Below are 144,179 nucleotides of genomic sequence, written 5' to 3'. Positions count from 1 at the left end.
TATAGTTTTTAGGGTATAGATCCTTTACCTCTTTGGTTAGGTTTATCTTATATTTTTGGGTGCAATTTTTTTAATTTATTTTTTATTGGTGTTCAATTTACTAACATACAGAATAACCCCCAGTGCCCGTCACCCATTCACTCCCACCCCCCGCCCTCCTCCCCTTCTACCACCCCTAGTTCGTTTCCCAGACTTAGCAGTCTTTACGTTCTGTCTCCCTTTCTGATATTGCCCACACATTTCTTCTCCCTTCCCTTATATTCCCTTTCACTATTATTTATATTCCCCAAAAGAATGAGAACATATAATGTTTGTCCTTCTCCGACTGACTTACTTCACTCAGCATAATACCCTCCAGTTCCATCCACGTTGAAGCAAATGGTGGGTATTTGTCATTTCTAATAGCTGTTTAGGTGCAATTGTAAATGGGATTGACTCCTGAATTTCTCTTTCTTCAGTCTCATTGTTAGTGTGTAGAAATGCCATTGATTTCTGGGCATTGATTTTGTATCCTGCCACGCTACCAAATTGCTGTATGAGTTCTAGCAATATTGGGGTGGAGTCTTTTGGGTTTTCTATGTACAGTATCATGTCATCGGCGAAGAGGGAGAGTTTGACTTCTTCTTTGCCAATTTGAATGCCTTTAATGTCTTTTTGTTGTCTGATTGCTGAGGCTAGGACTTCCAGTACTATGTTGAATAGCAGTGGTGAGTGGACATCCCTGTCTTGTTGCTGATCTTAGGGGAAAGGCTCCCAGTGTTTCCCCACTGAGAATGATATTTGCTGTGGGCTTTTCGTAGATGGCTTTTAAGATGTTGAGGAAATTTCCCTCTATCCCTACACTCTGAAGAGTTTTGATCAGGAATGGATGCTGTATTTCGTCAAATGCTTTCTCTGCATCTAATGAGAGGATCATATGGTTCTTGGTTTTTCTCTTGCTGATATGATGAATCACATTGATTGTTTTACGAGTGTTGAACCAGCCTGTGTCCCGGGGATAAATCCTACTTGGTCATGGTGAATAATTTTCTTAATGTGTTGTTGGATTCTATTGGCTAGTATCCTGTTGAGAATTTCTGCATCCATGTTCATCAGGAATATTGGTCTGTAATTCTCCTTTTTGGTGGAGTCTTTGGTTTTGGAATTAAGGTGATGCTGGCCTCATAGAATGAGTTTGGAAGTATTCCATCTCTTTCTATCTTTCCGAACAGCTTTAGTAGAATACGTATGGTTTCTTCTTTAAATGTTTGATAGAATTCCCCTGGGAAGCCATCTGGCCCTGGACTTTTGTGTCTTGGGAGGTTTTTGATGACTGCTTCAATTTCCTCCCTGGTTATTGGCCTGTTCAGGTTTTCTATTTCTTCCTGCTCCAGTTTTGGTAGTTTGTGGCTTTCCAGAAATGCATCCATTTCTTCTAGATTGCCTAATTTATTGGCGTATAGCTGCTCATAATATGTTTTTAAAATCGTTTGTATTTCCTTGGTGTTGGTAGTGATCTCTCCTTTCTCATTCATGATTTTTTTAGTTTGAGTCTTCTCTCTCTTCTTTTTAATAGGGCTGGCTAATGGTTTATCTATCTTATTAATTCTTTCAAAGAACCAACTCCTGGTTTTGTTGATCTGTTCCACAGTTCTTCTGTTCTCGATTTCGTTGAGTTCTGCTTGAATCTTTATTAACTCCCTTCTTCTCTTGGGTGTAGGATCTATTTGCTGTTTTTTCTCCAGCTCCTTTATGTGTAAGTTTAGCTTTTGTATTTGAGTTCTTTCCAGTTTTTGAATGGATGCTTGTATTGTGATGTATTTCCCCCTCAGGACTGCTTTTGCTGCATCCCAAAGATTTTGAACAGTTGTATCTTCATTCTCATTAGTTTCCATGAATCTTTTTAATTCTTCCTTAATTTCCTGGTTGACCCTTTCATCTTTTAGCAGGATGGTTCTTAACTTCCACGTGTTTGAGGTCCTTCCAAACTTCTTGTTGTGATTTAGTTCTAATTTCAAGGCATTATGGTCTGAGAATATGCAGGGGATGATCCCAACATTTTGGTATCGGTTCAGACCCGATTTGTGACCCAGTATGTGCTCTATTCTGGAGAAAGTTCCATGTGCACTTGAGAAGAATGTGTATTCAGTTGAGTTTGGATGTAAAGTTCTGTAGATATCTGTGAAATCCATCTGGTCCAGTGTATCATTTAAAGCTCTCGTTTCTTTGGAGATGTTGTGCTTAGAAGACCTATCGAGGGTAGAAAGAGCTAGATTGAAGTCACCAAGTATAAGTGTATTATTATCTAAGTATTTCTTCACTTTGGTTATTAATTGATTGATATATTTGGCAGCTCCCACATTCGGGGTATATATATTGAGGATTGTTAAGTCCTCTTGTTGGATAGATCCTTTAAGTATGATATAGTGTCCCTCTTCATCTCTCACTACAGTCTTCGGGATAAATTTTAGTTTATCTGATATAAGGATGGCTACCCCTGCTTTCTTTTGAGGACCATTCGAATGGTAAATGGTTCTCCAACCTTTTATTTTCAGGCTGTAGGTGTCCTTCTGTCTAAAATGAGTCTCTTGTAGACAGCAAATAGATGGGTCCTGCTTTTTTATCCAGTCTGAAACCCTGCACCTTTTGATAGGGTCATTAAGCCCGTTCACGTTCAGAGTTACTATTGAAAGGTATGAGTTTAGTGTCACCATGATATCTATTCAGTCCTTGTTTTTGTGGATTGTTCCACTCAACTTCTTCTTAAAGGGGAATTTTAAGAGTCCCCTTAATATTTCTTGCAGAGCTGGTTTGGAGGTCACATATTCTTTCAGTTCCTGCCTGTCTTGGAAGCTCTTTATCTCTCCTTCCATTTTGAATGAGAGCCTTGCTGGATAAAGGATTCTTGGTTGCATGTTCTTCTCATTTAGGACCCTGAATATATCCTGCCAGCCCTTTCTGGACTGCCAGGTCTCTGTGGAGAGGTCTGCTGTTACCCTAATACTCCTCCCCATAAATGTCAAGGATTTCTTGTCTCTTGCTGCTATTAAGGATCTTCTCTTTATCTTTGGAATTTGCAAGCTTCACTATTAAATGTAGAGGTGTTGAACGGTTTTTATTGATTTTAGGGGGGGATCTCTCTATTTCCTGGATCTGAATGCCTGTTTCCCTTCCCAGATTAGGAAAGTTTTCAACTATGATTTGCTCAAATACATATTCTGGCCCTCTGTCCCTTTCGGCGCCCTCGGGAACACCAATTAAACATAGGTTTTTCTTCCTCAGGCTGTCGTTTATTTCCCTTAATCTATCTTCCTGGTCTTTTAATCGTTTGTCTCTTTTTTCCTCAGTTTCCCTCTTTGCCATCAACTTGTCTTCTATGTCTCTCACTTGTTCTTCCACCTCGTTAACCCTCGTCGTTAGGACTTCTAGTTTGCATTGCATCTCATTCAATTGACTTTTAATTTCTGCCTGATTGGATCTAAATTCTGCAGTCATGAAGTCTCTTGAGTCCTTTATGCTTTTTTCTAGAGCCACCAGTAGCTGTATAACAGTGCTTCTGAATTGGCTTTCTGACATTGAATTGTAATCCAGATTTTGTAACTCTGTGGGAGAGAGGACTGTTTCTGATTCTTTCTTTTGAGGTGAGGTTTTCCTTCTAGTCATTTTGCTCAGTGCAGAGTGGCCAAAAACAAGTTGTGTTGGGAAAAGGAGAAAAAGAGAGGAGAGAAAGAAGGAAAGAAAAGAGAAAAAGAAAAAATTAAAAAGGAAGGGAAAAAAGAGAAGGAAAAGAAAAAAAACGAAAGAAAGGAAAAAAAAGGGGGGGTGGGGGAAGCAATCAGAAATCAAAAAGAAAAAAAAAAACACACGGGGGAGTATCTTCTGATTCTGTGTACTTTAAGTCCCTTGACTTCCCCTGGAACTTGTCCGTCTAGCTGGTCTTCTGGGGAGGGGCCTGTTGTGCTGATTTTCAGGTGTTAGCACTTGGGGGAGCTGCTGTGCCCCCTGCCTGGTGCAGGGCTCAGTGGGGGTTGTTTACCCCGTGAGGCCCCAGGAGGAACAACCGCAGTGGCGGGGCCAGCCCTGGAGCCCTGGAGTCAGCCCCTCGCAGTAGCTCCAGAGCTCTCCGTCTCCAGGGCCTGGAGGCTCTGGGGCGGGGCCGCTGATCTGCTCAGCTCAGGGCAGGAGCGTCCTCGCTGTCCTGGGCCCTCCCGGCCTCTGCCTGTCCCAGGGGGAGGCCAGATCCTGGGTTGTGTCCCCGGCGCCCTGTGCTCCGGCGCCTGCGCTGCTGGATTCGCGCTCCCGCCTGCAGCCCCCTCCGCGGAGCCACCGCCCGAGCCCCACCGAGCTGCTCCCGGAGCGGCGCAGCCCCCTCCGCATGGAGCCTCTTCCTCTGCCCGAGCCCCTCCGAGCTGCTCCGGGTCCAGCCGTGCACACTGCAGCCCTTCAGGGAGCTCGGCGCACTCTCCTGGGGCGCAGTTCCTCTGTTACTGTCCCGGGGAGCCTGAGGGCATCCCCGCCCTCCTGGGTCCTTCTCCAACTCCCTGCGAGGCCCTTTCCTGCCCGGGAAGGTCGGTGCAGCTCTTGCTTCTCCGGGACGGGGCTCTCCTGTCCTGGGGACACTCGCCCCGGCCTTAGCCCAGCTCCTTGCGGGGCCCCTCCCCCTTGGATGCCTTTTGTTTCTTTATTTCTTTTTTCCCCCGTCTTCCTACCTTGATAGAAGCGCGAACTCTTCTCACTGTAGCATTCCAGCTGTTCTCTCTTTAATCTCAGGCCGAATTCGTAGATTTTCAGGAAAATTTGAAGGTTATCTAGGTAATTTGGTGGGGACAGGGGACTTGGGGACCCTACTCTTCCGCCATCTTGTCCCTCCTCCTAAAGTTTCATTTAAATTCCAGTTAACACACAGTCTAATATCAGATTCAGGTGTATAATGTAATGATTCAACAATTCCATACAACACTCCATGCTCATTACAACAAGTGCCCTCTGTAACCCCCATCATTTATTTCACCCATCCCCAAACCCACCTACGCTCTGGTAATCATCAGTTTAGTCTCTATAGTTAAGAGTGTCTTGGTTTGCCTCTCTTTTTCTCTTTGCTCAATTGTTTTGTTTAAATTCTACGTAGGAGTGAAATCATATGGTATTTGTCTTTCTATGATTGACTTATTTCATTTAGCATAATACTCTCTAGCTCCATCTATGTACTTGCAAATGGTAAGATTTTGTTCTTTTTTATGGCAGAGCAATTCATATATATCTTCCTTTTTTTCCTAAACAAATCTTGGTGTATTACCAAAACTTAGCAGATTCTAACAATACCCATTTATTAGCTCACAGTTCTGTAGATGAGAAGTCCAAGTGAGCTCAATAGAACTCTGTTTAGTGCCTTACAAGGCTGCAGTCAGGATGTCAGCCTGAGTAGGCTTAGAGCTAGAGGATTAGAGAAGAATGTACTTCTAAGCTCATTCAGTATGTTGGCGGAATCCAGTTCCCTGTGGCCATAGGTCCTTTGCTGTTATGGGAGCATGCTCTGCTCATAGATACTATCAACATTCTTGCTGTCAGATGGGAGCATGCTTTGCTCATAGATACTATCAACATTCTTGCCACCCACATTCTTTCTACATGGCCCTTCCATCTTCAAAGCAGTGCACTGAGTCCTTGCAGTTTAAATCCTACTGACATCCGCCTTCTACTACCACCTGGAGAAACTCTGTTTTTAAAGGTCTCATGTGTTTGGATTAAGCCCAGCTGAAGTAATTTAACTTTTGCCACATTATCATATGAGTAACATCATACGATAAAAATCATCAGTGCCATCTTAAATTTATGTGTTCCATAAAGATGTACATGAACCATTAGATAAGAGCACATTTAAGAGAAATTTGTGATAGTTTAAACTATATCTGACTTTAAAAAGAGCTAAAATTATCACATATTTGCATATTTCTGAAGGCATGAAAGTCCCTTTGGCACGAAGAAATATTAGAAATATATATACATACAGACAATGTATACCACTCTTCCATATGCACTCAGCAGTTGATAGACACCAGACTGTTTCCATAATTTAGCTATTGTAGATAATGTTATCAATGGTAGCATACTTATGTGAAAATAACTTTTTTTGAAAATAATTTTTTATTTCTCTGAGATACATTTCCAAAAGTGCTACTGCTAAATTATGTGGTATTTGTATGCAAAATATTTTGTGAAGAAACTGCTAAACTCTTTTCCAGGAGTGATTGTAAGATTTTACATTACAACTGGATGTATACAAGTGGTAAATTTTCCGTATCTTTGCCAACACTTGGTGTTGTCACTTGTAAAATTGTGGCTATTCTGATGGGCGGGTAGTTGTAATAATAAGGCTGACTCTATTTTTTTTTCTTTTATGTTGGCTATCAGCTTTTAGGCTTTCCTCCTTATTCTTCCCCTTGTGCCTCAACTCTGGGCAAAGCGATAAGAAATCCAAAGTTCTCCCTGCTGTGGCACCATGCAACCAACCCCTTGCTGGCATGTATAAGCCATTCCCCCAGCCACACCTGTAACCATAACAATAATAAGAAAGAAATCTGGTCAGTTTCTTTTACATTTATTCATTCCCTAACCATTTTTGGATCATCTCTGGAGACTTATCCTGATCTCAGAGCCTCATTATGTAGGTAATAAGCCTCCTCTTACCTCTTGGTCTATTGGTGGCATCTCCAGTCTTACCTGTGATTTCAGGAAATACTCAAGTAGAGGGCTAAGGGAGTCCTGAGACACATAGGTAGGCAGCATAAGACACATGTCAGTCAGTGTCAGTGAGCTGAATATGGAGATTATGGTAGTTCCAAATTTTCCAGTTTTAGCAGATCACTGGGACCACTTGCTGGAGGTAAGAGATTTAGGATATGATGGAAGTAATCTATGACTTGGCTGTGGGTTTTGATATTTTGCATTTGACCATATATACCCTAATGTTTCTGAAATTAGTCAACATTAATAAAACCAATATATAACTAGTGTGAAATAGGTTTTATCTAGCAGAATCTGTGTGACATGTTTATATATGCCACAAAAATACAATCTGTAGGGCAGACCCGGTGGCGCAGCGGTTTAGCGCCACCTGCAGCCCAAGGTGTGATCCTGGAGACCTGGGATAGGGTCCCACATCAGGCTCCCTGCATGGAGCCTGCTTCTCCCTCTGCCTGTGTCTCTGCCTCTCTCTCTCTGAATGAATGAATGAATAAATAAATAAATAAATAAATAAATAAATAAATAAATCTTTAAAAAAATACAATCTGTAAAAATGAGCTATGTGATACAGTAAGCTTTTGGGAAGAATATCATTACACAGATACTACTGGAATTCAATGTGCATAGGAAGACAGGTATATTAAAAATACAGGGACTAATAATTTTTAAGTATATATATTTTATTGCAGCTCTATTTTAAAACATATATTATAACACCCAGTGCTCATCCAGTCAAGTGCACCCCTTAGTGTCCGTCACCCAGTCACCACATTCCCTTGCCCACCACTCCTTCCACTACTCCTTGTTCGTTTCCTAGAGTTAAGAGTCTTCTCATGTTTTTTCACCCTCTCTAATTTTTCCCACTCATTTCTCTCCTTTCCCCTATGATCTCTTTCACTATTCTTTATACTCCCTGTATGAGTGAAACCATATAACGATTGTCCTTCTCTGATTGACTTACTCCACTCAGCATAATACTCTCCAGTTCCATTCACGTCAAAGCAAATGGTGGGTATTTATCATTTCTAGGGGCTGAGTATTATTCCATTGTATATATAGACCACATCTTCTTTATCCATTCATCTTTTGATGGACACCGAGGCTCCTTCCACAGTTTAGCTATTGTGGACATAGCTGCTATAAATATTGGGGTGCAGGTGTCTTGAATTTTCAATGCATCTGTATCTTTGGGGTATATCCCCAGTAGTGCAAATGCTGGGTTGTATTGTAGCTCTATTTTTAACTCTTTGAGGAACCTCCACACAGTTTTCCAGAGTGGCTGCACCAGTTCACATTCCCACCAACAGTTCAAGAGCGTTCCCCTTTATCCACATCCTCTCCAACATTGGTTATTTCCTATCTTGTTAAATTTCCCCATTCTCACTGGTGTGAGGTGGTATCTCATTGTGGTTTAGATTTGTATTTCCCTGATGGCAAGTGATGCAGAGCATTTTCTCATCTGATTGTTGGCCATGTCTATGTCTTCCTCTGTGAGATTTCTCTTCATGTCTTTTGCCCATTTCATGATTGGATTGTTTGTTTCATTGCTGTTGAGTTTAATAAGTTCTTTATAGATCTTGGAAACTAGCCCTTTATCTGATAGGTCATTTGCAAATATCTTCTCCCATTTTGTAGGTTGTCTTTTAATTTTGTTGACTGTTTCTTTTGTTGTGCAGAAGCTTTTTATCTTAAGTCCCAATAGTTCATTTTTGCTTTTGTTTCCCTTGCCTTCATAGATATATCTTGCAAGAAGTTGCTGTGGCAAGTTCAAAAAGGGTGTTGCCTGTGTTCTCCTCTATGATTTTTATGGATTCCTGTCTCACATTTAGATCTTTCATCCGTTTTGAATTTGTCTTTGTGTATGGTGTAAGAGAACGATCCAGTTTCATTCTTCTGCATGTGGCTGTCCAATTTTCCCAGCACCATTTATTGAAGAGATTGTCCTTTTTCCACTGGATAGTCTTTCCTGCTTTGTCGAATATTAGTTGACCATACTGTTGAGGGCCCATTTCTGGGTTCTCTATTCTGTTCCACTGATCTATGAATCTGTTTTTTGAGCCAGTACCACACTGTCTTGATGATCACAGCTTTGTAGTACAACTTGAAATCTAGCATTGTGATGCCCCCGGCTCTGGTTTTTTTCAATATTCCCCTGGCTATTCAGGGTCTTTTCTGATTCCACACAAATCTTAAGATTATTTATTCCAATTCTCAGAAGATCATTCACCATGACCAAGGGGGATTTATCCCCAGGATGCAAGACTGGTTCAACACTCGTAAAGCAATCAATGTGATTCATCATATCAGCAAGAGAAAAAAAACAAGAACCATATGATCCTCTCAATAGATGCAGAGAAAGCATTTGACAAAATACAGCATCCATTCCTGATCAAAACTCTTCAGAGTGTAGGGATAGAGGGAACATTCCTCAACATCTTAAAAGCCATCTACGAAAAGCCCACAGCAAATATCATTCTCAGTGGGGAAACACTGGGAGCCTTTCCCCTAAGATCAGCAACAAGACAGGGATGTCTACTCTCACCACTGCTATTCAACATAGTACTAGAAGTCCTAGCCTCAACAATCAGGCAACAAAAAGAAATAAAAGGCATTCAAATTGGCAAAGAAGAAGTCAAACTCTCCCTCTTCGCCGATGACATGATACTGTACATAGAAAACCCAAAAGACTCCACCCCAAGATTGCTAGAACTCATACAGCAATTCAGCAGTGTGGCAGGATACAAAATCAATGCCCAGAAGTCAGTGGCATTTCTATACACTAACAATGAGACTGAAGAAAGAGAAATTCAGGAGTCAATCCCAATTACAATGGCACCCAAAAGCATAAGATGCCTAGGAATAAACCTAACCAAAGAGGTAAAAGGTCTATACCCTAAAAACTACAGAACACCTCTGAAAGAAATTGAGGAAGACACAAAGAGATGGAAAAATATTCCATGCTCACGGATTGGAAGAATTAATATTGTGAAAATGTCAATGCTACCCAGGGCAATTTACGCGTTCAATGCAATCCGTATCAAAATACCATGGAATTTCTTCAGAGAGCTGAAACAAATAATCTTAAGATTTGTGTGGAATCAGAAAAGACCCTGAATAGCCAGGGGAATATTGAAAAAGAAAATCAGAGCTGGGGCATCACAATGCCGGATTTCAAGGTGTACTACAAAGCTGTGGTCATCAAGACAGTGTGGTATTGGCACAAAAACAGGCACATAGATCAATGGAACAGAATAGAGAACCATGAAATGAGCAAAAGACATGAACAGAAATTTCATCAAAGAAGGTATACATATGGCCAACAAGCACATGAGAAAATGCTCCACATCACTGGCCATCAGGGAAATACAAATCAAAACCACAATGAGATATCAGAAAGGGAGACAGAACATGGAAGACTCCTAACTCTGGGAAACGAACTAGGGGTGGTGGAAGGGGAGGAGGGCAGGGGGTGGGGGTGACTGGGTGGCGGGCACTGAGGTGGGCACTTGACGGGATGAGCACTGGGTGTTATTCTGTATGTTGGCAAATTGAACACCAATAAAAAATAAATTTATTATTTAAAAAAAACCCACAATGAGAAATCACCAGTGAGAATGGTGAAAATTAACAAGACAGGAAACAACAAATGTTGGCGTGATGTGGAGAAAGGGAAACCCTCTTGCACTGTTGGTGGGAATGCAAGATGGTATAGCCACTCTGGAAAAGAGTGTGGAGGTTCCTCAAAGTTTTAAAAATAGAGGCCCAATGGAAAGGCCCTGTGCTCAACTCTCAAAAAGAAGTATTTCTTGAATGCAGCTTTCCACCAGCCCTTCACCTATGGAAGTTAGAAGCTAACTCCACTATACGTGAAGAGGTGCCATGGAAATGCTCTGTACTGAACTCTGAGATAGAAGCATTTCTGCCCTGCACCTTTCCAGGAGCCCCTCACCTAAGGGAGAGAGAAGCCATCTCCACAGGAGTGGAGAGGCCTTGGAAATGCTATGTAGTGAACTGTGAGCAACCTGCGTTCCTTGAGTGCAGCTTTCCACACCCCCCTCACCTATTAGTATTAGAACTTATATCAAGGGGGGAAGCGGCAAGATGGTGGAAGAGTAGGATCTCCAAGTCACCTGTCCCCACCAACTTACCTAGATGGCTTTCAAATCATCCTGAAAACCTACAAATTCAGCCTGAGATTTAAAGAGAGAACAGCTGGAATGCTACAGTGAGAAGAGTTCGCGCTTCTATCAAGGTAGGAAGACGGAAAAAAAATAAAGAAATAAAAAAGCAGGGGATCCCTGGGTGGCTCAGCAGTTTGGCACCTGCCTTCAGCCCCTGGCATGATCCTGGAGTCCCAGGATTGAGTCCCGCATCGGGCTCCTTGAGTGGAGCCTACTTCTGTCTCTGCCTCTCTCTCTCTCTCTCTCTCACTAATAAATAAATAAAAACTTTTAAAAAATTAAATAAATAAAAAAGCATCCAAGAGGGAGGGGCCCCTGCGAGGAGCCGGGCTAAGGCCAGGCAGCAAGTGCCTACAGGTCAGGAAAGCCCAGTCCGGGAGAAGCAGGAACTTTACCAATCTTCCTGGACAGAAAGGCACTCACAGGGAACTTGGGCAGGAGTTCCCAGGAGGGGCAGTGATGCCCCCAGGCTCCCAGGGTCACTAACGGAGGATGTGCACCCCAGGGGAGAGCGTGCCACACACCGTGGGCTGAGCTCCATAAAGGGTTGGAGCATAACACCCAGCGTTCATCCCTAGTGCCCCCCTCAGTGCCCATCACCCAGTCACCCCAATCCTCCGCCCACTTCCCCTTCCACTACCCCTTGTTCATTTCCCAGAGTTAGGTGTCTCTCATGTTTTGTCACCCTCTCTGATGTTTTCACTCATTTTCTCTCTTTCTCTTTATTCCTTTTCACTAATTTTTATATTCCCCAAATGAATGAAACCATATAATGTTTGTCCTTCTCAGATTTACTTACTTCACTCAGCATAATACCCTCTAGTTCCATCCACATCGAAGCAAATGGTGGGTATTTGTCATTTCTAATGGCTGAGTAATATTCCATTGTATACATAGACCACATCTTCTTTATCCATTCAACTTTCCATGGACACCGAGGCTCCTTCCATAGTTTGGCTGTTGTGGACATTGCTGCTAGAAACATCGGGGTGCAGGTGTCCCGGCATTTCACTGCATCTGAATCTCTGGGGTAAATCCCCAGCAGTGCAATTGCTGGGTCGCAGGGTAGCTCTATTTTTAACTCTTTGAGGAACCTCCACACAGTTTTCCAGAGTGGCTGCACCAGTTCACATTCCCACCAACAGTGCAAGACGGTTCCCCTTTCTCCACATCCTCTCCAACATTTGGAATGTTGTTTCCTGTCTTGTTAATTTTCCCCATTCTCACTGGTGTGAGGTGGTATCTCATTGTGGTTTTGATTTGTATTTCCCTGATGGCAAGTGATGCGGAGCATTTTCTCATGTGCGTGTTGGCCATGTCTATGTCTTCCTCTGTGAGATTTCTGTTCATGTCTTTTACCCATTTCATGATTGGATTGTTTGTTTCTTTGCTGTGGATTTTAATAAGTTCTTTATAGATCTTGGAAACTAGCCCTTTATCTGATACGTCATTTGCAAATATCTTCTCCCATTCTGTAGGTTGTCTTTTAGTTTTGTTGACTGTTTCTTTTGCTGTGCAGAAGCTTTTTATCTTGATGAAGTCCCAATAATTCATTTTTGCTTTTGTTTCTCTTGCCTTCTTGGATGTATCTTGCAAGAAGTTGCTGTGGCCAAGTTCAAAAAGGGTGTTGCCTGTGTTCTCCTCTAGGATTTTGATGGAATCTTGTCTCACATTCAGATCTTTCATCCATTTTATCTTTGTGTATGATGCAAGAGAGTGGTCTAGTTTCATTCTTCTGCATGTGGCTGTCCAATTTTCCCAGCACCATTTATTGAAGAGACTGTCTTTTTTCCAGTGGATAGTCTTTCCTGCTTTGTCAAATATTAGTTGACCATAGAGTTGAGGGTCCACTTCTGGATTCTCTATTCTGTTCCATTGATCTATGTGTCTGTCTTTGTGCCAGTACCACACTGTCTTGATGATCACAGCCTTGTAGTACAACCTGAAATCTGGCATTGTGATGCCCCCAGCTATGGTTTTCTTTTTTAATATTCCCCTGGCTATTCGGGGTCTTTTCTGATTCCACACAAATCTTAAGATTATTTGTTCCAACTTTCTGAAGAAAGTTCATGGCATTTTGATAGGGATTGCATTAAATGTGTAAATTGCCCTGGGTAACATTGACATTTTCACAATATTAATTCTTCCAATCCATGAGCATGAAATATTTTTCCATTTCTTTGTGTCTTCCTCAATTTCTTTCAGACGTGTTCTGTAGGTTTTAGGGTATAGACCCTTTACCTCTTTGGTTAGGTTCATTCCTAGGTATCTTATGCTTTTGGGTGCCATTGTAAATGGGATTGACTCCTGAATTTCTCTTTCTTCAGTCTCATTGTTAGTGTATAGAAATGCCACTGATTTCTGGGCATTGATTTTGTGTCCTGCCACATTGCTAAATTGCTTTATGAATTCTAGCAATCTTGGGGTGGAGTCTTTTGGGTTTTCTATGTACAGTATCATGTCATCGGCGAAGAGGGAGAGTTTGACTTCTTCTTTGCCAATTTGAATGCCTTTTATTTCTTTTAGAGGTTTTTCAGAAGCTGCCTGTAAGGAACACTTTTTTTCTCAGAGTTCAGTAGCCCACATTTCACTCGAGTCTCCACAGGTACTTTTGATAGAGCTTGTAATGCAGGTAGGTGAGAGGTGAGTGGAAAGCTGCTCTCCAGGAATGCTGGTTGTTCACACTTCACTACATACCATTTCCATGGCCCTTCCACTCCTGTGGAGATAGCTTTTACCTCCCATAGGTGAGAGGCTAGTGGAAAGCTGCAGGGCAGGAATGCTTGTACCTCATTGTTCAGTACAGTGCCTTTCTATGGCACCTCCTCACCTGAGTGGAGCTAGCTTCTAATTCCTATAGGTGAGAGGCTAGTTGAAAGCTGCGTTCAAGGATGCTTTTTTCTCAGAGTTGAGCACAGGACTTTTCCATTGGGCCTCCATACCTCCTGTGGACGTATCTTCTTACTCCCTTATGTTAGAGGCTTCTCAGAAGCTGCCTCCAAGGAACACTTTTTTTTTTTTTCTCAGAGTTCAGTAGCCCACAGGTTCACTCGAGCCTCCACAGGTGTTTTTGATATAGGTTCTAATGCCAGAGGGTGAGACGGAAGTGGAAAGCTGCACCAAGTAACGTTGGTTGCTCACAGTTCACTACATAAATGCTCATTACACAGCATTTCCATGGCCCCTCCACTCCTGTGGATATAGCTTTTACCTCCCTTAGGTGAGAGGCTAGTGGTAATGTGCATGGCATGAAAGCTTGTATCTCAGAGTTCAGTGCATTTTCATGGTACCTCCTCACCTACAGTGGTGTTAGTTTCTAACTCCCATAGGTGAGAGGCTAGCTGAAAGCTGTGTTCAATGAATGCTTCTTTCTGAGAGTTGAGCGCAGGACCTTTCCATTTGGTCTCCACACCTACTCTGGACATAGCTTACATTAGGAAGGCCTGAGCCTCAGAACTCAGGCCAACTCATTTCCAATGCGCCCCACAGCTGCTGGGGAGGCGGGGTCTCACAGGCCTTTGGGAGAGGGAGGCCTATGAGTGAGCTTAGTCAGGGGGAGCTCTGTCCTCAGAGGAAAGTAGCCTGCTTTCCCTTGTGCTCCCCCATCACTGCTGAGACACCTGTTCACACTCCCTAAGGTGAGAAGCTAGCCACCAGTGGGTACTACAGGAAGGCCTAGGTGCCCTAGAGGTGGACCGTGCCTTCCAGGGCCCCTCCAAAATTCCTGAGGAGCTGGCTTCTCAAGCTCTTCCTGGAGAGCCCTGGAAAGCTGCCCTCACAGGACGCTTGGGCCCAGGGTTTCACAACAGCGAGTTCCATTTGCTCTCCGGCCTAAGGTGGGGTCAGGGCCTACCTCCCAACTGGTAGGGGCTAGCTGAAAGTTCAGGAGGTTGCATGGTCTTTTCACCTCCACAGCAATTGTGGAGACAATGTGCTAACTCACCCCGGTGACAGACTTCTTGTAAACTGAAGGCCCAGAAAGCTACTTTCTGAGTGAAAAGTACCTGGACTCTCCACTCTCTCCAACACCATGCCTGGAGCTAGCTGCTAAACTCCCTCAGCTGTGAGGGCTCATTTAAAGGTTCCCTAAGGGAGGGCTTGGTTCTCAGACAGAAGCCCACAGCTTTGCCACTGCCCAGACTTGTCTGCCGGGCTGAGAGATTCAACTTTCCTCATGGAAGGCACCTGTGAAGAGCTACACTCAAACTGTAATGTCCCAGATGCCCTACAGCAGTTTTGGACCACCCCTCCAAACTTTCTGGGGAGACAGGCTTAAACTCCCTTCATTGAGTAGTTAGCCTTCTGAGAAGGCCTGAGCCTCAGAACTCAGGCCTCCTCATTTCCATTACGGCCCTACAGATGCTGGGTAGGCAGGGTCTCAAAGGTCTCTGAGAGAGGTACAGTGGTGAGCATACTAGTCAGGTAGAACTTTGTCTTCAGAGAAAAACAGCCTACTTTCCCTTGGTGTTGCCACCACTGCCTCGACCCGTGTTCCACCTCCCTGAGGTGCAATGCTAGTCACACAGTGCACTCCAGCAACACCTATGTCACCTAGAGGTGGATAGCACCTTCCAGGCCCCTCCAAACTTCCTGAGGAGCTGGCTCCTCAAGCCTTTTCTGAAGAATTGAGTGGAAAGTTGACCTCATGGGATCCTTGAGCCATTGGGTCTCCAGCCTAAGGTGGAGCCAGGGCATACCTCCCACCTGGGAGGGGCTAGCTAAAAGTTTCATTCAAAAAGCGCTATTTCCTCAGCATTTAGTCTGTCACATGGTCTCTTCACCTCCACACCAACTGTGGAGAGGGTGAGCTAAGTCACCCAATGACAGACTCATTGTAAGCTGAAGGCATGAAAGCTGCTTTCTCAGTGAAAAGTTCCTAGGCAGCCTCGGTGTCCTTCGAAAGATGAATGGATAAAGAAGATGTGGTCTATGTATACAATGGAATATTACTCAGCCATTAGAAACGACAAATACCCACCATTTGCTTCAACGTGGGTGGAACTGGAGGGTATTATGCTGAGTGAAGTAAGTCAATCGGAGAAGGACATTCTATGTTCTCATTCATTTGGGGAATATAAATAACAGTGAAAGGGAATAGAAGGGAAGGGAGAAGAAATGGGTAGGAAATATCAGAAAGGGAGACAGAACATAAAGACTCCTAACTCTGGGAAACGAACAAGGGGTGGTGGAAGGGGAGGAGGGTGGGGGGTGGGGGTGAATGGGTGACGGGCACTGAGGGGGGCACTTGACGGGATGAGCACTGGGTGTTATTCTGTATGTTGGCAAATTGAACACCAATAAAAAATAAATTTATTATTAAAGAAAAGTTCCTAGGCTCTCCACTTCCCCTCCACCACCAAGGTTGGAGGTACCTGCTAACCTCCGTCAGCTGTGAGGACGCCTTGGTTCTTTGAATGAAGCCCACAGCTTCATTCAAGAAGCTGCCCAGGCTTATCTGCTGAGTTTCTACTTTCCTCACGGAAGGGACCAGTGGAGAGCTGCACTCAAGGAACTATGGTGTTACAAAGGCCCTCCAGTGCTTTTGGACTGCCCCCCAAACCTTGTGGGGAGAGGGGATTAAAGTCCCTTCATTGAGAAGCTAGCCTTCTGGGAAATCCTGGGCCTCAGAACTTAGTCCAGCTCGTTTCCATTGTGTCTTCACAGCTACTGGGTAGGCAGGGTCTCACAGGCCTCTGAGAGAGGTCTAGTGGTGAGCTTAGTCAGGGAGAGCTTTATTCTCAGAGGGAAGTAGCCTGCTTTCCCTTGGTGCCTCCACCACTGCTGAGACCCATGTTCCAACTCTCTGAGGTGAGAACCTAAGTCACAACCTTAGGTTCCCCTACAGGTGCACAGTGCCTTCCAAGGCCCCTCCAAACTTCCCTAAGAGCTGGCTTCTCAAGGAAGGGCAGCCAGTGGAAGGCTGCCCTCATAGGACCCTTGGGCCCAGGGTTCAGGACAGAGTGCCATTGAGTCTCCAGCCTAAGGTGGAGCCAGGGCATACCTTCCACCTGGGAGGAGCTAGCTGAAAGTTTCATTCAAGGAATGCTATTTCCTCAGCATTTAGTATGTCAGATGGTCTTTCTACCTCCACACCATCTATGAAGAGGGTGTGCTAAGTCACCCTGGTGACAGACTCCTTGTAAGCTGAAGCCATGAAAGCTGCTTTCTCAGTGAAAAGTTCCTAGCCTCTCCACTTCCCCTCCACCACCAAGGCTGGAGGTACCTGCTAACCTCCGTCAGCTGTGAAAGCTCCTTGAAAGTTTCCCTCAGCAAGGCCTTGGTTCTCTGAATGAAGCCGCACAGCCTTTCCACTGCCCAGGCTTGTCTGCTGGGATGAGGGGTTTGACTTACCTCAAGGAAGGAGCCAATGGAGAACTGCACTCAAGGAAATGTGGTGTCCCAGAAGCCCTCCCAATGCTTTTGGACCACCCCACCAAACATTCAGGGGAGACAGGTTTGAACTCCCTTCTTTGAGAAGCCAGCCTTCTGGGAATGCTTGAGCCTCAGAACTCAGCCCAGCTCATTTCCATTGCACCCCCACAGCTGCGGGGTAGGCAGGGTCTCACAGGCCTCTGAGAGAGGCCTAGTGGTGAGTTTAGTTAGGGAGAGCTTTGCCCTCAGAGGAAAGTAGCCTGATTTCCCTTGGTGCCTCCACCACTGCTGAGACACATGTTCCAACTCCCTGAGGTGAGAAGCTAGTCACAAAGGGTACTCCAGGAAGCCTTAGGTCCCCAAGAGGTGGACCGGCCTTCCGAGGCCCCTCCAAACTTCCTGAGGAGCTGGTTTCTGAAGCCCTTCCTGAAGAAGTGAGTGGAAAGTTGCCCTCATGGGACCCTTGAGCCCAGGGTTCGGGACAGAGAGTGCCATTGGGTCTCCAGCCTAAGATGGAGCCAGGACATACCTCCCACTAGGGAGGGGCTACTGATAGTTTCAGTAGGTCGCATGGTCTTTTCACTTCCACAACTGTGGAGATGGTGTGCTAACTCACCTCAGTGATAGGCCCAGTGGTGAAGACCAGGAAAGCTGCTCTCTCAGTGAAAAGTACCAGACCTCTCTACTGCCCCTCCACCTCAAAGGGTGGAGCTGGTGTTAACCTCCCTCAGCTGTGCGGGCTCATTGAAAAGTTCCCTCAGGGAGGGCTTGGTGCTCGGACTGAAGCTGACAGTCCTTCCACTGCCCATGTCTATCTGCTGGGGTGATAAGTTCTACTTTCCTTAGAGAAAAGGCTAGTAGAAAGCTGCATTCAAGGAACTATGGTGTCCCAGAGGCCCTCCAGCACTTTTTCACTACCCCTCGACACCTTGTGGGGAGACAGGTTTGAACTCCCTTCATTGAGAAGCTAACCTTCACGGAAGGCCTGAGCCTTAGAACTAAGGCCAGCTCCTTTCCATTGTGCCCCCACAGCTGCTGGGGAAGCAGGGTCTTACAGGCCTCTGGGAGAGACCTACAGGTAAGCTTAGTCAGGGAAAGCTTTGTCCTTGGAGAAAGGTAGCCTGCTTTCCCTTTGCACCACCACCACTGCTGAGACAGATGCCCCAGCTCTCTGATGTGAGAAGCTAGTCAGAAGGTGCATTCCGTGAAGGCCTATATCCCCTAGAGGTGGACAGTGCCTTACGGGACCCCCCCAAACTTACTGAGGAGCTGGGTTCTAAAGCCCTTCATTTAGAGCCAGTGGAAAGAACCTTGTGCCCAGAGTTCAGGAGAGTGAATTCCATTGTGTTTACAGCCTAATGTTGAGCCAAGGCCCACCTCCTACATGGGAGAGGCTAGCTGAAAGTTTCATTCAAGGAACACTTGTTTCTCATTGTTCAGTATATCGCATTGTCATTTCACTTTCACAACAACTGGAGAGAGGTGCTAACTCTGTCCAATGATAGACCTGGTGTAAGGTGAAGGCCAGGAATGTTGCTTTCTCAATGAAAAGAACTGCCTCTCCAGTGCCCTTCCTCCACCAATGCTGGAGCTCACTGCTAACCTCCCTCAGTTGTGAGAGCTTGTTGAAAGGTGCTTTCATGAAAAGCTTGGTTCTCAGTGTGAACCAGACCACCTTTCCACTCCCCGTACAGATTCCTGTTGACATAGGGTCTACCTCCTTTATGGAAGAGGCTAGTGGAAAGTTGCATTCAAGAAACTGTTGTCAGGATGCCTGGGTGGCTCAGTGATTGAGTGTCTGCCTTGGCCAGGGGCATGACACCAGTTTGTGGATCCAGTGCCACATTGGGCTCCCTGTGGGGAGCCTTCTCTCTCTGCATATATCTCTGCCTCTCTCTGTGTCTCTCTTGAATAAATAAAATCTTTAAAAAAAAAAAAAAGCTGTTGTGGGGTAAGGGGCAAGATGATAGAAGAGTAGGGGTCCTCAACTCATCTGGTCCCACAAACTTACCTAATTTTCAAAACATCCTGAACACCTACGAATTTGACCTGAGATTTAAAGAGAGAACAGCTGGAATGCTACAGAGAGAAGTTTTCACTTCTAATGTAACCAAATTTCACCAAAGAAGACATACATGTGGCCAACAAGCTCATAAGAAAATGTTCTGTATCACTTGCCATCAGGGAAATACAAATCTAAATAAACCACAATGAGATACCACCTCACACCAGTGAGAATGGTGAACATTAACAAAACAGGAAACAACAAATGTTGGAGAGGATGTGGAGAAAGGGGAACCCTCTTGCACTGTTGGTAGGAATGCAAACTGGTGCAGCGACTCTGGAAACCCGTGTGGAGGTTCCTCAAAGAGTTAAAAATAGAGCTACCCTATGACTCAGCAATTGCACTACTGGGTATTTACCCCAAAGATATAGATGCAGTGAAACACCAGGACACCTGCACCCCAATGTTCATAGCAGCAGTGCCCACAATAGCCAAACTGTGGAAGGAGCTTCGATATCCATTAACAGATGAATGGATAAAGAAGATGTGTCTATATATACAATGGAATATTACTCAGCCATCAGAAAGGGTGAATACCCACCACTTGCTTTGATGTGGATGGAACTGGAGGGTATTATGCTGTGTGAAATCAGTCAATTGGAGAAGGACAATCATCATATGGTTTCACTCATACTTGGAATATAAGAAATAGTGAAGGGGATTATAAGGGAGAGGAAGGGAACTGTGTGGGAAAAATTAGAGAGAGAGACAAATCATGAGAGACTCCCAACTCTGGGAAACTAAGACTTGTGGAAGGGAAGGTGGGTGGGGGGATGGGATAACTGGGTGACAGGCACTGAGGGAATGACCACTGGGAGTTATACTATATGTTGGCAAATCGAACTTAAATAAAAGAAATGTAAAGAAAATAAAATAAATGTAACAAAAAAAACAAAGGACCATCTAATTCTATAAACTATTCTCCCTCAGTCCTGGAGCTTTCCAGTGCTGCTTGTTCAGTAAACTTGCTCTTCCCTTGTTCTTCCAGCTGGTCTTCTGGGGAGGGGGTCTTCTGTGCTGGTTCTCAGGTGTGTGTGCCTGGTTGGAGATGTTCCACCCCTTGCCAGGTGCAGAGCTCTGTGTGAGCTGTTTATCCTGTGAGACCTTTGTTCCCTAGAGGCCCCAACTCTCCCAGGTGCAAGGTGAAAAGAAGAGAAAAAAATGGTGGCAGCCAGGTTGCCAGGTCTGTAGTCAAGCTCCCCCCCGGGTGACTAACTGCAGTCTCCCAGTCCACACTGGCCTAGATGCTCCTTGGGGCAGATGCAGGTGCACTAATCTGCACAGCTTCAGGGGTGTCCAGCAGCAGGAGAGTTCTCGCTGTCCTGTGCCCTCCCCACTTCCCCCTGTCCCAGGGAGAATGGAGGGTAGCTGGCTTTGTCCCCTTCTGCACCCTCAGATCCAGGGCCCTGTGCCCCTGGACCCATGCTCCCAAGGGCCGCCTCGCCCAACAGACAGCTGCCTCTGTCTGTTGCCAACCTCTAGGGTAAAGGGCGCTCCAGAGCTGGCCCCCTGATTAACTGGCATCTCCCAGATGCCCTTGCGTCGCTCCAGCCCTTTACCAAGTTCAGTCCACGGTTTGCAGTATGCTTTCCCCGAGGCGCCCGTCCTCTTATAGTGACTCTGGGAATCTTGAGGCTTCACTGCCCTCCTGCGATTCTGCCTGATTTCCCTAAGCACTTTTGCATCAGGGCAAACTGAGGTGCGGATTTTTAAAGTTCCTTCTTGTCCGGGGCTGGGCTTTCCTGCCCCGGAGGTTTTCTCAGCTCTGCTTTAGCACTGCTAGTCATGGTTCCCCTCCCCGACTTGATTTATTTTTATTTTTTTGCCTTCCTACTTTATTGGGTGTGAAAACTTTTCTCTCTGTAGCATTGTAGCTGTTCTCTCTTTACATGTCAGGTCGAATTCGTAGGTGTTCAGGGTGTTTTGAAAGTTATCTAGGTAAGTTTGTGGGAGCAGATGAGTTGAGGGCCTCTACTCTTCCACCATCTCTCCAGTCTCCTAACTCCCTTATGTCAGAGGCTATTTGAATGCTGCAGTCAAGGAATGCTTGCCTCTCAGAGTTTAGTATATCACTTTACCATTGCACCTCCACACCAACTGTTGAGATAGGATCTAACTCCCATATGTTAGAGGCCAGTTTAAAGTTTCATTCAAGGAACACTTGCTTCTCAGAATTAAGTACAGCGCATTTCAATTGCACCTCCACATCTACTTTGAGAGAGGTTCTAACTCCATTCTGTAAGAGGCTAGTTTAAAGCTGCATTTAAGGAACTCTTGTTTCTGAGAGTTAAGTACAGCACATTTCCATTACGCCTCAACACCTTCTGTTAGAATGGGTTCTAACTCCCTTATGCTAGTTGAAAACCCCAATCAAGGAACTTTTGTTTCTCAGACTTAAGTACAGCACATTTAGGTTGCACTTCCACATCTACCATCAATATACATTCTAACTCCCTTGTGGTAGAGGCTAGTTGAAAGCTGCATTTAATGAAAGGTTGTTTCTCAAAGTTAAGTATGTCACATTTCCACTGCACCACCACACCTACTGTTGAGATAGGATCTAACTTCCAGGGACACCTGGGTGGCTCATCAGTTGAGCATCTGCCTTTGGCTCAGGGCATGATCCCGGGGTCTGGGATCAAGTCCCGCATCAGGTTCCTTGTGGGGAGCCTGCTTCTCCCTCTGCCTATGTCTCTGCCTCTGTCTCTCTGTATCTCTCATGAATAAATAAATAAAATCTTTAAAAAAAAATACCCACCCCCTTTAAAAAAAAAAAAAAAAGATCTAACTTCCATATGTTAAGGGCAGTTGAACGTTTCCTTCAAGGAAAGCTTGCTTCTCAGAATTAAGTACAGCACATTTCCATTGCACCTCCACAACTACTGTTGAGATAGCCTCTAACTCCTTTATGTGAGAGGCTGTTTGAAAGCTGCATGCAAGGTTATATATAATCACTTTAAAATGGACGGTGGAAGGATCCCTGGGTGGCGCAGCGGTTTGGCGCCTACCTTTGGCCCAGGGCGCGATCCTGGAGACCCGGGATCGAATCCCACGTTGGGCTCCCGATGCATGGAGCCTGCTTCTTCTCCCTCTGCCTGTGTCTCTGCCTCTCTCTCTCTGTATGACTATCATAAAAAAAAAAAAAAAAGATTTAAAATGGACGGTGGAGTTGGCATGTTACTCAAGCAGAAAGTGCTAATAGCAGAGACATTATATCTAGGAAAGTTGTTTTAAAATGTAAATTTCACAGCAAATCCAAACAACTGGAAAACTAAAAAAACTGGAAGTTTTTTCAATGTGTAATTGATGACCAATGTTAGGCTTTTCAATGCATAATTGATGGTGGATGTTGTGTAATATTTTCACAGTGATTTTCTTAGATACTGAGCCATGTGCTGAGGACACAGAGGTGAATTAGTCACATACCTGCCCTTAACACATTCACCATGGTGTAGGGAAAGGAGCAGGAGACCAAGGTACCACAGGTATCTCCCCAGGTAGGGCTGGGAGGAGCAGGTGGATTCAGGGGTTTAGCAGGTAGAGTGAGTAGAACCTGGTGGGCTAGGGGTGGCCTCTGACCATGGGACCAGAAATAGGCAGGGGGAGGATGGTCCAAGCAAGGCACATAGAGTTACATGGAAAGAGAAATTCCTCTTCTGGATAAAGGATGTACTGTACCCAGATTGTCAACACTCAGAGATTAAATTAAAGAAATAATTGTTGAACCTTAATTGTTGTGACTTCAAGACTTTGTTCATAAGCTCCATTTATGGAGTAGCCCTCTGAGGTGCACTGATGGTTTAAGATAAATGAGATGTTCTGACTTTGACCTGACAGCAGCTTTGACATTAATCATCCCAGAACGATAATTATAAGTATGGTAACAGTGAGGGTGGGCATCCATAAGTTACTATCTGGTGGTCTGCAAGTGATGCCCTGCACACAACAGGGGATCCATAAGTATTTTCTGCAGGAATGAATGAATACTGCTCCAAGATCACCAATTTGTACCTCAAAGAACAGAGTTGCCTTTTTATTGGATGGAGGGACATACAGGTTTGGGGAGGGGACAATCTGTTTGGACACTTTAGGTATGAGAGGTTTCTTAGACACTCAGGTGCAGATGACAGGACAGGAAATGTGAATTTGGCAGATGGCTCAGAAAGCTTTGAGACTGGGTGAAGTCACCAAGGGAGCAAATGCAGATTGAGAATGGGGGGGAAGGGCAGAGAAAGTTTAAGGACTGAGCCCTGGGCACTTAAATACTAAGTGCTATGGAAAATGGGAGGCAACCAGCAAAGGAGACCCAGAGGGGCATCCAGCAAGCTCAGAGGAAGGGAAGAGTGTGGTATTCTAGAAGCCAACTGTTGCAAGGAGGAGAGAATGACAAACGGGGGTCACATGGGATGGATGGGTCACATAAGCCAAGGACTAAACATCGACTGTTATTGAGTGAAAAGAGATGCCTTCTCTTTTGATGCACTTTAAACAGATCTTATATAATTAAATCAACACTCAAAACGTTTCCCAAAGAAGAGTCCTTCCATGTATAGAGATTGGGGATTGCAATATCACAATGATTATATAAGTTAGTAGTTAAGAGCAGAGGCCCTAAAGTAAGGAGACCTGGATTTGTATATCAGGCTTTGTGAATCTGGACAATTAATCCACAAGCCTCAGGATTCTCACTATAAAATAGGAATAGGGCAGCCTGGGTGGCTCAGCAGTTTAGCGCCGCCTTTGGCCCAGGGCATGATCCTGGAGACCCGGGCTCGAGTCCCACGTCCGGCTCCCTGCATGGAGCCTGCTTCTCCCTCTGCCTGTTTCTCTGCCTCTCTGTGTGTGTGTCTCTCATGAATAGATAAATAAAATATTTTAAAATAAATAAATAAAGGCAGCTGAAAGAACTAAAACCCCAACAGTCACTTCAGCAGTCCAGGATGGTGTAGCAACAGTTGACCTTGACCAGAAATTCTTTGTCTAGGCAGCTAGACAGGTGACAGTGTGTCTAAGATGTGTTTTGAAAAAAAGAAAAAATAAAATAAAATAGGAATAATGGTTGTCTCTACCACACAGGGCTCTTGTATAGGTAACATAAGGTGAGGGTGCCAGGCTCATCTTAGCATCCAACAAATTGTTGACATGTGGTAAGATGACTCAGGCAAGCATGTGACTGTCAGCTTCTGTTGCACAGATATTTTTAAAAAATTTTTGGAAAAGCCATCATTTTAGTTTAATATGTGCTTTAAATAGGGAAAAAGAAAAGACAACCACAATTAGAATTTTGTTGACAAAATATGTAGTAATTTTAGCATAAGTTGAATAGCATGTTTTGTTTTTTTTTTTAAATCTCTGAAATAATCAGCCCAACTGCAGAAAGGAACTGTGAGCTGGCTCACCAAGGGAGCGAACTTTTCTTTGCCTTTGAAAGTTCCCAGCTTGATTATATTACTGACCATCATGACAGATTGCAAACAACTGGATGAGGTTTTCCAGCTCCACTTTGGCTTTGTGTAGTGTGTTTTTAAAAGGTTTTGGTTCAGCCTTTGCTTTCTGTATTTAAGCAAATAAACACCCAACATTTTCCAAGAGCATTTTGACTCTGGATTGCACCCAAGAAAAGCAGGAAATAAGCTTGCACACAAATCCAGATGCAAACAAAGAGCCTGCACCCCTACCACACATCTAATGACCAAATGTGTTCACTAAATCTCAGCTGGGATGGAAGTTCCTCAAGAACAGGAAACATGTTTCAGACACCCTGTAGCCCTAGAACGAAGCCAGATATGGGCTGGATGCTTCACATATGGTAATTCATTGAAAGAAGGGAAAACTAAGCACTGCCCTGAGAACAATGACCCCACCTGATGTGGCACAATGTGGTTTTGGTGTTAAAAATCAGTCTTGGGTAGTATGGAACTCTCATTCCTTACCACTGGGAGTACAAATGGGCACCACCATTCTGGAAAGCAAGAGAGAGCCTTAAAGCTCTAAAAACAAAGATACTCACTGTCATCTTATTCATTATATTTTAAAATAAGAAATGAATTAAATGTCCATCAGTAGAGGACTAGGTAAGCCTAGTACAGTAGCTCTATTGAGAGGACTTTTTTTTTTTTTTAGATTTTATTTATTTATTCATAAGAGACACAGAGAGAGAGAGGCAGAGACGCAGGCAGAGGGAGAAGCAGGCTCCATGCAGGGAGCCCGACGTGGGACTCGATCCCGGGTCTCCAGGATCACGCCCTGGGCTGAAGGCGGCGCTAAACCACTGCGCCACCCGGGCTGCCCGAGAGGACGTTTTTAAAAAAAAAGTCTATTTATTTATTTATTGAGAGGACGTTTTTTAAAAAAAGTTTATTTATTTATTGAGAGGACTTTTTTTTTTAATTTTTATTTATTTATGATAGTCACACACACATTGAGAGAGAGAGAGAGAGAGGCAGAGACAGGCAGAGGGAGAAGCAGGCTCCATGCAGGGAGCCCGACGTGGGACTCGATCCCGGGACTCCAGGATCACGCCCTGGGCCAAAGGCAGGCGCTAAACCGCTGCGCCACCCAGGGATCCCCCGAGAGGACGTTTTTTAAAAAAAGTTTGTTTGTTTGTTTGTTTGTAGAGAGAGAGAGAGAGAGCGCGCGCAAGCAAACAGGAGCCGGGGTGGGAGGGACAAAGGGGTAGGGAGAGGCAGGCTCCCCACTGAGCAGGGAGCCCAATGCGGGGCTCGATCCCAGGACCCCAAGATCAGGACCTGAGCCGAAGGCAGACGCTTCATCAACTGAGCCACCCAGGGGCCCCTGGTGAGAATATTTTAATATGAAAAAAATTCACCTGCTTGAAAGAGAGGAGGCGGGACGTCAGGGTGTGACCGCCCCCCCCGCCCGCCCGCCCGCCCCCCGCCGGCAGGGGGCGCGCGGCCTCCGCTCAGGGGCCGTCCGCCGCGAGTTCCCAGAGGCCTCCGCGGGCTATGGGCTGCGGGAAGAGCAAGGTGAGGGCGGGCGCCCCGCCCCAGCCGGAAGCCAACGGCCGCCGGGGCCCGGGCAGCCAATCGTCAGGTACGAGCGTGGGCGGAGGTGCGGCCTCAGGGCGCGGCGCTTGTGGGGCCGGGGGGCGCCCTCCGAGCGGCCTCCCCAGGACCTGCCCCGAGACGGCTTCCCGCGAGCGAGGCCGGGGCGGTGTCGGGGTGCCCTGGGCTGCTCCCTTGTTCCAAGCACCGTGTTTCGAAGGGGAATTCCCCCTCACCTCTCAAGGAGTGGCGGGCGGGGGTACAGAACCAAAATCCAAGGAACTTAAGGGCCGTTTTAACCGGAGATCCTGAATTGGTGGCTCGTGGGGGGGGGGGGGGGCTCGTGCACCCCTTTGCCCACGCACACCCTCCGCCTTGGAGAATCTTTTGTTCTTTGTTGTTTAAAGATGTATATAGTCACGAGGGACACAGAGGCAGGGACCCGGGCAGAGGGAGCAGCAGGCGCCCTGCGGGGAGCCCGAGGCGGGGCTCGATGCCGATCCGGGACCCTGACCTGAGCCAAAGGCAGACGCTCAACAGCTGAGCCACCCGGGTGCCCTTCTCCTGCCCTCCCCGGCCTTCTCCACCCCTTGAGTCTTAGGCATGTTTCTGACCGCGATGGCCCACTCTCTCCAGGACTCCGGCAGGGGAAAGGCGCTGGGATTCCCTCCACTTTGTAGATGACGGTGACGGTGCCTAACAGGTACTAAGCACGGTTTCAAGCCCCCCACGTGGATGATCTTGTGTCACTTTACCAGCAGCACTAAAAGACAGCACAAAAGGATGATGAAACGTGCCCAAAGTTCCCCGGTAGTAAGCGGGAGCGCTGGGATAGGTGCAACGTTTGACTCCAGACTCCATCAAAATCTTCGTGCTGACCTCGGCAACTCCCAGATTTACAGGTGTTAAAAGCGAGACATAAAAGAGTCACTTGCCCAAAAGATGGAATTGTTAAATACCGCAGGACCTGTCTTCCTGTGGCTTATAATTTAGTGACAAGGCAGCATATGGCGAAGGGCTTAGAGGAATGGTAAAAAAACAGCCAAGTGGGGAAGGCGAATCTCTTGGAAGAATTAGGATTTGGCTCCGGTGTCTGAGTGGGAAGCGGCTGATAAAAACCATTGTGGAGACACTGAAGGTGCTTATCCTGCTGGAATTTAGGACTTGAGGTGGGAAAAGGGAGAATGGGAGAGAGGCAGCTCCTACTCAAGATCAAGCAGCTGATGTGTGGTAATCACTTGAGTTTCTTCACAATGGAATTTGAGTAGCTGTGTCCCAAATTAACCTTTCCTTTCCCAGTTTCAGGATTTTTCCAGTGTCCATGTGCTATCATTTATTATTTAACTACATCCCCTTAAAAAAATACTTTTGGATCGAAATATACTGTACATTACAGAAAAGAGCAGCTAGAACCCAGCTAAAGAAACATTTCCTGCCCCCCAGAAACCCACCTTGTGCCTCTTACTCTCATACCAAGGGCAACCACTATGATTCCTAATAGCATAGTAGTTTCAGCCGTTCTACATTTACTTTTTGAAATAAATTGTTTTAAGCACTAATCTGTGAAAGCACTGCTTTGTTTTAGATATTTTCTATACACGCCTACATATGCGTCCTATTGAAATTTAAAATGTTTTTCATATGTCACCTATAAACATTCTAGAAGCTATCTTCCTTGAGTGCCACTAATAATCTGCACACCAAATTTGTGACATGCCAGACCACATGTTACCCCCAAATGTGAAATTACATGGCTAGGTTTCAAGGAACTGACTTTCCTAAATGAGCAGCCAGAAATTAATGTGAAGTTTCTCACAATCTGGGGCAAGTTGTAATGATGAAGCGTGTGTTGATTAAATGACTCTTCTACTTAGCATTTATTATGTACCAGGCACTAACAACTCAGGAATGAACAAGGCATGACCTCAGCCCTGGAACTTGCAGTCCAGTGGAGAGCAAGGGTTTGGAAAATGCTGTATCATCATGTGTAATCATAAAGATAGATCGTTGAGATGCTGGGGAAGAATGGTAGAGGGAGTTAACTTCTGAGTGCTTAGAGTTTAATTTGGACTCCTGCCATGACACATATTCCATTCTATTTTAATTAACTGGTAAATGCTTATTTTTCCCCGCTGGATTTGTGAGGGTTAGGAATGTGTTTTGTTCATTATTTTGTCGGCCACAGTCCTTGACACGCTGCCTTACACATGGTTAGGACTCAGTAAATGTGTCCATATGCTCCATACGGCAAAGGACAACTTTTTGTGAGAAACTTTCCGAAAGCCGATGTTACTAACGTTGACCTGCGTCACGAGCATGCTCTCAAGGCGCACACGTGAGTTGTATCTTTCCATAATGTCAGCTTTGTTCGGTCATAAAGCAGGATTAATGTAATTATGAAGCAGGTTCAGGATTCCAAATTCAAAGACATGTCCCGATATCATTAACTTGGCTTCTTACATGGCACACAAAGCAGAACGTAAGTCACACGGTAAACAAGATAACAGTGGGTAGAAGTTAACAAACTAAACGTGAATTCAGCCTGTGAGCCCACGGTAGAGTCTGGTCCGGGTCAGCTCTCAGCACTTACTGCTTATGATGTTCGAGCAATGAAGGATCTCACCTCTGTTCAGAGATCAATCAGGAAGAGCCTTTGGTGGCAGCTGCCTTTTTAAAGAGGCCAGACATAAAGGGGTCATGTCTGAGGATAGTTTGCAGCAAAAATCCTCCCTTTTCAGAGAGATTTAATTAGTCTTGGGCCCTTGCAGACCTCCTCCACTTCGGCTTATTATCAGTTCTGGGTGTCAGCTGCTGCTGGTCTCAGCGATATCTTGTAGCTGCAGTATCTCAAGTACTTGCGTCATCACTTGACACAGGCCCCTGCTTTACATGAGTGACTCCATTTTGGTTTCTACAACCAGCTTCTCCAGTGAGGCAAGGACACAGTGTTTGCCAGTGTGTCTCCTCTCCTAAGACCACCTGCAAGAGAATTAATTACACAGAGGGTGGGTTATATGTAAGTTAAAAGTTTGTTTTCCTGGCTTCATCCTACTAAATCAAGTCTCATGGTATTGGGCCAGGAATTGCCATGTTTGGTGCTTCAGGTGATTCTGTTTGAACCAAGGTCTGAGAACACAGGAGGGAGGTGTTTGAGCCAGAGTGAACCCACCTTTTACTGGGGAGAGGCTCCTGTCCTTAGCAGTGGGGTTGAGGCTTGGGTGGAGGATGTAATAAGAAATTGAAAGCTGTGGTGTAGAAACTAAGATCATCCTGAGTGACGTGCTAGGAATCTGCAGTCAAAAGTGAATATTGCATAATTTGCTGGATAATTCAAGGGAAAACTTGCTCTTAGCCCACAATAGCCAGATAATTTAAATAAAAGTCTTTAGCCATTGTTTGAATCTTTACACTTGAATGTTCACCTCTTTGTATTAATGTTTTCCGAGTATTTAAAGCTTTTAAATGTGTCCTTTTTAAAAGTATATTTTGGATTTACAATTGGATTAAGCCCTTGAAAGGAGGGATTAATGTGTAACGTTGGTTCTTTTTTAACCTTCATACAACATCATTGAGCATTTCATGAATGTTCCTTATATCCTGTTCTTTAGCTCAGAGCTTTGCTAGTCTTACATGTGTACAGCTGTAAATCACTATTATGAATCCCTATTTGGTGTTGTAAAACAATTTATTACTTGTTGGTTTAAATGACAGTGCAAAGGTTTTCAGCTTTCAACCATTAGGTGTGTCAAGAATGCCTTAAAAATGTGCTACCAACTTTCGATCAATATTTTAATTATTTTTTTGCCATAATTGAATGTATGTGTGTATAGGATATGTATACACACACAGACACACACTCTTCAGATGTCAGTGTCTATTGAATGAAGAATTGAGCTAAGCAGATAGTGGGAGGTGGGACAGACTGAGAATCAGCTTGTTATGGGAAGAATGGACACAGTTGAGGGATTGAAAATTTGAATTAACTGCGAAGACAGGCAGGTAACAATAGACAACAGTGGAGACTGGGATGAACAAGGGACAACATGCGCTAAAAGGGGCTCGGCTCTTCTTTGTTGGGTGAGAAGATGACTCTAGTGTTGCTAGATACTTCTGATTTTCTTCAAAAGAAACTAGAAATCCACGTTTATTGGCTTGTGACTTCTTCCAGTTTGTAAATGTCAGTGATAATTCAGTTAAATAAAACAAAACACTGAGGGCCAAACAAGATACAATTGCAGGTAATTATGGCCTGTGAATATGTCGTGTCAAGCTGGCACACGTTAAGGAAAAAAAGATGGTGCCTTTTGAAGGTGTAGGAAAAGTAGACAAGGCAGAAAATCTACATTGTTTTCATAGATAGCAACGCAACACAGAGGAACAACTGAATGAACAATGTAGTGACTAAAGTATGATTTTCAAAAAGTTAAAAACATGATTCTTGTAAAAATAAGATGAACATGTATAAAAGTTTATTAAACTGAATGTATGAACTAATCAGTAGGTGGTAAAGCTGCTGTTTTGAGGGAGAATCCAAGGAATAGAGAATCAGTCAAAGTATTACTGAACTGAATTTTGCTAGTAGTTACAGAACTGGTTAATGTCCTACAGGGCAATAAAACTGTAACCTTTGGTATTACTGGATAGACGTGTATAAGTTAAAATAAAACTTCAGAGTCCCAGGGGTGCCTGGCTGGCTCAGTAGGTAGAGTGTGAGACTCTTGATCTTGGGGTCATGAGTTCAGGCCCACATTGGGTGTAGAGATTATTTAACAGCAACATCTTAAAACAATGACAAAACTTCAGTGTCTGGACACTAATGAACTAGTAAATAACAAAGTCAAGAACAAGCACATTCTCTTCAAGGATTGAATGATCCTTTATTGGGCTTGTTAAACAAACAATGCCCCAGTATGACATTGAAATGGCATCGTCATCCTCTTCCTTTATTTTCAAGTTTTGGATGCTTTTTTTTAAGATCATGGATATTATACCAGAGTTATGGTTACCATGGAGTAATTGCTCACTTACTTAGTGGCATTTGAAGCTGGTTATTCCTCCATCCCCAATGTGCTGCCCAAATTCAACTACTTTTTCAGGTATGTGCCACAGCCTACATAAGGTTTAAACCTCTGTGACCATATTAAAGACTTGCGCCCCTCTATATCCAGTTAATGATTGTTTCGTTGAATACTTTATAACAAAGATTTAATTGGAAGTGGATACAGTACAGTCATGTACTGTACTGTTTTAGGTTCATGGAAGTAATTGTACATATTTGAGCAACGGCTAGTTCTTTGGTTTTTTTTTTTTTTTTTTCTTTTATGTAGGCAGTGAGGTCAAAGAAGTGAGGGGGGTTGCTTGGTAAGCTGCTTTCCACCCCCATCAGGTTTTGTCAGAAATGTTAATACTGGGCTAAACAGTCTTTATGCTGGGAGAGCCAGGAGGCAAGGTTTCCTTGTACCTATTTGCAGTAGGATTCCATGGTATCTTTCTGGATGTGATTTGATTTGCTAGACTGGTAATATGATCCTCAGGATTTGGTGGGGCTGATCTGGCTGGGCAAGAGCGGGTGTCCAAACCAAAGTGAAATGAAAAGGAAGTTAAACTGGGATTGGGTCCTCAGTCAAGTGCAGGGAATAGCAGTAACAGCTCGTTGGTATTACAAAGAGGCAGCTGCGGGTAGAGATTGGCAAGGAGGGAGGAAAAAGCATGGGCCAGTGTGTGTTTGGCAACTGGTTTGGGAGCACAACAGCAGGAATGACTTGCTAAAGCATGTTAATTGTATTTATTAAAACAACCCAACAAAAAGCCAAGTCAATGTCTTTAGCTCTGGGTGTGGGCAGAGTAGTGTGAGAAGGGGAGGGGTAGATTTTTTTTTTTTAAGATTTATTTATTTTACTTAATTTTTTTAGAGAAAGTGCATGAGCAGTGGGAAGGGAAAGAAAGGAGGGAGAGAGAATCTTAAGCATCAAGTCTGATGCAGGGCTTGATCCCATAACCTATGAGATCATGACCTGAGCCAAAAGCAAGAGTCCAACACTTAACTAACTGGGCCACCCAGGCACCCCAGGAGGAGGTAGATTTTAAAGAGAATTGTGTGTTGGATCTTTTCTTTTTGCATAGGTACTGATTAGTAATCATTCTCACTACATTGGACCAATCCTGGAGCTCCTAGTGAAGTTTGTTTTAAGAACAAAGGACCTTTTGACAGGGTTAGGTCTCTTTCTAAGCCCTTCTCTTGCATTTGACACATTTTTTCTTCCTGTTCGCTGATCTTGCCAAGCTCCTTCATTCATCTGTTCTTGAACATTTGGTTGTCTGCCTAGAATATTCTCCTTCTTCTCTTTGCTGAGCAAGCTCTCCTTACCCATAAAGACCCATTCCAAGTGACAGTGTTGAGATTCCCCAAGTAGAGTTAGTGTTGTGCCTTGTGGAAAACTATGGCCTTTTCCATTTTCTGTTACAGGACATATAGTGCATTGTGTAGTGCGCTCTACTAGGCTGACTTCCCAGGGTAAGGATGTCTTGCTCAGAGTTGAATTTCCTTTTTGGGATGATGTATCATGACACATAGTAGATGCTCAAAAATAATTGTATCAAGTGAGTCAAGTTTTTTCCATCTCTCTGATTTTTCTTTTACTTTATTGTTTTTTGAGAGAGAGAGAGAGAGAGAATCCATGCACCCACACAAGCATAAGACGGGCAAAGGGAGAGGGAGACAGAGAGAATCTTAAGCAGGATCCAGGCTGAGCATGGAGCCTGAGACAGGGCATGTCTCACGACCCTGAAATCATAACCTGAACCAAAAACAAGAGTGGGACGCTTAACCAACTGAGCCACCCAGGCACCCCTCCTGTCTGATTTTTCTATCCTGGTGAAAGTCAATGGAGGACCATCTTTCTTTCCTTTTGGAAACCTCTTATCTACTTCTCTTTCCCCACCTCTTTGGAATCCTACAAATGGGACATCTCAGGCAGGTAAAATTGTCTTCGTCAATTTTCCAATATACCATATGGAATGTTGTAGTTTCCAGTAATAATTTTTTTTGAAAGGGAAGATAATTCTTGTAAATTAGGCTACATTTCCTCATTCAACACTTAAGCTAACCATCTTATAGACGTTAGGCATTGTAGGCAAATGAGGCGCAGAAGAGGAAAGGGCATGTAACTGGTAAGGCTCCAGTCCTTACTGGAGCCAGGATTCTCACCTAGGAACTAATGCTCTTAAGTACTGTGCCATACTCCTTCCCATAATAGACTGATTAGCCATTTCTAATCTAATGGCAATATGGATCCCCCCTTGAAAGTAAAGCGTTGTGTTATTATGAGAACCAGCCCTAGAATTAAAATAAAACTTTTTGGAGGATTGCCAGTACCTGGAAATAATGGGGAAAGGAGCATGTTTATGTAGTTTAACCTTATATTTAGGGACAAGTAGAATAAAAATCAGTCATAGAAATCCTGAATAGCCCTCAATACCCAGTTTAGGTGGTGAATGCTGAATGCAATGGGCTCACTGATCTGCCTACAAAGCAGAGTAGATCCCTTTATCACTTCATGTCCACAAGACCAATTGTGTCCCTGGAATATAACCTTGAACCAATAGGAAGAACTTGATATAAAACAACTTAGCAGAGTACCTGAGTGGCTCAGTGGTTGAGTGTCTACCTTCGGCTCAGGGTGTGATCCTGGGATCCTGGCATCGAATCCCACATCGGGCTTCCTGCATGGAGCCTGCTTCTCCCTCTGCCTGCGTCTCTGCCTCTCTCTGTGTGTCTCTCATGAATAAATAAATAAAATCTTAAAAAAAAAATAAATAAACAAACAAACTTAGCTTCCAAGTTAGGTCCCTGATATAGTCACTGTCATGACAGTGATGATGTAGCTGCTCATTTAGATTATGCTCCACAAGTCACTTGAGAGACAATGGAAAACAAACCTCTAATTCTTGTTGTACCAACAACTAGCTATATGATCTTAGACAATTTCCATAGCACTTTTGCGCCTTGGTTTCCTTGCAAAATAAGGTGAATGGATAAATGTTAAGTCCTTTCCAGCTCTTGGGACGCCAGGGTGGCTCAGCGGTTAAGCGCCTGCCTTTGGCCCAAGGCATGATCCTGGAGTCCCCAGATGGAGTCCCACTTTGGGGTCCCTGCAGGGAGCCTGCTTCTCCCTCTGCCTATGTCTCTGCCTCTCTCTCTCTCTGTGTCTCTCACTAATAAATAAAATCTTAAGACAAAAAGACCTTTCCAGCTCTAATATTCTGTAGATCTGTCTCCCAGAAAAGTTAATCAAGTCACCAGATGCATAGGAAATGTATTAATTCCAAATAAAAATAACTAGCATTTTATAGGATCCCACAATATACAAAGGAATTTTGCATGTATTATCTAAGACATATCCTTTTTCTCATCTTGGCTGCTGGAACGCATGCCTGAACAACTAGGATTTTAACTCATTTGCTTCATTTTATGTGGGTACGTCAGTAACTTCTGACATAGCAGGAAGGAGCTTGCTTTAAAGTAATAAATATGCTAAGATCCAAATAATATCTTAATTGCATTTTTTAAGATTTCAGTAGAGGAATATGCATAAATTCAAGTATATTTTTAGAACCCATTCTCTGAGGATAAAGAAGATGTGGTTTATGTATACAATGGAATATTACTCAGCCATTAGAAATGACACATACCCACCACTTGCTTCGACGTGGATGGAACTGGAAGGTATTATGCTGAGTGAAATAAGTCAATTGGAGAAGGACAAACAATATATGGTCTCATTCATTTGGGGAATATAAATAATAGTGAAAGGGAATAGAGGGGAAGGGAGAAGAAATGGGTAGGAAATATCAGAAAGGGAGACAGAACATAGAAGACTCCTAACTCTGGGAAACGAACTGGGGGGCGTGGAAGGGGAGGAGGGCGGGGGGTGGGGGTGAATGGGTGATGGGCACTGAGGGAGGCACTTGACGGGATGAGCACTGGGTGTTATTCTGTATGTTGGCAAATTGAACACCAATAAAAAATAAATTTATTATTACAAAAAAAAAAAGAACCCATTCTCTGAGAAGGCTGATCCTTAAATTCATGTCCCTCTTGTTCATATAAGATCTCTATTGCAGTCTTGTTTTTTCATTTTATAACAACTGCATAGGAAATGAGTGTATCTTTTGAGATACCTTGTTAAATTTTATTTTTTTAATTTTTATGATACAAGTAAAATTGATAGTTTTAACACATGTGTACATAATCAGCATATATTAACAGTTCCATAATCCTGAAAAAACTCTCTTATGCTGTCCTTTTCTGGACACAACCAACCCCCACTTCTAACTTCTGGGAACCACTATCTGTTCTCCGTATAGTTTTGCATTTTCAGGAATGTCATATAAATAGAATTACACAATATATAACTTTTTGAGATTTTTTTTTCCGCACAGTAAAATGCCTTAGAAATTTATCCAATTTGTTGTGTGTAACTATAGTTTATTCCATTTCATTGCATTTATTACATTGCATGAATATGCCATAATTTATTTACCTTTCATTCATTGAAGAATATTTGGAGGGATCCCTGGGTGGCGCAGCAGTTTAGCGCCTGCCTTTGGCCCAGGGCGCGATCCTGGAGACCCGGGATCGAATCCCACGTCGAGCTCCCGGTGCATGGAGCCTGCTTCTCCCTCTGCCTATGTCTCTGCCTCTCTCTCTCTCTCTCTCTCTCTCTCTCTGTGACTATCATAAATAAATAAAAATTAAAAAAAAGAATATTTGGATTATTTCCACTTTTTTGGATTATAAGTAGAGCTGCTATAAATATTTACATAAGGGTTTTTAAAAGTTGAGACATAACTAACGTACCATTAAAAAAAAAAATCACCATTTAAAAATGCATAGTTGGGCAGCCCTGGTGGCTCAGTGGTTTAGCGCTGCCTTCGGCCGAGGGTGTGATCCTGGAGACCCCAGGCTCAAGTCCCGTGGGCTCCCTGCATGGAGCCTGCTTCTCCCTCTGCCTGTGTCTCTGCCTCTCTCTGTCTCTCATGAATAAATTTAAAAAATAAATAAATAAAATAAAATGCATAGTTCAGGTACAACCATGTAATTTTCACTACCCCTAAAAGAAACATTGTATCCATAAATACTAGCCTCCACCCACCCACCCCCACCCCTGCCAGCCCTGTCAGCCACCAATCTACCTATCTCTATAGATTTGCCTATTCTAGACATTTCATAGAAATTGAATCATTGCAGTCTTGTTAAACTTTTTCCCAAGTATTTTATTCTTTTTGAGGTTATTGTAAACAGGGGGAAAATGCTTGCCTAATTTCATTTTCAGATTCATCTATAGGAATATAATCTCATATCTTACAACCTTGCTGAACTTGCTTATTCATTCTAACAGGTGTGTGTATGTGTGTTCTCCTGAGGATTTTCTACAGAGAAGATCGTGTTATCTGTGAATACAAGTAGTTTTATTCATACTTTTCAACTTGGATACCTTTTATTTCTTTGCCTAATTGCCCTGGCAATAACTGTCAATACAGTGTTGAATGGAAATGGTAAGACCAGACATCTTTATCTTGTCCCTGATCTTAGAGGAAAAGCATTCTTTCACCATTAAGCATGATGTTAGCCTTTGTTTTTTGCAGATGGCCTTTATCAAATTGAGAGTTTCCTTCTATTCCTGGTTTGTTGAGTATTTTTTTTATCATGAAAGGTGGTTATTAATTTTGTCAAATGTTTTTTCTGCATCTATTGAGATGATCATGTAGTTTTTGTTTTTTATTTTTTATTCTTTTTAAAAAATATTTTATTTATTCATGAGAAACACGGAGAGGCAGAGACACAGACAGAGGGAGAAGCAGGCTCCATGCAGGAAGCCCAATGTGGGACTCGATCCCAGGACTCTAGGATCATGCCCTGAACTAAAGGCAGATAGATGCTCAACCACTTAGCCGCCCAGGGGTCCCTTGTTTTTTATTCTGTTTAAAAATGATTACATCAATTAATTTTTTAAAAGATTTTATTTGTTTATTCATGAAAGACACAGAGAGAGAGGCAGAGACACAAGCAGAGGGAGAAGCAGACTCCCTATGGGGAGCCCGATGTGGGACCTGATCCTCGGACCCTGGGATCATGCCCTGAGCAGAAGGCAGATGCTCAACCACTGAGCCACCCAGGGGTTCCTCAATTGATTTTTTCATATGTTAAATCAACCTATGCAAAGTTAATCCTGGGATAAATTCCACTTGATGATTGATACATAATTATTTCGATTATGTTGCTAGATTTGGTTTGCTAATATTTTGTGGAGGATTTTTGTGTGTATAGGGAATATTGTTCTGTGTTTTTCTTTTCATGTAATGTTCTTGTCTAGTTTTCAAGGTAATAGTGGTAATCATAAAATGAGTTGAGAAATGTTCTTTCCTTTTCTGTTTTTTGGAATAGTTTGTGAAGAATTGGTGTTAATTCTGCTTTGGATGTTTGTTAGAGTTCACTAATGAAGACATCTGAGTCTGAGCTTTTCTTTGTGGGAAGTTTTCTTGGTGATTCAATTCTCCACTAGTTATAGGTCTGTTTAGATTTGCATTTCTTCTTGAGTCAGTTTGGGTAGTTACAGGGCATCTAGTACATTGGCATATAACTGATACGGGTTTTTCTTTTAGACCATTAATATGGTAGATTATATGTATATATTTTAAAGATTTTATTTATTTATTCATGATAGACATAAAGAGAGAGAGAGGCAGAGACACAGACAGAGGGAGAAGCAGGCTACATGCCAGGAGCCTGACGTGGGACTCGATCCCAGGACTACAGGATCACGCCCTGGGCCGAAGGCCGGTGCTAAACCGCTGAGCCACCCAGGGATCCCTATGGTGGATTATATTGATTGAGTTTGAATATTGAACCAGTCTTGTATCCCCAGGATAAACACCCTGGGATCACGACCTGAGCCGAAGGCAGATATTTAACCAACAAAGCCACACAAGCACCCCTCATTGGCTATTTTTTTTTTTTCTCATTGGCTATTCTTAACACTCATTAGGTCACATAAAGAATATGAAAAATGCAGAATATTTTCTGTATAAATGTTTGAAGCATGTTTATTGAAATTATGAGAATTAATGGTGTAGTATAGGTGAGATCTTTTTAGCTAGCTCTTAAGTGGTATGTAGTAGGAGTGTGTGTGTGTGTGTGTGTGTGTGTGTGCGCGCATACGTACGTATGTGAGGAATCAGTTGTGTCATTTTCCACAGATTCTTTTTGTAGTTTAATGACTATTATTCAGGTTTAATAGTAAGTATGTTATACAAAGTATGTTAATAGTAAGTATGTTATACATTTTCTGCCATGTATATGCTTTATGTTCACAAAGGGCACATTTGCAGAAATGTCTAGACCAACTCATATCACAGATGGAAAAATTGAAGTCCAGAAGGCATTATTAAGCCAGATCTATCTCTCAAGTCATTGAAAGTCATTTTTAAAGGACATACTAAGGAAAGCTTCTCAATTTTATTCTTTCATGGGAGACAGAACATGAGAGACTCCTAACTCTGGGAAACGAACAAGGGGTGGTAGAAAGGGAGGTGGGCGGGGGTGGGGGTGACTGGGTGATGGGCACTGAGGGGGGCACTTGACGGGATGAGCACTGAGTGTTATTCTATATGTTAGCAAATTGAACACCAATAGAAAATAAAAAGATTTTATTCTTTCATGTAATATCTTTTGTTTTCACACTTCCAATTTTAAAAAACTTCTATAGTATTTCCTTTAAAATGATGTTTTTATTAATAGCATCAATATAAAATTTAACAGCGAGGTGAAAAGAAGTTGGATTTTCTTCTTCTTCCATTTGATCATTCAGTAGTAGACCCTAACCCTGACCTGATAATCTTTGGGCTGAGTGATCCAGTAAATAAGAATAACCTTCTGCCCACCCCTGCCCACCCCCACAAGAAGAGTCAGTTTCTAGTGACAACTCATTTGAGCTTCTGGCATATTTTCTTCCATCATAGATCATTCCATAATCCAGTCCTTTGGGGAAGGGCTATTTCCTTTCAAATGTATCTTCTCAGTCTCATATAGCTATCTAATCCTGGACATGGCATATCATCATAATAGTATACAACTGTGGGGTGAGGCAAGTGGGAAATCCCTAAGAGGTAGCACCTTCAGCATAACCCAGGTTTAATTTTAACCCTCTAATGAGACTCCTCTGAGATAAAGAAGAGCTATAATCAGGACTTGTAGGCCTGTTTGTAGCAGCTCTTCTGAAACATACTAAGTACTTAACATGGCAAGTTCTTTGTAAGAATTAAAAATCCCTCTGAGGCTTAAAAAAACATCCTAGGTGTTTTGTTTTAATTTGGCAAATAAATAGTACTAAAGACTAAGATGCATTTATTCAGTGTTAGAGAAGTCATCATCATGTCACATTAAGGAGTCTTTAGTCTTCCTTCTTATGTTCTTATGTTTTATTTTTCTAACATGTCTCATACCCTGCAGCCTTTAAAAAGCGTGCATAATTATCTTGTCTTCTCACCATATAGATCATGTCATACTTCCCCATGATAGCTTCCCCACTCTTAGGATTTTTATGGAATATCTTGTTATTTCATGGAGTCTTATTAGACCCAAGTGTAATAATATTCCGGGTTGAAAAAAATACCATTACAAATGTTAATTTATTAAAAGAAATCTGAGAGCAGTGGCATGTTTGCAAAATCCTTGAGCCAAATAAAAAGTTTTAGAGCTATAGGATTTGCGGAAATCCTTGATTTCTTCTGATGTCTTATAGTCTAGGTGCTTTTCACCATAGGCAACAGAGTAAACACATGAATGTGACAAACCTATGAACCAGGAAGTGATGACAGCGGGCAGAGTGGAGTGCTATAAAATTTTTATCATCACATTTGAAGTGATCATGTGGCTTATTAATGGCAGAAATTCAAGTTCTAACAAGTGGCAGTTTTAGTTTGTATTTAACTCTGCATTTTGCTTCCTTTTGCTGGGCTCTGCTTTGCTTTCCCCCTTGACTCCCCTGCTCTGAAATTTACAAGCTACTCCTCTCATCTCTTGACAGCCTTGACCCCGTGCTCTCAGAAGTCTAAGCTGTCAACTCCAATAATCTGCTGCTGTTTTTTTTTTTGTCCTGGTGACTACAGCATAGACCTGCAGGCCTTGAGAGCCTCATGCAATGTGTAAGGATCAAGGAAGGAGGGGAACATTGAATCTGTTTGTTCTACAGTTGGTAAGGTCACTTTACCTCCTCCTTCCTCTTCTTCCTCTTGTTCTCCTCCTTTACTTTCCTCCCCTCCTCCTCCACCATCTCCTCCTCCATTTTGTTTTAAGTGGCATGGAGTTAGAACTAACAACAGTGACAAAAGCAATTTTTTTGTTTTTTAAGAGGAGCCTAGACTGAAGGACTGCCCTATTCTAATTAGTGTTGGGGACTCTGGGGAGAGAAGCCAAGTTGTGTTCGCTTTAAGAATTTTTTTTTTCATGGGATCCCTGGGTGGCTCAGCAGTTTAGCACCTGCTTTTGGCCCAGGACACGATCCTGGAGTCCCGGGATTGAGTCCCGTGTCGGGCTCCCGGCATGGAGCCTGCTTCTCCCTCTGCCTGTGTCTCTGCCTCTCACTCTCTATGTCTATCATAAATAAATAAATAAATAAATAAATAAATAAATAAATAAATAAATAAATAAATAAATAAATAAATAAATAAATCTATCTATCTATCTATCTATCTATCTTTAAAAAAAATTTTTTTTTCAGGCCTAGATAAAATTAGCTCCTATGGAATTTCTACCTTTCATGTTTTCTTTCTTTCAAATCTTTGAAAACATCAAGATTGGTCGTTGTCAAACTTTTGTCAAACTTTTGGTCTTAATACTCTTTTACTCTTCGACGTTATTAAGAATGCCAACAGTGAAAAAGGCAAATGCATCTTATTATTATGAAAACAGTTTTGACCTCAGGGATTCCAGAGGTATGCCTACCACATTTTGAGGGCCACTGCTCTAAGAGATGTTTATGTTGCCTAAACAAAGGAAATCAAGAAATAAGTCCCAGGGATTCCTTATTAGCTACAAGTTGATGTACCCAAAGTTGGCTGACTTACAACTTCCGGAGTTTTTCAAACTCAAACCAGCCATCTGCAGAGACATGACTGAAGGTAATGGAATGAAGACGAATGAGCCAGACTTTTCCCGCAACTCTGAACAGGAATACAGTATTATGGGCTTTGTAGAAAAGCTTTGAAGGCTATTATCCCAATAATTCTAGCAATTTCCCCAGTCAACAGAAAGGTTGAAAGACTAGTATAATGGATACCCAAATTCTCTTCTTAAGATTCACATTTTGCTACATTTGTTTTATTTTCCTTCCTTACATCCTCTTTTTTCTCCCAAACAATCCCCCTCTACTCTTTTATCTTGAACCATTTGAAATAAATTACAGACATCACAACTTTTAGCCTTAAGTATTTCAGCATGTGTCTCCTAAGAACAAATACTCTTCCATATAAAGTCAGTGGACTTAACACAATAATATCATCCTATGTAAGTTCATATTAAAATTTACTCAGTTGTGGGGCACCTGGCTGGCTCAGTCCATGGTGCATGCAATTCTTGATCTTGGGGTTGTGAGTTAGAGCTCTAATTAAGGATCATATATTGCAAATTGTGGCCAATTATTGTGTCTTGCAAAAAAAAAATCTTTTTTAAGTTTGAGAAATACAAAAAAGGAAAAGTCATGCATAATTCTATCTTGCCAATATAACTTCTATAACCATATTGCATATCCCTTTTTAGGATTCCTATATGCAAAGTTTCATGTAATTGTAAAACTATGGTATATAGGATTTGGTATTCTGTTTCTTTGCAATTAACAATACGTTAAGCCATTTCCATATTGTTTTGAATCTTGCATAAGTATAGAACCATTAAAATTATTGAAGAAAAAGAGAGGTACTATAATTTAGCCATTCTCCTAATGTTGGACATATGTTGTTTTCCAGTTTTTTTTTTTTACTATAACCAATGATGCTGTGTTGGTAACATATAGATAAAAAGAATGGATTGAGGATGGGAATAGAAAGGTGTGAAGGAGGCTGGAGAGGAGGAATAGAAGCTGTTTGCAATTTAGCCTTTGGAGAGAGAAAGGTGGCTGAAACAAGATATGATTTTGTCCCTGTCCTTAGAAAGGTGATACACATGTTCAGGAGGTAGGGAGTGGAAAATGTTGATAGGTCAGTGGTCTATTTTGCTCCCTTGGATTTCACAGGAAGTTAACATGATTATTCCTAAGGCTATAGAACTCATATTGAAAAGAGATTTGGAAATTTTCCCATTAACCAGATGATGCTAATTATATAAATAAAAATTACTAAAAACTTTTCCTATGAGAAGACTAGAAAGTGAGGGTCATTTTATGAATATAATGTTTTCATTAGTTTAATTTTTTTGTTGTTGTTCTTAAGATAAATTCCTATAAGAATCCTTGGTTGAAAAGGATGGCTGTTGGGTGACTGTGTGGATCAGTGGTTGAGCGTCTGCCTTCAGCTCAGGTCATGATCCTGGGGTCCTGGGATCGAGTCCCACATCAGACTCCCTGCATGGAGCCTGCTTCTCCTCCCTCTGGCTTGTGTCTCTGCCTCTCTCAGTGTGTCTCTCATGAATAAATAAATAAAATCTTAAAAAAAAAAAAAGGAAAAGGATGGCTATTTCAATGGTTTTTGATCCACACTATCAAATGGTTTTCCAAAAGAATAGTAACAGCTTATACTAGATACTCCCTTATGTTCATGGACTCCCATTAGTGTACATTTACCAACACTGGGAGTTTCCATTTTTAATACATAAAAAATGGGGACACCTGGGTGGCTCAATGGTTGAGCATCTGCCTTCAGCTCAGAGCGTGATCCCAGAGTCCTGGGATCGAGTCCCACATCAGGTTCCCCACAGGGGGCCTGCTTCGCCCTCTGCCTGTGTCTCTGCCTCTCTCTGTATCTCATGAATAAATCAATAAAATCTCTTACATATATATGTGTATATAAATATGAAACTATACTTCATTGCTTTAATCTTCAATTCTGATTTTGAAAGAAAAGTGAAATAGACATTTTATTCTAGGTTTGTTCTTTATTTTCTAATGAATTAGTTGTTCTTGTTCTTTATTCACTTTATCATTTGTGATCCTGCTGTTTATTCACCAATTTGCTTGAGTTCTTTTTGTTTGTTATATAGTAAGAGATAAGTGAAAAAACTTTTTTCCAAATTATGGAGCCATAATTACGATATTATTTTAATTTTTTAAAATTTTTAAACACTTTTTTAGAGAGGGAGGGGCGCTGGGGGAGAGGAAAAGAGAAAATCCCAAGTAGGCTTCACATCCAGTGCAAAGCTCAACATAGGGCTTGACCTCATGACCATGAGATCATGACCTGAGCCAAAATTAGTTAACAGACTGAGCCACCCAGGTGTACCGTCACCATACTATTTAAAAAAATTTTTTTTTCTCAGACAACAAAATGAAATGAAAAGCATCCAGATTGGCACAGAAGTCAAACTCTCACTCTTTGCAGATGACATAATACTGTATGTGAAAAACCCAAAATACTCCACCCCCAAAATTTCTAGAACTCATACAGGAATTCAGCAAAGTGGCAGGATACAAAATCAATGCACAGAAATCAGTGGCATTTCTATACACTAACAATGAAACAGAAGAAAGAAAAATAAAGGAGTTGATCCCATTTACAATTGCACCAAAACCTATAAGATATCTAGGAATAAACCTAACCAAAGAGGCAAAAGATCTGTATTCAGAAAATTATAGAATACTCATGAAAGAAATCAAGGAAGACACAAAGAAATGGAAAAACATTCTATGCTCATGGATTGGAAGAACAAATATTGTTAAAATGTCTATGTCACCTAGAGCAATCTATGCATTCAGTAAAATTCCTATCAAAATACCATCAACTTTTTTCACAGAGCCGGAACAAATAATCTTAAAATTTGTATAGAACCAGGAAGGACCCTAAATAGCCAAAGGAATGTTGAAAACCAAACTGATGGCATCACAATCCCAGACTTCAAGCTGTATTACAAAGCTGTGATCATCAAGACAGTATGATACTGTAGCACAAACAGACACAAATCATTGGAACAGAAGAGGGAACCCAGAAATGGACCCTCAACTCTATGGTCAACTAATCTTTGACAAAGCAGGAAAGTATATCCGATGGAAAAAAAGATAGTCTCTTCAACAAATTGTATTGGGAAAATTGGACGGTCAAGTACAGAAGAATGAAACTGGACCAATCCCTTATGCCATACACAAAAATAGACTTGAACTGGATGAAAGATCTAAATGTGAGACAGGAATCCATCAAAATCCTAGAGGAGAATGCAGATAGCAACCTCTATGATCTCAGACACAGCAACTTCTTGCTAGACACATCTCCAAAGGCACAAGGGAAAGAAAGGCAAAAAAGAACTATTGCCACATCAGCAAGATTAAAAGCTTTTGCACGGCAAAGGAAACAGTCAGTAAAACCAAAAGACAACTGATAGAATGGGAGAAGATATTTGTAAATGTCTTATCAGATAAAGGTCTAGCTAGTATCCAAAATCTATAAAGAACTAATCAAACTCAACACCCAAAGAACAAATAATCCTGTCAAGAAATGGGCAGAAGACATGAACAGACATTTCGCCAAAGAAGACATACATACATAGCGCCAAAGGCAGGCGCTAAACCACTGCGCCACCCAGGGATCCCTCATTGTGGTTTTGATTTGTATTTCCCTGATGGCAAGTGATGCGGAGCATTTTCTCATGTGCTTGTTGGCCATGTCTATGTCTTCCTCTGTGAGATTTCTGTTCATGTCTTTTGCCCATTTCATGATTGGATTGTTTCTTTGCTGTTGAGTTTATTTTTTTTAAGATTTTATTTATTTATTCATAGAGATGCAGAGAGAGAGAGAGAGGCAGAGACACAGGCAGATGGAGAAGCTGGCCCCATGCAGAGAGCCTGACATGGGACTCCATCCCGGGAGTCCAGGATCATGCCCTGGGCTGCAGGCGGCGCTAAACTGCTGCGCCACCGGGGCTGCCTGCTGTTGAGTTTAAGAAGTTCTTTATAGAAAAAAAATAAAAATAAAAAAAAAATAAAAAAAAGAAGTTCTTTATAGATCTTGGAAACTAGCCCTTTATCTGATACGTTATTTGCAAATATTTTCTCCCATTCTGTAGGTTGTCTTTTAGTTTTGTTGACTGTTTCTTTTGCTGTGCAAAGCTTCTTATCTCGATGAAGTCCCAATAGTTCATTTTTGCTTTTGTTTCTTTTGCCTTCGTGGATGTATCTTGCAAGAAGTTGTGGCAGAGTTCAAAAAGGGTGTTGCCTGTGTTCTCCTCTAGGATTTTGATGGAATCTTGTCTCACATTTAGATCTTTCATCCATTTTGAGTTTATCTTTGTGTATGGTGCAAGAGTGGTCTGGTTTCATTCTTCTGCATGTGGATGTCCAATGTTCCCAGCACCATTTATTGAAGAGACTGTCTTTCTTCCAGTGGATAGTCTTTCCTCCTTTATCGAATATTAGTTGACCATAAAGTTGAAGGTCCACTTCTGGATTCTCTATTCTGTTCCATTGATCTATGTGTCAGTTTTTGTGCCAGTACCACACGGTCTTGATGACCCCAGCTTTGTAGTACAACCTGAAATCTGGCATTGTGATGCCCCCAGATATGGTTTTCTTTTTTTAATATTCCCCTGGCTATTCGGGGTCTTTTCTGATTCCATACAAATCTTAAGATAATTTGTTCCAACTCTCTGAAGAAAGTCCATGGTATTTTGATAGGGATTGCATTGAATGTGTAAATTGCCCTGGGTAGCATTGACATTTTCACAATATTAATTCTTCCAATCTGTGAGCATGGAATATTTTTCCATCTCTTTGTGTCTTCCTCAATTTCTTTCAGAAGTGTTCTATAGTTTTTAGGGTATAGATCCTTTACCTCTTTGGTTAGGTTTATTCCTAGGTATCTTATGCTTTTGGGTGCCATTGTAATTGGGATTGACTCCTGAATTTCTCTTTCTTCAGTCTCATTGTTAGTGTATAGAAATGCCACTGACTTCTGGGCATTGATTTTGTATCCTGCCACACTGCTGAATTGCTGTATGAGTTCTAGCAATCTTGGGGTGGAGTCTTTTGGGTTTTCTATGTACAGTATCATGTCATCTGCGAAGAGGGAGAGTTTGACTTCTTCTTTGCCAATTTGAATGCCTTTTCTTTCTTTTTGTTGTCTGATTGCTGAGGCTAGGACTTCTAGTACTATGTTGAATAGCAGTGGTGAGTGGACATCCCTGTCTTGTTCCTGATCTTAGGGGAAAGGCTCCCAGTGTTTCCCCATTGAGAATGATATTTGCTGTGGGCTTTTCATAGATGGCTTTTAAGATGTTGAGGAATGTTCCCTCTATCCCTATACTCTGAAGAATTTTGTTCAGGAATGGATGCTGTATTTTGTCAAATGCTTTCTCTGCATCTATTGAGAGGATTATATGGTTCTTGTTTTTTCTCTTGCTGATATGATCAATCACATTAATTGCTTTATGAGTGTTAAACCAGCCTTGCATCCCGGGGATAAATCCCACTTGGTCATGGTGAATAATCTTCCTAATGTATTGTTGTATCCTATTGGCTAGTGTCTTGTTGAGAATTTTTGCATCCATGTTCATCAGGGATATTGGTCTAGAATTCTCCTTTTTGGTGGGGTCTTTGTCTGGTTTGGAATTAAGGTGATGCTGGCCTCATAGAACGAGTTTGGAAGTATTCCATCTCTTTCTATCTTTCCTAACAGCTTTAGTAGAATAGGTATGGTTTCTTCTTTAAGCGTTTGATAGAATTCCCCTGGGAAGCCATCTGGCCCTGGACTTTTGTGTCTTGGGAGGTTTTTGATGACTGCTTCAATTTCCTCCCTGGTTATTGTCCTGTTCAGGTTTTCTATTTCTTCCTGTTACAGTTTTGGTAGTTTGTGATTTTCCAGAAATGCTTCCATTTCTTCTAGATTGCCTGATTTATTGGCATATAGCTGCTCATAATATGTTTTTAAAATTTTTTGTATTTCCTTGGTGTTGGTGGTGATCTCTCCTTTCTCATTCATGATTTTATTGAGTCTTTTCTCTCTTCTTTTTAATAAGGCTGGCTGATGGTTTATCTATCTTATTAAATCTTTCAAAGAACCAACTCCTGGTTTTGTTGATCTGTTCCACAGTTCTTCTGGTCTCTATTTCATTGAGTTCTGCTCGAATCTTTATTAACTCTCTTCTTCTGCTGAGTGTAGGATCTATTTGCTGTTTTTTCTCCAGCTCCTTTAGGTGCAAGTTAGCTTTTGTATTTGAGTTCTTTCCGATTTTTGGATGGATGCTTGTATTGCGATGTATTTCCCCCTCAGGACTGCTTTTGCTGCATCCCAAAGATTTTGAATGGTTGTATCTTCATTCTCATTAGTGTCCATGAATCTTTTTAATTCTTCCTTAATTTCTTGGTTGACCCTTTCATCTTTTAGCAGGATGGTCCTTAACCTCCACATGTTTGAAATCCTTCCAAACTTCTTGTGATTTAGCTCTAATTTCAGGGCACTGTGGTCTGAGAATATGCAGGGAACAATCCCAATCTTTTGGTTTTGGTTAAGACCTGATTTGTGACCCAGTATGTGGTCTATTCTGGAGAAAGTTCCATGTGCACTTGAAAAGAATGTGTATTCAGTTGCGTTTGGATGTAAAGTTCTGTAGATATCTGTGAAATCCATCTGGTCCCGTGTATCATTTAAAGCTCTGTTTCTTTGGAGATGTTGTGCTTAGAAGACCTATCGAGTGTAGAAAGCGCTACATTGAAATCACCAAGTATAAGTGTATTATTATCTAAGTATGTCTTAACTCTGGTTATTAATTGGTTGATATATTTGGCAGCTCCCACATTCAGGGCATATATATTGAGGATTGTTAAGTCCTCTTGTTGGATAGATCCTTTAAGTATGATATAGTGTCCCTCTTCATCTCTCACTACAGTCCTCGGGATAAATTTTAGTTTATCTGATATAAGGATGGCTACCCCTGCTTTCTTTTGAGGATCATTTGTATGGTAAATGGTTCTCCAACCTTTTATTTTCAGGCTGTGGGTGTCCTTATGTCTAAAATGAGTCTCTTGTAGACAGCAAATAGATGGGTCCTGCTTTTTTATCCAGTCTGAAAACCTGCCCCTTTTGATGGGGTCGTTAAGCCCATTCACATTCAGAATTACTATTGAAAGATATGAGTTTAGTGTCATCATGTTACCTATTCAGTCCCTGTTTTTGTGGATTGTTCCACTGGACTTCTTCTTAAAGGGGAATTTTAAGAGTCCCCTTAATATTTCTTGCAGAGCTGGTTTGGTGGTCACATATTCTTTCAGTTTTGCCTATCTTGGAAGCTCTTTATCTCTCCTTCTAATCTGAATGAGAGCCTTGCTGGATAAAGTATTCTTGGCTGCATGTTTTTCTCATTTAGGACCCTGAGTATATCCTCCAGCCCTTTCTGGCCTGCCAGGTCTCTGTGGAGAGGTCTTCTGTTAATATTATATTTCTTCCCATATAAATTAGGGATTTCTTGTCTCTTGCTGCTTTAAGGATCTTCTCTTTATCTTTGGAATTTGCAAGCTTCACTATTAAATGTCGAGGTGTTGAACAGTTTTTATTGATTTTAGCGGGGGGGGGGATCTCTCTATTTCTTGGATCTGAATGCCTGTTTCCCTTCCCAGATTAGGAAAGTTTTCAGCTATGATTTGTTCAAATACATATTCTGGACCTCTGTCCCTTTCGGCGCCTTCAGGAACCCCAATTAAACATAGATTTTTCTTCCTCAGGCTGTCACTTATTTCCCTTAATCTATCCTCATGATCTTTTAATTGTTTGTCTCTTTTTTCCTCAGTTTCCCCCTTTGCCATCAACTTGTCTTCTATGTCACTCACTTGTTCTTCTACCTCTTTAAACCTCGTCGTTAGGACCTCTAGTTTGGATTGCATCTCATTTAATTGATTTTTAATATCAGCCTGATTAGATCTAATTCTGCAGTCATGAAGTCTCTTGAGTCCTTTATGCTTTTTTCTAGAGCCACCAGTAGTTTCTAGAGCCACCAGTAGTGCTTCAGCTAATTTGAATTTGGTTTCTGTCACTTGCAATGGGGTGAGCCCTGAATAATACAGTGGTATTATCTATTGGGTGAAGTCTGAGATATTCTGAATACAAAAATGTAGATGTGACAAGAATTTGACAGACATGTCAATTCTAGTTTTTCTTAATAAACTGAAAAAAAGTCTACAATTCATTGAATATGAAAAAAAAAAAAAAGCACGCATGCCTATGAGACACCTGGGTGACTCAGTGGTTGAGTGTCTGCCTTCAGCTCAAGTCGTGATCCCGGGGTCCTGTGATCGAGTCCCACATCAGGCTCCCCGCAGGGAGTCTGCTTCTCCCTCTGCCTGTGGTCTGCCTCTCTGTGTGTCTCTCAAAAATAAATAAATAGGGATCCCTGGGTGGTGGAGCGGTTTGGCGCCTGCCTTTGGCCCAGGGCCCGATCCAGGAGACCCTGGATCGATTCCCATGTCGGGCTCCTGGTGCATGGAGCCTGCTTCTCCCTCTGCCTGTGTCTCTGCCTCTCTCTCTCTCTCTCTCTCTCTGTGACTATCATAAATAAATAAAAAAAAATTAATAAAAAAAAATAAAAATAGATAAATAAATAAATAAATAAAATCTTAAAAAAAAAAGCACCCATGTCTCAGATTTAGAGATTTCTATATCCCTTTTTACTTTATTTCAGTTAGTAATATTTGAATGGCATATAAAAATACAGTCACTTAGTTTTTGACCCTGTCTTGACCACGTATAATAGGGGTGATTTTTTAAAAATTTAAAATTAACTAGCACTTAAAAAACTTTTTATAAAAATAATACTTATGGTTTAAAAACACATAATACAAAAGATTTTATGATGAAAAATGAAAGTCAAGCTTAGGGGGCAGCCCCTGTGGCTTAGTTGTTTAGCATCACCTTCAGTCCAGGGCGTGATCCCGGACAGGATCGAGTCCCACATCGGCTCCCTGGAGCCTGCTTCTCCCTCTGCCTGTCTCTCTTTCTCTCTCTCTCTCTCTCTCTCATAAATAAATAAAATCTAAAAAAAAAAAAGTCAAGCTTAGTAGAGATAACCATCGTTAACATTCTTGAGATTAGCAGATTTTGTTAATACTTTGTGCAAATATTGTTCTGAGTGCTGTGTCAGTATGGCACACTAGTTAAAGGCAAGGGTTCTACTCTTATATTCATGGTCAATTTATTTTTGACAGAGTTCCTAAGACATTTCAATGGGGAAAGAATAATGTTTTTAACAAATGGTGCTGGGACAACTGGATATCTACATGCAAAAGAACGAAGTTGGACCCCTTCCTTATACCCTACACAAAGATTAACTCAAAATGGATTATAGAACTAAACGTAAGAGATAAAACTATAAACTCCTAGAAGAAAATTATAGGAGTGAATCTTTGTGATTTTTGATTAGACAACAATTTCTTAGATACAGCATCAAAAGCACGAGAAAACAAAATAGATAAGTTAGATTTACTGAGTTAAAAATGTCCGGGCTTCACAGAACACCATCAATTAAAGGGGGAAAAAAAACCCTATAGAATAGGAGAAAAATTTCACAGGTCATATAGATAAGGGATTTATATCCAGACTATCTGAGGAACTCTTGTAACTTAGGGGTGTTTGGCTGCCTTAACAGTATAGCAGGTGACTCTTGATCTCAGGGTCATGAGTTCAAGCCCTACATTGGGTGTGGAGTCTACTTAAAAAAAAAAAAAAAAAACTTTTACGATTTAGCAATAAAAAGACAAATAGCCCAATTAGAAAGCAGGGAAAAGGATCTGAACAGACATTTCTCCAAAGAAGAAATATATCTATATCTTCTATAGATATAGATATATAATCAATAAGCACATGAAAAGTTGCTCAGCATTATTAGCCCTCAGAGAAATACACATGAAACTACAATGAGACACCACTCCACATCTACTAGGATGGCTCAAATCAAAAAGTAAATAGTAAGTATTAGCAAGGTTGTGGAGAAATTGGGGCCCTCATCTATCACTGATGGGAATGTAAAATGTTACTGCTTTGGAGAACAGTTTGATGGTTCCTCCTAAGATTCATACTCCTAGGCATTTACTCAAAAAACAAAAACAAAAACAAAAACTGAAGACAGGTATTCAAAACCTGTGCACAAATGGTCATAGCAGCTCTGTCCATAACAGCCAAAAAGTGGACACAACCTAAATGCCCATCAACTGATGAATAGATTAAAAAATGTATATTCCTACAATGGACTATTATTTAACAATAAAAAAGAAAGCACTGACACATGCTACAGCATAGATGAACCTTAAAAAATATAACAATAAATTACAAAAGACTACATATTATATAATTCCATAGAGTAGTTGTTGCCGAGGGGAATAAGGAGAAGGGCTGGGGGGGCGGCGGGGAATGGAGAGCAGCTTCTAATGGCTACAGGGCTTCTTTTTTGAGGTGATGAAAATGTTCTAGATTTGATTGTGATGATAGTTGCCCAACTTGAACTAAAAAAAAAAAAAAACATTTAATTATATACTTTCCATTGGTGAATTCTATGGTATATAAATTATATAGCAATAAAGCTGGGTTTTTTGAAGTATGGGTTCCAGAGAATTAAGATGTACTTTGAATCTCAGTTCTGTCACTTACTGTGGGGAAGTTGCTTAACCTCTCTGAATCTGTTTCCTTATTTGCATAAATAGGGATGATGGTATTTACATTATGATATCCTTGTAAAGATTAAATGAGATGATGCATGCAAATATCGGATACTCCCTGTCTAGTTCTGAGTAAACATTAATATCAACTATGAAGATGATGAGGAGGTTGAAGAAGAATGGGTAGTTAGACAAGCAAAAATGAGAGGAAATAACTTGTGGAGTAGGTAATAAGGGTAGGATCAAGCTTGCTTTGCTTGTGGCCCTGGAGAAGATAGCTAGTTTAAAATATTTACAAGCCAGAGGTAGCAATCTCTCCGTGGTTTTTGTCTGGCTATGATGCCTGAGATGATAGTGGTGTCATGTGGGGTAACATACCACTGAGTTGGGTCATGTGTACTAAGGTGCCAGTTTGGGCTGCCACAGAATCCTGGGGAGGAAAACAGAATCTGAAGTCATTTTTTTAAAATCTTGCTGTGCCTGTGGTCTGAAGATCCTGTTTCTGCTTGTCCAGAAGTTAGCTAGAGGGAAAGGAATGAGCCTTGATTTGAGTTGCCTGTTCCAGTGCTCCGAGCAGGGTTGTGTGAGAAGGGGATGTAGTCTCTGAACTTTGGCCCCTCTGCATTTATACCATGGGCAGGGTCGGGGTGAGGTCATATGTGGCCCTCAATGTCCAGACCTGTCACTTAGTTTCCTGCCTCAGGAAGTTTCAGTCTCTTCCCTTTTTTTATCAGCCCCCAACTAATCTCGAATGTAACAAAAACAAATTGGAAATATCCAGTGAGTTGCCAGGAGTCTCCGGTCAGATGACAGAATTTAATGTGTAATCCACCTTAGAGTCCTTCCTCAGACTCCTTATTTTGGTGGTTGGAGCTAAAATTGTGAGGCTTGTCGAGTAAACTAATTTTAGGAAATGCATCATCATGTTTTCCTTTCTGATAATTACCATCTTTGCTTCCATTTCTTCTAGCTAAGGACCATTTCCCTTGTCAGCCTTTGCCAGAAAACCCAGCCATTGGTGTGAGCAGACCCTCAGGGTCCACCAGCACAAGCCTCTTGGACCCCAGAGCCCGGCTCAGGGCCTATATAGATAGCCACCCTGTAGTCATTGTCAGCAAGTCCGCATGCAAGCGCTGTGCTGAGGTAAGCCTTCAGCCTCTAGGAGCTGCGATAAACTGTTGCCTTAGAGAAATTTGACAGACTTCTGAGCTCAGCTGTGAGTCATTGGATTTCACCTGAGGAAGGGGTTTGCGTGGTTGTAAGTTGCTTCAGAAACCTTGGAGGGTGATGCTTTGAGAACAAAAGGTTGCTTGAGTAATCTCCTGAGCTTTCCAAAATACTAGATACTTTCAGGTAATCAAGGGTCAGGCAAAGTCGGGGTGGGAACTCCCAAACCAGGTGATTGGCTGCTCTTTTAGGCACTTCTACAGAGAATATTTCCTAGGAGCTGTTACTTAAGATATTGCTAAATTTTGTTAAGTATCTCTTCATGCTCATCATGGGGAAAATGACTTCCCAAAGAATAAACTGTGCTTCCTACTTGGTTCTTAGAGAAAAGGTCAATGATCACAGCCATGGAGAGGGTTGGTTTAGTCCTCCCTGATTTAACCACAGAATGATGTCGAGAATTAATAGACAAATCTGATCAGGTGCTTTATGGGAAGGTTGAGGATGTTTAAATGTCACTGAAGCTTAGCTTTAGATTATACTCAGGGTAGCTCCAGGATTTGACACAGTGGATTCTTAAGTGAACATAGCTGACCTTCTGTCAGGGTTCACCTGTAATTTATTAAGTTCAGTTTTCTCTGTTTATCTCTTGATTTATTTTCCAGCTCTCAAGGAGACTGAACTCAGAAGCCTTTATATTCTGGAAGCCTTACACAGAGACAGGTTTCTTGGACTCCTGGTGTGTGTGTGTGTGTGTGTGTGTGTGTATGCGTGCTTCTCTTGTAAATAAAAAGGAAAGTGGGCAAGCAGTGGAAATATTGAAAGTAGGCAAAACCTTTCATGCTTGTTTCTCATCCCAACATAGTCTGCCTCAGTGTCACCTGGGGCTTCACCTCTATTAACATCATTGTGGAACCTTTCGTGTAGTCCATCATGTTGGGAACAGGGTTGTAAAGAGGTAGGAGACACAAGTTCCATCCCCAGAAGGTTTAATCAAACTGAGAAGGCAGACATTGGCCTTAAAAAGAAAAATGAATCTGGAACACCTGGGTGGCTCAATCGGTTAAGCACCAACTCTTGATTTTGGCCCAGGTCATGATCTCAGGGTCCTGGGATGGAGCCCTGCTTTTTGGCTCCATGCTCAGTGGAAAGTCTGTTTCTCCCTCTCCCTCTGCCCTGCCCCTCCCCTGCTCATGCTCTCTGTCTCTCCTCTCTCAAATAAATAAATAAAATCTTGAAAAGAAAAGAAAAATGACCTAAGGTAAACCATTACATTCTAAATCATTAGCATAGGCAGTAAACATTAGAGAATTTGGAAGAGGACTGGGTATCAGAAATCCCCTGCATAATTCCCATCCTCTGGGAACTTCTTTTGAGGCTCTTCCCCCTTGTTTGTGCAATCTGTAAAATAAAGGGCTTGGACTAGTTGACTATTGAGATTCCTGTTAGTTCTGAAATTATGGAGTTGTCTAATCTTTTCTGTTTCCAAATAATGGTCAGGTGCCTGAACTCTGAAGTCGGAGTTTGAATCTTGCCTCTGTGACTTATTAGCCATATGATCTTGGTTAAGGTTTTTATCTATTGTGCATCAGGTTCCTCATCTGTAAAATATGGGTAATAATACACCTATCTCAGAAGTTTGTCGTGAGGATCAAATTAGCTAATATTTATAGAAGCCACAGAACATGCCTGGCACATAGTAAATGCTACATAATGTTTTTTGATTTTTATAAAGATTTTATTTATTTATTTGACAAAGAAAAGGAGAGAGTACAAGCAGGGAGAGAGGAAGGCAGAGGGAGAGGAAGAAGCAGGCTCCCCGCTGAGCAGGGAGCCCTGATGTGGGGCTTGATTTCAGAACTCTGGGATCATGACCTGAGCCTAAGACAGGTGCTTAACCAACTGAGCTACCCAGGTGCCCCTACATAATGGTTTTTTTTGTTTTTTGTTTTAATAAAAGAACTACTTGCCCTTCCTGTTTTCCTAACATGACTTCCAACCTTGGATGAGATCTTCTTTCATCAATATTGAGCCTCAGGTAGGTGGAAATCAACAAGTATCCGATTCTATTCCTACTATAGCTACTCCTATTAAAAAGTGGCTATTTTTTTTCCTAAACTAACAACTCCCTTCAAAACTCTATGCACCTGGTGGTGTAATGAAAGAACACCTGGATTTGAAAGGGCTCAGTTCTCATTCTGTAAATCAGCTTCCTCAACAGTAAGACTGACAATGCCACCTTATCTGCTATTCTTGTTTATGCACAGCTTCCTTATGAGGACCAGTCATTTTAGATCTATTTGGAAGCCTACAGTACTACACTTGTATTAGGAGCCACCATTGAGTGTTTACTGTGTGCAAGGCAATGTTTGGTCACTCTAGTTGTATTTTAAAACACTACTAAAAAATTGGAAAATTGCATTTTTCACCCTGCTCTAGTCCTGCAGCAAAGAACTGGGCTAGCCTGGCCAGGATTGCTAGTAGCTATAGGCAGTTTCATTGCATGTTCCCTACAATTCGCCCATCTCTTTGACCTATAATTATTCTTATTTTACACTCTTTTCCCTGAATTCATTTCCTAAGTCTCCTCCCTGACTCTGAAAAGACAAAACCTTCCTTTTCCTCAATTAAATATGCTCTAGGAATGGTGAACATTTCCTGTAAAATTTGTGGTAGATCTTGCATATTTATTGTGTTAAAATGCAGGGTAATTCTGGCAACTTTATTTAATGTCATTATCTGAATAATTCCTGGGTATACCAGGGCCTTTGGACAAATATCCCCTAGTTTTACCTTGACAAATACCAGTTCCTTAGCTTTTCTGAATATGTAATATATAAGCTATTCTCAGATTTGTGCCAATTAATATGGAAATTAATTTTCAATTCCTTTGTGAAGGATGGTTAGGTGTCTCTTCTGGTAAAAATAGTGATTTTCTTGAGGGTACAACTTCTATACTTGGCTGTTCATGGTTTTTTTATTTTAATTTTAATTTTCTATTTTATTGTTTTTAAAAGTTACCTTGAAGTAGCATTTCCCCAGGTTATTTCCTTCAGTTTTTTTTAATTTCCTTCAGTTTTGATTTGATTGTCTAACAGTTGTGAGTAAATCAGAATGGAGAAACTTCAGTTTTATATCTGCACTTAGTCTAATGAATATATATTTCTCTCTGAGATGAGTAAGTAATTTGCATTAATTCAAATTGAGAAATGCCCGCAAAGAAATGAACTTCTACATAAGTTAGTTTCCCACTTATTGCATAACACATTACGGTGTGTGCTTTGCTTTCATCCTACTGTGATGGCTGGGTTTTAAAGTGCAAAGATAACTTCCTATCTCTTCAGAAATGTGATATTTATTTCTTACAGATATTTCAATGGGAAATTAGATGTATGAAGTTGGAATTAGCAAATGAAGTCTCATATAACTTATCAATTGCCTGACACCCAGATCCACTGCCATTTCTCCATAGTGTGTATATTTTATAGGCAAAGTTGACCATCCTTTACTTCTACCAATTAGAGTATTCTGGAAACCGGTGCTAATGATATTCAATACAGATCTTTAATGTTGTACGGTGGATCAGTGAGAAAGTTTCATCAGAGGTTTCTGTTTGTTTGTTTGTTTTTAAGATTTTACTTATTTATTTGTGAGAGACACAGAGAGAGGCAGAGACACAGGAAGAGGGAGAGGCAGGCTCCTTGTGGGGATCCCAATATAGGACTCGATCCCAGGACCCCGGGATCACAACCTGAGCCGTAGGCAGATGCTCAAGCTCTGAGCCACCCAGGTGCCCCTCATCAGAGTTACAATAACCTACCAAAGAGTTTCTTGAAGTAGGGTCATGTGTACTCTGGAATCTAGAGCTTATATTTTCTACATTTCATATATTGTCACATGTTGATATTTTTAGGAGCTGTTTTTAGGATTACTCTCTATATCTGGAAAATTGTTTGTTTTTATAACAAACTGCAAATGGTTTATTTCTAAAGTTAAGTGGCTAAGGAAGCCTTAAGAGCCCATAATTTATATGTGTTTGTCCTTGTTTATTTTTAGTCTTAGAAAATGAGCATTGGAATAGGAATTAACTTTTGTCCAGATGGTCTCTCAGCTGTAGCTTTCTTTGCCCTTTCCTTAAAGTCCCTCTTTACTCACCTTATCACTCTTCCAAATGATTCTTATCTTTTTAACTGTATGTTGCCAGGGGGAACTGAATTCCTACTGGGGCACAGAAGCTGCTCAGAGGAGTGCTAAGAGGAGGGCCCTGAGACTGTGTGAATGAGCTTATTCTTCCATTTTTATCAAAATATAGTCTTTGGTCCTATAAAATTGAAAATTTCTTTCAACCTGCTGTTTCAGTAGTTACATTAGAATGGGACAGGAATACATTCTCTAGATTGGTAATTTCTATGAACCCCAGGCCATAGTTCAGACCTTTTTCATTTTATTGTAGAAGCTGGAGGAAATGTAGTTCTAAATTTTCCTGAAGCATTAATGACAAGCTATTGTGTCTTATTTATAAATGTCATTTTACAGTCCCTTTTATCAGTAATTTGTTATTTAATGGCACAAATTTGGCAAAAGTAACTCTTTATCTTTCCAGGAATTTTTTACCATTATGGTTTGTATAATATTGAGCATATGACTTCTGTAATTGATGTGTTGGTTGAGGTTTACTTGGCCAAAAAATAAATAATACTTTGACTATTGCAGGATGTGTTTTTTTTTTTTTTTTTTTTTTTTTTATTTTATTTTTTTATTTATGATAGTCATCAGAGAGAGAGAGAGGCAGAGACACAGGCAGAGGGAGAAGCAGGCTCCATGCCAGGAGCCCGACGTGGGACTCGATCCCGGGTCTCCAGGATCGCGCCCTGGGCCAAAGGCAGGCGCCAAACCGCTGCGCCACCCAGGGATCCCAGGATGTGTTTTTTTTCTTAGAGTTTCCACATATGTTTTGGAAATATTAAATATGACAGTGCCTTTTTAAACATGGTTAGTACTAAACCCATTTTATAGTGGGGTAGATGGAGTCACTAAACATGTAAAATGTATTTTATGAAGCTATCTGAGGTGAATCACTGAACATAGAGTAGAATCAACATACTTCAAATAGCCATTAAGTATCATTACTGCCAACAACAGGGAGAATCTTGTGGGTTCTATAAAAATGGGCTGGTAAGTTTGCAAAGGAGAAGCCTGATTAAAGAGGAAAGTAAAAAGCTGGAGAGAAGACTCTTGAAAAGCAATTCTCCCCCTTGTTTTTTCAGGTAAAGAAGTTATTTGAGTCGATGAGTGTTCCGTATTTTTTGCTCGAACTTGATCAAGCAGGTAAGATTCTACTGAATATGTAAAATACATCCGGTGACTGTGCAGTTTATTTAATCTAGTTTGTCTGGTTTTTATTTTTCTCCTTTGAAGTTTTTATTGTTTAGGGAGCTCTTTCCAGTAGATCTCTTTTTTTTGACCATTTAGCCAGACCATTCCAAGGGACTAACTGTATTTGCTTTTTGTCTTTACCTTGTTTATAGCCTTTATATGAGCTTCATGTTGAAATCATTCTTCTTATTAATCCTGAGTCTAGTTACAGATACAGTATTTTCTGGTTTCATGGTAACTATTATTTTTGCAAATTTGCCACCTTTCCAATAAGTTATACCAAATAGTATTTGAAAATAAAAGAGACTCAACTATAGAGATGTGATAATTGGGGTAGAAAGCTCATTTCTAGGGTCAAGAGGAAGGAGGTGGTTGTAGGACAGAAAATTATTATTCCAAAGAATTTTTAAAAAGATTTTATTTATTTATTTGAGAGAGAGTGAGTGAGAGCATGAGCGGGGTTGGGAGTGGGCAGAGAAAGAGGGAGAAGCAGACTCCCTGCTGAACAGGGAGCCAGATGCAGGGCTCCATCCCAGGACCGGGGGAACCATGACCTGAGCTGAAGGCAGATGCTTACCTGACTGAGACACCCAGGCGCTCCTATTTGATGCTTCTAAAGACAGATTCCCTAACACAGAAAGAGACAAAGAGTATGACAGAAATGCCAAAGGTAGATGGGAGATCAGTAAAGGCAAGTGCCAACTATTCAGACATTTTAATTCTGGCAACACTAATCAGACAGGCAGTTCTTTCCCTTTATTGTGGATGTGGCAGTGGATCTACAGATCACAGTTGGGAGCTCCCACTCACCCCTTGGTCAAGTCCTACCTCAGAAAACCTGAAGGACATGAGCTGCAATAGGTTTGACCTGAACCAGCCTCTGTAGTTGAAAGATGGGAGTCTCTTCCTCGATGAGAGAGCTGATGATCCTCTGTGTCCTCACTTGCTGCTTCATCACACAGAATAAGCTCTCTTCCTTCCCATGCCAGGCAGTTTGTAGGAACAGATCAGGATTTATTTTTTTTATTTTTTATTTTTATTTTTTTCAGATAAGGATTTATAGAGTAAGGTAGCAGTTCTCAAAATGTCTGCACACCCCTGGTGTACCTGTGATTTTGGAGGGATCCTTAAGCTCAAAACTGTTTTCTAATAATGTTTAAGATGTTTACTATTTTACTGTCTTGATATATTTTTTTAAGATTTATTTATTAATGAGAGAGAGAGAGGAGAGAGAGAGGCAGAGACACAGGCAGAGGGAGAAGCAGGCTCCATGCAGGGAGCCCGACGTGGGACTTGATCCCGGGTCTCCAGGATCAGGCCCTGGGCCGAAGGCAGCACTAAACTGCTGAGCCACCCTGGGCTGCCCCGTCTTGATATTTTCATTGATGGTGCAAAAGCAGTTGTGGTGAGGCACCTGGGTGGCTCAGTGGTTGAGCATCTGCCTTTGGCTCAGGGCATGATCCAGAAGTCCTGGAATCGAGTCCCACATTGGGCTCCCTGTGAGGAGTCTGCTTCTCCCTCTGCGTATATCTCTGCCTCTCTCTGTGTGTGTCTCTCATGAATAAATAAATAAAATCTTAAAAAAAAAAAAAAAGCAGTTGTGGGTAAAAATGCATAAAGTGTTTTTGTTGCATGAAGCACAATGGTTGTCTCAAAGAAAAGCACTTGTACAATTAACAGTTTGCATTGCAAAGTGAACTAGCTGCTTTTCTCATGAAATACCATATATACTTGAAAGAATGACCAGCAGTCAAATTATTCAAATGATATAGATTATTCAGAGCTGGGTATTTGACAGATATTTCCCCTCAAATGAATAAACGAGTCTGTCACTTAAAGGTAAACTACTGACAATATTTGTTGTCCATGATAAAATTTAAGCTTTCAGGTGAAAATAAGAAATTTGGAAGCTGTCCCTGGCATGTGAGCTCAATAGCTTTTCAGTATTTAGTGAATGAATATTTTCTGAATGATCAATGTATGATCTTACAGAGTTGTTCATGGGTAAAAGAGCTATTCAAAGTTTTGGTGCAGTATCAAGGAATATCTGCAATTATCTAAAAAATCTACTGAATATTTATCTTATTTCCAACTATTTGTCTTTGTGAGAGTGGGTTTTTTTTTCATATACTTCTACAACAACATATATTACAATATATTGAATACAGAAGCAGATATGAGAATCTGTCTAGTATTAAACCAAGCAGACAAAAAATTGCAAAAATATCAAATAATGCCAACTTTTCATTATTTTCTTTTGGAAAAATACAGTCATTTTTATTTAAAGGATGTTATTTACGTTAACATGTAATGGGTTTACCAATTTTAAGAGAATAAATAAATATTTTTAAAATGTCTTGGTTTTAATTTTTAATGTGGTAAGTTTTAATAGCTATAACCCATACAAACAAAAATTCTTTGAAGTCCTCAATAATTATTTAAGAGTATAAAGGGCTACTGACACCAAAAATTTGACATCTTGAGTTCTAAGGCAAGTAGGAAGAGTGTATTAATCTAACAACATGGGAGGCATCTGGCTGGCTCAGTTGGAAGAGCATGAGACTATCTGGAGGTTGTGAGTTCAAGCCCAATGTTGGGTGTAGAAATTGCTTAAATTAAAAAAAAAAAAAAAAAAATAAACTTTTTAAAAAACAAACAAACAATTAAGAACTTTGGATTCTACGTGATTTACCTGTCTCCAGCACAGGAGGAACACTGTACAACATGTGCTGGGCCTCAGAACCAGCCACACAGGAGAGATACGTGATCAGGTTTGTGTTGGCAAGCAGCTTGTAATTACAAAGCTGGAATTGCTGCTGTGGTCTCTAAGTGCTGGTTTTGTGAATGAATAGTTTTTTATCTGTTTTGGCTTGGCTCTATGAAGAACACTGCCCAGGCATTATTTTCTCACCAGTCTTGGCTACCTAATCTCCTCAGCTCTTGGATCACAGTAGATTCTCAAAGAGCCAGAGGGTCATTTGGTAGGCCAGGGGTGTTTGGTATAGAATGAAGTGGGTGCATTTTTTCACCCAGCTTGTTGAGTATTTGCTGCATGCCAGGCTCTGTACTAAGCACTGGAAACATAGTGGGGAACTGTGTTCTTGTCAAGTTAGACTTGCATTTCCCCCCACTCACAAAAACCCCCTCCTCTTCTTTTAGAGTTGAATGTCTGTGGCAGCCAGTGCAGTGTGCTATCTGATGGGGCTGGTAATGGAGTGCTGCGCACAGAGTTCCTGGTGGCAGTAGTATGATCTCTTAAGGAAAATCAAGAAGGGAAGCTCTGTTGCCAGGAACCTCCCCTGCCACCCTGACAGTTTCTTCTTCCTTATTTTGGGCTATATTTTGGACAAGTCTATATAAATTAAGATTACTATTTGAGAACCATCAAGATCAACTCAGATCTACCAAGATTGGTACTGGAGAGAACTCAGCACCTGGAATGCATGGCATTAGCATCTGTGTATGGGCAGCGGTAATGGGCATAAATGTTTTTCCTCCCTGTGCCAGGGGCTTATGCATATCTTCCTACTTAATCTTCAAAATACCGTCAGTGAGGTAGGTGTGATATCACCTTCTTATGATGAAGAAACAAAATGTAGAAAAGTATTAATATAGAGGATGTATGGCTTGCTAGTGAACCCATGGGTAATTCCTGGTCCCTCCCCTCAGTTTCCTCTGATTACATCCTCAGAGGCTGTCATGACTCACCCTATCTGCCTTATGTATGATGTATGATGTTCATGGCATTGATACTATGATGGGTGTTCCTGGATGGGACAGTGACTTATTGTGACCGGAGGTTATGCAACCTACCACTGTGATAGCTGCACCTTAGCTATCCCTGTGGATGAGCTGTCATTCACAGGGCTTGTTGGTCTGTGAAACCTCTCTCTTGGATTTGGGTATCTGCCCAGCGGCTTCGATCCGAGGAACAGACAACATCAGTGTAGTCATTTTAATCTGGTCTGGAAGCTGCTGCCGCTCTTCAGCTGTTGATATGGAAAACAGATGTAAGGTTTAAGAGGACTCATGTGATAGTTTGCCAGGATGTATGTCTGGATGCCATATGTCACTCACTGGCTTGGGGGTTCTGATGGGTATCATCCTTACCCCGGCTGCTTATGGAGGGCATAGCTTTAATGCCCTTACCCAGAGGGAAAGGAACCAACCTTGACTTAACACATATTTGAGTTATATTGATGAACTTTTTTTTTTCTCATGTCTGTGTTTCACATCTCTCTTGCTTAATCCTCACACTGACCTTGTGTGGCTGCTGGATTTAATTCTACTTTACAAGCAAGGAAGCAGATACTCAGCATTTTAGTAACTTGCTCAGTGTTGCTATGTCAAGCCCAGGCTTGTCTGGTTCCCCAGCTGCCTCTTCAGGGATTTCTTTCTTTTCTTTTTTTCTTTTTCTTCTTTTCTTTTCTTTTTTTCTTTTCTTTTCTTTCTTTTCTTTCTTTCCTTCCTTTCCTTCTTTCCTTTCTTTCTAGATTTTATTTATTTATGGATGAGAGACAGAGAGAGAGAGGGAGAAGCAGGCTCCATGTAGGGAGCCCAATGTGGGACTCAATCCCGGGACTCCAGGATCATACCCTGGGCGGAAGGCAGACGCTAAACCACTGAGCCACCCATGGATCCCCAGGGATTGCTTTCTTTAAACAAATAAAAACCCCTTACATGCAGAGGTACCCTAGCCCAGCTCAGACCTTACCACTTAGGTACCAATGCTTATTCATTCAACAGATGTGCTTGGGCACTGATTTCTGTGCCAGCCACTGCAGGAGAAAAAAGATGAATAAGGCACAGTCTCATTCTTTAAGATCATCCTATTGGCTTGCATCTGCCTCCCTTCTAATTTCAGTGTGATCTGGTACCTGGAGAGGCTGCAGGATCACAGAGTACTTGTAAGAGCATGTTGCACAAGTGTTTTCCTGATAGAAAAAATGTGGCAAGTAAGGAATTTGTAGTTGTAAACAAAACAAATTAGAAAGCATCCTGCTTTGTTCATTTAGAGTGAATCTAGTGAGGAGTACCTGGCAGAGAGAATAATAAGAGATGAAAGTGGAGAAATCAAGAGGCTTGACGGTAGAGGAAGTGGGGGTCCGTAGGAGATTGTTCTGCTTATTTCAACGAATGAAACTCAAAATGTTCTTTTTTTTTTTTAAAGATTTTATTTATTTATTCATGAGAGACACACACACACACAGAGGCAGAAACACAGGCAGAGGGAGAAGCAGGCTCCATGCAGTGAGCCCAATGTGGGACTTGATCCCAGGACCCTGAGATCATGCCCTGAGCCAAAGGCAGATGCTCAACCACTGAGTTACCCAGGCGTCCCTCAAAATGTTCTTTAGACATTTTGATTTTGCCCATAAAAAGGTTCATTTTAGAGATTTTGTAGAATGCAGTATAATAAAACACAAAAACCACATATAATTGCATCCAGGAGAACCACTATAAATATTTTTGTATGCCTTTTATGTATTCTGCGTTCTGTTTGTTATGTTAAGATGTTTTTGCATGTTATTAAAAGTTTTTAGTGGGCAGCCCCGGTGGCGCAGTGGTTTAGCACCGCCTGTAGCCCAGGGCGTGATCCTGGAGACCCTAGGTCGAGTCCCACATTGGGCTTCCTGCATGGAGCCCGCTTCTCCCTTTGCCTGTGTCTCTGCCTCTCTCTCTCTCTCTCTCTCTCTGCATGAATAAATAAATAAATCTTTAAAAAAAAGTTTTTAGTAATCTTCCCAGTTGCTATAAAATAATAGTCCATATAATATTTTTATTTAGCTATTCCACTTTGGTTGGACAAATAGTCTATTGCTGGTGTTTTCACTATTATGGGATAATAGGTTAGAAATATTTTTCTTTGTACTAAATTTTTTGTTGTATTTAGAATTCTTTTCATAGGATAGATTACTAGAATCAATACCTGGATCAGAGTATTAACATTTCTAAATTTCTAGAGCCTTTTAAATGATGTGGACTAATTGTTAAACTCCACAGATTCAATGAGTTTTCTCTGTATTTAGTGAGTATTAGAAATGATAAGAGGTTTTTAAAAATGATTGTTTGCCAATTTGAGAGATAAAAAAGTGTCATTTTTATTTGTATTTCTTTGACTATTAATGAGGCAGTTTTTTCTATAGGTTGTAGCACTTTATCTGCATTGTATTTCATTTATTGTCCTTTATTATGTGAATTATGTGTTCATGCTCCTCACGTAACAGTAATGATACCAGGAAACCCTTTTATAGCAATATCTAGGAGCTATTGCCATGGCCAATGTTAACTAGTTTAACTACACAGTTCTGTGAAGCCGATATTTCTATTATCTCCATTTCACAGATGAGGAAATCAAGGTACAAAGAGGTCAGACAACTTGCTCAAGGTCATAAAACCAGACTTACTGCTGAACTCTGTTCTAACCTCTGCTGATGATCGTGCAGGTCCTGGTGCTCCTCACTAACTTCCACACCCCCCCTCCCCCCGATTGCCTTTTATACCTGTTTCCATGCAGTTTGTGGAAGTAACCACTGCACTGATTGCACCGCTTGTGTATGCTTTGCTCTTAGATAAAGAGCACAGAGAGGACAGAGACCAGTGGTCATGTAGCATTCACATAGGAATCCATATACATACACCTCTATTCAAGTCCATTTCTGTTTTAGAATGAATACGAGGTGGGTGGGAGAGCTGATTATTTAAGAAAACAACTCACACATCTTATGAAAGGATTTCTTTTAAGTAAGAAATAAAAAATACATTTTCCTATCACACAGACCTAGGTTCAAATCCATGCCAGATGGAATAATGTTGTTCCTCTGTTTGAGTTGTAAGGATTAATAGGAGATAATGTTTGTGCCTTAAGTACAGAGAACAAACTAGTAGTTGCCAGAAAAGGGGGAAGTGGGTGGGGGAGATGGGTGAAATAGATAAAGGGGATTAAAACTATACTGAGTAATGTATAAAATTGTTGAAAAAATTATATTGTACACTTGAAACTAACATAAGTGTATGCTAATTATACTTAAATAAAAATAAATTTAGAAAAATAAAAAACAGAATAATGTATATAACACATCTAACATAGTGTTCAATTACTGTCCTCTTCCCAATGTACTTAGGTAAGAAAAAGTTAGATTAAGCTTTTTATGAAGCAAGATAAAGCCAGACATACATTCTAGTAAATTGTTGATTCTTTTCAATCTTTGAACAAATGTTGGAGGGCCTGCTCTTACACATAAATGATAAGAGTTCTGCCCTTTGTGGACTCTATATGTTGTGGGTTATTAGTCACAGGCCACAGGCACCACAGGTGCAAAGAGGGCTCTTTGCTTCTCTGAGCCCTTGTTTCCTCATCTGTCAAGTAGGGGATCTAATGAGGATGTATATAAGAACACCTAGCACTGACACACACTCAGTCCTTAGTAGTAGATGCTAACTCATGTAATATTATGCAGCCATTAAAAAAGATTCACAAAGCTCCCTGTCGTCTCTGCCCTGGGAGCAGCTCTCCGTCTACATCCCCTCATCCCCTGAAAATGTACGCCTGTGCAAAGTTTGTCTCCACTGCCTTCTTGGTCCGGAGCACCTCTCAGCTGTTGAGCTGATGACTGTCGGCAGTGGTGCTAAAACTGACACTGACAGATAAGAGCCTCAGCAGCTGCGCTGCCCCACATCCCCTGACCTCACATATTTCTAGCGGCAGCTTCCGAACCAGCGCCATTTCAAGGGACATTGACATAGCAGCCCCAAGTTCACTGGGGCTGGGGCTGCCACTGTAGGGGTGGCAGGCTCTGGGGCTGGAATTGGGACTGTGTTTGGGAGCCTTATCATTGGTTATGCCAGGAATCCCTCTCTGAAGCAACAGCTCTTCTTCTACGCCATTCTGGGCTTTGCCCTCTTGGATGCCATGGGGCTCTTTGGCCTGATGGTGGCCTTTTTCATCCTTTGCACCATGTGAAGGTGTCCTCTCCACCTCTCATAGGTCTTTCTCCCCTGTCTTGTCTGCTCTGTATGTTCCTTTTCCTATGCCTCCCCAGGAAGCCTGGGGAGAGTGGTTGGCTCAGGGTTTGACAGAGGGAAGACAAACAAATACTATATTCATAAGAAAAAAAAAGTTTTTAATAGCATGGGGAATTTTTCTGTACTATAATAGTTAGTGGAAAAAAGCAGAGTTTAAAATAGTTTTTATAAAATAGTCCCATCTTGTTTTTAAAAGTATAGGAAAAGGACTAGAAAGGTACACTAAATATGAATAATCACTCAACTATTTGTGCATCTATTTTGCTAGTGCAATAGGCACTGAGGAAATACAGGTGAAATGATGTGTTTCTTTGTCAGGGAAAAGTTTGTTTTGTTAAGATCTTATTTATTTATTCATTAGAGTGGGGGCAAAGGGGCAGAGGGAGAGGGAGGAAGAGAGAATCTCAAGCAGACTGGACCAAGTCTCTGCCATTATGACCTGAGCCAAAATCAAGAGTTGGATGCTTAACCCACTGAGCTACCCAGGCACCCCAGGGAAAAGGGTTTTTTTTGTTTTTGTTTTGAGGAAAAGGTTTTAATAAGGGAGACAGACAGTCACAAAGTAGTGTAGGATGAAGTACAGAAAGAAGCCAAACATGCTGCTTTGATTTCTGCTACAAAGAATGGAGGATTGTGGTGGTATTCATTGAGAGAGGAGATGGTTTAGACTAAGGAAGATGATGAATTTGGTTTTGGACATATAATGATTATCCAATGTGGATATATAGGCTGGTTGGTTTATAGGTCTGCATGAGTGGGAGATACAGATTTGAGAGGGTTTAATTTCTAGGTGAAGTGAATGAAGAAGAGCACTCAGGGAAAGTCTGTGAGTGAAGCAGGAGACTTAGATCTTTTTTTTTAAGATTTTATTTATTTATTCATGAGAGATACACAGAGAGAGAGGCAGAGGGAGAAGCAGGCCCCACGCAGGGAGCCCAATGTGGGACTCGATCCCAGGACTCCAGGATCACACCCTGGGACGAAGGCAGACGCCAAACCACTGAGCCACCCAGGGATCCCCCAGGAGACTTAGATCTTGATTGCATCCAGAGGGTAAGATTCTGAATGATGTCTTTTTCTTCCTTTGCTTTATTTATATATATTTTTAAACATCCTATAATGCAAATGTGTTTCCTATAGTGTAATATAAGTGTTTTAGTTAGTTTTTAGTTTGGTCTCATGTGACAACAAACCCAAAATAACAATGGCTTATACTAGATATAAGCTTAGTTTTCTCTCACCTAAAAGAAGTCTAAATAGAGTAGTCTGTCCAGGACTGGTGTGATACTCCACAGCGCTGGATCCAATATTGAGTCCTCCTGTATTCATGGCCCATACTCCTCAGCATTTGTCTTCCATCTAATGTCCCAAGATGGGGATTCCAACTACAGCCATCAATTGAAAGAAGAGCTGAAGGAGGACTGCCTTTACTATTTAAGAACATTTCCTGAAAGTTGCACTTGATAGAGTGCTTATGTCTTATTGACATAAGCAGAATTTAGTCACTTAGCCATATATATGGTGAAAGGAGACGGGGAAATGAAACCTTTATTTGGGGAGTCAAGTACACAGTTAAAAATCAAGAGTCCAGTTAGTGATGCTAGTTCATCTTGGTTTTGCCTGCAGAATAGCTGAGGTTGGTTCACCTGAAGATTAGTATAATAATTTCCATATAAACCATACATTTATTTCCTATTTAAATCACAAGTATAGAGGCACCCTGCTATGGTCATTACATGATGGTAGTGAGGTGGGAAATATTTTGCGGTCTTAGAAAGGCCAGTGACTGAAAAAGGACTGAACTAGAGGCCTGGTAATCTCACTTAATGTTTAACATTGACCAGGACTTATCAAGAGGAGTAGGAAGTAGTCCAGCTTTGTCCATTACAACATGGCCTCAAAAAAGTTTCTGAGAATATTGAAGATTATTATAGATATTGTAAATCTGTAGATAAAGAAGTTCAGAAATATTTTAGTAGAGAACTATATAATGTTCTCATTTGTCTTTACAGTGGAAAAGTTAGTCTTACTACATCTATGGTTATAAATGAGACATAGATCACTCTCTGTTCAAATCAGGGTCTGGATGATAGTTACCATCCAGGGAGATCCAAGGCCACTTCATGAGGTGACACTAACCCTCCACCAATGACTTGTGGTCATCAACTGTCTGGAGATTCTGGAATTTGTGCTCTGGGAAAAATTAGAGGCGAATGTTCTTCTCAATATCAACTACCTACTAGGGCTTAAGAATTTAGAGGTTAACAATGGTAATAAACTGTATGGCTCTTCTTTCATCTGTAGGATCTAAAAGCTGTTTACCACTGTTAATTAATACTTATACAACCCCTAGTGGTAAAGGTGGCTGATCTCCAGTTTTTTCAGACAAGACATCTGAGAGTTGACTTCAAGAGAGCCTGTGTCTCCTTAGGTTCTGCTGGCTGGTGGTTTTCTGCATTAAAAACATTTTCTTTCTTCTAGAATTGAGATGAGACACCAAGAGACCTAAAACAAATGGAGTGCAGAAGGGGACTATTTCTGCATGCTCTAGTGTGTTTACATTTTGTGTGTATGAACACTCAATATGAGATGCATGTACTGATTCTTTTAGAAGTTCCTCATGTCCTTTGCATTTCTTTTAGCAAGTTGTTTAAGGAAATTACATTTTTCTTCTGGCAGGTAAAGAACAAGTTCTGAGTAATATGGATAGATAGCCGTGGAAAATGGTGTGCTTAGTCACAGATTGCTAATTAAAAGAAAGATGAATAGGTTGCCCCCTTGAATTAAGTTTTGAATATCGTCTAGGGCAACACATTGTTGATGGTTACTATGAATAATTTGTTAAAGGAGGAAATCCAAACTCTTAACCACTCTGTGTTCTTCCTAGATTTACACCATGCATAAAGACATAATGATGATAATAACACAGATATTGAATACCTACCACATTCTGAGCCCTTTACATCTGATTCCCACTGCCACACCATGAAGTGTAGGTGCTGTATTTATCACCATCTTACAGATGAGTAAACAGAGAGGGAACAGAACTTGCCTAAGGGCATGCATCTTGTGGGCAGAAAAGCCAGGTTTACAGGGACTTCAGAAGAAGTGTGCTGACTATTGGGCCACACTGCCCGTAGAAAGCTGAATAAGGCTGTGGGGTCAGTGAGATATTTACAAAAGAGGAGACATGGATGTGTTTGAAGGCAGGAGGGCTTGAATGGTCCTGGATAGAAGAGAGGGAGAGGATGTTTAAGGGATGTGGGGTTTCCTAACACCGCCTGGAATTGGGATAGGTTGTGGGGCTCTGGTAAAGGTAGAAGTAGAACAATCCTTAGCCTTCTGAGATTGCTGTCACGTCTAAGAATAGAGAACTGCAGTGAAGAGGAGATGTAGGAGGGGAAGAAGCTTGTACCTGATAATCTTGAGGCCTTAGAGGTTGTGCTGGAACTGCTCCTATCAGCTTGAGACAGCCATTGTTAAACGTGGAGGAATTCTGTAAGCAGGTTGATAGCTAGAAATCAGCCAAAGTGGGAGTATTTATACCACAAAAATTGGCAAATGCTACAAATTCAGCCCCCACCCCCAAGCTGGTTTACCAGAACTCTTTGAACTCTCTTCTCTACTTCATTAACATTTGAAAGCCTGCTATACTGACAGTTGAATTCAAATCTCAAGTGCAAGCTACTATGGGAAAGGCACTGTGCCAGATACTGGGGCTACAAAGACCAACGCCTCAGGTAAAAAATACCTTAGCAGAGAGAATAGAGTAGGAGACATAAATTCTGCACTAGCTGCCAGAACTTGCTTGGGCCAGTCACTTAACCTTGCTTTTCCCATCTGCAAATAGAAACGGTAATACACATCCCAAAGGGTTATTGCAATGATTAACGAGAACATGCAAAGCTCCTGGCACAGAAGTACTCACTAAGTGACCATTCTGAGCATGGCAGACATGTAAACAGTTTTAATGTAGATCGATATAAGAAATAAAAGAAGGACTACTTCTGTGTTTGATCAGAGAAGGCATCACAGAGATCATGGTCCCCACCCCCCAAGCAGGATTTTGAACTTTTTTTGAAGTTTTGAAGTTTTCAGGATTTTGAAGTTTTCATCATGCTTCATGGATGAAGTCCACCCTGATTTTTGTCAGGAAGTTAATTCTTTTTTTTTTTTTTTGGATTTATTTACTTGAGAGAGAGAGACAGAGATAGTGAGAGAGCTCGAGCAGGGAGGAGAGTGAGAAGCAGACTCCCCTTTGAGCAGGGAGCCTGACATGGGACTGGATCCCAGGACTCTGGGATCATGACCTGAGCTGAAGGCAGACATTTAACTGACTGAGCCACCCAGGTACCCCAGAAAGTTAATGGTTTGTTTCTTTGTTTTGTTTTCCCTACAGCATTTTGCTTTTGCCTGTTTTTGGCCCCTACCTCACTATATATTGTTGAATTGTAATACAAACAATGAATTTGGAGATAGGCACACCTGGATTTATATCCTAACTCCAACATACTGGTTTGTGATCTTTGGCAAGATTCTTAAACTTCCTGAAATCTCAGTTTCTAGTTTTTAATATGGTGTAACAGTTAGATGATTTTTGAGGATTAACTGATAATGTAGAGAAAAGAACCAGATACTTAGCTGTCTTGTGAACCCCAAAGTGAACCCAACATATAGTTTCATCTCCTCTTATGCTTCTGCGTCTCCTATAGGACACACCATTTCTTTCCTATGGCTGTGTCTTTGTATGCATTGCTCTCTCTGCCTAGAAAACATTCTGTTCAAGAGGTAGAACAGCATCGTGGTGATTGCCAAGGATTGAGGGTCAGTCTCAGCTCTGCTGATGGTTATTTAGGTGGCTGTGGGCAAAATAATTACCCCTTCTATACCTCAGGTTTAATTGGCTTAAATGTAGGTTGCCCCATGTAGGCAGGATCAAGGGTTATTTATGCTCATCACAGTGTTCTCAGTACTTAAAACAGTGCCCACACAGCACACACTGCAATTGCTCAATAAATATTTCTTGAAACATTCAAACACTAAAATATTCTCAGGCATTTCTCCCACTCCTATTACTTCTACCTTTATTATTCCTCAAGATATGGTTCGGTATCATCTGCTTTTTGAGGCCTTTCCCAATCTTCCCATACCATTATTTGCTTTTTCTATTTGAAGTTGATGGATGACCTCCACATTTTAAGCACCTACTATGTTCCAGGCACACTCTTAGGCATATTACAGATGCTATTTCATTCAGACCACTCAGTAAGTTCTCATTTATTATCCCTGCTACCCTCTGGGATAGATCAAGTTCTAACTTAAAGGGCAAATTCATCTTTGTAGGAGGACTGAGAACCTACAGGAGTTGCCATATAAAAGTCTTTTTTCCTCTCCTCTATGGAAAAGATGGAATCCACAAATTAACTAGTATTCTTCCCATTTTACAGATTGAGTTTTTCAAGAAATATTTATTGAGCAATTGCTATGTGTGCTGTTTTAAGTACTGAGAACACTGTGGTGAGCATAAATAATCCTGGATCCTGCCTACATGGGACAACCTACATTTAAGCAAATTAAGCTTAAATAAAATAAAAGCTTCAGATGTGCAATTGCACTAGCCATATTTTAAGTGCTCAACAGTCACATGTGGTTAGTGGGACAGTGACAGTGCTGGTTCGACAGTGCTGATACAGAACATTTCCATCATAGAAAATTCTGTTGAACTGTGCTGTCCTAGAGGGAGGCTGACATTGATCAAATAATCATCAGTAAAAATATAGCTGCAATTGTGATAAGTAGCAAAAAGAAAGAATACATGATAACACAGGAGCATTTCATCGGGGGAGGTGACCCATTTTGATGGCTTCCTCAAGGAAGACTTGCTTGAACTCAGATCTGCTGAACCACTGGCAGTTAGCAAAGCCCCAGGGTTAGGTAATTAAATGCTAAAGGCTGGGGGTATAGAGATGGAGGGCAGGTTTGGGTGAGATAGAGAGGTAGAAAGACCACAGAAGGTCTTGGAGAAAGGTGATGAGGGAGCTAGAGGCTGAGTATCTGGACAGTCTAATCACAGATAGAGCCTGGGTTTGACTAAGTCTATGCTGCATCATAGATGCCTGTTCAGAGGACTTTGTAACGACCTCCTCTCATTGCTTTCCTCTTTGAAAATTGCCAACTCTCCCTCAGCTAGATTGGGTTTTTTTTTCCAACATAAATACATGTTCTAATAATTTCCTTCTTATTTTTTTTTTTTAAAGATTTTATTTATTTATTCATGATAGTCACAGAGAGAGAGAGAGAGAGAGAGAGAGAGAGGCAGAGACACAGGCAGAGGGAGAAGCAGGCTCCATGCACCGGGAGCCCGACGTGGGATCCGATCCCGGGTCTCCAGGATCGCGCCCTGGGCCAAAGGCAGGCGCCAAACCGCTGCGCCACCCAGGGATCCCAATAATTTCCTTCTTAGACAAAACTAAACAAAACACCTTCCTTGGTCCTTTATCCCTCTTCATCTACTTTCCCACGTTTCTGTTTTTATAACTATACTCACTACCTCCATGTCCTTTTTTCTGTTTCTTGTTGAACCTCCTCAATCAGGCTTTCTTTCCTCCCTCGTTTTCATAAAAATCAGCAATGATGCCCAAGACTCAATTTTTATCTTGGTGTATTTCTCAGCAGTACATGGCATAGTTGGTCTTCCTCCTTGGAGAGCACTTCTTCCCTAGCTTCCGAGATACCACATTCTCTTGGTTTTCCTCCCACCTCCCTCCAGTTTCTTTTCAGGCTTCTTTGCTGGACCCTCATCCTCCTTTGCACTGTGCTGGGCTCAGTCCTGGACCGTCTTCATTTCTTTAGCTATGTTAATTAATTCCCTGGGTCATTTCATCTAGTCCCATGTGTGACGGTTACTTTATGTGGCATGTTGTTTGGCCAAACACCAGGGTAAATGTTGCTGTGTGAAGGTATTCTTTGATGTGATTAACACTGAAGACAGTAGACTTTGAATGAAGCAGGTTACTTTCTGTAAGGCCAGTGGGCTTCATTCAATCAGTTGAAGGCCTTAAGAGAAAAGATTGAGGTCTTCTGAAGGGGAAGGAATTGAGATTGCCTTGAGACTCAAGACTGCAACATGAAGAATGCTGCATTTCCAGCCTGCTGGCCTGTCCTATAGGTTTTGGACTTGCCAACCCTCACAATCCTGAAAGCCAATTTTTTAAAAGATTTTATTTATTTATTCATGAGAGACAGAGAGAGAGAGACAGAGACAGAGATACAGGCAGAGAGAGAAGCAAGCTCCATGCAGGGAGCCCGATGTGGGGCTTGATCCCCAGTCTCCAGGATCACACCCTGGGCTGAAGGCGGCACTAAACTGCTGAGCCACCTGCACTGCCCTCCTGAGAGCCGATTTGTTTCTCTCTCTCTCTATCTCTGCACCCTATCGGGTCTGTTTCTCTGGAGAACCCTGACTAATATACATGGCATTAAACATCTTTTATATTTGACTCCCAGATTCTTATTTCTAGCTCTAACTTCCTCCCTGAACTCCAGATTTGCATACCAGCTGCCTACTCAGCATCTCTATTTGGATAACAATAGGCCTCTCAAACCACACTGTGGATTTGTCCCAAACTATTTCATTCCAATCTGTCCCACTCCCATCTTTCCTCTCTTCCTGGAGTATTTCCACTTGTCTTTAAAGAGTGCCCCCATTTACTCAGTTGCCAAGTCTTCTCCTTCATTTATGTCCTTCATTTCACCCATCTGCAAAATGTATGAGCTTTACCTTCAAATATCTCTTCCCACCCCCTAATCCAAGCCTTCATCATCTCTAGCTTGGACTACCACAGCAACTTCCTAGCTAGTCTGTGCTCCATCATTCCACCTTAGTCTATTCTCCACACAGCAGAGCAATCCTTTTAAGACACAAACTAGGTGATTTCCTTGTCCTCTCTTGTGATGCTTTGGTTTATCACACTTAGAATGAAATCCAAAGTCCTACGGCCTTTGGGCTCTGACCCCTGGTTACTCCTCTGGCTTCATTATCTACCACTTTTTTCCTTGTTCACACTGCTTCCCTTGCAGATCTTTGGACAAGTCAAGCAGGCTCCCAGCTTAGGACTTTAGTACTTCGTATTTCCTCTGTTTAGAAAGATTTCTCCCCTCTTAATAAGACTTGTTCCCTCTTTTCATTAGGTCTCTACTCAAGTGCCATATTCTTCAATCTTTCCTGACTTCCATATTCTACTTTCTTCTTCTTCAGGGTAGAAAGGATTCTTTCAAGACAGTATTCCCCCTCTCCCCCACCCAGGGAAGGGGAACAATGAAATGGAATAGTAACTATGGGATAGTAAACATGGGATCACAGGAGGCTTTTTTTTTTTTTTAATGGAAAAACTACAGTATATTTGATGATGGAATGATCAGGCAGAGAACAAGAATCTAATGATGCCAGAGAGAGGCTAATTTCAGAAGTGAAATTATTAAAGATCGAGAAGGCAAGACAAGATGAGAATCTGTACACAAGTGGAGAAGTTGGCCCTCTTTAAAACGGGCAAAGGTAGAGAATATGGCAGCGTGGTGATTCAGAGGAAAATGGGAGGGATTTCTGTCTGGTTGATTCTATTTTCTTAAATTAGCAGATTATGAGTTAATGGCAAAGTGTAGGTGTATTAGAGGTTTGAGAAAAAAAAAAGGACTAAGTATGAAATATTTACTTTGGAAACTAGGAAAACATATCACAGATGCAAAGCACTGCTGGGCAGCTTTGGAGACTTGCTGACATTTGCACTCTTGACTTTGAAGTGAAATCACTTTTAATTTCTGTGTTTTCTCCAGCAATCTTTTGCTGTATAAGTAGGGTACAGAATATATGGACAGCAAGGTTTAACAAGGGTGGGCCTTGCCAAGTCAGTACAATTGAGGAGCTTGGAATTTGTTTTGAGGGTTCTAGAGAGTAACACGTTTTTGTTTTTTTTTTTTCTTTTTTTAAGATTTTATTTATTCATGAGAGACAGAGAGAGAGAGAGAGAGAGAGGCAGAGACATAGGCAGAGGGAGAAGCAGGCTCCCTATCAGGAGCCTGATGCAGGACTTAATCCCTGGGGTTCTGGACCCTGGGATCACAACTTAAGCCAAAGGCAGACTCTCAACCACTGAGCCACCCAGGTGCCCCAGAGAGTGACAAGTTTTGAGCAGAGAAGATTTGAGTGTCAGAAAGATTGTTTTAGCTCAGGGTGGTATATGTGTGTGAGAGGGAAACTTACTGTAGGAAGAACAGTACTTTAATGCAATAGGACCCTGCATAGATCTGTTTATACTGTGTTTATGCGACAGCTCAGCAACATAGAGGGTCTTTTCCAGCCTTTCCTGAGCAAGTTACTATGTATAGCAGGTTCTGGGAAGACAGGGTAAATTAAACAAGGGTTTGCCTTCCCAAAGCCCTCTTGGATTTACATGATTTACAATTACTTTTGGGTATTTGGGATCCCAGGATAGGGAAGGAAGCTATCAACACTGAGTGGGAATCTGGGAAGCCCTCCCAGAAGAGGTCACATTTCAGATGAGCTTTGAAGGAGTAGGCCTTAGGGAGGGAGATTATTTTAGGCCGTGGGAATAACATGAGCTCAGTCAAGAGATGAAAGAGTTATGTCTAGAACAAAGTGCTGCATGTTGAGAAATGGTGGGAGATGATGAAGCACTTCTTCCACTACCCAGAAACTAACAGTAACTAAGGAGTTCTCTGTGTTTTGTGACAAGGGTGAGGCATCTGGGCCCTTCACTGCACAAAAAAGGTTTGAAAGTGAAGGTTTTTAAAAAATGGTGATTTTTTTTAACTTAAAAAAAGCTACATGGAGCTATTGTAGGTATTTGTGCTATAATTTGCTCACTTAATGACAGTGTGAAGTTAAAATGCTTTTTTGATATGCTGTTAGGAGATATGAACTATAGCAGCTCTGACCTGATATGAATTTCATAGAAATCAATCTTTATCACTTGCTTTTAGTACATTATTTCAAGTTAAATAATTTTACAGTTCCTCTCTATCTTGAGACATACCTTTGGAAGAAGCTGTAGTTTCTATGCATTTTAGGGAGAAGTTTATGACCCTGATTCATGGATCATTATCGTGTAGATTAAATGAGCTAAGGTATATAAAACGGTTAACAGAGCTGGGCACAGCAGCCAGGAGGAAATGTTTTCTACTTTGGAGTCCTGGGTTTCTTGCCCTCTCATTATTCATCCTTTGCTCCTTAAATCACATTGTTTCCCAAACACCTGTGCTAGACCCATTCTCTGTTCAAAGGACCCCAGAACAGGTGAGGCATGCACTTAGGTGAGCAACCACCATGCAGGGAGAGTGCCCATTTATATACGCTATGTGTGTGTTTGCACAAGTGCACAAACTGTGCAGACGCTGAGAGGCTGTATACCAAACCTCTAACTTGTGCCTGGGAATGTACTCACAGGAGCAAATTGTGGTTGCCTGCCACTTCAGAGAAGGCAGGTCTTCTCCTAGCCTTAAGAAATCAAGTCCTTTCACTCCAGTGCGCTTCAGTTTGTCAGTATCCAGACAAAGAAGGGGGAGAGACATTCGTTCACTCATTTTTTTTTTAATTTTTTTTCTATTTTTATTTATGATAGTCACAGAGAGAGAGAGAGAGGCAGAGACATAGGCAGAGGGAGAAGCAGGCTCCATGCACCGGGAGCCTGATGTGGGATTCGATCCCGGGTCTCCAGGATCGCGCCCTGGGCCAAAGGCAGGCGCCAAACCGCTGCGCCACCCAGGGATCCCCGTTCACTCATTTATTTATTCATCAAATATTCCTAGCTACCTACTGAAGCAAGGTGCTGAGTAAGAATATGACTAAGCAGGAAGATGAGAGAGCATGACCCACCAGGGCAGCTGCAGGTGGTTTGGCATGGCCGGAGTCGATCATACTTATTGTTTTCCCGAAAACAAACAGAACAAATCAAAACCTGAGTGGGTTAAAGAGGAAGGCTAGAAGGGGAAGTTATGTGTTGGTGGGAATTTGTCACTTTTCAGGATTACTCGGCATGACTTAGAGGTTTCTTTTAAAAGCCTGATAGATAACTTCCTTTAGGGAACTGCCAGACTGACTAATCTGTTACCTTAGGGCATTGGGTCCCAAACTTTGCTGTTCACGAGAATCACCCCGGGAGTTAAAACACGACAACAAAACAAAACCAAAAAACCAAACAAAACCCTCAGATACCTGGGTCGTACCCACTACCATGACCTCAGAGTGTCTGGGTGTGGGGACGAGGCGTCAGTATTTTTAAAGATCCTCTCGTGACTGCATTGGGCGCAAAGTTCCGGAGTCACTGCCTTAGGGCAGAGCCGGTTTTGTGTGGTTAAAGCACTCTCCTTTGGGTTCCGCTTCCAAACATTCCTCACATTGTTTCTGCTCCTTTGTCGGGTTGGGGGCGCTGAGAGCAGGAAGAGCATGTGGTGTCGCCCAATTAGGAGGTCCCGGCCCGCAGAGCCTGTCGGCTTGGTCCGCAGAGCTGCACGGGAGTGGATTTCTGCTTTGTCATTCTGACTCCGGAGGCGGCCCGCCCGCTCCGAGCAGGGCGTGGCTTCTCGGGGCCGCGGGGAGCCCGCCGTCTCCGCCTCGCCGAGCCAGTCCGCCGGGCCGGAGCCGAAGCCGGGGAGCCGCCCGCGAGGAGGGCCCGGGGGCCGGGCGCTCGGGTTCACGCCAGCGGTGGGTTCGCGGGAGCCGGGCGGAGCGGCGGGCCCCTGGGCCCTGAGGCCGGGGATGGGGGTGGGTCCCGGAAGGGGGCGATGTTTTGAGGGGTGTCCGAGCAGGGGCGAGCTTTCCTCGGGCGGTGAGCCGCGTGGCCGCCTTCGTGGCTGCCTGCGCGGGTCGGTGAGCGCCTGGCCCGGGGCGGGGGCGGGGGCGGGGGCGGGGGCGGGGCGCCCTGCCCGGGGCGGCCTGGCGGTCCTTCCGCTACCTGCCGGGAGAGCCGCCGCCCAGCAACGGGAAGGAGGGGGGTGGAGCGGCCCCGGCCCCTACTGCGAGCATCGGACCGAGGGTGCCAGTGCGCCGCGCGGCCGGGCCGACCCTCGACAGCGCTGAGGGAGCAGAGGGATCGACAGGGGCCTCTTGAAGACACGCTTGCACCATTTAGTGCCCGGAAATCCTGAGTTGGCAAATCGTCTGCACCTCCCGGTTTGCCTGCGGGGAAACCGAGGCTTAGGATCTCGCGGCTTGCCGCAGACTCAGGGGGACCCGGCGCGTGGGTCGGTTGTCGGCAGGCCAGGGTGGCGGCGGCGGGGCGAACCCTACCCTGCTGCGGACGCCCTGCCTCTTGGGCTCGGGCGCGCGGGCCGCTCTGCGCCTGCCTGCCTGCCTGCCTGCTGCGCGGACGCCAGAGGACCGCGGTGCGGCCGTGTCCCCGGGGGAGGGCCGGCCGCCACCGCCGTCAGCCCGCCGCGCTGGGGAGCGTCGCGGTGCTTTCTGCCTCATGAATGGACCTGATGGTGTTAGAGTAACTGGAGTCTATTTTTAATTCCGGCGCTGACTCACACCCTTACCTGAGTTCACCCGGTCGTAAAATTGGGCCACTAGCTCCCGCTGTGTCAGGCGAGGTGCTGCTGTGCGGCTTCCAGGCCCCGGAGTGAGGGCGCTCCAGCGGGGCAGCGCCTTCTCACCTCGCCTCGTGGCTCCGAACTTGAAAGAAGCCCGAGGAGCGGGCTCTGCAGCCTGGGCACAAGCAGAGTTCAAAGGCGAATTACCTAGGGACGGAGGCGGTTGACAGCGCGGAGACGCCCCGGTGTGCGCTCTGGGACCTACCGGGGTTCCGAGCGCCTGCCCCGGCCCCGGGCCGACCTCGACGGTCAGGGCGGGCTGTGTGTGTGGGGGGGTGGGGGGGTGGGGGGGGCAGCCCCGGGCTGCGCCGTCGCCGCCGCCCAAGCCCCGCCCCCGTCGCGCGCTTCCCGCCGCCGCGGGCCGGCGGGGCTGACCCGTGTCCGCCCCTGCTCTTGTGTCGCAGAGGACGCCCGGGGCCTGGAACTAGCGCTCTCGGAGCTGACGCCGGAGACCGACGCGCCCGTGGTGTTCGTGAAGCGGCGGAACATAGGCGGCCATGGTCCAACCCTGAAGGTAGGTGAGGGGCGTTCATGTTCTTTACTCGCCGGCTCGCGGCCCTCGCGTCAGGTCAGGGCCGGCGGGATGCGAACAGCCCCGCGCCCGGTGGGTCCTTAAAAACCACCGAGACGCACGGGGGCCACTGGCGCGTCGGGGGAGCTCGATGGGTGGAGCTCGGTGGGTCGGCGGCTACATTCAGAACCCGGGAGGCCTGGAAGGAAATATGTAACTTTTTGTCTTTTAAAACACGTGTTCGGAAAATTTGTTTCCTCCTCTTCTGCCTTCCCTTTGCCCCTTCTAACCAGTCTAAAACCTTTAAAAATTATCTAGCGGCCGTGTGAACTGCTGAAAGTGAGTCGTTTTAAGTACTGAGAAAAGGGGATCAGGAAATGCCTACCTTTGTCCATCCCCTATCCTCTTTCTCTTTAATTCTGATGCCCCAGGGCCCTGGGGAGAGCAACCCACAAGTTTCTCCAGTGAGTTTATTTCCCTTCAGTTCTCTCTTTTCTAGCCCGGAGTTAACAGTTGGATAGAGGGAAGGGAGAAGTCCTTTCTTTGGCTGGTGGCAAGCGTGGTGGCACCCCTCCGGTAGGACCCGGCACCGACCAGGCACCGTGGGGTGGATGAGTCATGGCCCTGGTACTGGCAGAGTGCTTGGAGACAGCTGCAGGACTGAGAGGACACCCAACGTGGATGTTATTCTACATCAAGTGTGGTTGGTTAGCAGGTTAAAAAGCATCATAATCTCACCACCTTGATGCTTTTTTGCTTAATTTTTTTTTTTACTGATTATCAGTTTGTTCTTGTTTGTGTAATTTTTAAGAAATGGAACTCATACTTGAGCATTACCTTCTTAGAGGTAAACCTGAGGCCTCCGTTAAATGTAAAAGTCTAGATATGTGCATGTTTAGGAAGAATATTCACAATTTGCATTTTTATTTACTACCTTTTCTCCTAAAAGATTCTTATTTACCATTTTTAAAGAATGGGCAATGGAATAGGAAATGCAGATAGACTTCAAAGACAAATAGCAATTTTTTTTTTAAGATTTTTAATTTATTTATTCATGAAAGTAAGGCAGAGACACAGGCAGAGGGAGAAGCAGGCTCCATGCAGGGAACCCGATGTGGAATTCAGTCCCGGGACTCCAGGATCACACCCTGAACCAAAGGCAGACAGTTAACCACTGAGCCACCCAGGTGTCCCACAGAGCAAATTAATGGAAAATTAAAAATTAAAGGATAAAAAGGCTTTTAGCTTGAGTTTCAAGTAAGATGAAACAAAGGCTTATTAATATTACTTTATGTCTGATTGTTCTGTTTTCTCCACCTGTGTCATAAATTTCCACTTAAAAAGTTATACGTGCATTTGACCTTTATGTAAATTCTACAAATAGTTCTGGTTTTAGCATCAGGGGGAGTAAAAAGAATCAGTTTTTATAAGCTTTGAGTCCACTTTTATTAGTATGATTGATGTTTTCAATCCATATGATTGTAGTTAATTTCAAATTTTTTAAAAAATTTTTTTTATTTATGATAGTCACAGAGAGAGAGAGAGAGAGAGAGAGAGGCAGAGACACAGGCAGAGGGAGAAGCAGGCTCCATGCACCGGGAGCCCGATGTGGGACTCGATCCCGGGTCTCCAGGATCACGCCCTGGGCCAAAGGCAGGCGCTAAACCGCTGCGCCACCCAGGGATCCCTGATTGTAGTTAATTTCAGACATTTAGTGAGGTACAGTGTCAAGATTGAGAAGTACACCACCCAAGTCTTAATTAAAATAAAGTCATTTAGCACATCATTTTTAATTAAGCTTGTCACTCTACTTTATATCACCTATATTGGTTTCTAATGAGTACTAAGAAATGGAAGAAGAGACACAACAAAGTAAGGACTACTAGTTGGAAATGTTTGTGAATTTCCAGCCAACTGTTGCCCACATTTGGGGCTAAATGGAGGCTTCTGAAAATCTTTAGGGAACGTTGGGTTTGAGTGGAGAAAGGAATTTATTTAGTGGAGAATTAAGTGTTTATAGGATTAGTGTCATAGTCCTCTAAAGTCCACACTTTAAAAAAAAATGAAGATTTTATACCTTAATTGCAACCTAAATAGGGGAGAGGGAGCTCTTTAAAATGTCTGCTTTTTCCTTTCTCTTGTTTCTTCCTTTATCTCCCTTTCCCCTCAGTAAACAGTAGCAGCAGCAGCCACAGCAAAACCTACCTTGTTTTAAGGAACTATATTTCAGAAGACTAGTATATGGGCCACCTGCACAGAATCCCCCGCAGTGCTCATTAAACCTGCATGCCTGGGCTTTACCTGAGGTCTTAAGGAAACCCTCTGGAAGGGACTAGGAGCTGCCTTTTAACTTACTTTAAACAAGTCCACTCAAGTAGTTCTTTTTTTTTTTTTCCACTCAAGTAATTCTTAAGGTAAATATTACATTTGAGACTAATGTATGAGGAGGTTTGGTCAAGATTGGTTGCTAAATAATTAGGATGTGGGGATCCTTGGGTGGCTCAGCGGTTTAGCGCTTGCCTTCGGCCCCCTGGGCGCGATCCTGGTCTCCCAGGATGGAGTCCCGCGTCGGGCTCCCGGCATGGCGCCTGCTTCTCCCTCCTCCTGTGTCTCTGCCCCTCTCTCTCTCTCTCTCTCTGTGTGTGTGTGTGTGTCTATCATGAATAGATAAATAAATCTTAAAAAAAAATAAATAATTAGGATGGGGAGGGAAATTGAGAAGAAAAGAGAAGTGTATGAAATATGTTTATTGGCACACTGAGGACAGGATGACATAATGAAGACTAGTAGTTTGAGATAATAGACTAAAACTGGCACCAGGGTACTTAATTTCTTCAAGGCAATAAGAGGAGAGATGCCAGATATAAAGCAGTGCCTGCCTGATTGGCCTCCAGGTGAATTATGGAGACAGTTGTGGGTGGAGCTCCAGTATGATGCTGTTGCATTGAGGCTCCTGCCCCCTGGTCTAGGCTGTGCATGTAGACACTACAACAAAGGCAGGTCTCCTTTCAAGCCTGACTTCTAAAGTTACAGGAACCAGATTCTTTAACTGAATAGACATCAGGAAATGAGTGGTAATTTAGTAACTCTCCAACCATCCCCTTCCTTTCTTAATACTCTACCAAAATTGGCAGAAAACTATGTTTCTTTTGATTCCTTCCTGGGACATAATCCTTTAGGAGAGATTAGTGGTGTACCTGTTTTGACTGAGAGAAGGTTGAGGCCTGAGAGGAATGGGAAGGACTCCTTTGAAGATGAGGGAAGTGAACGGACTCTGGCTGACCTAAAAAGGTAAGGGGCGAGGACTAATAAGATTTAGAAGAGGCCTGGATTGGGGGATCCCTGGGTGGCTCAGCGGTTTAGCGCCTGCCTTTGGCCCAGGGCGTGATCCTGGAATCCCGGGATCGAGTACCATGTTGGGCTCCCGGCATGGAGCCTGCTTCTCCCTCTGCCTGTGTCTCTGCCTCTCTTTCTCTCTCTCTCTCTATCAGGAATAAATAAATAAATATTAAAAAAAAAAAAAAAAAGAAAAGGCCTGGATTGTTAGGACTGCAGACAAATTTCCCTGGGGCTGATTTGTGTAAAGAAGTTTTTAGAAGTTGTGAATTTGTGTTGAGACTCCACGCCTCTTCATCCCCCTCAAACAAAGTGACAACACAAACCTCCTTGCTCTTCATCTGTTCTTTCACAGTAGTGTCAATGTTCTGCTGGTCCTGCTTTAGGTCACCTTTGGCCTCTCCTGTCTGTTCACTGGGTGGGGCCTGACTTTTTTCTCTCATACTTGCCCACTGCCTCTATTAACTTTTGCCCAAGCTCTTCACACATCCTCATTTCCTCTTGCCTAAAGCGCTTCAGCAGTCTCTCTACTAGGCTTTCTACTTTTAATCTTCCTCTCCTTCCCGTCTGCTGTTGGAGGCATCTCCTGCTTGCTCCTTCCCTGCCCTCGGGCATGCATGCAGGGTACAGGGCACCCTCCTCAGCTAGGTATTCTATATTCTCCCGGGTCTGACCCCTGCCTGCTTTTCTGCTTATCTCCTGCTCTGCTCCCTTACCTACAGGAAGTGGGATTGCCGTCACAGCTAGAGTCCCTAAAATTTCCCTCTTTTGTTCAGTTCTTTATTCCAGTTTCTGATTTATCTTCCTGCTCAGACCCACCTTCCCAATTGCCTGTGTTAGAGTACAAGGCCAGATTTGCCCAATCTTTGCCACGACCTCTTATCTCTGGAAAAGGGGGAGTCCTACCAATTATAATTTTTTTGACTTACATATCAAAAGTGGAAAGTCATATTCTTTGTGCCTAGGATCCCAGGCCTATATTAGAGTTCAGCAAATATTTAAACAAGCATGCCCATTAATAATAGTAACTACCATTCATTTGAGTATCTACTATACATTAGGGTCTCCATGCCATATAATGCCTAGGTGATTAAATTCTCACAGTAGTCCTGTGCAGAAGGGGTTATTATCTAGTCTTACAGATGAGACAGCAAGTTACATGGCAGAAGCAGGAATGGAATCCAGGCCTGTCTGAAATTCACTGTGTTATACTCATACCTGCAGGCACTTCATTTTACAGCTACTAGGATACATGCCTGATCTCCCCAGTGTGATTGTGTGCTCATCATTCAGGCCTGAGCCCATGCAAATCTTGGTATTTCTAGCGTAGCTCTGGCAGATGGCTTTCATTCATTAAATGCTTGCTGAGTGGAACTACATTCCTCTGTGCCTACTAAATTGTGTGTTCCTTTAGGACAAAAATGATTTTTTTTTTTAATCCTGTGTATGTGTGTGTTTTAACACCTAGTGTGCATTCAGTAAGTATTTGTTGAATGAATGGATGGTGGTAGGGCCAGAGGAGACTCACTTCAAGTGAGATATTTAGCTACAGGGTATCTAATTTTGAGAAGATGGACTATCTCTACCTGAGACCAACCCCTAAGATACTCTGGAGAGATTCTAGGCAGTGTATTATAGACAGTTTAGAATTTTAAAGAGCTATATGACAGCAGCATTATCTGCCTTCATTGTGTTAAGCAAGTGTGTCCGGGTCAGTTTAGAAGGAAATCACATTACATTTATTTAGCTACTATTTTTTTTTTAATTATTTATTTATGATAGTCACAGAGAGAGAGAGAGAGGCAGAGACACAGGCAGAGGGAGAAGCAGGCTCCATGCACCGGGAGCCCGACCTGGGATTCGATCCCTGGTCTCTAGGATCGCGCCCTGGGCCAAAGGCAGGCGCTAAACCGCTGCGCCACCCAGGGATCCCATTTAGCTACTATTTATTGAATACTTGTGTTCTCAACTTTGGGCTAGGCATTGTCTTTGCTCTCTGTAACACAAATCTGTAGGGCAAATGTATATATTTTAAGATAAATTTGTCAATGTTTCTTTATCATTTTTTTTAATAAAGAGTGACAACCACTCTGTGTGGCAGAGAAGATCTCCAATAGACTCATTTTTACAAAGGAGGAAATTCAGACTGAAGAAAATAAATGGAAATTAATAAAGCACTAGTCTTGATTTGAGCCCAGGCTTCCAGAATGAGTTCCTTCAAGGCTGCCTTCTTTAATACCCAGTACTTTCCTGCCTGTAGTCTATCAAAATGATGCTCCTGGTCATTGCTGACTTCTGAGATGTGTCCTAAGAGAGTTGGTAATTGCTCTCATAACCTGAAAGGTTCTGTTCTCAACTCACACCCTTGTTTATGTTTGTTCTTGAGGCTTCGTAAGTCAGCCAGGACAGGGTTTTCTGGTGACAGTGAAGTGTATGACTGACCACAGAGTAAGGGTGGAGGTTTTATGTACTCTTAAGTATTTAAATGCTTGGATCTGCATTATTCTGTGGCACTTGACTGTCATTTTATCTTTTACTTCACTAACAGTAAAGCCATGTTATTTGAATAGAACAGTTATTTGAAGCCTCTCTTGGGTACTGTATGTGTTTTGTTTTGTTTTGTTTTTTAAGAATCTGCTAAAATCCAAGGAACCACTCATGAGAAAAGTGTACATAAGAATTTTGCGTATAATCTCAGACTCTTAATAGACCTAGTTCAGATTATCTATCTAGTACTGGGTTGGTTTTTTTTTTTTTACCTCTTCAAAGTATGATGTGCCCTTCCATTAGTTGAAACCTTAGTAGGTTTTTAAATTGCATTCTATGGCAATTTTCTTTTCACTGGCATTAGTTATAGTGGGACATATTCCTGTATTCCTGCTTATGGATTTAACCTTTAAAATATTTTCCTGTTCCTAAAACAGCATTCAGGAGTGAGGCTACTGGTTTGTATACTTTTTTTCTGTTTAGTTCTTAATGTTTACTAATAAACATTTAGTACCTTTGGGATAATTTAAAACTTACTAAGTGCCTACTCAGAGTTGAAAGTATGATCAGATCTGTCCCATAATTCTCATTTAGTACTTAGCAGTAGCTTTATGGTGTGTAACTAGTAGTATTTCAGATGAGGAACCTGGAAGCTGAGCAGTTAAGCCACCTACCTAAGAGAAACCTAATAACTAATAATAGGTCAAGATTGGAACCTGAGTTTGCCTCCTTCCACTGTCCATGGTTATTTTAAAAATATGTATCTGCCTTGATCGTGGCGAAGCTTACCTTAAATACAAAAATACCAACCAAAGCAAAAGCATAACCTTAAGATGAAAGAGAAAATATACCTAATAACCCTGCTACTCTGACAAATCAAACTAGTGCTTTTGTCAGCAAGACTCTTCTCTGCTGAGTATAAAATAGATACCCTGGCAGGATGAGAGAAGAGAAACAGCCATGAAAGAAAGAATAGGAAAGTTCAGGGAAGTAGCTAATAGGCTAAGCATATCTGCTGTAGTGTGGGACTCAAACCTGATTGGTCCCTGGCTTTGGCCCAGAAGTCTCTAGGTCCATTATCGATTAATCCTGCAGTAAAAACCCCCACTGACCCTGTGTGAGTTCTTTTTTTTATTTGGCCATAGAGAGGCCTGGAACCTGTGACATCCACCCCATCATGTTTGTGTTGAGCCCTGGTGTTGTGGGAGAGAGCCTAAGAGCTGGAAATGAATGATTCTGAACTTGTAGTAAAGGGGGACTGGAAAATAGAAAAAACTGAAGAGAAGAAAGGAGATGTTGGGCCATATTGAGCACTTGGCAGCAACTCCTTTTGAAAGAGGAAAAGGGGGAAGGGGAAGAGCCAAATTATCTTGAAGCCCAAGCTCTGTGTCATGGTGACCTGAACCAGCCTTACTGAATGAGGAAGGTAAACTTTAGTGATTTCTTTGTAGTGCTAGTGCATGTTTGCTTTCTTTTACAATCCATAAAGAAGTTTACCAGCATAACAATTTATTGCTGTTCCTTCTTTTTAAGCTGCTTTTATATAATTATCATGAGTAATCGGACTTTAGGGTAGAAAATCACTATATAGTGATTTTAGCATTTGCAAGTATAGAAATCCCATTTTTTTTAAATGACTAAGGAAAATCATTAGCCTTGAGATTTGCGGTTTGTAGCGACATTTAAACTTTGCTCTGAAGGCAGAGTTAAAAAGGCTGAATATATATAATGCAAATATGACTTTCTGAGGATGATGATATGTTACATGTTACCAAGGTCCTTAGGGATTGAGATCTAACTAGCATCTAATGAATGAATTCAGCATTGGAAATCACTGCTTAATAATATGATGCTTGTCTTGATGTGTTCTGTTGCTCTGAGCAAGTTGTGTGGGCTGTTATCTCCTGAGAAATCCCTGTAAATGGTACAAGTAATACTTTATAAGTAGGGTGGGAGAATTATTTTTCTAAACCATTTTGAAATTCTTAGATGAAAGCCTCTGTGTAGAGCAAATTGTTGTCTGCCTGTTTTCCCTCTGGTGAGACAGGAGAAAATAGACACCTTAGGGTGGGAAGGTTGGCTTGTCTTTTGGAGTTCTTTTATAGATTGCTTTTACTGAATTTGAAGAAGATATAAGAGCTCCCAAGAATATGGTTAACTAAAAGAAAATATTTTTTGTTTTGGAACTTATAATTAACTATGTCTCTTCATCTAAGATTTAAAACATTTAAATAGTTTGTAATTGGCCAGACTTGGGGAGGAAAATATGGCCCTTTGATGATACTAGGGCTCACCTTTGTTTTTCTCTTGCTTTTCCATTATTTCAGAGAAGAGTAAAGGTTGACTTTCTGAAAAGCAGTCAACTTTTATTTTCAGTGTGTTGGATCTATTTTTTCCCACTAATCTGTGAAATTAATCTTTTCTGCCAAATAACTTGGCAGTAGGTGCTGGAACAGTGTTTCTTATCTACATTCATTTATACATTCCAATGTGCATATTCAATTATGTTCATGTGAAAACAGCTTTGCTTGGAAGATTTAAAACCAGATTCTTGCTTTAGAGTAGTTCGGTCTAATACAGCAGGATAATATTTATGCATGAATAGCCATAATGCCTGGTGTTTTTGAAAAATACATATTTTTCCCTCTGAATTATACCTCTACTTTAAAAAACTGTGTGTGGTGGTGGTGGTGTGTTTTGGTGGCTCAGTCAGTTGAGCTTCCAAACTCTTGGTCTTGGCTCAGGTTGTGATCTCAGGGGTGTATGATAGAGCCCTGTGTGAGGCTTAGTGTGGAGTCCGCATGTCCCTCTCCCATTGCTCCTCCGCCTCTTCTCTCTCTCAAATAAAATAAATAATCTTAAAAAAAAGAGAAAATTGTGGTGGATGAAGAGTAATACAAATAGGTCAGAGAAATTTAATACTAGGTTGTGCTGCTAATGCATTTACAAGAAACTTTCTGCCAAAAACAAGGAAAAATGAACTAGTCTAGATGCATAGGAAGGAAGGTAGGGCTAGTTTACTTCCTAGTACCCTGAAACCAGAGTTGACAGGTGCAGTATGGTGTTCAGGCCCCCCCCCCCCCCAGCCCCCATTAAAGGGGCACCTGTTGGAAGTGAAAAGCTTTTGATCCTGTGGGCTAAGAGTGCACTTTATTTTGTTCTCTTTAACAACAAAATATATTCCATTTTTTTTCCCCGCGGGGCCAACAAAATATATTCTTTATTGTTACATATACTTTGCTGCTTATGAAACCATTGAGCTAAGCCTTTTCTCCCAACTGTATGTGAATTCCCAGTGAACTAGTGGGTGAGTTTTCCAAAGTAGTCACTTGATTTGCAGCATTCACTTTCATACCCTTACATCAGATTTTTTTTTTTTTTAAGATTTTATTTATTTTTATTCATGAGAGACAGAGAGAGAGAGGCAGAGACACAGGCAGAGGGAGAAGCAGGCTCCATGCAGGGGGCCTGACGCGGGACTTATCCTGGTCTCCAGGATCACGCTCTGGATCGAAGGCGGCGCTAAACCTCTGAGCCACCGGCGCTGCCCCAGATTGTGTTTAAAATCTTAATAGCTTTGCTCACCTTTCAGGGCTTAGCTTTCTCTCCACAGTCTGTGGCTTTTAGCCTTTGGTAAGCTTCCAAATAAACCACTCTTTGCAGAGACTGTACCCACTTTATTCTTCCACCCTTGGGTGGTGGAGACCCAAAGGTCACTTGGGTAATGCCTGACATTCCCCCACCTTTTGCCCCAGCGCCAGCTCAGCCACTCACTTGCCTGGCAGCTGCCTCCTCTGTTGGTTGAAAGGGGTCTGGCTTCTGAGGGCCAGTGTAGGGTAATTAACCCAATATGCAATTGTATAATGAATAAATTCCAAACCTTGCAAATGAACCCTGAGAATTCGGCCTATTTGTAGTGGACTTTCTGCAGTTCACTATGCTTAGCATTATGGGCAGTTGACAGCAAAGCCAGATTTAGTTTTTAAAAACACACAAAAAAGAAAACTCTAAAGACCCTACCATTTAATCAGAGTAAAAACGAAAACCATAGGTTGACCTAACTGCAGTATGTGACAGCAGGTATTTCAAAGCGCAGGACCTTTAGTCCCTCCCCCTCCCCCTCAGTTTTAAAATGTCGTAAGATTTTCAGGTATTTCTTTGAAAGCTAGAGGACACTGTCGGTAATTGCTAAAATGAAGCTGTCGTTTGAGCGGGTATTGTTCGCCTGCGGAGGGGGGCCCATTATTGCTCGCGTTCTACGCTGCCCGCTGCCCGCTGCCCGCTGCCTGCTGCCTGCCGCGGCGGTCGGCTGGTCGGAAACCACCGACGGGTCTGGGCTCCCGGCGCCGAGGGGCGGGGCGGGCTGGGGGCGGGGCGCGGGGCCTGGCCAGTGCGCATGGGCGGACCTCCTCTGCTCCCACCGACCCCCTTCGATTTCCGCTCTTGTCGCAAACGTCGCGAGGGCCGTTAGCGGAGTGTCAGTGAGTGCGCCGGCCCCGAAATGTCTGAGGAACAAGGCTCCCGCGCCGGAGCGGTAGAGGAAGGAGAGGCGCCCCCGGGGACCCTCGCTGCTACTGTGCACTCGGTGAAACAGGCGGACGACGGCGAGGAGCCCGTGAAAGTGGAAGTGGCTGATGGCTGCTCTGACGACCTCAGCTGTGGGGAGGCCGACATAGACCCCAGCCTCCTAGAGCTTGCGGATGACGAGGAGAAATGCCGGAAGATCCGCAAGCAGTACCGGCAGCTCATCTATAACGTCCAGCAGAACCGTGATGACATCGTGAACACTGCCAGCGACTCGTTAACCGAGGCTCTTGAAGAAGCCAATGTCCTATTTGATGGAGTGAGCCGGACAAGAGAAGCAGCTCTCGATGCCCAGTTTCTTGTTTTGGCTTCTGATTTGGGTAAAGAAAAAGCAAAGCAACTAAACTCTGATATGAGCTTTTTTAATCAAGTAGCGTTTTGTGACTTTCTGTTTATATTTGTGGGTCTGAACTGGATGGAAGATGATGAACCTGGTGAACTGAGTGGCTGTGATGATAATATAGCTCTTTCCTTCTGGGAGACAGTACAGAAGGAAGCAACATCCTGGATATTGCAAGCTGAAACATTTCACTTTATTTTCGGTTCATTCAAGTCCAAACCTTCTGCACCAAAGCCCCGACTTGAACACCACAAAAAAGCTCACAAAGTAGAAGAAAGTGGGGATATGCCTACAAAGCTGAGGAAGTTGGACCTGAGTAACAATCAAGAAGCAACAGAAAAAGAAGTAGAGAGAATCTTGGGATTGTTGCAAACGTACTTTCGAAAGTATCCTGATACTCCTGTGTCCTATTTTGAGTTTGTGATTGATCCAAACTCTTTTTCTCGTACTGTGGAGAATATATTTTATGTTTCTTTCATTATAAGGGATGGTTTTGCGAGAATAAGGCTTGACCAAGACAGGCTGCCAATATTAGAGCCGATTAATATTAACCAAGTGGATGAGGGAAATGATCCCAGTTCTCATGGCAGGAAACAAGGAGTTATATCTTTAAGTTTACAGGACTGGAAAAATATTGTGGCAACTTTTGAAATTTCAGAGGCTATGATCACAAACTCATACTAGGGATTTTTGTTCTTAGTATAGGCTGCATTATCTGGCTTTCCTAATGTACTCAAAATGGAGAGTAAAATCCAAGCAGAAGCACATACTGTATTTCATGTAGAATGAAAAAGTGTTTTCAGAAACACCAGAAATTGTTTTACTGTGCAGTGTATTTTTTTTGGTACTTTATAAGGTTGTCATGATCTTCTGTTATTAAAAAATATTCACTTGCATGTTTGCAAGATTTTTTGAATGCCCTTTAAGTCTTTATCAATAAAAATCAGTTCTGAATTTCATAAGTTAAAAGGCATTTGATAATTTACCAAAAATATCAATTTTATGATGCTCTATGATACTGCCTTGCTTCCTCCGTTAGAGGGAACAAAAAGAATCCCATATGGGGTTCCTGACAAGGTTAGGGGAAGCTGTAAAAAAAAAAAAAAAAGGAAAAAAGTTCAAGGAAGACTTTATCCTTAGGGCAGTGAATAAGCAATGTTAATGCTGCAGAAAAAACTAGATGCCAAGCTTCATTGCAAGGAGGATTCAGTATGATTAATGAGTGGATATCTATATTCTAAAGAATTTTCCTGTGATGAGACTTACCTACTGTAGAGTCATTCTACTTTTGTCAGGTGAGGCATCAAGTGTATGCTGAAAGGTGAGCAGCGATTAGTCAAAGATAGGAAGGGTATTCTAGGCAGGGGAATACAGAGGCCAAATACATGGAATTACAAGAAATAATGGCACCAGAGAGAGAATCAGGAGATTTGGTGTTCGATTTGAATGTTAAACTGAGCAAAAATTGAAATACCTTGTTATTAGTATCCTCAGAGGTAGAAGGTATTTTTTTTTTTCAAACACAAACCAGTTATAGGCTTTATCTACTTGGTTAATTTCTTCTCTAGTCTCTAATCTCCAAACCCTTGGTAATTTCTGCTAGTGCACAGAGTGACCTTCAGAATCAGTGGTGTTTCATTATGTTACAGCCTTGAAAATTCCCAGTTCAATTTTGTTTCTTATTTGGGCTTTAAATGCCTGGAAACAATCTCTCTTTATACTGAAATGTGTAATTGGGGATCCCTGGGTGGCTCAGGGGTTTAGTGCCTGCCTTTGGCCCCGGGGCATGATCCGGGAGTCCCAGGATCGAGTCCCGCATCAGGCTCCCGGCATGGAGCCTGCTTCTCCCTGTGCGTGTGTCTCTGCCTCTCTCTCTCTGTCTATCATGAATAAATAAATAAAATCTTTTAAAAAAATGAAATGTGTAATTGACTTCCCCAAATGTTCTTTATTTAACCATGAAAGCTTTTTTTTTCTTTTTGTTGCTTGCAGTTGTTTTAAGGTTATAAATTACAATTTTATTTTGAGGTTACACCAAAAATTTAAGTTTTTAAGAAAATAATTTTGAAGGTACAGAGCATGCCTAAATAAGCTGCTTTTCTTCCCTTCCCTTCTTTTCTTCTTCTTGTTCTTGTTCTTTTTCATAGGCTCCGTGCCCTATGTGGGGCTTCAACTCAGGACCCAGAGATCAAGAGTCACATGCTCCACTGACTGGCCAGGCAGGTGCCCTGTAGGCTGCTTTTCTTGATCCCTAAGGGAGCTTAATCTTTGGTAGTGAATTTTGCCCTAAAGCATGATTTGGCAAATGGAGAAGTATCTGTTTTCCATAGAAGTAACAATAAATTTTCCTAAGTCTAGTGTGGTACAGGGAAGGGAAATCCAAAGACTGAATAAATGACATCAGGATTGACAGGAGCGATCTTAATGTATGTGTGGGGAAGATTCTTCAGTAATAGTTGTTTTTAGCCAAAAGCCAGATTTCTCTTGAAACTTGCTCAGTTTTCTAATGTAGCCATCCCTTCCCCTTTTTCATGTCTTGAAGGAATGCTAACCGTTCTGGTGTCTACCACTCTTAGATTTATTTAGCAGTCAGGGAAATACCATACTCTCGCTGATCCTCACTTTAGCTTGTCTCTCCCAACCAAATTTCTTGGGTTTTCCAGAGATTTGACATTCTTGGTAGCAAGAAGATCCTGCCTCCCTTTTTGACTCATCCCCAGGTGGTTCTGTTAGGTGCCCTGTATCTTTCTTTACAGGGAGTATTGGAGACTTGACTAAAACAATAGAAGATGTACAGGTTTAGGGGGAAGGTAATTTTGGGGGTCTTCTCTAAAGTTATAGCTTTTAACATACAAATCATGGTGTGACCCCTTGTTTGTATTTCTGCTGGTTATTGTGACACCTCAGTTGCCTCATCTCTTTGAAATTAAAGTGACTGCTTACTTGGAAGAAAAAAAAAAAAAGAATAGACAAATAGATAATTATGGAGATAGGTATGAGCCCAACTGCAGATCTGGTATTTTCCCAGTAATATAATTAGAGTGGCTTAAGTTTCACAGGTTCAATAAACTCAGTTGAATTTTAGGAGAATATTATGGGGAAAAAATGTATTTATTCATGAGAGACATAGAGGCAGAGACCTAGGGAAAGGGAGAAGCAGGCTCCATGCACTTGATCATGGGACTCTGGGATCACGCCCTGAGCCAAAGGCAGACGCTGAACCACTGAGCCACCCAGGTGTCCCTATGGAAAAAAATTTTAATTAGAACTTTATTGTGTAACGATCACTTTTCTGATTAAAGCACCTGGCATCTCGGTGTCCATTGAAAGATGAATGGATAATGAAGATGTGGTATATGTATACAATGGAATATTACTCAGCCATTAGAAACGACAAATACCCACCATTTGCTTCGATGTAGAGGGACCTGGATGGAGAGTATTATGCTGAGTGAAATAGTCAATCGGAAAAGGACAAACATTATATGGTCTCATTCATTTGGGGAATATAAAAATTAGTGAAAGGGAATAAAGGGAAAGGAGAGAAAATGAGTGAAAATATCAGTGAGGGTGACAAAATATGAGAGACACCTAACTCTGGGAAATGAACAAGGGGAGGTGGGCGGGGTTGGGGTGACTGGGTGATGGGCACTGAGGGGGGCACTTGGCGGGATGAGCATTGGGTGTTATGCTATATGTTGGCAAGTTGAACTCCAATAAAAAAATAAAATAAAAAAAATAAAAGCACCTGGCATCAAATCCTGACTAACCATTCTGGTTAGAGGCTTTGGACAAATTATTGAACATGTAAACCTTAGGTTTTTGACTTGTTAAGTGGGAATGATACCTCTATTATGTTTATATAATATGTCTATTATGTTTAAGTGTAAAGTTAGAAAATCTCTGTGACGAGTATAGTAACTCTTGAACAATGAGGGAGTTAGGGACACCATCCCGCCTGCACAGTTAAAAATTTAGGTATAACTTTTGACTCCCCCTAAACTTAATAGCTTACTGTTGACCAGAAGCCTTACCATTAGCATAAAGAGTTAGTTGAAACATGTTAAATGTATTATGTACTGTATTCTTGCAATAAAGGAAGCTAGAGAAAAAAGATTATAAGGAATGGGGTGCTTTGGGTGGCTCAGTCATTAAGCGTCTGACTCTTCATTTCAGCTCAGGTCATGATCTCAGGGTTGTGGGATCAAGCCCCATGTCGAGCTTGTGCCCAGTGCTGACTACTCAAAATTCTCTTCACTCCTTCTCCCTTTTCCTCCCCCCTCTGCACCTCCCCCTTCTCTCTTTCACATGTGTGCCCTCTCTCAAATCAATGAAATTTTTAAAAACTGACAAGAGAAAATACACTTAAAATACTATATTGAAAACAATCTGTATAAGTGGACTGCATTTCAAAGCCTTGATGTTCAAGGGTCAACTGTTCTTTGAAATATGAGTTACTGGGCATGGTATAGTGAGAAAAGCAAGAGCTTGTAATCACTTACTCTTGGGTTCAGTTTTTGATTCATGGCAAGTTCATCTCCAAGGATCTCTATATTGTCACTTAGGAGATGGGAATGACGTTTGCTTGGATGACTGTTGTGAGGATTAAATGGGATAATATATATAAAGCATCTAACACTGTGTCTGGCCTGTTGTGATCATGCATGTTAGTGCCTCAATCTTACGGTCAGAAATTCTGCGTTGCCACCTCCTTCAGTGGTGACATCTCTGTTATGGTTCATTCACTCTACGTCAGGATAGGACTTCATCATGCTTTGCCTTTGTTTTGAGGACTCCATTACCAAGCTATTGAAATTGGCACTTGCTAACTTACTCAGTTGTTTGAGTGCTCTCTGTACCAGACACTGCTCTAACACTGCTCTAGGCACTGGGGGAAACGTGGTGGACCATCTCGTACGCACTTTATATTTCACTGAGTGTATTGGTGTCCTATTGCTGCTGTAACAATTTACCAAATGTTTACTGGCTTAAAACAACAAAAATTTATTATCTTACAGTTCTAGTGGTTGAAAGTCAAATCTGTTTCTCTGGGCTAAAATGAAGATGTCAGCAGGGCTGCTTCTGCTGAGGCTCTGGAGGGAGAATCTGTTTTCTTTCCTCTTTCAGGTTTTGGAGGCTACCTGTATTCCTTGATTCCCCATCTCTTCCTCCATTTTCAAAGCTGCCAGTGCAACTTCTTAAATCTGTCTTCACATTTACTACTGTAGTGAAGTCTCCCTCTGCTGCTTCATGTGAGGATATGCTATATGTTAATGGAGTGACAAGAAACAATAAGAGAACTTTAGGGGAGATCTAATGGAAGAAACGGGCGTTGTGTTGGAGTCTTAGAATGTTGGTAAAAGAACCCTTCCCTGCCCCTAAAGGAATGCTTTAGAAAGAATAGTGTGTTTGTGTACATTGAATAAAAATAATTTAGCATCGAGGTTTATGTGCTGTTCCTGTACTCTTATCAGGATTTGATGGGAAGAGGTGAGGTGCGGTACAAGGGACATCTTTTAAACACTCCAGGAGCTTTTTGACCACACAGATTTCCTTTTGTTTAGGAAGGGGAGAGTTAGTAACCTAAAGAGATTTTTCCTACTAGCCATTCTGCCGATATGCATTATTTTACTTAAAGCCTGCAGGTTGGTGAAGTACAGGGGTATGTTAACTTCATTTTACAAAATGAGAAAACAGACTCTTAAGAATTAAGTGATTAGCTTATTTCACTGAGCTTAGAAAGTAGTAGAGCAAGTATTTTAACCCAGGTGAGTCCAACACCAGAGCTAATGTATAATGGTAAAACTAGTACACATCTGTGCCCAGTGGATATGAATCCTGTTTGGGGGAAGGGGGATAGAGATTATTCTAATTTTAAAGAAATCTGGCACACTTGAATTACTTTCTATGTTGTGCCTTTTCAGAGGTGAGTCTGGAGCAGTGTTTCACTTAGGAGTGGGATGGGCGGGCAGAAGCTTTCCTGAGAGACAGATGGAAGAAATGGAAGGATATCCAGTAACTAGGGCAGACAGACACCTCCTGGTGTAAGGTGTTGTATAATTGCACTTAAGACCTAAAGCAGTGGATCTCAAAGTGTGGACTGAATTCCTCTGGTGGCCTCCTGAGGCCCGAAGAGGAAGGCCTTGAAAGTCAGAATTATTTCCGTAATACTAAGATGCTTTTGTGTTATAATCCTTTCTCAATTTTCTGGAATTTTCCAGACAGGTAATGCTGTAATGGATTGACTGCAGAAAGGATATGAACTGTCTTTTATTAAGATAGACATTAAAAAGAGTTACAAAGATATAAAATAATGCCACCCTTCTCACTAATCAAAAGATTATTGTTAATAAGGTATGTTTAACAGTAGTACTTAAGGTATTTAATATTTGTTTATTTATTTAAGATTTTTATTTATTTATTCATGAGAAATACAGAGAGAGGGACAGAGACATAGGTGGAGGGAGAAGCAGGCTCCCCCTGGGGAGCCCAATGTGGGACTCAATCCCAGGACTTCGGGATCATGTGCTGCGCCAAAGGCAGATGCTCAACCACTGAGCTACTCAGGCATCCTGATATTTAATAATTTAAGATATTTTAATATTTTCTTAGTTTTAATTTTTAATCTACTAAAATTGATATATAAGTCTCACACTAACCAAAGCTCTTTGGGGTCCTAACTAATTTAAGGTTGTAATTTAAGGATCCTGAGACTAAAAAGTTTGAGAACTGTTCTTTATCAGTTACTATGGTCAGTGGCCACTATTTCTAGCACTCATAATTGGAGAATGGGGGGTATTTTTCTCCTCCTCTCCATAGCCATCAGTGTGTTCCTTCCTGACCCTGTCTTGGGGAGCTGTGTTCTACTGTCTATTGTATTTATATTTCAGGTGGGAAACCACTTAATTTGGACCTTATTGACACCAATTTCAGTTTTAAGTTGGATTAAAATTTTAAAGCACCATGTTCTGGGGTCAGTGGAATGCTTTAGGTGCCTGTGTCTTACTCATTTTACTTGTACAGAGTGAAGTGTTCAAGCTCACGCAGCTTTCTTTGTAAAATCTGTATACTAGTTAATATAATTTGACTTCAACTTGAACCATAAGAATCAGGTGTGATCCAGAATTTCAGTGCAGAACAGATTACGCTCTGGTGGAGGGAGTAAGTGGTTTTTCAGTATGACAGTGCATTTTCTTTCCTTTGTTCTAGTGGATATGTTGGGGGGAAGTGGTTATGAAATGGGTAATTGCCATTTAGACAGCCAATGACTGTTCTGGCACTGTGTCATGTACTTGCAGATAAAATTGAGGCTGAAATTTAGAATGGTTATACTTTGTTTTTCCAGAAGAACATCTAGCTGCATTTATTAATTCCTCTAAGCCAGCAAGTCAGCCAGTCAACCTGTGCTCTTTGAGACCAACAAGAGAGTAATGCTTGCTATCTGAAGCTTATATTGATCCTTTAATCTAAATGGCTATTATTACCAAATTGTTTCCCTTCCCCCACAGTGCCTTGTATTGGAGGAGAAGCCTCTGCCATAATGCCAGTTGATGAATACTGGCTGTGTTTACCAGCCTCTCACGTTAGACCTTTTGTACAGATGGTCAGGGTGAAGTCTTCTCCCTTCTTCCCCCATTGTTGCTGGTTTCCACGTGTTCTTCCTTCAGTCCCCAAGCCACCGGGTGCACCTGCCACATTGCCAAGGGGCAGCCACAGTGCTGGGCCTCCTCCACCTTCCTCCACTGTACCCCCTTCCACATCCCAAGCATCCTGCTCTTCTGACCCTAAACCCTGCCTTTCACCCCCTGCAGCTGATGGTAGGCAGGAGAAAAATGTGCAGTCTGGGTTGGTAAGTTTGGTTTTTTTTTTTATTATTATTATTGAGATTAAAACTTGATTTTTATAAAAATTTTTCATGCCTATTAACATTTCTAACCATTATCTCACCTTAGCACAGATTTTTGTTTTAATAAAAGCTAATTAAATAGATCATCAAAAGTCTTCCAAACTAATACGAAATGTGTATAAAAGCTAGGAATAAAATGGTTTTTAAAATTAAAAGTACATAACATTTATATACCTTGTTATGTGTCAGGTACATGGAAACTAAATTTTAAATAAAATACCAGAGGCCTTGTGCATAGGTAGATTAAAGAAGTAAGCTTTAGGGGAGCCTGGCTGGCTCAGGGGGGTCATGAGTTCAAACCCCATGTTGGATGGGAGAGATTACTTAAAAAACTAAAAATAAAATAAAATAAAATGTGTTCTTTAAAAAAAAAAAAGAGAGAAGCTTTACAGGGACGTGTTTGTTTATTTACCCTCTTCCATCCTCCTTCCTTTTTTTTTTTTCCCCTTTGCTTATTTAAAATGCCTTGGAAAATTAGGGACTTTTACATTTAGCTATTCATGCAGTTAAGTGTCAATTAATGATTTTGTTCTGAATTTTTACCTAAACAATGTAGGAAAGTATTTGGCTGATCTGTTTCCGTTGCTATTTCCCAGTCCTCTATCTTAACCTGAGACCTTAGCCCATTCATTGTGGTACCTTTGATGATAGAAAATAAAGATGCTGCTGACTGGTATTGATGATTTTACTAAAAACATATAGGACAAGTGTTTTAAAAACCTAATTTGAAACCTAGTATAATAATTCTAGGAAAAATTTACTTAATTTAAGACTAAGTTGAAAAAAAATAAAAAAAAATAAAAAAGGCTAAGTTGATCTTGTTGGAATGTGAAGACCTAACTTACGTAGAAGTACTATATGAACATTTCAAAGTTAGCTATCTGTGCTATAAAAAGGAATTTGAACAGCCCTAACAAAAGCAAATCATTGATCACCACTTCAGAAAAGGGTTGCACATTTTCTGTTTTGTGTGCTATAATATAATTACTATTTTTCCTTTAAAAATTCCTTTTGTTTTTCTTTAAAGAAAGGTTTTCTCACAAAACTTTTCAGATATTGCTGCTTTTAAGTTAAAGTATTTCCCCTTCCATTGTTTTTCTTTAGGCTTATCAAGAGGGCAGACTTCAAAACCTACTAAACATGAATGGCTCTGAGGATCTTCCTGAGGTCTATGACTATGACCTCATCATCATTGGAGGGGGCTCAGGAGGACTGGCAGCTGCTAAGGCAAGTTCCGTGTTATCTGGGGGATGGGTAGAATAGTCCTATTCCTAACAGACTTCTGGTTCTTACTGGAATCTGGTTCTCACTGGAATTTCTTTTAGCCATTCTTGTGACATTTTGCACATTAACTTGGGCAGCACATGTGTATAAAGGAACTATTTTATAAATCATTTTTCCAGGTTGAACTGGATCTTCTTTATGAAAGTACTTCTATATAACAGAACCAGCCCCAATATTTTGGGACATGTTTTTGTTCATTTTGACTGATTTTTCAAAGATAATCAAGGTGTTGTCTAGAAATGGCCTGAAATTAAATATCTTTCTTTTTTTATAAATATTAATATGAACTTTTCACTTCAGTGATTTTCAATATTCACAAGCCCTCTACCCCAAGAGAAAAGTGGAGAGCAATTCGAGTTCTTAAACTTAATCATTAAAAATGTTTGCCTCCTTTGTATGTGAAGAGAACTAAGAAATAACTACCAACTCTGGCCTGGGGGTAAGAGGGTAGAAGATGTGTATATATAAGAAAGGTTAAGGAGTAACCTTAAGAGAGATTACTTAAAAACTAAAAAAATTTAAAAAAAAAAAAAAAAAAAAAACAACTAAAAAAATTTAGGGCTCCTGGCCCTAAATTGAAATACATTTTCCATGTGTGAAGAGCTTGGGACCTGTCATCCTTCCCCAACAGGTACTTTTAAAAGATGAGATGGTTATATTCCCCTAACATGTAGCTTGTGGATCAGGAAAGGTAAATTCAGGGGATCCCTGGGTGGCTCAGCAGTTAGCGCCTGCCATTGGCTCAGGGTGTGATCCTGGAGTCCCAGGATTGAGTCCCACATCAGGCTTCCTGCATGGAGCCTACTTCTCCCTCTGCCTGTGTTTCTGCCACTGCCACCCCCACCCCGCCCCGCCCCATGTCTATCATGAATAAATAAATAAAATCTTTAAAAAAAAAAAAAAAGAGGAAAGGTAGATTCAAATGAAGCTGCCCAGATAAAGATCAGGCCAGTGTCTGGCATCAAGCAATACTTTGCTGTAAATGATACAGGAATAATGCTGGATGTATTTTACTCCAGTTCTGGTGGTTTTAAAGGACACCAGACTCAACCTTTTCAAGTAACCTTTGGAGTTCTAGTTGCCAGTACACAAAGCTTATTCTCTGAGAAGTTTAAAGGATACTTTGCAAAATGACCTTCTGACTGTTGTGATCACTCCCCTAAAATTGATTTGGAAACCTTCTAGATACCATTAACTTTATCATTGGCTCCTCATGTGAAATTTTAAGAAATCTGACAAATTTAGAAGAAAAATATTTCCAATATTCTGCCGGATACTGAATTAGATAAAACTTAGAAGTACTTTAAAAAATACTTGTACGATACAGGTTGAATCAAGAGCTGTAGACTGTCATAAATCTTTTTTACTGAATACTCGTTTGCTTAAAAATGACCACAGGTTTTTCAGATTATTGCTTAACATGCTTTTGTTTGAGTGGAATTCTGTAAGAGGATTCTAGTGTTTACAGCAGATAGTTTTATAGCTGTACTCTGCATATTCTTTAAACTACCTTTATGACTGTCTGAATGTTCCTTAATTTTTATCTTGGAGTCACACTAATCATTTTGTATATGAAATTCCCAGGTAGTAATAACTGGTTATGCCTTAGGCACTATAGCTTAATAAGAAGAGTGTGGAGTTTTAATAACCCATTTCTAGTCTGTCATATTCACCTTTCCAATTTACTTTAATACTTTTATTTTCTAGGAGGCAGCCAGATATAATAAGAAGATAATGGTCCTGGATTTTGTCACTCCAACCCCTCGTGGAACTAGATGGGGTAAGCTTTAAAATATTTTATTTTTTTTTAACATTTAAAAAAAATTTTTTTATTTATTTATGATAGTCACAGAGAGAGAGAGGGGGGGGGGGGGCAGAGACACAGGCAGAGGGAGAAGCAGGCTCCATGCACCGAGAGCCCGATGTGGGATTCGATCCCGGGTCTCCAGGATCGCGCCCTGGGCCAAAGGCAGGCGCTAACCCGCTGCGCCACCCAGGGATCCCACTTTAAAATATTTTAGAAGTGAATTTGGAAGAGCAGGTTTTTCCCTGGCTCTTCCAAATTCCAAAATTGGTTTAAATGGCTCCTAAAACCCAATTAAAAATTTAGAAATTAGTGGCTTATTAACTGAAAGTTTAAACATTTATCTGTGGATTTCCGTTTTAAAACCAGTTCCTACATTCAACAGGAACTGGAATCAGGTATCTTAATGGATAGCCCGTGGTGCTTCCCAGTCTTGGTGAATTAAATATTCTGTGTTCATTTATTCTATAAGTATTAATTAAACACTTATTATGAACCACTGGAGATTATAGCAGTGGACTTGGTGGACATGAAGTTCCTGCCTTTGTCAAGTTTACATGCTAGTGAGGAGACAAGCAAGAACTATGAATTATGATAAGTTGTACTAGAAAAAATTATATGGTGGAATAGGGAGGACCTGGGTAGAGGAAAGAGTTTAACTTTGAGAAGATTATCAGAGAAGACCTCTGAAGAGGTGGCTTTTAGATAGGCCAAAAGAATTAAGAGTGAACGAACTATGCCAAAAACTGAGAAAAAACCTTTCAGGGGACTTTTCTCAGTTTTTCTTGAGAATAGAACATAAAAAGGCCCTGAGACAAGTAGGAGTCCTTCATGGTTGTAGCTTGAGTGGTACGACCTGGAGGTAAGATTGGAGAGGAAGGCAAGTGTCAGGGTGTACAAGTCCTGGTAGGTCAAGACAAGAAATTGGATCTAACTGGAGCATAGTAGGAAGCCTTTGAGACGGGGATTGATGTGATAATGTAAATCTTAACAAGATGACTTAGCTGTTCTAATTAGGAGACAAGAAGCAGGAACTCTGGATAAGAGAGTGTCTGAATTTCCGATTAATCCATTCAGCAAGTACCTATTAGGTGTGAGTTTTGTGTCAGGCACTATTCTTGTGCCAGACATAGCTGTGTTCTGGGCTGTGGAGCTTCCACTCCATAGTGGCAGTCTGGAAGCATTCTCTTCAAAGGGCTTATGTTTCCTGAGCTGTGAAGTCCACTGCTGTCCTGTACGCTTATGCCATTTTGTCTTCCCTCCCTGCCTGTCTACATTTTGTTCTAATGGAGACAGTCTGTTGCCATGTTCTTTCAGCTCAGAGATGCTAAATTTCTTTTTGTTTCTTTGTTTTGTTTCACTCATGAATCCTACTTTAGAAAATGCTCATATATACCAGATTTTGTATGTACTTCTAGTCCATCCGTGGCCAGCTTAACAACCCCTTTACCATTTAGTTCTAGTCACAGATGTGGTGCCGAGTGTAGGGTTGTGGACAAAGTAAAATGTCAATTTGTGGCATCTTAATCAGCAGTTAATTTTGAATCTTTGAAGTCTGTGGAAATTGGGGAGATCTCATTTTTCTTTCGTTTTAGGATGTATCACTATGTTTGATATATAAGGCTTTCTGAGCTTAGAAATACCATGAGTCGTAGGAATAAACTTGTGTAGATAGTATTGGCTACATTAAACAAATAAATGATGATCTTTCTTAGCATAACAATAATTATTGACCTTTTTCTCTCAAGGATTGTGAAGCTGGATATAAACTGATTTCTCAATGTTGTTGCAGGTCTCGGAGGAACATGTGTAAATGTGGGTTGCATACCTAAAAAACTGATGCACCAAGCAGCTCTGTTAGGACAAGCCCTACAGGACTCTCGGAACTATGGTTGGAGCACCGAGGAGACGGGTACGGCAGGAAAAGCTGCTTTTCCATTTGTGCTTTTGATGGGTTTGAGCTGTGATCCTGCACTAATGCACCATCCATTTCTGTGGGACTAGAAAATGACTGGGAAGTTTTTATTGTTGACGTTTTTTATGTCTAAAATTACTGTGATTATCCTGTGTCAGGTAGCTGCATAGCTGGTATGGTAAGGACAGATACTGTACTTAGAGTGCCTTTCTGTAATAGAAAACCAGAATTTTTTAGATAAATTCTTTTTATTATTATTATTTTTTAAAGTAATCTCTGTGCCCAGAGTGGAGATCAGACTCATGACCACAAGATGAAGAGTCACACTCTACTGACTGAGCTAGCCAGGTGCTCCTCAAATAAATTCTTTCTTAGGGTTTCATAAAGAGTGTAAATAACATTTGCTTTCCTTGGAAATGGTTTCATTTTTCTCTCTCCCAAGAAATCAGTTTCATAAGCTGATAATTTGGGTGTGGGGGTGCTATTTATTTGTTGAGGAAGAGATAGACTTTGTTGGATAAAATATTTAAAGTACCCTAGTGACCCCAGGAAAGTTGAAAAGGAATTGTTGCCTTTGGAAAGTAGATTGTATTATCTGGTTGAAAAAAAAAAAAAATTGAGGTTAGCATAGCTTCATAATTAATGACATAGGTCACCATGTCCTTGAAGAGATAAACTCCAACTGTATCTGATACAGTTATGAGATCTTATAGGGTATGGGACATTTGCTAGGGTAAATTATTTTGTAGCTTTTTCTGAATTTTAATTAAGTTTATTAAATATTGTTTTAAAAAGGCATAATAAATAAGTGCTTTGAAAAATTTTGCTCCTACTCACATTAGCTATGCTTCCTTTGTTTGATGCTTTTACTTCCTGTTTAAAATCAACAGTACTTTTTTATCCAAGTTTGGAATTTTAGAAAATCAGTTACTCAAAAAATGTTTTTGTGTTGGGGTCATCTTTCTTTCCTCAGATCCTTACGAGGCTATTCTCTGTCTATGACCTTTGGGGCCTTAGGCTGGTACTGAGAGTTTCATTACTTGTTTCTGAGGTGCCATGCCTTTTCTCTTGCCAACAAACAGGGCAGTCAAAGTGACTCTTTTGACCTACGGAATGTGAATTTAACACATAATCTACCGATAATCCGTCCCTAATCCCATTTCTGTGCCCCTCCCCAAATTATTGTTACTCTCATGTCTGAATGTCTCCCCACTGAGTCTGCCATTAGATACACTCTTTCCCCTCCTGGAAGCCTACTTTTAATGTACCTCCGTGAACAAGAGGTCTCCTTTCAGTTAATTATTAGACTTCTTAATAGACATTTTAAAGTGGTAAAGTTAAATAATATTGCTATTGAGTGCCCACTGTTTGCATTTGAGTCTGTCCTGGAGAGATACAGAGATGAGTAACAGCAATTGTATAGGTACACAGATTCCATAATCACTGATGTACCACTATCATCAAAGTGCAGACCATGTACCCAGGGGGCCCAGAGGTAGAATTGGTAACAGGAGTTAAGTGGCAACACACAGTCTTTGCTGGTATTCTGGGTCCCTTGAGTTAAGAGCTTCCTTCACCCCAGCCCTCCTGATACTAAAATGAGATAGCCCTTGGCACAACTTCTGACTTTTCCATTCACTGCTTGTGATGAGGATTAAGTATAGTAGTGTGGTTAAAATAGCTGCCACTCAACATACAGTTTTTATCCTTGCCTCTGGACTTGTTGCCTTTAATTCTTCCATTCATGGTTTGAATAAATTGGGTAGACTCTGCCAAGCACTTAGTTCTTTAATGTGTAGAACAACATTTACAGGTACTCCAGGAAGTTGTATATTTGAACTAGTTAGTTACTCTCTTAAAAAGGACATGTAACAAGAACATTAATCTGAAAAAGTCTAGAATCTGTTGGAAAAAGTAAGATTGTTCCAAGCAAATTTTGATTTACACAGCTTTGTAATTTCCACATACTGGCATTTACAGTGAACATGTCTGTCTCTTAAATCTAGGTAAGTAACAGGGCCAGGGAGCTATATAACTCAGTCACACAATTTTTATTCATTCATGTAAGGATCTAATACTCAAATTGGCATGTTGTACTAATTGATGTTAGCTTTAAGCTATCCACTCTTATGAAAAATAAAGTGAGTGGAACAGAATTGCTTAATTTTAGCTAGAAATGTAGGGAAGTGTATATATAGTGGGTCTTTAGAATCTTAAAAAGAGTTAAGTACAGGCCTCTGCTGAATGTGAATTTTTATTAACAGGACCAACTAAGTGTAATTCTAATAAATTCAGTAATCAGGTGGGTGGTAAAATATTTAGTGAATCGACAGATCTTTCCAGCAGATGAATATTTCTGTATCTGTCATGTAACAATAAACATTAGCTATGCTTATTTATGTTGAATTTATTTCTGAATTGTATAATAAAGAACTAATAAATATATAGTTACTGGAGTGATAAAGAGCCACTACCAGCATAAATCCAGATCTATACATTAAAACCAGTAAAATCTCCCTGAATTTTAATGGGATTTTAAAACTTGGCCAAATCAAAGTTGTCTTTAAAGAAATTATTTATTCAGCTAAATGAACAGTTTTAATCTTGTGCTTCTTCCTCCTTTCCAGATTTAAACATTACAAATTACAATTTTCTATTTTTATACTCTCCTCTTTTATTTGCTAGCAGCACCAATCCCAAAGGGTTTGATGAAAGCCATGCCCTATATTTAAATCCCTCTCCCTCTGCCCCTCCCTGCGTGTACACGCACACATATGCTCGCTCTCTTTCCCTCTAAAATAAATAAAGCGTTAAAAAAAAAATTGAATCCTTTGAGTCAGGCACTAATATATTAAATTTCAGTGGATAAAAAAATCAATCATTCATCCATTAATAACTTATCAATGAGGGATACCTGGGTGGCTCAGCGGTTGAGCACCTGCCTTTGGCCCAGGCTGTGATCCTGGAGTCCCAGGTTCAAGTTCCTTATCGGGCTCCCTGCATGGAGCCTGCTTCTCTCTCTGCCTACGTCTCTCGTCTCTGCTTCTCTCTCTCTCTCTCTCTCTCTCATAAATAAAAAAAAAATATTTAAAAAAAATAAATTATACTCAAAAGATCTGTCATGAAAATGAGGAGTCTGAATCTTAGATTCAGGATTAATAAGCAGCTTAGCCATGGAGAAAGTGGTGAATCAAGTCTATACAACCCAAAGGCCAGCCTCTGGAACTGGGAATAACAACACAAAAATTGGTCTGTGGAACCCGAGAGAGCAGACTGTCAATACTGAATTCACATAATCATAAAATGTTAGACTTGAGATCAGTGGAAACAAACAGCGGCTATAGAAGCCACTGTGGTTGCAATGCTGAGAGGGTGAGGTGCTGGGAGGCAGGACTGGGGGACACTGAGGGAGCCCTGCCAACCTGCCCATCTGGCCTTCATCTAGCAACACTAGAAAAAGGGGCAAGATTCACTCCTGCTTTGTCTCCAAGGAATGAACAGAATAATGAGTGTAACTCAACCCCCTGTGCCAATCATCTAGCTATAAAAATTACCAACATTTTGCCAATCTCATTTCATATACCCCCATTTTTTTACTAGAATATTTAGGATTTTATTTATTTGAGAGAGAGCACTTGTACATGTGCACAGGGGAAGGGGCAGAAAGAGAGGGAGAAGGAGAAGCAGATTCCCCACTGAGCATGGAGCACAATCTCAGGACCCCACGATCATGACCTGAGCCAAAGTCAGACCTTTGAGCTTCCTAGGCATCCTTTTACTAGAAACCCTAAGCATTTTACTGGTGATGTGGTTGGCTATTACAGTGGTTTGGGAATGACCAAAGGCCAGTGATGCTAAATATCCTTCGCTATATATAGTTCCTTCCAATTAGAAGGTATCCAGTCCAACATGCCAATAATGCCTGCCTGGAAAAATAATGACCTAGACCACAGGCAGGATTGCCCTGAAGATGTTAAAGATTCCACAAAGTTCAGTTAGTCTGATTACTGTTGTCAAACTTAAGGGTGTGGCCCAGTGGCACAATAGAAGCCCTAGATACTAGATAATATGTAAATAAATGATCATGAGTGTATACGCTTGATTTTAAAAAAAAGGTGATGGCGGGCAGCCTTGGTGGCGGCGCAGCAGTTTAGCGCCGCCTGCAGCCTAGGGCGTGATCCTGGAGACCCGGGATCGAGTCCCACGTCAGGCTCCCTGTATGGTGCCTGCTTCTCCCTCTGCCTGTGTCTCTGCACCTCTTTCTCTCTCTCTCTCTCTCTCTCTCTCTCTCTGTGTGTGTGTGTGTGTGTGTCTATGAATAAATAAATAAATAATCTTTAAAAAAAAAAAAAAAGGTGTTGGGGACGCCTGGGTGATTCAGTCAGTTAAGCGTCTACCTTCAGCTCCGATCATGATCCCAAAGTCCTGGGATCAAGTCCCACATTGGGCTCCTTACTCAGTGGGGAGCCTGCCACTCACCCTGCTTGTGCTCTCTCTCTGTCAAATAAATGAATACAATCTTTAAAAAAAAAAAAAAAATGTGATGGGCTATGTTTGGCTGTGGGGCCATACTTGGCCTTTGTTTGCTGGTCTCTGGTCTAGACTCTGTTACAAGCGTAGTAACTCCAAACCTGGCTACATCAGGATCCTTTGGGGATTGTTAAAACTACAGAATCCTAGGCTTTACCACACCTCATTACCCCAACAATCAGTATTTACAATCAAAATAAATCCTGTTCATTTCTTAAAAAGTTTATACCTGGTTATCTTAGTTTTAAGAATTGCCAGGAGGCCTTGCATGACTTAATTGTATGGTGGTCTTCTAAAAAAGAAAGAATATTTGAGCATGAAAAAGTTGTTGATGTGCTTGAAATGAAGGACCCTGCTCTTTTAGACTAAAAGCTCTGCTCTTCATATTCCATGTGAATAGTTGCTAAGAAATGATCTTTGCCAGGCAGTTGAAAAGCTAAAAGCATTTTGTCTTATCTTTTTGTGCAGTTAAACATGACTGGGATAAAATGACAGAAGCTGTACAGAACCACATTGGCTCTCTGAACTGGGGCTACCGGGTAGCTCTGCGGGAGAAAAAGGTGACCTATGAGAATGCATATGGACAGTTTGTGGGTCCTCATAGGATTAAGGTAATTGTGTGACACCCTGAGTAGCTTTTGTTTGTTTTAAACTTTGGTTGGGGGTAGGGGAGGAAAAAGAAAGTGATTATCTTAATAAAATAAAAGCCATGGTGACCCAAATTGCCCAGTTTGGTGATTTTGCAGTCACATCTTACAGGGCTTTCTTTTGTGGGGTGGTAGTGTAAGAGTACTGGATTTGGGGCCAGATGACCTGGATTTGAGTGTTGCTGCTTATTAGATTTATGATTTTAAACAAATGTATTAATTACTCAGAGCCTTAACATCTTATTGGGTATTACCAGATTTTTGTGACGATCAAATTGGATAATGTGGTGAATGGCCTTTGTTAATTATAAAGTCTGCAATTCTAATGAATAATAACTTATTAAAAGTTGACATTGGTTTCTTTGCAGGCAACAAATAACAAAGGCAAAGAAAAAATTTATTCAGCAGAGAGATTTCTCATTGCTACTGGTGAGAGGCCACGTTACTTGGGAATCCCCGGTGACCGAGAGTACTGCATCAGCAGGTAAGGGGACCTTGCAGGGGAAAGAGAAATTCATTTTAGATTTATGCTTTTCAGGTTTTTTTGTTTGTTTGTTTGTTTGTTTTTTTAGGCTTTTTCTTCAAACCCATTCAGTCCATTTCCTAGAACTTCAAAGTATTTTGCCACATTTTTTGCCCAAAAGGGACAGGGAGTTGGGGAAAAAAACACAGGAAAAATCATTTTATGCAAGAGAACATTGAAAGAATTCAAAGCCGTAAACATTGGTCTTTTTACTACCCGGTTAACATCACTGCTGACATATAGATTTATGTTTGAAATGTATATATGTGTGAGTGTGTGTTATAAATGTATAAAACATAAAACCAGAAGAATATTCATGGGGACACTAAAACAATGACAGGGTGGCAGGCCATATAGATTTATTAAACCCTCGTCCCTCCTCATGCTGTTTACAAGGTTATAATGTCACTGTAGGCTGGCCATCTGAAATAAGTGAGTCAGGCAAGGTTTGGCTGTGTGATTTATTTTTGCCCATCAGGTGATTGTACGGTGACATAGCAATTCACATTTGGAATTCAATCAGGAATTTAACATTATGATGAAATTATGACAGGTTGTTGATAAATACGTCCTCTTGGGTGTTTTTTGCTCAAGGAGTTTCTGATTATGTTATAAATTATTTCCTTTCGGGCCCTTTTTCTGGGCAAGGATATTATTTTTTTTTTCCCTTGTGCTTCATATAGGGGCAGCTCGGATGGTAACAGTTCTCTTTGTTGTCTCGGATAGCTTCCCTTCTCATATTTTAAAAAATAATTTCCCAACAATGCCTTTGTGATCTCTCTCATGTCCTGTATATTCTTGACTAAAAGATTTTGTTGGGTTTTACCTTTTAGAGCTGGTTTTTATTTTACAAAACAGTTATGTTGCAAGTTTTCTCCAACTCTTCTCCCCACTCTTGATAATTGGTGTTCTAAATAAAAAGTAATACAGATTTTTACCTCGGAGAGAGCTAAGTGGTGAGATGAGGGATGGGGGTTTGATTTGCGAAAATACGATATTAAACACATTAGTGGACAGTTATTCCAGACCGTTCAGGATTATTTTGTTTGACCACGAGCTGGGACTAACGTCAGAAATCGGGCGGTGAGCTGTTTGGCCATGAGCAGCTTGAGCTACTCCCAAAGCAACTGAGTGGCAAGAAAGGGACAGTGTCTAAGGCCTTGCAAACACTTTCCATATATTATGTGTGTAGCTAATTGAATGTTTTTAATATGAAAAGTGTATCATACTTAAGAAACCAAAAGTTTTACTTTCATTTAGTCATTATTCACATACGACCATTTTCAATTTCTTTTTTTCCGTCTTTCTTTTCTTTTCTTTTTTTTTTTCTTTTTTTAATTTCCTTTCAGTGATGATCTTTTTTCCTTACCTTATTGCCCGGGTAAGACCCTGGTGGTTGGAGCATCCTATGTTGCCCTGGAATGTGCTGGATTTCTTGCTGGCATTGGTTTAGATGTTACTGTTATGGTACGATCCATTCTCCTTAGAGGATTTGACCAGGACATGGCCAACAAAATTGGTGAACATATGGAAGAACATGGTGTCAAGTTTATAAGACAGTTTGTACCAATAAAAGTAAGTGGAGTTGCTGGTAGGTTTATTGTTTCTATACTTAGGTTTAAAAGGCAGGAGAGAAAGCATTGGGGTGGATGATGGGAGCTTTCTTTCAGCATTATAAACCGTTAGCCTCACCTGTGATATTTTATTTATTTGGCAGCACAAGCTGGGGGACAGGCAAAGGGAGGGGGAGAACCAGGCTTCCCACTGAGCAGGGATCCCAGTGTGGGGCTTGATCCCAGAACCCCGGGATCATGACCTGAACCTAAGGCAGATGCTCAACCACTGAGCCACCCAGGCACCCCAACAGCTTTGTTCTTGTCTGCAGATTAATAATTAATAATAATACTCTCCTCTCAACTTTCTTACCTTAGGTTCTCTCTCTCTCTTTTTTTTTTTTTTTTTTTAATGCTTCTCTTTGGACATCCCTTTACTTTATAATTACTAGAGTTTTTTTAAGGAGTGGAGGTAGATATCCTATGTTTGCACTAGGACTGTGATTAGAAAACAACAGCTGGATGTACGTGTTGTCTGATAGAAGAGTAACCTATTCCTATAATGTCTTTTTTTTAATTCCAGTGTAGTTAACATGCAGTGTTATATTAGTTTCAAGTGTGCAATATAGTCATTCAGCAACATGTTATGCTCATCATGATAAGTGCCCTCCTTAATCCCTATCACCTATTTCACTCTTCCCCCCCCCCCCCACCCCAGCCTGCCCTCTGGGAACCATCTATTCTCTAATAAGAGTTGGTTGTTTTGATTTGTCTCTTTTGTTGTTGTTGTTCATTTGTTTTGTTTCTTTAACTTCACATGTGAATGAAATCATAGGTTTTTTTTTGTCTTTCTCTGACTTATTTTGCTTAGCATTATACTCTCTAGTTCCATCCATGTTGTTGCAAATGGCAAGATTTCATTCTTTTTTATGGCTAATATTCCATTGTTTGTATAAACCACATCTTTATTCATCTATTGATGGATGCTTGGGCTGCTTCTGTAATTTGGCTGTTGTAGATAATACTGCAGTGAACATAACAGTACATTTATCCTTTCAAATTAATGTTTTTATATCTTTTGGGTAAATACCTGATAGTGCAATTGCTGGATCATATGGTAGTTCTATTTTTAATTTTTAAATTTAAAAAAAAATTTTTTTTTTTTAAGATTTTATTTATTTATTCATGAGAGACACACAGAGAGAGTCTAGGCAGAGACACAGGCAGAGGGAGAAGCAGCTCCAAGCAGGGAGCCCAATGTGGGACTCGATCCTGGGTCTCCAGGATCATGCCCTGGGCTGAAGGCGGCACTAATCTGAGCCACCCGGGCTGCCCTATTTTTAATTAAAAAAAAAAAAAAGATTTTATTTATTCTAGAGAGAGTGTGTACGCATGAATGGAGGGAGGGGCAGAGAGGGATGGAGAGGGTTAAGCAGATTTGCACAGAGTACAGAGCCCACTGTGAAGCTTGATCCCAGGACTTTGAGATCATGACCTGAGCTGAAACTAAGGGGTGGATGCCTGACTGAGTCATCCAGATACCCCTGTATTTTTAAAATTTTTAAAAGATTTTATTTAGGGTGACTGGGTGATGGGCGTTGAGGGGGACACTTGACAGGATGAGCACTAGGTGTTAAAAACTATGTTGGCAAATCGAACTTCAATAAAAAATATATTAAAAATAATAAAAAAATTAAGATTTTATTTGTTCATGAGAGACACAGAGAGACGGGCAGAAACATAGGCAGAGGGAGAAGCAGGGTCAGTGCAGGGAACCCGATGTGGGACCCCAGGATCACGCCCTGAGCCAAAAGCATACACTCAACCACTGAGTCTCCCAGGCATCCCTATTTTTTATTTTTTAAGGAACCTCCATATTGTCTTCCACAGTAGCTATGCCAGTTTGCATTCCCACCAACAGTGTGCAAGGGTTCCTGTTTCTCCATATCCATGCCAATACTTGCTATTTTTTGTGTTTTTTATTTTAGCCGTCGACAGATGTGAAGTGATACCTCATTGTGTTTTTTTTTAAAATTTTATTTATTTTAGAGAGAAAATGAGTGGGGGTTAAGGAGCAGAGAGAGAGGGAAAAGCAGACTCCCCGTGGAGCAGGCAGCTTGATGAGGGGTTCAGTCCCAGGACCCAGGCATCATAACCTGAGCTAAAGGCAGATGCATTTTTTTTTCATGTTTGTTAAAGCAATTTATTTATTTATTTTTAATTGGAGTTCAATTTGCCAACATATACCATAATACCCAGTGCTCATCCCATCAAGTGCCCCCTCAGTGCCCGTCACCCAGTCACCTCCACCCCCTGCCCACCTCCCTTTCCACCACCCCTTGTTCATTTCCCAGAGTTAGCAGTCTCTCATGTTCTGTCTCCCTCTCTGATGTTTCCCACTCATTTTCTCTCCTTTCTCCTTTATTCCCTTTCACTATTTTTTATATTCCCCAAATGAATGAGACCATGTAATGTTTGTCCTTCTCTGATTGACTTATTTCACTCAGCATAATACCCTCCAGTTCTATCCACGTCGAAGCAAATTGTGGATATTTGCTGTTTCTAATGGCTGAGTAATATTCCATTTTATACATATACCACATCTTCTTTATCCATTCATCTTTCAATGGACACTGAGGCTCCTTCCACATTTTGGCTATTGTGGACATTGCTGCTAGAAACATCAGGATGCAGGTGTCCCAGTGTTTCACTGCATCAGTATCTTTGGGGTAAATCCCCAGCAGTGTAAATAAAGGCAGATGCTTGACTGACTGAACCACCCAGGCGCCTCCTCCTCATTGTGGTTTTGATATGCATTTTCCTGATGATGAATATTGTTGACAATCTTTTCATGTGTCTGTTGGCCATCTGGATGCCTTTGGAGATGCCTTTCTGTTTATGTCTTCTCCCTTTTTTTTTTTTTAAAGTAAGCTCTGTTGGGCTTAAATTCATGACTCTGAGATCAAAATCTGGTTTGAGATCAGAAGTCAGATGCTTAGCCAACTGAGCCACTCAGGTGCCCACTTTTTAATTGGATTATTTGGTTTTTTGGTGTTGAGTTGTATAAATTTTTTTATATAAATTCTTTATATGTTTTGGATGCTAACCCTTTATCAGATATGTCATTTGCAAATCTCATCTCTCATTCTACAGAAGTAGAAAGTATTCTCTTATACTTTTGTTGATTGTTTCCTTCGCTTTGCAAGAGCTTTTTATTTTGATGTAATCCCAATAGTTCATTTTTGCTTTTTTTTTTTTTTTCCCTTGCCTGAGGAGACCTATCTAGAAAATTGTTGCTAAGGCCAGTGTCAAAGAAGTTACTGCCTGTGTTGTCTTCTAGGATTTTTATGGTTTCAGGTCTCAACATTTAGGTCCTTAATCCATTTTGAGTTTATTTTTGTGTGTGGTGTAAGGAAGTGGGCAAGTTTCATTTCTTTTCTTTTTTTCTTTTTTTTGCATGAAGCTGTCTAGTTTTCCTCAAACCATTTGTTGAAGAGACTGTCTTTTTTCCATTACATATTCTTTCCTTCTCTGTTGAAGATTAATTGACCATTCCTTTATAATGTCTTAACATTTAGAGAGTTGTGAGCACCTTGAGAATCTTGTGGACTATCCCCTAGTAAAATAAATATGTGCACATAACATTTTACTGGGTTACCAGGGTCTCTGACTTTTTTCTCTCCCAATTTTCTCTTTGAATTTTATTCTGTTTGGGAACTATTTGAAAGAAAGCCCCTCTAGCAAACAAACAATAAGAAAGAAGGGGATAAAATAGAAAAATCTCTTATTATCCTCATGATGTTAAGGTGAGGGAGATGAGACATGAAAGACCTTTCGAGCCAGATTTTGTGTTTTAACTTTGGGTTGACCTGATAGAAAAGGCTTGGTACATGTCCTTATTGTGGAGTAAGTGAAACTTTATTACTTTTATAGGTTGAACAAATTGAAGCAGGGACACCAGGCCGACTCAGGGTGGTAGCTCAGTCCACCAGTAGTAGTGAAACCATTGAAGGAGAGTATAATACGGTAAGGAGAGGACCCAGGTCATTATGCATTAGAAAGCAGATAATGTGCTTATTGTTATTTGCTGGGTATATACAATGGCTGCTTGCTATTTCCAAAACCCTTGATTATATTCCCATTCTAAGACATTGTTATTGCTTGTGGTATTACAATTTGTTTTAGTATAGGGATGGCTTCAGATTTTCTTTAATGTAACTTTAAAACATCATTTGTCAAAGAGCTGAAAAGGACATCCAACTTTTAAAATGAGCTAGAACTTCTCTGTCCTTAAAAATTTTAATTTCTCTAGCTCACTACTTTAAAAAAAAGTAGTTCAGTCATAGGCTGTGCTTTCTTTGTCCCTAAACTTGGCTAGATTTATAAAGGAATTGTTAACTTTCTTTTTCTTAATAAATGGATAAGGATCTCTACCGTATCCTATTCAATGGCTATATATATATTTTTTAAGATTTTAATTTGTTTAAACTCTTGCAGTATTTTCTTAGTGAAGTATTTCTTTCCAGGACTGGAAAATGCAATGAGATTGGCTTAATGATTAAGTAACTTATATGCAACCTTTTGGTAACAGTCACTGATATATTAATAATTTTTCAGGTATTGCTGGCAATAGGAAGAGATGCTTGCACAAGAAAAATTGGCTTAGAAACCGTGGGAGTAAAAATAAATGAAAAGTAAGAAAAAAATTTATGTCTTACTGAATTAGTGTTCCAGTTATTTTATAATACTGATTAATAGTGAAGTTTTAGATTTTTAGTTAGTTGTCATATTGGAGAAAACTCTCAGTGCTATTCACAGTAGTATTTTCTGTTTTTACTTCTTTCCCCTTTTCAGAATCTAAATGGAAGATAGAGCAGCTTGCATTTTGTTTCTTTTAATGTTTAGGGTACAGAAAAAGAATCTAACCCCACAGTTAATTGCAGGTGTGTGCTTTGAGCCTCATTAAATATATAAATTGAACCAAGTTTAGAGCTACCAAATTTTAGGATGATGAGTGGTCACTGTATTTCTAGTGACAGCTACAAGTATCAAAAACTTTTCAAGGTTAAAAGTTAAAACGTTCTGGACTGTAGCACTAGTTGAGATAACTGACCTGGGTGGTATCTGCTTATCTGCTGCCTGAGGCTGTTTTTCAATATCCCCTTCCTTAAACCAAGTAAAAACAAGCACTGTGAATGCCAAATGTCTGGGAAACTAAAAATGCAGGTTACTTTCCCTTTTACTGGAATAATCTTATCTTCTAGAGAAGAGACTTCCCTAATCTGATTGTGAGGATTTTTGTTTTATTCATTTTTTACTAGGGTGAATGAAGAGACAGTTGTTGAGGAGGTCATCAGTAAGGTTTAGCAGACCAAATGTTCCATCAGCTTAATATACCTGCTAGCCTGTTTCCAGTGGGCCCAAGGCTTAGATTTTGTGTTATGTTAACAGCTAACACTTACTCTGCACTTACTATGAGCCATGGCCTTTTGTGCTAAATATTTTGTACACATTTTCATTCAGTCCTCGCTGCCTCTTAAAGTAGAAGATGGTATCCTTTTCCTTCTTACTGGTATTCCCAGTATTATGGTTCCCATTCCCAATACATGGTTCCCATTTTCCCCTGGGAGAATGAAGCTTAGTGACATTAAATAGCCTTCCCAGCATCATAGAGGTGATAACTAACAGACCTGATTATTACAGTTTAGAATCTTTATATTCTTTTTTTGTTTTATTTAGTTAGGTAATCTCTACACCCAACGTGGGGCTCACACTCAGAACCCTGAGATCAAGAGTCGCACATTCCTCCCACCAAGCTAGCCAGGCACCCCTAGTATCCACCTGCATGTTCTTAACCACTGTTGAAACCCTCCAGAGTTTCTTACGCTTTTCTTATTCCAGAATTGTCTCTAAGCTTTTTAAGAATTTTTTTTAATTTTTATTTTATTTTTTTATTTTTATTTTTATTTTTTTTAAGAGAAGGAGAGTGCTTGGGGCATGGGGCAGAAGCAGAGGGCGAGAGAGAATCTTTAGCAGGCTCCACATTCAGTGCAGAGCCTGATACAGGGCTTGATCCCACAACCCTGAGATCATGACTTGAGCTGAAATCAAGAGTCAGATGCTTAACTGAGCAACCAGTTGCCCCTGACGTATGTATTTTTAAGTTAATGCATTAGAATGTTGGCCTTAGCTAGAATCACAGTTTTGGGCTTCTTTGGGAGAAAGGAGATTTTGTTTTACTTCATAGTGGTAATTAATAATTTTAACTGAATGAATTTTCAGGACTGGAAAAATACCTGTCACAGATGAAGAGCAGACCAATGTACCTTACATCTATGCCATTGGTGATATATTGGAGGGGAAGCTGGAGCTCACCCCAGTAGCAATCCAGGCAGGAAGATTGTTGGCTCAGAGGCTTTATGCTGGCTCCAATGTGAAGGTGAGTTGTAGCTGACACCTATTGATACTGTTTTTTATTTTTTTTTTAATATTTATGTATTTATTAGAGAGGGGAAGAGAGAATCCCAAGCCAACTCTGTTGAGTGTGGAGTCCTATACAAGGGCTCAGTCCTATGATCCATGAGATCACTATCTGAGCCAAAACCAAGAGTCGGACACTTAACCTACTGAGCCACTCAGGCACCCCACCTATTGAGACTGTTTTTAATAATGCTCCCAATTCTCTAGTTAGGAGTAGCTGTGAAGTTTTCCAGGTCTTTTTTTTTTTTTTAAGATTTTATTTTTTCATGAGAAACCCAGAGAGAGGCAGAGACAGAGACATAGGCAGAGGAAGAAGCAGGCTCCTTGGAGAGCCCAATGCAGGACTTGATCCCGGGACTCTGGGATCACAACCTGAGCCCTAGGCAGATGCTCAACCACTGAGCCACCCAGATGTCCCAAGTTTTCCGGGTCTTGAATAATTTAGCTATCTGCTGACAGCATCTTAGATGTGCTTTATTAACTGTATTCAAAACAAGACATTGTTAAGACTACTGTTCTTTTTTGACTTTATTATGAAAATTGTCATTCTTGGAATCACACTCGGAATAAAATGAGTTTGATTAATCAAGTTTCAGCACTATTATGTTTCATAGATGCATAATAGTTGCATTTTACATTAATTTCATTATTACCCATTTTAGTATAATTTTCTGAATCTTTCTATGGCACCCATCTAGGCTATAAAAGGATTTGAGGATGTAGGTAATAATGTCATTGTACAGAGCTGCTTAAACAGATACTTAAGCTTTTATTACCTTGTCCTTTCTAAAAATATGTCTTCTGCTCTTGGAATGTTTAATGTGCTATATTAATGTTTTCGATTTTTTTTTAAGTCAGTGTATGAAATTGAAACTTTTAGGTATGTTTCATAGGACTAGATGGCAAATATAAATGTACTGTAATTTTTTAAGACAAATTTTACAGCAGTTACAGGTTCACAGCAAAATTGAAAGGAAGGTACCAGGATTTCCCATATATTATTCCCTGCACTCATACATTCATAGCCTTCCCCATCATCAGCATTTCCTCCCTAATTGATTATTTGAAAGGATTCCAGGAACATTGATTTTAAAGAACTTAGTCATTACTCATTTTCCTGGCACATAAATCACCGTGGGTTGATCTGGGTTGGTTATAGTAATGGAAACCTCAAAGAATATGGCTAGTAAAATTTATGACAGGCATTTCAAATGTACCTGGGGTTAGTTTGGATAGTGGCATAATAAGATCTTCTATCTTGAAATTAATAGGATTTAGACTAAAAAGGATTTGAATTCCAGATTGTCTGAACATCCAGGGCATAGTAGCTGATTCTTATTACTATTTGGGATAAATTTAACTACTTACTGGAATGAGTTATGTCTTGTATTCATTGTTGCAGTTATTGAGTATCTGGTAAACCAAGAAAAGGGAACCTGGAAATACAGCTTGAGATGCATTGTATTTGTTCCTGACCTTATATCTTTGTGTTTTCCTAAAATGGAGGTATTTTTGTATACCAACAATAACCAAAGAAGACACGTGCAAAAATTTGCTCCTAAACAAATTTGAAATTAAGTAGCACAAAATTCTTTAAAAAACTTTAATTCTTAAAAAACCTTTATTTGCACCTACTTATTTGTGGCCTTCCATGTGTTGGCATGGTACTGTATTCTGTTCTCTCCTAGGTAGAGCCAATTTTCTTAAAGTGCCTTAAGCTTTTATCAACATCAGAGTTTAATGTAGGTTGAAATTAAAGGACTCTTTTTTTATTCTGTTTTATGTTTTTTTCCTTATTTTTAGTCTAACCATAATAATAAGACATACTTTACTGAACAAGAAAATAAACAGATGCAGATGCGCTCTGATCTCTGAGTTTGAAGTCTCCCTGGTCTGTCCTTCAATATAATAAATAAAGTCAAAATGCCAGTAGATATCTAGGTTAAATGTATTTGGGGAAATCACACACTTTTAAAGCAACTGCATAATTTTGTTCCCTTTCATTTTGCCCAACATATGTTAATGAGAGCATTATCACATATTATCTAAGAAGGTGAAAGGATCCATGACTTCCTTCCTTCTAAGGGAGCAGCTCTATTGAAAAGTTTAGTTTAACATCAACACCTAGCTGAGTTCAATCCATTATGGGATTTTAAGGGAGCTCAAATTGAATCGTGGGTGTTGGTGCCTTACTCCAAAATTGCTATCATCTATTCCTTATTGCTTCACAAGAGTGTTGGGAGGAAAAAGAGATAATGCTACATGTGAGTGCTTGTGCCATGCTTGACATTGCGCTAAGGGCTTTGTAGACCTTATCTCATTCAGCCTCAGGGCAGTTGTGGAGATTGATGACATAATACAGGGAAATTAGGTAACTGCGTGAGGTCAGGAGGCTAGGAGGCAGCCAAGGCATAAAAATGAAGTCCATTTCTGATTGTAGGTACTGCTCTCTTAATCACAACAATTTATTGCCTAAGAAAGAAGATCTAGGACGTATAGATTATAGAAAAATAGGGGGTGGAATAGGAAAGATATCTCCATACTTAAAGAATCTACCAATTTGCAAAAATTTCTGTAACAAATAAAATTTTCCTAAATAAAATGAAGCAGAAAATATATAGGGAAAATTTGTATGACCCTTTTTAGCACTTAATAATTATAAACTTTCGGGCAGCCCTGGTGGCTCAGCGGTTTAGCGCCACCTACGGCCCAGGGCCTGATCCTGGAGACCCAGGATCGAATCCCATGTCAGGCTCCCTGTGTGGAGCCTGTTTCTCCTCTCCCTGTGTCTCTGCCTCTCTCCTCTCTCTCCTCTCTGTGTATTCTCATGAATAAATAAATTAAATCTTAAAAAAAAATAATTAAACTTTCAAAACTTAAAAATATTTGCCATTAAACTATTCCATTCTTTTGGAAACAAAATGAAGAAATGAAAAAAAAAAAGTTGCTCTCAAACACTTGAAATACTTCGTTTTTACAAAGAGTAAACACTAGCATCTTTATTATTAAGGTGGTACTTTTTGTTAACTGAGTATTATAGTATATATAAAATATTTTAGGGGTGCCTGGCTGGCTCAGTCTGTAGCGTGTCCAATTCTTGATCTCAGAGTTGTGAGTTCAAGTCCCATATTGAGTGTAAAGCCTACTTAAAATGTGTATATGTGTGTGTATATATATGTGTGTGTGTGTGTGTGTGCATGTATTTTATGTGAAAACCATAGAGAAACTGCAGTACACATATCTTCAACTTCAGAATGTGCATTCTAAAAGTGCATTAAGCTGATGTTGTGAAAACTGCGAAGTGTGTTCTCCAAATGGAAGTGATAGAAACAAGGGTTACATTTTCCAGGCTAGGCCACACAGTCCACTTTAAGTCCATAGGAATCTGCATTTTGGAACCGGGGACAAACCTGTCTTTTATGTAGATACTGATTTCCGTTTGATACACTGTTTTCTGCTTAAAGAATTTCCTTTAATAGTTATTTAGTGTGTGTCTGCTCTTGGTAGATTCCTTTTCTACTCTTTGTTGTTTGTTTTTTTAGATTCATTTTGCCTCCAATTTTTGGGAAGGTATTTTTGCTGAATATAGAGTCCTAGATTTACTGTGTTTTTTAAATATTTTAGTGATTTGCCTATTATCTTTTGATCACATAGATTCTGAACACAAGTATGCTGTCATTTTTATCTTTGTTCTTTATAAGATTGCCTTTTATCACAGTGTTTTAGCAATTACTGCTAAATTACTGTGTGCCTTGGCATGCTTTTCATTATTATTATTCTGCTTATGGTTTGTCAAGATTCTTGGACTTCTGTTTCTCCTTTTCATCAGATTTGGAAAATTTTTAGCCATTCGTTTTTTTTCCTGTCTTCCCCCTTCCCTTTTTCCCCCTCAGCATCCAGTTAATGAATGTTGGTTCACTCAGTGTTATCCTGAGTGTCTAATGCTCTTTTCATATTCTTCCCCCTCTGTTTCTGTGCTGTGTTTTTTTCAAGGACCTGTTGTGATGTCTTCAAGTTGACTATCTTCTGCACTGTCTTAGGCTATTAAATCCAGATTGTGTAATTTGCACTTCAAATAGTTTTTTCATCTCTACAAGTTTTATTTACCTAAGATGTTCTCAAGGCACCTGGGTGGCTCAGTGGTGAGCTTCTGCCTCTGGCTCAGGTTGTAACCCTGGGGTCTTGGGATTGAGTTCTGCATTGGGCTCCCTGTGAGGAGCTTGCTTCTCCCTCTACCTGTGTCTCTGCCACTCTGTGTCTCTCATGAATAAATAAATAAAATCTTTTAAAAAATAAATGTTTTTGTTTTTTCTCCTCAATGGGTTCATGTCTTTATTTACTTGACTATACAGAACATATTTATAATATGCTCATTTCATGTCTTCTGATAATTCCATCATCTCATTTTTAGTGTCTGTTTCTATTCATTGATTTTTCTCTCGTTATTGGCTCACATGTTCTCCTTTGCATGTCTCGTTATTTTGGATGGATGTGGACATTGTACATTTTACTCTGTTGGGTGGTGGGTTTTATTGAATTCCTTTATACAGTGTTGAATTTTGTTCTGGCAGCCCATTAAGTTACATGGAATTAGTTTTATCCTTTTGTAACTTGCTTTTAAGCTTTTTTTAGGGTCTGCAAGTAGCCACCTTCTATCTAGGGCTGATTTAATTCCACTCCTAACTCCTGCCTTTTGGAGGACTCTACCCCATTCCTCCTTATGAGTTCTTTCTACTCTGGCTTGAGGAAACAGGAGCTATTTCCAGTCCTATAAGAGTTCTGGTCATTTGGGGGCCTGCTGCTTTCTGCTTTCCAGTAGCTCTTTCCTCACCCTTGAGGACCACCTATGACACATTTATGGATCAGTTCTCAGCCCCATTCTTTGCAGATCTCAAGAGTTCGTCCTGCTCTACCCTCAGGTGCTCTGCCCTGCAGCCCTAAGCCTAAACTGTGGTCTCTATCTCCATAACTAAGAGAGATTGCTGTGCTCTGTTTGTGTTCCCTCTTCTTGCACCAGTCCTTAGTGCTCTGGACAGTAAATGAGAAATCACTGGGCTCACCTCATTTGTTTCCCTTCTGTCCGGAATCACACATCCTGCACTGCCTGTTGTCCAGGGTCTGCAAGTGGTGGCTGCTGTTTGTCTGGTTTTCTGCTTGTTGAAAGAAGGAAGGGACATCTGGTCCCTGATACACTATTATGGCTGTCTGTTGATGTCTACCTATACTTTTGATTCATAATTCTAAGAGTTTATGTTCTTTTTAAAGAAGAAGGATTATATTGTTTCTAGAGGGAGAGTGTTTTAAAGGGGAATTGAATATCTGATATTTTAAATGCAAAATGTTACTTAGGCTCACCTCTGTGTACAAATGTGATTTGGTAGGTTTTTACCAAATCATTTGTAAACATGTTTGGTATTTGCATAATATCTTTAACACAATTCACATCAGTATACTGGAAGCTCTGAGAAATCCATTGTAGAGAAACCTGTTTATTTAGTGTTTCACAAACTTGTTTGACTTCAGAATCCTTTTGTCATCTCTACTATTAACATCATGAAATATGCTTTGGAAATACCATCATTAACTTTTTTGTTTCTGTGGTCTTCCACTTTAGTGGCTGTATAATACTACACTGAGAGTATATACTATAGAATCACTCTCCTGTTTGCTATTTATAACCACTCAGTATATTGCCCCTGTTGAGGACTGCAGCAATGCTCAATGCCTGTCACTTTTTCCATATAATAAATTATTAAGATTTCTAAGGGTGGGGTTCTTGACACAAAGATAAAGAATGTATTTATGGCTCTTACTAGGTATTACCTAATTGATTTTCCAAAGAAGTCTATTAATTTCTGTCACCTGTATGAGACTGTCAGCATTGAATACACTTGTATTGTTTTTGGCTGCTTTATAAAGGGAGAAAAAGTGTGTCCTTGTTGTTAACATCAGTTAGTAGATCGATGGAGAAGGCACATGAATCTATTTATACCTGGTCTTGACAGACTTCAGACCTCTTAAAACTGCCACATGAGTTAATGGTTCTCAGTGTAGTAGGTTTATATCTGGTGTTGTGACTTCCCATACTTTTCATAGAAATTTATTAGTCTGCTTTCCCCTTCTGATTTTTTTTTAAGATTTTTTAAAATTTGTTTATTCATGACAGACACAGAGAGAGAGAGAGAAAGGCAGAGACCCAGGCAGAGAGAGAAGTAAGCTCCATGCAGGGAGCCTGACGTGGGATTTGATCCTGGATCTCCAGGATCACACCCTGGGCTGAAGGCACTAAACCGCTGAACCAGGGCTGCCCTCCCCTCCTGATTTTAAACTTTTTTGACATATTCTTTTTAGAGTTATAATTTCTCCAGTCTTTAACCTTTCATTTTGAAACAGTGTGATTATGAAAATGTTCCAACAACTGTGTTTACTCCTTTGGAATATGGTGCCTGTGGTCTTTCTGAGGAGAGAGCTGTGGAGAAATTCGGGGAAGAAAATATTGAGGTAAGTTATATTCTTTATGCCTATGTTAAGTTATACTGCTCATTTGTTCAAAATTAAAAGTAATTTCAAGCACATAGAAAAGGTGAAAAATTGTAGAAAGACCTTTCTGTATACCTATAATTCAGATTCACGTATTGCCATTTGTTTTATACTTTTCATATTTTCTTTTTTCTCTCTCTGTATCTGTATTTTTTCCCCGTACCTTTTGAAAGAGGATGAAATGCGCCTTTACTACTAAATTCTTCAGTGTGTGTTTCCTGCGAACAGGGTATTTCTTAACTACATTATAGTCACCACTTTTCACAAGTTTAATGTTGATACAATACTTGGATATGACCTACCTTCTGTTTTTCAATATTGTCAGCTGACCCAGGAATACTTCCTTCTACTTTTTGAAACCACTTTTACTGGTTCCTTTTATTATTAAAATAATATTGTTGGAATTATGGAAAATACAAAGAAGAAAACTAAAAATAAACTCCATTTCTACGACTCTGTTAGTAATAGTCGGGGTTTTTGGTACCATTACCCTCTTCTAACTTTGCCATAATCCAGGAACAGGCACCTGAAAGATGCTATTTTTGGAAACAGGATGCTACCCCAGGGACTGCTGCTTTAAATTGTTCAGGAAAAAAGTTTCCAGTAAAACCTTCCAGAAGACCAGATTTGTAAATCAGAGTAAATTTTATTATATAAAAGCCTATTTTAAATATCTTAATTTTTTCTTACTATATACATTAGTGGTAGTATGTAATATCTTGGTCTATTTGTACCACATTAGTAGCATTTTCTGATTGCAAAAATAGTATCCTCATTCTAGGACTTTTGAAAAATTAGGAAAATATAAAAAAGGAAATTGTAATTCATGAAGCAAAAACTGCTATTAATATTTTGGCATATTTCCTTCTAGTTTCTTTCCAAGTTATTTACATGTTTATATATTGTATACTTGTATATATACATTGTGTGTATTGTATAATTGTAGGTACATGTGTCTTAATTTAAGTATGATTAAGTTATTGCAGTTTTCTCTTTTACAGTTAATGTTAGGTCATGAGCATTTCACCCTAAACCCAGCATTTTAAAAAATGACTTATTTTTTTTGGATGCTATAAAATAATTTGATAAGCCATACTTTTATTAGATTGTTCATAGTTTTTCACTTTTACAAATAGAACAGTGAACATCTTCATAATTCACTGTATTTCTCTGGTTATTTTCTGACAATAGAGTCCTGTCAAGAGTCTTATGTTTTAAGGTTCTTAGTATATATTTCATATTTCTTGACAGGCTTTGGCTTTCATTTTATGAAATTTGCATTTTTCATTTAAAAGTAATGCATTTGGGTTGCAATTTTGAAAATGGAAGTAGGAAACCATTATCCATAGACTTATGTCTGTAAATAGCCATTCTTCGCAATTTGGGATAATTTCTTTAATATCTTTTCCCTATGTAATTGTGGTGATACTATAACATTATATATTCAATTTTATAACCCACATTTTAAAAAAATTCACATTGTATTATAACATCAAAGAACACTTATTATAATGGCTACATAATCCATATTTTTTTAAAAGGTAGCCAGCCATGTATGTTTTCAATTGAGGCTAGCAGCTGGAGGTGGAAATAAATCCCTGTAGTCACCCAGGTTTAAGTTCATGAAGCATCAGTAAAGATATCTGTGTCCTTCCACCTCTCATCTTCCCTCCATCTCTCCCTCTTCCTCCTCTTCATTACTTTTGGTGAAAAATACCAAAGGAGGAAATTTCTTTGGAAGCATTAAGCAAGGAACTGGGTAATTGCTATAATTGTTTGTGGCACCTTGCTTGTTTTTTGCCCAAAGTTGCCATTCAAGATGCAAGATAGTGTTGGGTTTTTTCTTTTTTTCTTTTTTTTTTTTTTTAATGTAAGACAGCAAGTAATTACCTGGTTTCTTTCTCTCATTTGCTTGCTTTTTGTTGTTATTATTACCTAAGGTTTACTGTTCTGAGGTTGAGATGTAATTAAGGGAAGGAGCTTATAGCAAAGGGGCCTGACGACAAGTGTAAGGTCATTTACCTTCTGACCAAATTTCCTATTTATTCCATGAATTTTATTGTTTCATGAAAGTCTAAGTATCAAAGAGCCTTCAGTGTTTTCAAATCACAGCTGGTGTTTGACAAACAGACTTCTTAAGATAATGGGCCTAAATTGTGTATCTTCTCAGGTTTATCATAGTTACTTCTGGCCATTGGAGTGGACAATTCCCTCAAGAGATAATAACAAATGTTACGCAAAAGTAATCTGTAACATCAAAGATAATGTAAGTGAAATCCTCGTTGAATCCTTTTTTCAGTAATTCCGTTTTTAATATGTAGTTCTATTTTGATCACATGATGTACCTCACATTCCTTTAGTGTTTTATTGTTGGTCTTCCCAGCCGTGTGGACACTGAGGGCAAGGACTATGGTGACACTGCTTGATCTCTACTCAGGGTCACTGTCACAGGGCCCCGCACGTGGTCGCAGGTCCACAAGACCTCGCCGAGCAAAGACCACAGAGACAGCTTGAGAACTGTTTACACTTGTGTTTGCGAAAGGGAAGCAGTGAAGTCAGTGACTATCTAGAAATAATGAAAAATAAAAGGAGTAACACGTGTTCGTATCCTGGGCAGCTGGCACTAATGATAAAGGTGTAATAGGAAGAGCTCTTAATTGGGTTCTGATTGAAGATTTCATTGCCAGCTCCTACGTGTAACAACTGGTAACTGAAAGCCTATGGGCAAACTCCTTCACCTCACAGTTTTGTTTCCATACCCACAAAATGATTGAATACACGGTTGGTTTTCTTTTTTAGCTACTGTCCTCATTTTATATTGTGATTCAGAATGTATATATCTTTGCACATATGCTTATGGATTAAATCTGATGAGAACTGGTATTTTTAACTTAGTTGGGATCTTACCTTAAAAAAAAAAAAAAAGACCTAAGTAAAAATGTAAATGGTTCTGAAGAATCCATACTTTTCTTATTTGGAGGGTTTGAATAAAATTAAGCCATGTATCCTACTAAGAAACTCCTGCCTCAGGTAGTAGTAGAGGAAAACCTGCACTGTCTACAGGAATGGTGATCCTAGATGCATTTAGATGCATTTAATAAATGAGGATACTAGGATACAGTTGGCATAAAGAATGATTTTATGCAGTTTTTCCTTTGCAGACATGTTTTATTATTAAAAGTGTTTGCGTATACAAAACTCTCATGCGGCTGTAGACAAAAGGAGACAATGTCTGAGGTTGTCACTAGCAGTCTGATAACTGCCTCCAACAAGAAGTAGTTCAGTTGCATGTTGCATGTAGCAATGAAACCTCCACATTTTCCTTCAGACCAAGCAAATCTTCTTTAACTGTATGTGTTTTCTTTTCCCACTGTTGTGTCATGTGTTCAAATAACACTTTTTAAATAAGATATGAAGAGCAGTTTTCACTACTAATGAGCCCATCTTAATTAAAATAGTTGAGGCCTTAAGGAGGATGATACTGTTTTTAATTATTTTCACAAAGACTGTATTAGAAAAAATGAATACTTGTCATTGTTCTTTTGTCATGAGCAGTCTCTTTTTTTTTTTAATATTTTATTTATTTATTCATGAGAGAGGCAGAGAGAGATGCAGGCTCCCTACAGGGAGCCTGATGTGGGACTCAATCCCAGGACTACAGGATCAAGCCCTGAGCCAAAGGCAGACACTCAGCCATCATGAGCAGTCTTATGCAAAAGCATGCTTCTAGAACTTGACCATCTTTGGGGCATATGTTTTATTCATTTTGAGTCCGTCACTTTACAGTGTCTACCTATGCTTGGCTTTTTCAGTGTTTATTATCTGCTGGGGTTCTATTTTTCTGTATGTTGTTCTTATGTGAAATATTTAACATTTACAGAAGGATAGGGAAAGTACCTACCATCCAGATTTAGTGTGTCTGCTTCAGAGCTTTTCTGTTGTAAGAGAGAAACCATCACAGAGGAAATTTAGAATAGCTTATGTTTATTGAGCACTTACTATGTACCACTAGGTACTACTTGGGTGTCTGTTGTATTGACTTAGTTAATTCTTACACAATCCTGTGAGGTGTGTACTCCTGTTATCCCTTCTTCATTGATGAGGAAACTGGAACACATGGAGATTAAGTGTAACTGTGCTCAGGTCACTAACCTAGTTAATGGCAGAGTTGGAACTCAATCCCAGGCAATGTAGATCTCAAACTATTAAGCATTACCGTATGCCTGAGTAATCGTTTGTAGTCCTTCTCAGTCCTGTGATCCTGTACTACTCACTCCTCACTCCTTGCTCCAGAGGCAACACTGTTTTGAAGCGAGTGTCTCACCTGTTCACGTTTTTACATTTGCTGCCTGTTACGTATCCATAAACACGCATTGTGATTTAAGAGTGGTATCCTCAGCTAAAAATAGAACCTTATAACTTTTTAAAAATCTCTTTCTTTGAGATATATCCATATCATTAAACGTAAGTCTATATATCTTAAGTGCAGTGTGTTTGGTGCTTTATCCATACACTAAACCCCTGATTGGCAGAATGAATATGGAGGAACTCAGCGTGGAATATATTATAGTACTTTGGCAACAGGACAACCATCCTGATTGTTTTCCAGGCAGCAATTGAACCTTAGATAAGGCTGTGTACCCCGCAGTGTCAGTTGCCTTTCCTGTGCTGAGGAGGTTGGACTAGATAGTGTAGCTCAGTCATGAAAGTCTGAACATTAGAATGCATCAGATTTCTTTGCCTTTGGCAGAGGTAGCTGGAGTCTGAGATTTGGAGTTTATTCAAAGTAATTCCCACATCACTTTTCATAGTTGCCAAAAATTTTTCTGTTGGTTTCTAAATGGCTTCAGATTAAAAAGGTCTGAAGTCTAACAATGCTGCCTGCCCTCAAGGCCTTAGAATACTTTCTAAATTTAAATGACTATTTTTATTTTAAGGCTTATTTATTTTAGAGGGAAAGAGAGAGAGTGATGGGCAGATGCACAGGGAGAGAGAGAAACCCAAGGGGACTCCACACTAAGCTTGGAGCCTGAGGTCATGACCTGAGCCAAAACCAAGAGTCAGATGCTTTAACTGACTGCAATACCCAGTCACCCCTAGATTTTTTTTAAGTAATCTCTGTACCCAACGTGGGGCTCAGACTCACAACCCCAAGATCAAGAGTCACATTCTACCAAATGAGCCAGCCAGGCACCCTGAAATGACTGTTTTTGAATGTACAGCTATCACACATAGTTTATCTGGAGCTTTGAGACAACCAAATAGAGGAGATGAGGATAGAACTGCTCGTTGAAAATATTTTCCAGAACATTTTGGTGCCCATGGAGTTGCAGGCATGTTTGCTTTTAGTGATTTTCTTTCTCATCCCTCAAGGCCAACTCATGTCTCTCCCTTCTTACTTGCTGTAACCACTATACTCTACTAGCCCATGTTGGAGTCTCTTCAGCCTAAGTCACTTTTAGCATGTGTTAGTATAAGTCTTTCTGAACAGGGTTTTTAGAATAGACTGGGTTCATGTTCTAGGTTGTTAAGGGGGAAAGAATCAGCGTAACTGTTACTTTATTTTATATCTTAGGAACGTGTCGTGGGCTTCCACGTACTGGGTCCAAATGCTGGAGAAGTTACACAAGGCTTTGCAGCTGCCCTCAAGTGTGGACTGACCAAAATGCAGCTGGACAGTACCATTGGAATCCACCCCATCTGTGCAGAGGTGGGTCCCCTGCACTTTGACAGCTCTGTTTAAAAGTGCACAACATCACCTGCCTTTCAAGTGGCAAGTCCAGGACTCTGAAGTTAGTGTCCTTCTGTTGTAGTTGAGCTATATCTGTACCTCCTTACAGTTTAATTTCCTTTTTCAGATACTTTTGTTCCTGACATGAACTGGATAGGAGTATCATGCTAATGGTAAAATGATGGCAGTGATTTATTTATAGAGATGTGCCTTAAATTTTTTTTGTCATGTCTCCTAAATGGTTTTCTTGGCAGTCAATGACTAGTGCCCTTCATACCCAGAAAGAGCTTGCAGTCCTAGTTATCCCAGAGCCACCTCAAGGCTCAGTGATGTTGTCTGCCTCTAGCTTTCTGTATCAAAGGATGAGATTTGAAAGTGTTGCTTTTAAAAGATCAAGCAACTGACACTAGAACTGGAAGTTGACCACTCTGGGCCTCTGGGGTGCCAGCATTTCTTCATGCTTGCCCATGATCATGCAAGAGTTGAAGGTTATTATGTTTACTACTAAGCAGGGCTTGTAAACCAAAAATGTGTCGACTTTGGAGACTGGCGAAGGTTGGGAGAAGGTAGCTCATATTAGACCAGCGTAGGTATGGAGTTGAAAACCATAGCTGTTATCTGGTCACCAGAGTGAGTGGTTTCCAGGGTGTATACCTGCAGGTGCATGCCTGATTTCATTCTGCAGCTGGTTTACTGATGGGTGTCTGTTCTTTTTGCCCTTGCACAACTGAATTCTTTGCTGAATATGTGAAATGTCAGCTTCAAGACTGAGGAAACATTTGGGATTCCTTTTGCTTTTGCCTTTTCTATAATTAGGGATAGGGTCCTCCTCTGTGTTAATAATATACACCAGGCTAGGATGGAAGCATAAAATATTAACATGTTTAGTGACCAGGGCATTATTCATAGAAAACTTCTGTTTTTGTGAAATAAAACTAAGCTTCTAAAAAAATGACCCCAAAATTGAAGAGTCCAGATTGAAGCTCTTAAAGAATATACAGCATATCTTTTTTGTTCATTGTAATGACTAAGACTATCTGCCTGGGGAAGGAACCAGTTAACTTCAGTTTTTTCATAAATACTTCCATTGAGATAAATATTAGTATATAATATGATGTCTTTAAAAGACCAAGCTGGGATCCCTGGGTGGCGCAGTGGTTTGGCGCCTGCCTTTGGCTCAGGGCGTGATCCTGGAGACCCAGGATCGAATCCCACGTCAGGCTCCCGGTGCATGGAGCCTGCTTCTCCCTCTGCCTGTGTCTCTGCCTCTCTCTCTCTCTCCCTGTGTGACTATCATAAATAAATAAAAAATTAAAAAAAAAAAAATTATAAAAAAAAAAAAAATAAAAGACCAAGCTGATGTAACAAAGTGCCACACATTGGGTGGCCGAAGACAAAAAAGTTTATCCTTGCATAGTTCTGGAGGTTGGATGTCTGAAACCAAGGTGTCAGCAGGGGCATGCTCCCTCCCAAGGCTCTGGAGAAGAATCTTGCCTGGCTGGCCTCTTCGAGCTCTTGGTGGTTGCTGGCAGTCCTTGGTCGACCTTGGCTGAGTCCTGCATCACTGTCATCTCTGTCTTCACGTGCATGGCCTTGCCTCCTGTGTGTCTGTGTCTGGATTCCTCTTATTAGAGAGACCTCAGTCACTGGATTAAGGCCCACTCAATCCAGCCTGACCTTATCCAAATAAGATCACGTTAACAGGTATTGAGCATGTCATTCTGGGAGACTTAACCCACTACACTGAGTATATTTAAAATTTTAGAAGCCAATTCAAGATATTTAAAAACCACAGCAGTCGTCTCTGTCCTGGATGAAAAGGTGACTTTTCAACTTGTGTATGTGAGTGTCTTAACTTTTTAACTCTGAGTTTGAGTTTAGCCCTCAGTGGACTGGTTAAAAGACTGACTCCCATCATCCACGTGGTTTTGTTGTATTGTGACCCGGCAGTGGCAGGTGAGGTGGCATCTGGCAGGATGACAGCCAGCTGTGCAGAGAGATGGTATTGAAGAGGCAGGGAGTCTTCCTGAAGCCCCTGCCTGCAGGTAGGTCAGCCAAAGGTCTCTTCCTTTTGGTATACTTGGCACATTTTGAGCATTTGCTCCTGTGCATCTCCATTTGTTGGTTCTCTTATGACTTTGAAGCTTGGAGGCTGAAAGTTTCACTGATTTGTTAGGGCTTTAAAAAATTTTTTTCCCCAAGCTGGTGTTTGGTTATTAATGAGAGAAAACTTGGGTGCTACGTCACTCTGTGAACACATTTGTTGTACAATTATGAGTGTAGCACTGTGCCAGGCATTTATGGGGTTAGAGCAGAGATAGAAGATGAGACTCAGAAAGAGCAAGTGGCAGCTGAGTGAAATAGCAATTGCAGTTCAGTGTGACAGGCCCCCAGATCAGGGGCAATCCTGATGGTGTCCAGAGTGGGGAGACCCAGGCAGGACAGTTGAGGAGGTAGTTCTGGTCTATGATGAGTAGTGTGTTGGTAGTTAGCCTGTCAGAGGGAATACCAAGTACAAGGCCTCTGTGGGAGAGATCATGTTTCTTCAAGGAGGAACAGGGAGGACCTCTACTGCTGTAGCTTGAGGAGCCTATAGAGAAGTAAAAACAATGATGCTAGAGAAGCTGGTAGGAAGGTCATGGCCTTGTAAACCAGGGGCTTTATCCTGGGGGCACTGAGGTTTGGCTGGGAGAAGGTTAGAGCCAGGGGTAATGTGATCAGATGCACTGTAGAGAGAAATCACTGGCTACATTGGGGCATTGCTCTACTGGACCAGAGCAGACACATCCAGAAGGGAATGGGGAGGTGGTGCCAGCCTAGGGTAGTGGCAGTGGATGTCAGGAGACCTTGAGACATTTGAGAGAAAAATAGGAGGTGGACTTCATGGTGCTTGCCAACTGACTGCAAGTGGGAGAGGGAAGAAGCAGAGTGATTCACAGCTATGGCTTGAAGTGGGAAGTGGTGGCAAAAAAAAGCAGGTTCCAGGGGAGTGATTCTAACCACAGCGCTGACATTCTTCAGGCCTTCCTCTGTGTGACAGGCACTCTGCTCTCTGCAAAGTCCATACAAGCATTCCCCGGGGGCGGTAGTAGCTCCACTTGACAGATGGAGAAATGGAGGACAGGGAGGTTGAATGGAACTGGCAGAACCAGGCTTCAAACCCAACCAGTCTGGCTCCTGAGACACCACAAGTGATACTCTACTTGCATACCTCTTCTATGATATTTGACGTAGAATTTAAAACATAGAAATGATTTCCTGGTGGTAACATGAGTGTAGTTGGAGACACAGAGCTGGGTTGTAATCTCAGCAGAATCTCAGCCTGGCCATGGCATCCAGCTTTTCAGACACCTTAACTAAAGCAGAGATGGTGCTAGAGTCCTAGGATTAGTGGGCGACACTGTGTGGAGAGTGTCTAGGCTGGGTTCTTCTATCATTAGTGGACGACACTGTGTGGAGAGTGTGTAGGCTGGGTTCTTCTATCATTATAGAAGATGTAGCTTCACTCAAGGTCATCCTTACAGTATTTCTTAAGAGGGCTGGAGGGTGGGGTGGGTAGGGATGTGTATTTTGAAAAAGGTCCTGTCCCGGATACCTGGCTGGCTCAGTCAGAAGAGTATGTAGCTCTTGATCTTAGAGTCATGAGTTTGAGCCCCACGTTGAGTGTAGAGATTACTTAAAAATAAAATCTTAAATAAATTTTAAACTAAAAACATGTGAAACAAGGAGAAAACAAAACAGTTGGTCCACTTTTCCCACCCTCACCCCTGCCTCTTGTAACCACTAGCCTGTTTTCTCTGGGATCATGTTTTTTTGTTTGTTTCAGATTCCACATATAAGAGAGATCCTATAATATTTTTCTCTGACTCCTTTCACTTCGCATAATGCTCTTGAGGTCCATTCATGTTGTTGCAAATGCCAAGATTTCATTCTTTTTTTTAAGGCTGAGTAATAGTCCAGAGGGTGTGTGTGTGTGTGTGTGTGTGTGTGTGTGTGTGTGTACACCACATTTTCTTTATCTACTGATGGACACTTGGGTTGCTTCCATATCTTGGTTATTGTAAGTAGTGCTATAGGGAACGTTGGGGTGCAGATATCTTTTTCAGATTGGTATTTTGTGTTTCTTGAGGGGATACATACCCAATATTGGAATTCCTAGATCATATTGGTAGTTCTATTTTAAACTTTTGAGGAACCTCCATATTGTTTTCCATAGTGGTTGTACCAACTTACATTTCTACCAACAGTGAGTGCACAGGGATTCCTTTTTCTCCACATCCTCATCAGTACTTAATTCTTTTCTTTTTGATAATAGCCATTCTAACTGGTGTGAAATGGTATCTCATTGTAGGTTTTGCTTTACATGTCCCTGATGATTAATGATGATGATTAATGATGTGGAACATTTTTTCATGTACCTGTTGGCCTTTTGGGTGTCTTTGGAAAAATGTTCAGATCTGTTTCTTAATTGGATTTGATTTTTTGCTGTTGAATTGTATGAATTCTTTGTGTATTTTACATATTTAGCCCCTTAATAGATATGGATTTACAATTATTCTGTTCAGGCAAGAGAGGAGTGATTTTTTTTTTTTTTTAATCTCTCAGTATGAACTGCTTGCTGGCAAATCGGATTTTGAAAAAATCAAATTCTTCCAATCTCTAACTATGGAAATATTTTTTTACAGCTTCTTGATCAAGGGAAAGTAAAATTTGATTTGGAGGCAGTTTTTAGGGGCTCTTTTTTTCTGTGTTAAATGGGGGGTCTGGCTTGGATGATGATTGGATTAGTTGCTGGACCCAGTTTTTTCATGTCCAGCTTTATGCTATAGAGACATGCCTCTCACAGCCACCCCAGAGTGTGTGTTAGTAGTGCATTTGAGATATGGATGGAAATGAAGAAGGGAAGGTTAGAAACTTGATGATATCTCAGGTTGGCTTTTAATTTTACGTGCCTCTGAGGGATCCCTGGGTGGCGCAGCGGTTTGGCGCCTGCCTTTGGCCCAGGGCGCGGTCCTGGAGACCCGGGATCGAATCCCACGTCGGGCTCCCGGTGCATGGAGCCTGCTTCTCCCTCTGCCTGTGTCTCTGCCTCTCTCTCTCTCTCACTGTGTGCCTATCATAAATAAATAAAAATTAAAAAAAAAATTTTACGTGCCTCTGAAAATTTCATTTTATTGGATTTCACAAATATCAGTCCATGGGCTGGATTAGAAGTCAGTAAGTTAAAAACTGGTCCTGAACACTATTGTAGTGACCGGAACTAGCCACAGCTCTGGGGCCAGTGGCGCTGGTTTGCGGAATGAATCACGGAAGGCTCTTCACACCATTGTGGGAATGTAACCTGTTGTTTGAGCAACCAACCTTTGGTTCTGAGGAGTAATTACTGAGAAAAGTCAACAGATTGCTCAGTTGAAGAATTGCTCTAAGAGAAGGAGAGAACTCTTTTAGCCTGCAATTTTTTTTTTTTTGGTATCAATACTGGGGGAATCTTAATGGCTGGAGCATCAGTAATGCATTAGCATTATTCAGTGTGAAGATAGTGTGGTGATAATTTATTCCAGGTTTTGGAGCAGCAGTAATTGAATAGGAAACTGCACATCATTTGGAGGAGTAATTTCAACTAATCATGTTTATTTGTAGGGGAAAAATAATAGCCCAAGAGGAGAAAACATTAGGAAAGACCCGGGAAATGTTTTTAAGTCAGTCTTAGTGCTGAACATCAAAAGTTGTAAACAATGTCAACATCGCAGCCTTGGAACAGGGGGGCTTGTGAGGCTGGGAGGTGGTGGTGGATCTGAATGTGAGGGGGGTGCCTATAGCAGCACTTGACCTTCGTGAGTGCACTTCTTGCTGGGCTAGGAAAGTTTGAAGGGGTAGCCTCTATGCTCATCTTTAAAATATGTGCTTTTAGGAAAATTCTAAAGCAGCTATGTACAAATAAAAATGTAAAAATTGACCTTATTTCTTTTTTCATTTAGACTAATCAACAGTGGCACTTTGCGTTTTTGATGGGCCTGCGTTCGTTCCTTCCTTCCTTCCTTCCTTCCTTCCTTCCTTCCTTCCTTCCTTCCTTCCTTCCTTCCTTCCGAGAGGTAGCTTGTACAAGCAGGGCAGGATGGGGCAGAGGGAGAAGGAAAGAGAGAATTTTAAGCAGGCTCCACACCAGTGCGGAGCTGGACTCGGGGCTTGGGGTCACAACCCTAATATCATGACCTGAGCCGAAATCAAGAGTTGGGAACTTAGCCAGTTGAGCCACCCAGGTTTCCTTTTCTACCAAAAATCTCCCATCAGTTCTATTTCCAAATTAATTCCTGAGAAGTAAAACTGAAGCTTGTACATCGCGAAGCCTGAAATGTGTTGTAATGTATTCCTTGGCTCTTTATCTTTCTTCTTTTATAAAAATTGAGGCCAGTGCATTTGATGATACTTTAAATTGCCCATGATATCATCCTAACACAGCTATTTTCATTATCATGTATTGTCTTTCTGTCCTTGTTCAGTTTCACATTTTTTTAAACAAAAAATTTTTTATTGCTTTTCAAAAGTTGCCATAGCTTACAGTGTCATCAGCATGAATTTGGGAGTGCTAATGAAAATGTTGCAAAATTCGGTGTAAATAAATCTTTTTCTGTATCAAGTAAAAAAGGACTAACTTTCAAGGATTTTTACATATCTTCGTTAACCTATTTTTAAAAATATGAATTGTTCATATTTTCTTCTAGCTTCATATTTTTAATGTTTTAATATACTGTTCATTATTATTTGGGTCTGAATTTTTTAAGGTGCTGATGATATATATAGTTCTATAGATAAGTGTATCTATATGTATGTAAGTAGTAAAAAGGCTTTTTGTCACTAGTTTAAGACTGAAATGGACCAAGGGCTTTTCTCAATAATGTTCCTCTTTTACACAAAAGTTTTTCTCCTTTTATTCAAAAGTATTTTTTTAAAAGATTTTATTTATTTATTCATGAGAGAGAGAGGCAGAGACCTGGCAGAGGGAGAAGCAGGCTCCATGGAGGGAGCCCAACATGGGACTCGATCCTGGGTCTCCAGGATCACACCCTGGGCTGAAGGCGGCGCTAAACCGCTAAGCCATCAGGCTGCCCTCAAAAGTAGTTTTGATGCTGATTGCTATTGCTTTGACCGACATTAAGTCAAAGTAGTCTTGCTTTCTTGTGCTCTTTCTTCTTTATATTAAAAACCAGGAAACTAGTTTTTACTCAGGAAGCAAGGGGGTAGCTGACCAAAAAATTTGCCCAGGTGTCCTGGTGTGCCAGCACAGTTGTGGGTACTGCATGAGTCTTGCTTCTGCTGGGGACTCTCATAACTAAGCCATGGCCTCCAGTCTTACTCCAGATGCTTACTGGCTGGAGGGGATCAGCCTGGGTGTAGAGGACAGATGGAGTCTACAGAAACTTACTGGTGTTTTTTCTCCATCCAAGTGCTGTGGCCAAAAAGGTTTGGACTGAAATCTTAAGTATACTTGATATCCAAATAGGCTTCTAAGTTTAATTAATTGAACACAATGCCTTTTTATGTTTTCATGACTGGGCAGTACAGATGGACAGTTTGGGTGGTGGTGTTTGTTTTGCTTATAAAACCAGGTCTCTTCCTTGCCAGTGCTCCATGGTCATCATGGACCAGATGTGACTATTTCCATTCTGTCTTCACTCTAGGCCCTGACTCATAGAAGCAGCCCCTTCCTGGGGCATTTCTGGCTAAGATGCAGAGGGGAACAAGATGTAGGAAGGCACACTTTGGTGCTCCCGGTTTTCAGAGGTGACGCATCCCTCTTCCTTACACTGCAAGCCCTGGGCCCCTAACATCTAATAGGGCAAAAGTGTGTAATGTGTGCCATACAGAAGTCTTCATGGTGAGACGAAGACATTGGAAACTAGCAAAAACCTCCCAGTAGGTCAGTCAGAATGATGAGACATGAGCTGAGTGTCAGTGTTAACACAAAAAGAGATCAGATATGACAGAAGAGAAGCTATGGAAGACCTCAGAATTGATTGCTTAGCAGCAGGAAGGAGACAAAAGAATGAAACATTAACTGCAGATATGTGGCCTAGTGATGGCCTTCACTGAAGGAGCTGGATTCAGGGAGGGGGATGGTTCAGTCTTGGACGTGATGGGTTTGAAGTGTCATCCGGGAAGAAGTGTTGTGTTGGGTCTTACTGGTAGATACAGTTCAGGAGGGACACACGGTGGCTGGAGAAGTGGTGCCTTCATCTGCCTAAAAGGGAGAGACCAACTGAATAAGACATGTGCCGTGAGGCTGTCTTACGGGGAGAAATGGTGGCCGAAGCCTGGGGCAGCATTGGTGCAGCACCCCACAGCAGACAGGCAGCTGGGCTGCGCAGCCCCCCAAGGGCTCAGCCAGTGCATTAGCCAGGGGAGATAGGTGTTCCTGCATGTGTCCATTGCACGGTGGGAGGAGCCACTAGGGGAGGACATGGGCATGGGAAGAGGAAGGAGTTGTTAAAAGGGAGATGAGGGGGATGACAAGAAGTGCTGCAGAGGGTGTGTGAGGGTGAGAAAACTCAAGGTGTCCCCCTGGGTTTGGCAGCCAGACATTCTTAATGAACCCCAGGCGTGGTGGCAGGGACAGAATCCAGTGAAATGAATCAAAATAGACTGTGAAATGAATCAAAATAGACTGTAAGTACAGTACCAAGAGCTCAAGATTCTGTCTGTAAAGAGGATGAGAGACATTGGTGGTACAGGTGATCATAAGGTGGAAGGAGAATTGTTTCAGGATAAATGCAGTATAAACACATTTTGAAAGCCAAGGAGGAAGAAGCAGTGGTAAAGGCAAACTTGAGAATAAAAAGAGGTGGGTTCAGGTGATGTATGAAAGAACGCTAGGGGTGGGATCCTAAGCCCAGCCTGGCAGCCTGAAGACTGTTCTTGCGGAGTCATGGAGGAGGAGTGGTGGTAAGAGTGGGCTATCCCTGGGTGGCAAGCGACAGGCCGGTGATGGTAGGAAAGATGTTACCTCTTGGTGCATTTCCCTGAGCTGGAAGGACTTCCTTTCCCATTTTTGGTATCGTAGGTCTGCTAGTGACAAGTCGCTTAGCTTTTGTTTATCTGAAATGTCTTCATTTTGCTTTCTTCATGGAAGGAAGGTTTTGTTGACCATAGAATTCTGGGTTGACAGGTTTTTTTCTTTGAATCCATGCCAGGTACCTGGGTTTTGTTGTCTTCCTTTAAAAGGTACGAGTTTTCTTGTGGTAGATAATGTCCTTGTGGATCATTTGATCCTTTGGAAGCTTGTTTTTGAGCTTTGTTAGGGTGGTCTAGGGTAGCTTTTACTCTGGGGCCAGTAACATTACTAGCTTAGCCCTATTTTTAGATGTGGCTTTCTGGGGTCTCTACTGATTGCTCCAGGGCCTCAGAGAAGTCTCCGGACTCCAGTTGGTGACAACTGGAACATCTCCCAGCCCCAAGTGGATTCTGGTGCTGGTTCAGCATACAGTTGTCTGCTGGTGGTTCTTCTCTGGCCTCATGGGGATCTTGCCCCCCACATGTGCAGAGCTTGGTATTCAGGTGGAGATGAGGGGACAGCTCTTTCTCTACATGGCTGCCTCCTCTTAGGAATTTGGCCCCACAAAGCCCAGCCACCTCAGCTTCCCCAGTCTCCACTCTGTCTCTTCAAGTCCCTGAGATGTTTGTGTTGTCTCTGGGCTGTACCAGGGTCATACAGAGGCTTCCGGGTAGAAAGCCAGGACTGTTGAAGGCTCACCTTGTTTCTCTGTTTCTAAATGTGTAGAGTATAGGTTTTTAAAAACCTTGACTGTAGGCTTCCTATTTGGTAAAACTACAAAGATAAGCAAGTGCTGGTTAGTTTACATGCAGTAGACTTCTTGAATTTGGATTTTGCCCAAAATTCCTGCACTAGTGTTCCACAAGAAAGTGTACTATAGATAAACCTGCATTAGAATCAATCACTTGGGACTCCTGCTAAAAATGAGATTGCTGGGCCCTACCCTAAATCTGCCATATTGACATCAGTATAATTTCTGTGTATTTTTATCTATGAGTAGACTTTGTTCACTAATGCTTGAGAATCACTGTTTTTATGAATAGTAGATGGTAAAATAGCTACTTGAAGATGTTGAGGCTCTAAGTCCATAAGCACCAGATGTTTGCAGGATGTGACTTGAGGTGGACTCATCAGTTGGTCTGGCACCTTGGGAATCCAGTCACGTAGAAGTGACATATACTTTCCAACCCAGAAGTTGTACCTCTAACTGCAGGTACAAGGAGACAACTGGAATGTCACAGAGCGTATTGCAAATAGAATATTAGCAACTGCTGGAAGGGCCACCTATAGGAGCCTGGGTATGTAATTTGTAATATATTCACTGAATAATTGGATTCTCTAGTACACAGTGGATATAGTGTACTGTAGTTACTTGAATACTATTCAGTGAAAAGTGGAAGAATTAGAGATACTTGTATCCTTATCGGTGAATGAATTACAGAAATGCAAGATGATGCCAAGGAAGCAGGTGGCAGAAGAGTACATTTATCATCTTGCTATTTAGAGGTAAAGTTGGTAGAAACCCACCAAAGAAATGCAAGAAATGTATAGGAGTGGTAAGCACTGGTCGGGGAGGAGAGGAGAGAGGTGATGAGGGAGGAGCGCACATGGGGCTCTAACCACATTTATACACGCTTAATAGCACATGGGTATTTGTGACAGTATACTGTATACCTTTCTACATTTCCAGAATATCTCACCATGCATTTCTTTTTCTTTTTTTATTTCCACAAACATTTTATTGAGAACCTAAGCCACATACAGCAACACTTAGATTATTATAACTCCATCAAGAATCAAAATTACTTTTTTCTTCTTATAGAAATCCCAGCATTTCTCTAGAAATTTTAAATAGTTGCTAGTTTCCAATTAGTTCCTCTCTTTTTTTCTTTTTTTTTTTTTTAAAGATTTTATTTATTAATTTTTTCATGAGAGACATAGAGAGAGAGGCAGAGACATAGGCAGAGGGAGAAGCAGGCTCCATGCAGGGAGCCTGATGCGGGACTCGATCCCGTGACCCCGGAATCATGCCCTGAGCCAAAGGCAGACGCTTAACCACTGAGCCACCCAGGCGTCCCCCTCTTTTTTTTCTGATCCTCCTCATACTATCATCTTAGTAAAATTGAAAGTTGTCTCATAGATAATTTAGAAAGTTTCTCTTATTTGATGTGAAACTAAACACTTTATAAAATTACAATAATTGAAAAAAGGCATAACCCTTCTGTCTTCAAATTTTCCATTTGGAAAAAAGTGGAGAAAATTTCCATTTCCATATTTAATCATAGTATCATTAAAACACATCTTTAAAGAAAGGTAAATACATCATAATCTACAGTTTATTAAAATTATAGTTGCTATGTTTTATTTAGTTGCTATGTTTTATTTCCCTCCACGTTACTAAAGGTTTTCTTTTTAAAAATTTTTAATGTAAATTCGATTTGCCAAATTATAGTCTAACACCCAGTGCTCATCCCATCAAGTGCCCTACTCAGTGCCTGTCACCCAGTTACCCCATCCCCCCTTCCATAAGCCTTTTTCCCCCCAGAGTTAGGAGTCTCTCATGGTTTGTCACCCTCTCTAATTTTTCCCACTCAGTTTCCCTCCTTTCCCTTATAATCCCTTTCACTATTTCTTATATTCCCTGTATGAGTGAAACCATATGATGATTGTCCTTCTCTGACTGTTTTATTTCACTCAGCCTAATACCCTCCAGTTCCATCTACATCGAAGCAAATGGTGCGTATTGGTCCTTTCTGATGGCTGAGTAATATTCCATTGTGTATATACCACATCTTCTTTATCTGTTCATCTGTCGAGGGACATCGAGGCTTCTTCCACAATTTGGCTATTGTGGACATTGCTCCTATGAACATTGGGGTGCAGGTGTCACGGTGTTTCACTGCATCTATATCTTTGGCGTAAATACCCAGTAGTGCAATTGCTGGGTCTTAGGTTCACCATGCATTTCTTTGAGAGAGTTGGCCGGCAACCGGGATGACACATTTAATTGTTTTAATCACTCTCATGAAAATAAAATTCTTCATTAGATAAAACTTAAATTTTTTTCCTCTTTTACCTTGTTTTTAAAATACATCTCCCCTTTTATCCTCTGAAAAAGTTGTGATACCTTTGGTCATACTTCTTTTCCATTTTGTTCACTGTAAGTAGTCCTCTGAGTCCATCTTAGTAGGTTTGGTGTTACTGGCACCGCTCCCTGGTGACTTCTTGGCTGGGGTGTCTGAACATCTCCTGTTCTGTCCTTCCCGCAGGTATTCACGACCTTGTCAGTGACCAAGCGCTCTGGGGCAAGCATCCTCCAGGCTGGCTGCTGAGGTTAAGCCCCAGTGTGGATGCTGCTGCCAATACTCCAAACCACTGCTGTGTTTCCTTGCCCAAACCCAAGGGGAAGTTTTTAGGAAGGTCTTGGGCTTTGGCACCTGGACGTCCTGTGCGCACAGCACCCAAGGCCCCCTTGGATCTCCTGGGCAGGAGGTGGTGAATGGAAGGCAGGCAGCGTCACACTGGGGTCACCGTGAAGGACTGGAACTGACATTCGGCATGCATCGGCGTGGTGCGTCCATGAAGTCACTGGCCTCAAGCCATGCGGTGGGCAGTGATGGAGCAACTGTCGAGCAGTTTTAGTGTGATCTTTCCTTTCTGAGTTTGCCTATTCTCACTGTTAAGCTTTTTAATGTTGATTCCTTTTTTTTTTCCCTCCAAGGTGTAAATGATACTAGAGAGGAGAAATGTTAGCAGTTGGTTTTTGTTCAAAAGCAGGTCTTGAGTATGCAAGTAAGGTGCCTTGTGCACGGGAGGCGTGGTTTGGTCACTTGGAGGCTGCTTAGGCTTGTCCTGCACAACAGAACTGTGCCAGGATTCCAGTGTCCTGTCCTTTGTGACCAACCTATCATTCAGTGTCTCCCCTCAGGGGTTTTGTGTCAGAACAAGTACAGTTATGACAAGATCTGGCCACATTTGTCCCATTTGCTACATCACCTACTGTTCTTAGTTTTAATGCTGTTTAGGAAAAAAGGTGGCTCCTTGGCCAGCTTGTTTGAAGTAATACTCCACTGCGCAGACCTAGTCAGAGAGGAGGTTTCCCACCAGGACTCACCGTGGAGGCAGAGGTGCACCTTTAAATGGGGAGGAACAATAAATATTTTCCTTTATTTAGTGTATCGTGTTGGTCTAAGTGAGCTCTTTCTCAGTAAGAAACATTTAACTTGGGTAATACTTTTTGGGGGTAACCTGAGCTTTAAGCTAAAAACAAAGACTATCACAGCCTTACTTTTCATGTGTGTTACATATCTATCCCTTCCTATGAGCTGTGTTCATAGGAAAATAGGTCCCCCACACTTACGATTCAACTCTGTTATGGTAATTGATGTTTTAAGGAAGTATTAATGTCCTAAGTTATTATTTTTGAACACAGGTGGACGTGAAGGATTTTCATTTAAAAACCAAATGGTTTTGACTTTTTTTCTGTTGAATGAATGACTGATCCTGGCAGAATTGTGGTCAAAGCATTCCAGCTTGTAGCATGACAGAGAGGGTTGGCTCTGCAGTTCGAGATTCCTACATGAATGTGCTGACTATTCCACGATGACGTGTGGGCCACTTTGTCTCTCAAAGTTGGATCTGCACCATATGCTGTGGCTGTCAGGCCCCTGCCAGCCCATCACCTCCTCTCAGCTCGAGTTCTCAGCAGCAACGCTGAGTGGCAGTACATTTTTTGGTCACCTCAGGGAACTTCTGCATCTGCCTGGCATGTAGTCAGCAGGGTGCCTACCCCTGTCCCACACGGCTCTGCCTCACGCCCTCACCCATATGGCTCTTTGAAGAGCACAAAAAGGAAAACGGGGATGTGGGGGGGAGGGGACAACAACTGAGGCAGTTGACTGTGTTCAGCTTTATTTATTTTTTTAATCGATTTTTTTTTTCTCCAAGACTACCAGTCTCAGAAGTTAGAACAATAGGCAGTATGATATGTTTGTGCCTAATCATGTTGTGATTCTTTCTTCTTAGTAGAATGGAATGTTTGGCCCCCATAAGAAGGATTATACTTGATAGACTTGTCTTATTTAGGTTCTGTAATTGCCCACTGTACTGAGATTCATATTAAATTCCATGTATTTTTGTTATGTATCTTCTGGGGAAAAAAAAAAAAAACTGTGAAACATTAAAAGGTATTAATATGCACCCTGTGTGTGTTCTCAGGATTCTTTGCACGAGTGCCCGCTAGATTTCAGGCTTTGTGTTGACGATGATGATGACTCACTGCTGAAGAAGCTCCACTGAGGCCACTAAGGTGTATTTTTCCATGTTGTTGGCTTTTCCGATTCCATTTTCCAGTTTACTATGATTTTCCCACTCAGTCTTGATCTTTAGGGCGGCAAACTCCCACTCCACTGGCTATGCACCTGTCACTGCCCCACAGAGCAGCTTGCAGGCCTTCCATCCTTCCTCCCAGCAGTCCTTGGAGAGCAATCGACAAGTTATTGGCATTCCCAGCCTCTGGCCGTGTTGGGCATGGGGTAGGCATTCAGTACTTATTTACAATAATGCCAATCGTCATGCTCCACTTACTCATGTAAAGCACTTCATT

General features: G+C 41.2%; 2 protein-coding genes and 1 pseudogene across 2 annotated transcripts; all 3 read left to right on the top strand.

Moving 5' to 3' along the window:
* Positions 1 to 26,306: 26,306 nt before the first annotated feature.
* On the top strand, positions 26,307 to 143,766 carry TXNRD1 (thioredoxin reductase 1). The gene is given in 17 exon segments (NM_001122673.1): positions 26,307 to 26,394; positions 53,151 to 53,323; positions 58,615 to 58,675; positions 79,759 to 79,868; positions 99,623 to 99,745; positions 101,510 to 101,582; positions 103,399 to 103,518; positions 108,520 to 108,662; positions 109,067 to 109,182; positions 110,571 to 110,796; positions 114,708 to 114,800; positions 115,392 to 115,468; positions 117,057 to 117,213; positions 123,648 to 123,755; positions 125,965 to 126,060; positions 129,370 to 129,504; positions 141,844 to 143,766. Coding segments are annotated over 17 exon segments (1,968 nt in total). The 3' UTR covers positions 141,913 to 143,766.
* Positions 63,283 to 66,686, top strand: LOC119873648 (annotated as a pseudogene).
* Positions 90,073 to 91,759, top strand: EID3 (EP300 interacting inhibitor of differentiation 3). The gene has a single exon (XM_038550823.1). It carries the CDS (start codon positions 90,190 to 90,192, stop codon positions 91,294 to 91,296), a length of 1,107 nt encoding a protein of 368 aa, XP_038406751.1. The 5' UTR covers positions 90,073 to 90,189; the 3' UTR covers positions 91,297 to 91,759.
* Positions 143,767 to 144,179: the final 413 nt, after the last annotated feature.

Source organism: Canis lupus, chromosome 10 (genome assembly GCF_011100685.1).
Source record: "Canis lupus familiaris isolate Mischka breed German Shepherd chromosome 10, alternate assembly UU_Cfam_GSD_1.0, whole genome shotgun sequence".
Classification (NCBI taxonomy): Eukaryota; Metazoa; Chordata; class Mammalia; order Carnivora; family Canidae; genus Canis; species Canis lupus.
The sequence above is the reverse complement of the archived record's forward strand: the minus strand, read 5'-3'. Positions and strand labels throughout refer to the sequence as shown.

Bases quoted from the DNA above. Each gene is read 5' to 3' on its own strand.
- EID3 (XM_038550823.1), top strand. From the start codon at position 90,190: ATGTCTGAGGAACAAGGCTCCCGCGCCGGAGCGGTAGAGGAAGGAGAG.